The sequence below is a fragment of the Nipponia nippon genome, unplaced genomic scaffold (assembly GCF_047370975.1).
Source record: "Nipponia nippon isolate SJK-2023a ecotype South Korea unplaced genomic scaffold, ASM4737097v1 scaffold_30, whole genome shotgun sequence".
Classification (NCBI taxonomy): domain Eukaryota; kingdom Metazoa; phylum Chordata; class Aves; order Pelecaniformes; family Threskiornithidae; genus Nipponia; species Nipponia nippon.
This window is the reverse complement of record NW_028262348.1, coordinates 4,345,716-4,449,997: the sequence shown is the minus strand read 5'-3', so window position 1 is coordinate 4,449,997 and position 104,282 is coordinate 4,345,716. Positions and strand designations below refer to the sequence as shown.

At 55.1% G+C, this 104,282-nt stretch overlaps 3 protein-coding genes across 6 annotated transcripts in view; 2 read left to right on the top strand and 1 right to left on the bottom strand.

The window, feature by feature from the left end:
* Window positions 1–1,488, top strand: part of WSB2 (WD repeat and SOCS box containing 2) — a 4,284-nt gene extending 2,796 nt beyond the window's left edge. For 2 of the 4 annotated variants that reach the window (XM_087768606.1, XM_087768605.1), the window contains exons 8-9: window positions 448–555; window positions 773–1,488. In XM_087768606.1, coding sequence (XP_087624732.1) covers window positions 448–555; window positions 773–935 — 271 coding nt within the window. In that variant the 3' untranslated portion in view covers window positions 936–1,488. Of the gene's footprint in view, window positions 1–256; window positions 556–772 lie in introns of those variants that run through there. The other 2 variants (XR_015707198.1, XM_087768607.1) reach the window with 2 other exon arrangements.
* An 806-nt stretch (window positions 1,489–2,294) lies between these two features.
* RFC5 (replication factor C subunit 5) lies at window positions 2,295–5,080 on the bottom strand. The gene is made up of 11 exons (XM_087768608.1): window positions 5,027–5,080; window positions 4,872–4,936; window positions 4,653–4,789; window positions 4,479–4,558; window positions 4,060–4,133; window positions 3,779–3,938; window positions 3,531–3,612; window positions 3,283–3,412; window positions 2,997–3,074; window positions 2,856–2,910; window positions 2,295–2,585 (listed from the first exon to the last, which is right to left on the bottom strand). Exons 1-11 carry the CDS (start codon window positions 5,056–5,058, stop codon window positions 2,489–2,491), a joined length of 990 nt encoding a protein of 329 aa, XP_087624734.1. The 5' UTR covers window positions 5,059–5,080; the 3' UTR covers window positions 2,295–2,488.
* Window positions 5,081–16,490: 11,410 nt separating this feature from the next.
* Window positions 16,491–97,690, top strand: KSR2 (kinase suppressor of ras 2). Its single transcript, XM_087768762.1, has 20 exons — window positions 16,491–16,673; window positions 23,862–24,002; window positions 24,858–25,008; window positions 32,508–33,012; window positions 47,700–47,881; window positions 57,201–57,270; window positions 58,038–58,121; window positions 60,523–60,590; window positions 60,765–60,863; window positions 62,164–62,282; window positions 64,201–64,369; window positions 67,386–67,427; window positions 67,764–67,830; window positions 69,974–70,022; window positions 70,740–71,107; window positions 84,947–85,043; window positions 89,273–89,406; window positions 94,200–94,331; window positions 96,956–97,085; window positions 97,553–97,690. Exons 1-20 carry the CDS (start codon window positions 16,497–16,499, stop codon window positions 97,688–97,690), a joined length of 2,922 nt encoding a protein of 973 aa, XP_087624888.1. The 5' UTR covers window positions 16,491–16,496.
* Window positions 97,691–104,282: the final 6,592 nt, after the last annotated feature.

The following is a 104,282-nucleotide window of genomic DNA, read 5'->3' as shown; positions in this document are numbered from 1 at the left end:
CCCAGGAGGACACCACCAAAACAAACCAGGAGCTCAGGACGTGCCAGTGGGGAGCAGACCTCGCATGCCAGGTCCCCACCAATGCCCCGGCGTAAGGGGAAAGGGCCTGGGACACCGCGGCTTGGCTGTGGCAAGGGGTAGCAAGGTCAGGGCCCTGTCGCCCCTCAGGGCGATGAGCCGGGGCCCGTGTCCTCCTGCGTGCTGTGCCGCCCTCGCTGTGCCCCTCAGCACAGTCACTAGCTCTGTCTGCATCCAGCTCAGCTCTACAGGGGACAGTGCCTCCTGCCTTGCTGCCGTGTTGTGACACTCCTGGGATGCTCTAAGCCCATGGGAAGACAATCCTACTCCAGAGTTTGCATGCATTCAGGTGAACCCAGAGGCTTTATTTTAGCTGCAGGCACTGCGTGGATGTGGGCCTGGCATTGTGTCCCCTGCCTTTTTCCCTAGGCTCCTGAGGATCTGGGCATTGGAGCTGCGGTCTCCGGTTGCGTTTGCTCCCATGACCAATGGTCTGTGCTGCATGTACTTTCCACACGGCGGTTTCATTGCCACAGGGTGCGTACGTAGGAGAAGAGAGCGGAGAAATACGTGGCTGCTCCCTCCTCCTGCAGCTCTGGGTCTGCTCAGCAAATTGGGGGCTTCCCTGGGGGTGCAGACTGGTTTCCTGGGCTGGGGAACGCACGCTTGCTGCAAGCTCGGGATATTTGGGGGTAATCGAGTTTTCTCATGCTGCTCTGCCCCGTGCTCATGGCTTGTTCGGGTCACGTTGCAGGACCAGAGATGGCCACGTCCAATTCTGGACCGCTCCAAGGGTCCTCTCCTCGCTAAAACACTTGTGTCGCAAAGCTCTGCGCACCTTCCTGACGACGTACCAGGTTCTCGCGCTCCCCATTCCCAGGAAACTGAAGGAATTCCTCACTTACCGGACCTTTTAAGGCAGCGCAGAAAGTGGAGGCACGGAGGCGAGAGCCCTCTGCCCGGCGGCGGGGCTCGGCCTGGGTCAGAGGAGGCACTGCAGCAACGACGTCTCGCTGATTTGTGAGCCGTGGGGCAGGATTGCTACTCCCCTTGTTTTGGGGCTGTGTCTGTGAATGTGGAGGGATTTTTCGGTATAATAATCCTAGAACCCAGCAAAAATGCATGCAGAGGGCAAGGGGCACAGCTGCGGTGGCCCTGCAGGGGACACAGGTCCCCCTGTCCCCCTGCTATCTGCAAGTTTTGGGTCAGGTGCTTTTGCTTCCAAGTGCAATGTTGTGGGGTGAAGGTTGGCACCCGCAGTCTGAGCAGAGCTTTTGTCGTTCGTACGAATACGGGGCCGCAACCGTCCCTGACAAAACCGACCCTCACCGGGACTGGCTCGCGCTGTAGCTTAGTTGCCGGAGCATTGTGGGCTCTGCCGCTCTCCTGGTCTGGGCGCAAGCTGGACAAACCCGAGCAGGTCTCTGCGGACTAGACAACAGCAATGACAGAATAAAAAATGATTCCTCACGTCTTTCCTCTTGGTTCGTAGAGGTGACCTGGGGATACCTGGCAGGGCAGGCTCCAGCCCTCCTGCTGCGGCTGCCGGGGTGGCAGTGAGCGCTCGCTCGGCTCTGAAGTGCAGCAGACCAGTAAGCGTTCAGCAGTGGGTGCTGGGGAGGATCCGTCCACCGTGAAGGTGGGACACAGGGCTTCACACAGCCCGCAGCTCCCGTTCCTCTGCTGCTTTCTCTCCCTGCTGGAGCTCGGCGCTCCGGCAGCCCGGTGTCCAGATGTGCTGCGCATGAAGCAGCCTCCTGTGCTTCTCTCCCTCCAGCTTAGCTGGTTGCTGGAGTGACAGCACGTGCTCTGAGCCAGAGCCCGACGCTGTGACCCCAGATGGTGGAGAAGAGGGGGAATGTCTCCTCTAAACTGCTCTGTGGGATGTTTTCCCTCGCAAGCAGCCGAACCCAGAAAGCTGGTGTTTCCCTAACCCCTCCAGGTGTCACCCACAACTCTGTCCCCTCTTGTAACAGGGGGATGTCACCGCAAGAAGCCGCGCTGGCCCTGCGCAGCTTGCTGTGCACGGCTGCCCCGCTCAGCTGCACGAGCGAGGGGGTGGCACAAGCCATGGTTGTGCTCCTCAGCGTGCAAGCATCCGGAGCGGCTCTGCCCTGCAAGGAAGGGAGGTTTTTGCAGGCAGGTGACAGCAGCTGGACTTTGGCCTGCGTGGGTGCCACGCTTTTGCAATGGGACAGGGGCAGGGGGTGAGGCTCGACCACCTCCCTTTGGTCCTTGCTGTACAGGAGGGAAAAGACAAGAGAAGTGCAACCTGCTGGGCTTGAGGCATCTGTATTTCCTAGTGACGCTTAGAAACAATGCTGCCCGACGCTTGCGCCCTGGCTGTGGGCTCAAAGGCTTGCAAAAAGGAAACAGAAAGCTGCAGGGAGCAGCTGCGGGCGCGGGGCTGATGATCCCTTCCAGCTTCCGTGAGATCCAGCTTTGCAAGCAAGGATCCACCCGGCAGGACTCAGGCTTCGGCCACGATCAGGTCCCTGGTGACTTGGAAAGCCGCGATGAGGGAGCTCAGCTGAATCTTTTCACTGGTCCCAGCAGCCAGCCGGTACCTGGAGCAGGGGGGGAGGACAGGTTCGGGTGTTTACACCACCATCCGCGTCCTGACAAAGCGACAGCCCTGGCCAGGCTGGAGCAAGCCAAGCGCAGCGCTGGCGGGTTTATGCGGCAGGGACGGATGCACGGGGGCGTTTGCCAGCTGTGCCCACCAGCTGCCAGGACTCGGCACAGCACGGTAGCGGTGACCTCCATGGGGCGGGCGTGCTGGCAGCCCCCCAACCAGGGTGTTGCAGGGCAAGGAGCCGGGCTGAGCGGACACTTACTCGATGTCTGCCATTTTGATGAGCAGCTGAATGCGGACCGAGGGTGGGAAATCAACTGCGGAGAGAAGGAGACGGCGTGCGTCACCTCGGGATGGTTGGGCCTCCCGGGGTCAGCCAGGAGCCGGCCCCGCAAGCCCCTACCTCTGTGCACAAAGAGGTGGATCTCGGTGAGGATGTCCTGCAGGGCCAAGCCCTTCAGCGTCTTCAGCTCCATGATTTCTGAGATGGGAGCGAGTGAAGGGCTTTCTCCCATTCCTTTCCCCGCGAGATCCCACTCCTCATCTCCGCGACAACCCCGAGGACCCTCCCCAGCGAGCAGCACCCACCCCAGCCGGAGCAGGAGGTCGCAGGACGGGAAGCCCTGGCAAAGAGGAGGATTTAAAGCAGCGGGGATTAAACCCCAGGGCCGGCGGAGGACAAAGGATACTGAGATAGGCGGTGGAAAAGTCCTGGTTCAGCATCCAGTCTAGGATGTTGGCAATGTCAGACTTGAGGGGGTGTCCCGTGCAGGTGTAGACGTTCTCCTCTGTCACCTTCCCGAAAGCCATGGTGGTGCTCTGAGGAAGAGGAGGGCGGAGGAGGGATGAAGAGCCCAGCCAACCCCTCCAGGGCAGCTGCCTGCGGGGGGGCAACCGCTGCCGGCTTACACGAGGAGAGCGCGGCCACGGTCCGTACCTGCAAGATATTGAGGGCTCTGCGCATGTCACCGCTCGAGAGGGTCACCAGAGCCTTCATCCCGTCCTCAGTCACATCCACCCTGGAAAACAAGACCTGGGGCTGCAGAGGGAGCCAGCGCTGCTGGAGGGAAATACAACCGTGTGGAAAGCGAAGCCCACTGCCCCTCCCCGTGTAGGGGAATGGGGAAAAAGGGGGCGCAGAAGATGCTGTGGAGCCCCCCGCGTCCCGCGACGCCCCTGGCTCACCCCTCCTCCTGTATGACGTGCCGCAGCCGGGGCACCATCAGCTCCGGGGTGAGCGGGCCGAAGCGGAAGCGCGTGCAGCGGGACTGCAAGGCGGGGATGATCTTGGAGAGGTAGTTGCAGATGAGGCAAAAGCGGGTGTTTTCTGTGAACTTCTCGATCACTGTGAAGAGGAGGGAGGAGAGGCTGGTCCTCGTCTGCCGCCTCGTGCAGGCTCCCACCCTGCACCGGGCTGGGAAAGGCTGAAGGGGTGCCAGCGGCGTGGGGTGCCCAGCGCCCCTCACCTCGCCTCAGGGCGTTCTGAGCATCCTGGGTCATGGCGTCGGCTTCATCCAGGATGACGAGCTTGAAGCCTTTCCTTAAAAAGGGAGGAAAAAAAAGGGGTGGCTTTGGTCCCACCTGCTGGCTTGGTGCTGGAGAAGAGGGGATTGGGGGATGCTTATTCCCAACCTGACCCCCACGAACGCTCCCGGGGAGCCCTCCTTTCCCCTCTGGAGCAGCATCTTTATCCCTCATCCCTACCACCCTCATCCTCCCCGCTTGCAGGGCAGCCCTGGCTCCTTCCCACCCGCTCTGGCACGCTTCCCACCCCAGCAGCCCCCCCAAACCCCAAGCCGAGCGCCGGGGCAGGCTGCATCAGGGCGGGGGGGGGGGGGATGACAAAGGGACGGGGAGCTTTGGGAAGCGCAGATCCGCCGCTTACTTAAAGATGGTCCTGGTGCTGGCGAAGCTCAGGATGGGCCCTCGGACGATGTCGATACCCCGGTCATCGGAGGCGTTGAGCTGGAGGGAGCCGGCGTGGATCCACATCCCCGTCTGAGGATGCTCCCAGGGGTGGGGGGGACCCCACCATCACCCCCACCCCATTCCCATTTACCTCTAGCACCATGGAGCCAAACTCCCGCTCCCGGTAGAGCTGCCTGGCGCAGGCGAGGATGGTCGATGTCTTACCGGTGCCGGGCGGACCATAGAGGAGAAGATGCGGGAGTCGATCTTCGCTGATAAACCGTTGTACTGGTAACGGGATAAAGGGGGTTGGGGGACGCCCGGTACCCCCCGGTGGTGTTAATTACCGGGGAGGGGGGTTGTTACTCACCGGTGCTGAGGATATCCCGGTGCGACACCAGCTCCGACAGCGCCTGCGGCCGGTACTTCTCCACCCTGCACCGGGGAGAACCGGGGGGAGGGGGGGGGGGTCAGACCGGGGCAGCTCCCGCCGCTTCCCCCGCCCCGCTCCGGTCGCGATCGTACCACGGCAGGTTCCCGCCGCCGGCTCGCGCCATTGTCGCGACGTCTCGCGAGAGCACCGGGAGGGGGCGGAGCGGGCGTAGGGCCGCCCCCTCCGGGGCTGTGGTTGGGGAAGAACCGGGGGGGGGGGGGGGATGGGGGAAGCGAGGCGACGCCGGGGCTCGTGGGAAGAGCGCGGTGCTGGGAATAGCAATGGCTTTAGCGATTCCCGGTGCCGTGCTTTCCCCCAAAAGCATCCCCGCTGCTTCGCTTCAGCCATTCCCAGCACTGCGCAAGGTTGCGGGCACGCTGCTGGGGAGAGCGCGGTAGCAGGAATTGCTAAAGCAGGATTGCGGGCATGGTTTTGGGGAGAACACGGTGCTGGCGCTCACCAAAGCAAGGTGGTGCCTGGGCTTTTGGGGAGAGCGCAGTGCTGGGAATTGCTAAAGCAAAGTTGTGGGCATGGTCCTGGGGAGAGCACGGTACCAGGAATTGCTAAAGGAAGAGTGCAGGCATGGTTTTGGGAAGAGTGTGGTGCTGGTGGTCATCAAAGCAAGGTGGTGCCTGGGCTCTTGGGGAGAGCGTGGCACTGGGAAGTGATGAAGGCAAGTTGTGGGCATGCTTTTGGGGAGAGCGCAGTGCTGGGAATTGCTAAAGGAAGAGTGCAGGCATGGTTTTGGGAAGAGTGTGGTGCTGGTGGTCATCAAAGCAGGGTGGTGCCTGGGCTCTTGGGGAGAGCGTGGCACTGGGAAGTGATGAAGGCAAGTTGTGGGCATGCTTTTGGGGAGAGCGCAGTGCTGGGAATTGCTAAAGGAAGATTGCGGGCATGGTTTTGGGGAGAGCGCGGTGCTGGCATTCAGCAAAGCAAGGTGGTGCCTGGGCTCTTGGGGAGAGCACGGCACTGGAAAGAGCTAAAGCATGGTTGTGGGCATGCTTTTGGGGAGAGCATGGTGCTGGGAATTGCTAAAGCAAGGTTGTGGGCATGGTTTTGGGGAGAGCGCGGTGCTGGCATTCACCAAAGCAGGGTGGTGCCTGGGCTCTTGGGGAGAGCGCGGCACTGGGAAGTGATGAAGGCAAGTTGTGGGCATGCTGTTGGGGAGAGCGCGGTGCTGGGAATTGCTAAAAGTGAAGTAGTGGGCATGCTTTTGGGGAGAGCACGGCACCAGGAATGGCTAAAGTAAGACTGTGGGCATGTTTTTGGGGAGAGCGCAGTGCTGGCGTTCACCAATGCAAGGTGGTGCTTGTGCTTTTGGAGAGAGCACAGGACTGGGAATTGATGTAGGCAAGTTGTGGGCATGGTCCTGGGGAGAGCGTGGTGCTGGCACTCACCAAAGCAAGGTGATGCCTGTGCTCTGGGGGAGAGCGCGGCGCCAGGAATGGCCGGAGCAAAGTTGTGACCATGCTTTTGGGGAGAGCGTGGTGACCCTGCTCTTGGAAACCCCCTCGGGCGAGAGGGGCACTCGAAGGCTGTGGGCTGGGGCCGAGGGCAGCAGCTCCGGGGGCTGCCTGGGACCGGCTGTGGTGCACCCAGCGCGACGGGAGCAGCAAACTCGAGAGGCGGCTGCGAGGAGAACACCTTTATCCCCGTCCCTGCCGCTTCCCGGTGTGGGAGAGCAGCTCGAAGATTTGCAGGTCTGGTTGACTAACTTGAAAAATCCAGCCCCGTCTTCTGTCCCTCGTACTACGAAAGCACTTGGCTGAGTAACGGGGCTGTCTCTGCCTGCTCCCCGCTATTCCTGGAGGTGCTGGATGTGGCCTCTTCTCACCAGAGTCACCTCCAAAGGAAGAGGGGTCCGTGCTGTTTCAGGCTGGGCTTTGGGAAATGGCTGGAGTCTCCTTAGAGAAGGGGCTTAGAGGGAAAAATAACCTAAGCTGGCTGGCGGGGATGCTCAGGCGCTGCTTTGGTTTAAGTGACATGGATGGAGAGAGAAAGGCAGGGCTGCAGCGAGAGGCTTTGGCTGGGAAAGCGCAGGCGGAAAGATGACGGAAAGCGATCCGTCGGGAAGTAGAGGTGATAGGGAATATATTGGAGGGGTGAAAAAATCATAGGGAAATCCTGTCACTGGCAAGGGAAGGGAAAAACATCAAGAGCTCCAGGTTGAATCCTATAGAAACCCAAAAAGCTGCCAAAGGGCAGCTGCTTTCCTAATTTTTTCCCTTTTTTTATTCCCCCCCCTTATTTTTCCACCCCCCAGCCCCATAAGGGAAAGCAGGAGCTCGAAGCTGAGCTCAGCAAGCCTCGGCCGTTCCTCCGGGCGCGTGACGGCCGTGACAGATGGCCCTTGCGATGGCAGGCGCGGAGCTGCAAGGTCCTTCCCCAGCGCCTGGGAACCGGCTGGGAGCTGCGACCCGGAGCCCTGATGGGCTTGGGCTTCTCCCCTGTGTAGCAGGTCCGGAGCTGCTGTTCTCTCCTCACATCTGCCTTTGCCTGGGGCAGGCTCCTGTCCTTCAAAATTGATTTTTCCAGACATTTCTTCCCCCCCTTGGCCCATCATTAATAAATCTTGAGCTTCAGAGCAGGCAAAATCTTTGGAGCGGGCAGGCAAAGTCATCTGCTTGCGGCCGGTGCGTGCGCTCAGATCCACGGTGCTGTTTCTCACGGGCGATTTCACCTCTTTCTTGACCAGATTGCTTTAAAGATTATCTATTTTTTCTGTTGGTTGTTGTTTAACATGGTTAAAATTGATGGGTGCATCCCCCCGCAATGATTCTGCATCGTTAGGACCGGCTGAATTATTAACCAGTGTCTGAGCTGCCTGTCTTGGCTTATTTACCTTTATATCTCTTGGGCAGGGAACTGGCAGGTCACATCAGACTTGGTAAATGGTGCTATAAATTTATAGCACTATCGATAGGTTCATTAACAGCCCTGAGGCATCAGGTGCATCCCTTCGGAGGAGGACGAGGGAATTCCAGGTAGCTGGTGGCAGAGGTGATGGTGGCAGAGATGCTCCTTCGCAGGGAAGAGAAAGGGGGGCTCCTTGCGAGGCGAAGTCCAAAATCATGGAGGCAGAGATGCTGTTTGGCATGTTAATAATAAAGAAATAAAAATGCTGATATCGGAAAGGTCCCTTGCGTGCGGAGTGGCACCCAGCCTTTAAGATGAGCGGAGACAACCCTGAATTTAAGGGGTCACCAACAAGCCGGGGCAACAATTTAGCACTCGAAGCCAATGGTCAATGGCACTTGAAAGCCTCACGGGGTGGTTTTATGGGGAATTTGGTGGGAAAAGCCTTGTGTGACGCTGCGGGGGCTCTCAAACCAGCAAAGGGTTGGTTTCACAGGGGTGGGGTTGGCTGAGGTTCGCCTGGCGGGTGATGAGCCGGCCCTGCCGACGGGATGCTCTCTCCCTTCCCAGCTGGATGCTGTGCCCCAGCAGAGCATCCTCCTCGCTCGGCACCGCGTGAAAATGAACCTGATTTCAGAGAGCCTCTCGGTAGCTCCGAGCTTACTGACATGCAAGAAAAGCAACACAGGTGAATTAAGTCATTACAAGATACATTTTATATGAACCGATTGTGCCGAAAACAACTTGTGTTTAAGAAATGAAGCAGTTAATGTTGCTGAGTAACAACGCACACAGCTAGCCCGTGTAGGGAATCCAGGCACTGATAGTGAACAATGTGAATAATTCAAGCTGTCCAAGGCTGTAGAATAGAAAACCACAGGTTTTCTTATTGATCTCGGGCCCGTTCCCGCCGTCCATAACATGCATCTGCCTTTTGCACCGTGGGCCAGCCCAGCTCCCAGCGCGTGAGTTGTCGCATTGACTGCAACAGGGTTTTTTGGGGAGCGTACGCCCAAAATCACTGCAGGTCCAGTGCTGCTGGTGGGTTTGGGTTGGGTGGTTTTTTCCCAGCAGAGCCACCCTGCTTGCATTTTATTTTTATCTTTATTTTGTCTTTATTTTATCTTCATTTTATATTTATTTTTATTTTTACTTTATTTTACTTTATTTATTTTGAAGGGCAAATACTGTGATAGTGGAAATTATTCTGCACTGGAAGCTGTCGGAGTCACGGGGAGGAGGAACAGCAGTGTGGGCAAAGGATGCCAAGGGGGATTGCTTGCTCCCCAGCACCCCAATTTTGAGCTTCGCTTCGCAGCATCCTCTCTCCTCTGGGTACCATCCCACCCTTCCCTCCCTTGTAATCGGATCTGGGAACAGCGGACCCAGAAATGGCTGGGCTTGTACCTTGGATGTTTTAGGGGAAAAAAAAAAAAAATTTGTTGTTGCAAATGCGCTGAGTATAGATTCTGCCTTGCCCTCTTATCTCCAGGTTGGTTATTGAAAGACTTGATTAACCACAGAAGCCATCAGGAGAGAAAATTTCCAGCGTGGTGGTTTTTTTTCTTTTCTCCTGTGCTCCAGTTAATGACAGGAATTGCATCGCATTTCCAACACGGGCGATAGTTAAATATCTGGTGATTACTGCCTTCCCCAAGCGCCTGCCGCAGCAGTCAAGCAAATGCCGGCCTTTCCAGAGGGCTCTGTCTCCTTCTTCCCAGAGGAAAAGTTGGCAGAGTGGGAAGATGCTTCTACCAGGGGACCCCCACAGCCCCCAGGGCTGCACCAGTGCCCACCAGTGCCCCCCAGTGCAACCCAGCTGCTGCAGCGCTGCTTCCTCTCATCCACCCCAGCTAAAACACCCAGTTGAAACATAAATATACATATATATGCATGTGAAATTAAGAGCAAAATTGAGAATGCAGCCCAGCTAAAATGGGATCCTCTGTATTATGAAATTGCACCAGGCTTTTCCTTCCAGCTGCCCACTCTGTCACTGTCATGGTTTAACCCCAGCGTGGCCTTACCCATGAGCCACAATGCCTTCAGAGACAGACCTGCTCCAGCGTGGCCTCACCCACAGCCACAGTCCCTTCAGGAGTAAACCTGCTCCAACATGGCCTTGCCCATGGCTGCAGTCCCTCCAGGGGTGTACCTGCTCTGTCGTGGGCTTATCCATGGCCACATGCTTTGAGGTGCTCCAGCATGACCTCATGCGCAGCCAGTGATGCTTCAAGGTGTGCCTGCTGCAGCATGGACTTATCCACAGCCACGGATGCTTCGAGATGTACCTTCTCCAGCGTGGACTTATCCTTGGGCCACAATCCCTTCAGAGGTACCCGCTGTGGCACAGACATAGCCACGGCCACAGACGCTTCGAGATGTACCTGCTCTGGCATGGGCTTATCGATGGCCACAGGCGCTTTGGGGTGTCCTGCTCCTGCGTGGACTCATTCACAGGTCGCAGTCCCTTCGACTCCAGTTCACGCTGGAGTTCCAGCCTGTCCAGTACAGCAGCACAGAAGCAGCAGAGATGCCCTGGCCATCTGCCAGCCCAGGCGCACGGCCATTGCTGTTATCAAAATGTTCCCAGGCACGGCAGAGGCAGATGATAAGCACCACAGCAGTCCAGCAAGCAGCGAAAGCAAAAAGCAGCCACAAACGAGCACTCGACTCTAATATACAGGAAGGCAAGCAAGCCCCGTGGCAAGCACAGGAGCCTGTCGATTAATAACTAAGTGGCAATAACAGCTATAAATTCGATCTAGCACATTCCAGTCAAATCTGTCGTTATCTTGAACCCTTCAAGCCCCACGTTGGGTGCCAAAAAGGACTGTTGTGGTTTAACCCCAGCTGGCAACTAAGCCCCACGCAACCGCTCGCTCACTCCCCCCCAGTGGGATGGGGGAGAGAATCGGAAGGGTAAAAGTGGGAAAACTCATGGGCTGAGATAAAGGCAGTTTAATAGGTACAGCAAAAGCCGCACACACAAGCAAAGCAAACCAAGGAATTCATTCCCTCCTTCCCATCGGCAGGCAGGTGCTCAACCATCGCCAGGAAAGCAGGGCTCCATCACGCCTAACGGTGACTTGGGAAGACGCCATCGCTCCAAATGTCCCCCCCTTCCTTATTCCCCCAGCTCTGTATGCTGAGCATGACACCATATGGTGTGGGATAGCCCTTTGGCCAGTTGGGGTCAGCTGTCGCAGCCGTGTCCCCTCCCAACTCCTCATGCACCCCCAGCCTGCTCGCTGGTGGGGTGGGCTGAGGAGCAGAAAAGGCCTTGACTCTGTGTAAGCACTGCTCAGCAACAGGGAAACCAGCCCTGTGATATCCACGCTGGTTCCAGCACAAATCCAAACCAACCCCATAGGAGCTACTATGGAGAAAATGAACCCCACCCCAGCCAAACCCCCCCAGTCGCGCGGGTGGGTTTTTACCGCCTGGGCCCGCTGTAGTTTGCAGAGCGTCTGAGTGAATCCCAGCCTGATCCAAACAGGCTGAGCAGGTAACGGCTCCATGCGGTTTGGTCTGGCGTCTCCTTTTTAATCATGTTATGTCATGTCATGTCATGTCATGTCATGTCATGTCATGTCATGTCATGTCATGTCATGTCATGTCATGTCATGATCATGTTATGTCATGTCATGTCATATCATATCATATCATATCATTATTCTGTTCAGCTTGGGTATGGTAGTCTGGCATCCCCTTTCCCTTTCCCTTTCCCTTTCCCTTCCCTTCCCTTCCCTTCCCCTTCCCCTTCCCCTTCCCCTTCCCCTTCCCTTCCCTTCCCTTCCCTTCCCTTCCCTTCCCTTCCCTTCCCTTCCCTTCCCTTCCCTTCCCTTCCCTTCCCTTCCCTTCCCTTCCCTTCCCTTTCCCTCTCCTCTCCTCTCCTCTCCTCTCCTCTCCTCTCCTCTCCTCTCCTCTCCTCTCCTCTCCTCTCCTCTCCTCTCCTCTCCTCTCCTCTCCTCTCCTCTCCTCCTCCTCCTCCTCCTCCTCCTCCTCCTCCTCCTCCTTCTCCTTCTCCTTTTTTCCTTTTCCTTTTCCTTTTCCGTTTTGATATGATAGTCTGGCATCCCCTTTTAATTTCTATTCTTTCTATTCTATTCTTCTATTCTTCTATTTTCTATTCTATTCTATTCTATTCTATTCTATTCTATTCTATTCTATTCTATTCTATTTTGTCATATTCTGTCATATTCTGTCATATTCTGTTTTCTTCTCCTTATTCTTCTTCTTCTGAAATTGGCTTTTTGAACCCTTTGGATGTATTTTCCTCCCCTTTATCACCCCTCCACAACCCCTCCGTAGGCTCCCCTGGCTGGCGGCAGCGGGTGCAGGCAGGGTCCTGCCCTCGGCCACTGCCCCGCTCTCATCCGGGGGAGCTGCCGCTGTTTCCCATCCTGGGGGGAGTCCCTCGGAGTCCCCTTACAGCCAGGCTTGGGGACGCTCTGCCGAGCCAGGGTGGCTGCAGCTTTGGGTCACTTCCCAGCAGGATGGCACACAACCGACCGAAAAGCTAAAATTCCAGTAATTTCTATAAAATCCCCCTAACTTGCTCCTTCTGACCCTCAGAGAGTTTTTGTAGGTAGGCAGATGGGTTGTTAGTGAGGACAAGGGACGTGTGTGGTCATCCCAACATGGGGGCAAGCCTGGAAATTAAACCTTCTCCTTAAAAAAAAGCAAAAATCAGCAAATTTCAAACTTTTTTAGCCATATCCCGACTCAGAGTGAGATGACCACTGCAAGCACGGCCGGCTTCAGTTGATGGATAAAGCTGTTGGGGGTTTGGCTTGTGGTCTCCGTGGAGTTGATATGGAGCGGGATGGGTACATCAGCTGGGAAAAAAGTCAAGGGAGGTCACGGGTGAGGGGAAGCTTTGCTCGGGGGGAGTGGGACAGGCGGAGTTGCTCACAGCATCGTCCTGGCTCCGTCTCTCCCGAGTAACTGCTGAGCTCGTTGGCCAGGCTTAGCCGTTCTTGACTGGCTCTGGGTATCTTTTATAGATATAGATCTGAAAATCATATATAAAATCAGATATAAAATTTTTATATCTATTTTTATATATATACACACATATAATATGTACATAAAATGTTTTATATGTATATACCAAGCTCCTGTAAAGCTTCTCGAGCACGGCAGCCGGCAGAGGGAAAGGCTCTTCGCCAAGGGAAGGGCTTGAGCAGCGGGGGGTCAGCGCGTGCCGCCTGCACCCCCTTTCCTCTGCTGCGCCCTGGGGCTGGGCTGAACCCCAAAATAGCTGAGCGTGCTAAGAGGAGCGGGGTTCGTCCCCTGCGCGGGGGGTTAGTGCTTCTGTAGGGGCTCTGGCTGCTGGGAAATGAGATTCAGGGGTGCACACGGGGCTGGGGGGACTTTTTTGGCTTCTACCCAGCAACCTGGGTGTGAGCCTGGGGCCATCACAGTGGCCACTGGGTGGGGAGGAGCAGAGGGGTGTCTGGGTGCCCTCCTCCTCCCCTGCACCCTGCCGCTGCACCCCAAACTGCGTCCTTGGTATTTCAAATCCCTTTATGGCAGCTGGAGCAGCGGGGGGAGAGGGGAGCTGGGGGGAGAGGGGAGCTGGGGGAGAGGGGAGCTGGGGAGAGAGGGGAGCAGGGGGAGAGGGGAGCCAGGGGGGACAGGGGAGCCGGGGGAGAGGGGAGCGGGGGAGAGGGGAGCTGGGGGGAGAGGGGAGCCGGGGGAGAGGGGAGCTGGGGGAGAGGGCAGCTGGGGGGAGAGGGCAGCTGGGGGGAGAGAGGGGAGCTGGGGGGAGAGGGGAGCTGGGGGGAGAGGGGAGCTGGGGGAGAGGGGAGCTGGGGGGAGAGGGGAGCAGGGGGAGAGGGCAGCTGGGGGGAGAGGGGAGCCGGGGGAGAGGGCAGCTGGGGGGAGAGAGGGGAGCCGGGGGAGAGGGGAGCCGGGGGAGAGGGGAGCGGGGGGAGAGGGGAGCTGGGGGGAGAGGGGAGCCGGGGAAGAGGGGAGTGGGGGGAGAGGGGAGCTGGGGGGCAGAGGGGAGCTGGGGGGAGAGGGGAGCTGGGGGGGAGAGGGGAGCGGGGGGAGAGGGGAGCAGGGGGAGAGGGGAGCTGGGGGGAGAGGGCAGCTGGGGGGAGAGGGGAGCGGGGGGAGAGGGGAGCTGGGGGGAGAGGGGAGCCGGGGGAGAGGGGAGCTGGGGGGAGAGGGGAGCGGGGGGAGAGGGGAGCTGGGGGGAGAGGGGAGCTGGGGGAGAGGGGAGCCGGGGGAGAGGGCAGCCGGGGGGGACAGGGGAGCCGGGGGAGAGGGGAGCGGGGGGAGAGGGGAGCTGGGGCAGAGGGGAGCCGGGGGGGAGAGGGGAGCTGGGGGAGAGGGGAGCCGGGGGGGAGAGGGGAGCTGGGGGAGAGGGGAGCCGGGGGAGAGGGGAGCCGGGGGGGACAGGGGAGCCGGGGGAGAGGGGAGCGGGGGGAGAGGGGAGCTGGGGGGAGAGGGGAGCCGGGGGACAGGGGAGCCGGGGGGGAGAGGGGAGCTGGGGCAGAGGGGAGCCGGGGGGAGAGGGGAGCTGGGGGAGAGGGGAGCCGGGGGGGAGAGGGGAGCTGGGGGAGAGGGGAGCCGGGGGAGAGGGGAGCCGGGGGGGACAGGGGAGCCGGGGGAGAGGGGAGCTGGGGGAGAGGGGAGCTGGGGGAGAGGGGAGCCGGGGGGGGAGAGGGGAGCCGGGGGAGAGGGGAGCCGGGGGGGACAGGGGAGCCGGGGGAGAGGGGAGCTGGGGGAGAGGATGGGGAGGCACGCTGTGGCACGCAGCAGCTTGATTTTCATTTGGTTTTGCTCCCTTTCAGGCCAAATCCCGTTGCTACGGCAGGGATCACAGGGTCCCTCCTTGGCTTTCCCCGGATCCCGCTGCAGATTTCCATCCCGGCTGCCCCCCCTGCTCGTCCCCTTCTGTGCAACCCTTGGGGTCCCTAGGGTGAGGCAGGATTTGGCCTGGCCCTGAGCAGCATCCGCATCCCCTCGGTGCCAGGACAGGTTGTGGGGTGGGAGCACAGCTGGGGGAACCGGCCCCTCCTGCCCCCCAGTGAGGTGAATCCTGCCCCGTTCCTTCCGCAGTGGGGGCTGCAGCACAGTTCCCCTTTGCACCCCAATACGGCACCTTCTGGGGGTGCACATGCCCCGTACCCCCCAGCTGCCCCTGCTGCTACTGCCCTGCGGTCACACACAGCACAGCCCGGCCTGGCCGCCTCTGCAGCAGAGCTCCCTGTCGCAGCAGAACCCCCCACCCCCCCATTGCAGCAGTGGCATTGTCCCCCCACTGCAGCAGGGGATCCCATTGCAGCAGGGATCCTTATTGCAATAGGGGTCCCTGGTGCACCAGGCCCCCCATATTGCCCCAGCCCCCCCCACTGCAGCAGGGGATCCCATTGCAGCAGGGACCCCTATTACACCAGCCTCCCCTTTGCAGCAGGGACTCCCATTGCAGCTGCACCCCAATTGCACTGGGGACCCTTATTGCAGCAGGCCCCCCATTGCACCAGGGGACCCACTTACAGCAGGGGATCTCATTGCAGCAGGGTCCCGTATTGCAATAGGGGTCCCTGGTGCACCAGGCCTCCATATTGCCCCAGCCCCCCCCCTCCCAGCAGGGTCCTCCATTGCAGCAGGGGACCCCTATTGCAGCAGGGGATACCATTGCAGCTGCACCCCAGTTGCAGCAGGGACCCCTATTGCAGCAGGGACCCCAGCTGCCCCAGCCCCTCCAGATTGCGCCAGCCCCCCACACTGTAGCAGGGTACCCCACTGCATCAGGCTCCCCCATTGCTGCAGCCCCCCCCCCCCCGTTGCAGCTGCACCCCAATTGCAGCAGGGACCCCTATTGCCCCAGCCCCCCATTGCCCCAGCCCCCCCACTGCAGCAGGGTCCCCCATTGCAGCAGGGACCCCAATTGCAGCAGGGATCCCTGTTGCAGCAGGGATCCCTATTGCACCAGGCCCCTCTCATTGCCCCAGCCCCCCTATTGCAGCAGGGATCCCAATTGCAGCAGGGACCCCAACTGCCCCAGCCCCCCCCCCCCATTGCCCCAGCCCCCCCATTGCATCAGGGACCCCAATTGCAGCAGGGACCCCAACTGCCCCAGGCCCCCCCCATTGCACCAAGGTCCCCCATTGCAGCAGGGCCCCCAAGTGCAGCAGGGAACCCTATTGCCCCAGGCCCCCCCATTGCACCGGGGTCCCCCATTGCAGCAGGGCCCCCAATTGCAGCAGGGACCCCTATTGCACCAGGCCCCCCCATTGCCCCAGGCTCCCCCATTGCAGCATCCCCCACTGCAGCACCCCCCCAGATCCCCCCCACCCCGCCGCTCCCCCCGCCGCACCATGCCCGGGCTGGGGGCGGGTGCTGGTGCGCGGTGGCGGAGGGACAGACGGACGGACTGATGGATGGATGGGGGGGGGGGGGCTACCGCGCGGAGCGGCGCGCAACGAGCGCGGCCCCGCGGGGCCGGAGCGCGCCGCCCCCGCCCCCGCCCCGCCGCGCCCGGTGTTGGGGGGGGGGGGAGGCGGCCGCGGCGCCGCGCTGACGGGCGGGGGCTGGGTGGGCACGGCGGGGCCGCGATGCTGCGGGCCGCGGCGGAGCGGGGCTGAGCGGTGCGGGGGGGGGGCGGGCAGGGGAGGGAGGGGGGGGGCCGGGCCGCGGCGGAGGGTGGAGGGGAAGGGGAGGAGGGGTGGGGGGGGGGCGCGGCGAGCGATGGATGAGGACAACATGACGAGGAGCGAGGAGCAGCAGCTGAGTCTGCAGAAGGCGCTGCAGCAGTGCGAGCTGGTCCAGAACATGATCGACATCAGCATCTCCAACCTGGAGGGGCTCCGCACCAAGTGCGCCGCCTCCAACGACCTCACGCAAAAGGAGATCCGCACCCTGGAGGGAGGGGCCCACCGACCCCCCCCCCCCCCCCCCCAATATCCAACCCCCCCCCCCCCCCCGGGCCGTGCCGGGCTCCCCCGCGGCGCTGCGGTGCGCCCGAGTGAGGCTGCGCGCTCTGCAGGTGGGTCCGGCATCGCCAAACCCTCCTGCCGCTACCGCCCGGAGGGCCCCGGGCCCGGGCCCCGGCCCCCCGACAACCCCCCGGCCCCACAGCATCCTCCCGGCCCGGCAGCATCCCTCGCCCCCGGCTCCGACCGCCCCGCCAGGCTGCATCCCCCCCCGGCCCACCTGCATCGCCCCGGCCCGACCGCATCCCTTCCGGGGGCTCCTGTTTCCCCATCAGGCTGCATCCCTCCGGCTCGGCCGCATCCCTTCCACCGGGCCGCATCCCTTCCACCGGGCTGCATCCCCCCGGCCTGCCTGCATCCTTTCCATGGGCTCCTACCTCCCCATCCGCCTGCATCCCCTCCAGCCCACCTGCATCCCTTCCACCAAGGCAGCATCCCCCCGGCCCTCCTGCATCCTTCCCTGCCATACTCCTACCTCCTGAGCAGGCTGCAGCCCCTCGGCCGGGCTCCAGCCCCTCGCCGGGAGGCAGGCCAGCATCCTCGCCCCCGGTTCCTCCGCCACGGTGATGCAGCCCTTGCCCAAACCCTCCCGCCTCCCCCGGCAGCAGGGAGAGCCCTGGTGAGAAGGGGAGGCTTCACCAGCCATGGCCTCGATGCTGCTGGGGGCGAAGGCAGCGAGGCCGTGCCGAGGGGAGCGCCAGCTGGATTTATTTATGTTTCATAGATGGGAAAAATACATATAAGTAAAAGCTGTCAAGCGGGGCCCTGTCTGTTGTAGCCCTGTAGGAAGAGGTTCCCCTTGGAATGTGCCGGGACATGGCTGGGGATGGATTTGGGGTTCGGCAGGAGGTTGGCAGGCCGGGATGGGCAGGGAAGGTTTGGGATGGCTGGGGGTGAGCGGGGCCCCACACCGGCGGCAGAGTGGGGAGAAGCGTGGCCACCACGGTGCCGTGACGCTGGGGAGACACCGGCAGGGCCATGGCAGCGTGGAGGTGGCTGACACGGAGCCAGGGCTGTGGGTGGGGGGATTTTGGAGCCCTTTTGGCTGGTGCTTTCTAACCTTGCCACTCTCACCAAGAACCCAAACAATGTGGCATAGCGGTTCCTGTGCTCGGCTGCACAGGACCCTGCCGGGGTCCCACAGCCTCTCTGTGGGGTGGCTTTTGGTTCTGGACCACGACCAAAACTCCCCGTCCCGCTGCTTTCGCTCCTGAAGGTCCTGAGTGCTGTGGGAGCAAGCAGGGCATCGCCATGCCGCTGCTGTGCTGCTCCCGGGGGGCACCCCAGGGTTGGGGTACAGCTCCCACCTCTACATCCCGGGCACCGACTTGTGCCGTGTTCTCACACCAATCCTGCCGTTGCCTTTCCCTGATCCAAGCCCTGTCCCATCCCAGCTCTCTGTGAGGGGCTGCAGGCTCAGCCTGGAGCTGTTGGTCCACGTGTGGCCCTGGAGAGACCTCGGAAGAGGGACAGGGAGGTGGGGACAAAGCAGCAGCGGTTTTAGGGTGTGCGTGAGACTTTGCGGGGGGCAGACAGGCTCAAAGCCCCCCTGAAGAGCCGATGCCCAGAGGTGCAGGACTACAGAACTTTCTCCCACGTGGAGTGACCTCCTCATTAGCGTCAGCATGGCTGATGAGTTACTGCCTCCCTCCCACAGACAGGAGCAAGGGGAGCTGAGGAGCGCGGTGAAGCCATCCTGCTGGGATGCTCCTTCCCTGCATCCCGTGATGGCATGTGGGCGAAGCCCCCCAGGCTCAGCCTGGTCCAGCCAGAGGGTTCGGAGCTGGCTGTGGGGATGCCACCCCGCAAATCCCGGGCGAAGCATCTCTCCAGCCCCTGTGGATCATGCTGTGCCTGCTGCGGGGAGCCCTGGCATCGCCTTCCCTAAAACACCCCCAAACCAGGGTGCCTGACACGTGTCTCAGCCATAGGCATCCCTGCCGATGCTCACGCGTTGCTGTTCCGCACAGGAACGAGGCGATTCCCAGGAAGGGAGTGACAACGGGTGAATCTGGGGCCAGATTCCTGATGCCGGCACATCGGTATAGGTCTGGACTGGCTCCCGGCGGCGTTGTCCTGGGTTGCCGCCAGTGTAAGCAGGAGCTGAGCTTGGCCCTGAGTCCCCGCCGCCACCGCCGCGTCCCAAGGACGTGACGCAGATGCCGAGGCCCCGCTCGGCACTTCTTCCCTTCCCATCTGGCGGCAGCGGAGCCGGGCCAGGCACCGGCGAGGCAAAGGGGACGATGGCCAGGGACGGGCAGGCTGGGAGGACATCTCACCCCAAGTGCCCCGGGGAGACTTTGCAGGGCCCTTGCATCAGTGCAATCCTGGAATACAACAGGTGAATCCACATTTTTTGATTAATCCTTATATGCTAAACCCTGATTTTGCTGGATTAATAGAAGTTTTTCCACTTTTTTTTCTTCTTAAACCACATTAAGGTACACACAGGGCCCCATCCTTTCTGTGCTGTGGTTGCGCGGGGAGCTGGTAACAGCATCTCGCCATGCAGCATCCTTCCTTCAGGATGGGTACCACCGGCTGCAGCCAGCTTCGGTGGCAGCCCTCAGGGCTGGGAGGCTTTTAGGTCTTGCTTGCACCTCGGGACAGGCTCCAGCGGAAACCAAGGCAGCAGCTGGGACCAAAATGCTGACTGACACCACCCGGGGTGGGAGCCGAGGCTGGTTTGTGGCCTGTGGGGTGGCAGCAGATCTGGGGCTGAGCAGCATTGGAACAGGAGGGTGGGAGCCAAGCGGCCACCCCCCGTTAGCCCTGCCTGGTCCTGCACGGGTGGTGGGACTTTATTCCCCGGCTGAGCATGGCAGTCAGGCTTTGCATCTCTAAATTTGGGTTTTGGGGTGTAAATACGGAAGAGGGGTGCTGCTACTCGCCTGTTTGCTGGAGGTCTGGGGGCAGCACGGGGTAAAAGCAAGAAGGAAAAGTCGCTCGGCACTGGGTGATTTTTCTGGCTGTCCTGCACCATGTTGCTCTCTGTGTTACCCCAGTGGGGTCAAACCCCCACCCCATTTCAAAGCGTGCGTCAGGGCTCCCAGGAACCGGCGGGTGGCTACAAGGATAACCCAGGATGGGCAGTTCCCCCTCCTCGGGTTGCCATGATCCCGCCGGGAAGGGGGTACCCTCCCAGGACGCTTTTGGCTGCCATGTGAACATGCGGGTGAGGCTGGGAAGAGGCACCTGGGGAAGAGCTGTGGCCATTTCCAAACTTGCACAGGCCGTGGCCAAAGTAGACGCTGCTCCAGCACTGGGATTTTCACTGCCTGGGTGCATGGATTCTCTGGTGTCTAATACCATGGGCAAGCACAGTGCTCGTTTGAAGCATGGTGTCTCTCTGATTGCAGCCGCGCTGTTTCCGACCAACCTGCAGCCCCCCAGGGATGATGGCAGCCCCCGTTCACCCTGTGCCAGCCGGGCAGCGCTGCCCTGCCAGTCCTGGCTCAGCCCTTTGCCAGGGTAGCAGGGAGGTGGCAGAGGATGGGCAGTATCCTCCCGCAGAGCCAGGCATCTTCAGGATGCTGGCTTGAGCCATTTTGGCCCCTGTACTTCTAGAAAGAGCCCCGGGGACCATTTAGCAGTGCTTGAAATAAATGATGTGCAGAGCCGGAGATGGCATGCGAGCCTAGCAGGGCCTTGAAAGAGCCCTGCGAGGCAAAATATAACCGTGGCGAGTTATTCCCCAGCCCGAGGGTGCTCCAGGTGTCTCTGGAATAACGAGCCCCTTGGTAGGAGTCAGGGAAGAGTTGCTCTGGTTGCGGCTGCACGCCATGGGAAAGCATCCGCTGTGGCCCGCCGCTGTGCCAGGAATATTTGGAGGTGCAGAGCAACCTCTTCGCTTTGCAGCACGAAGGCATCCGGCACAGTCACGTGCCGATCCGGCTGTGCCGAGCGGGATGGGCATCCCGGCAGGCGTGGGCTCCCTCTCGACGGCTCACCGGTTGCCGGTGTTGGCGGTGCATGGCCCAGCCTGCGCGAGGTTAATTAACTTTCAACTCGTGCTCCCGCAGGTGGATTTTCTGCCACCTCTCCCCGGTCTCCAGGCAGGGCTCGGTGCCGTCTCCAGCCCGGCTGACGTCAAGGCGGGCCCAGGGTGCCATGCCGGGGGGGTGCAGCCGCCCTCCCGCTCCTTGGAGACCGCCTGTTGGCTCCCTGTGCCCAGTGCCTGCTCGGGGCGGGGGCAGCTGCTCGCCGCCGTGCCAAGTTTCGGGGTGAGGGCCTGCCAAGGGGAAATCCTGCCCGGGGTGATGGCAGGAGGCTGGAAATCCCCGTCGGGGTGCGGAGGGGAGGCAGGGCTTGCACAGGGGCGAAGGGGGTTCCAGCCCTGGGTGACCCCAGCCCTTCACCTTGCTGGGGTCACCCAGGGTGCCAGGGGAGTGACACAGAGTGGGCACACCCCTCCTCTGCCTGCACCCATCCCCACAGGGCAGCAGAGCCCTGTTGGGGTCTTGTTTTTTAGCAGAAGGTCTCTGCCTCGGGGAGGAGATGGGGGGACCCAGGAGCCACCAGCCCCTCACCATGGCCAAGGGGAAGGGGCTGCTCGTGGCTTTACTCCCTTTTGTCAGAGCGTTGCACCCTCCCTTGCCCCTTGCAGTGCTGGAGGGGGAAGAGGGGCTTGAAAGGGTGCAAAAACCGAACCCCAGCTCCAGGGGAAGGTGCGTGGGCCACCCCGCAGCCCCAGCCCCACCGGCAGCACCCCTGGTTGGACCCCAAACAGCGAACACCCCCCGTGCTGCTGGGACCCCGCCCCCTCCGCTTGCACACCCACAGCACCCCAAGGTGTCCCCCTGCCCTTTTCCTGATGGGTAAACTCAGGCATGGAAGAGCTGAGGGGGGTTGTGCCACAGCAGGATCTGGCCTTTGCAGCAGAGCAGCATTTAGCATGTTTGCAAAACCTCCATCCTGCGCAGCAGCTCAGGGTGAGTGAGAGCATCTCCGCAGCCGCGGGACGGGGCTTTCCCCGTGGCACGGGGCCGTCTCAATCGCTTCCCTTTCCAGCCCCGTTGGTGAAGCTCTCGGCAAAACAAGAAGTGCTTTTGGACTTCACAGAGGTTTGCTGGGCTTGTTTTCCCCCAGCTTGAGCCCCATGGTCCAGAGCATCAGCCCACACCTGGGGCATGGGGGTCCCATTTGGGTCCTCATTTGCGCTAACGATGGCCCCTCTGGTCTCTCAAGGGCTGGGTGGGGTGAATTTCCCCCACCTGGAGCCTGGAAATTAAAGTACTTCCCTCCACTTGCCCTGTTCCTAGGTTGTCTCTGCATGGTGGTGGTGGAGGCTGCCCAGTCCCCAGCTCTGTCCCCATTCCAGGACTCTGACTTTGGCAGTGGGGAGGCTGCTATGGCTCTGGCAGCCCCTTTGGTTTCCCTTGAGCTCTCAGCCTGGGGGGGCTGGAGGAACGAATGAAGAGCAAAGTGGTGGGGTTGGAGGTGATTTTCTTTTTTTAGGAGGGTTTTTGCTGGTGTTTTGCTGTGGTTGGGGGGGCAGGAGCTGCCTCTGTGTGTATTCGAGGTGCCTGCTGCTATTTTCTCTCCAAGGGCCTGGGGTGTGTTTAGGATGTGCGATCGGGGCTGACCCCGAAACCTTTTGCTGGTCTATGTTAGGAGAGTGGCTTTTCTTAAAGAGCAGACCTGGCAGCTCTGAGCCTGTCCAGCTCTGTGGGGCTCCCTGCGGCCTCCCCAGCCATTTGCTTTGCTAGCCCCAGCTCTCTTTTGGGTATTAATTTCCAGTAATTAATCTCCATGGCTGTTAGTCAGATTGGGAGAAGCTGTCTGGTTGAGGTGTCTGGCTTCTGGTGGAGTTGTCACCCACTCGGGTGATGCTGGTGGCAATGTTGGTGGGACATGGCGGTGGGTACTCCCTGTTTGCAAGGGGATGGGGACCACCAGCATCTCCCATGCCTGTGTTGCCTGGTCCCCCTCCAAGCAGCAAGGAGAGGGCTGGTTTTGCCTGTTTTGCACCTCTCTGGGTGCACCCAGCTCACCCCAACCGTGACAGATGGGTGCAGGGGGGCTGGTTCCCCCTCCTGCCCTGTGCTCACGTGCATCCCATCATGCTAAGCCCTGTAGCCATCACTGCTGGGTACCACTGAGGGAAGGGAGCAGGAGAGATGGGGAAGCTCTCCCAAACCCTGCAATGGGGCTTCTCCCCTTGCCTCTTTATTCCAAGCCATCGCGTATTTTGCCCATCTATTTTTGGGGTGCGGCGGGCAGGGGCACAACACCATCTAGTGCTGCTGGCGACGGGGAATCACCCAGCTGGAAAAGCGGGAGCAGGAAATCCCAGCAGGTTTCCAGCGAGCTGGGCTCTGCTCTATATTTCTGAGAAAAGAGGCCAGCCGCTCAGTGTCTTTATTTTGGGAGCTGTCAGGCTGCGGTTGCTAACGCGGAGTCTTTGGCCTGGTGGTGGATGGGCTCGGGGGGCATGGTTGGCGGAGGGATGGGGCCACGGCTGAGCAAAGAGGGGTCGATGGCTCCCGTTGTGGTGATGAGGAGCAGTGGGAGGAAGGAGGGCTAGTAGGGCAGACGTGGGCTGGTGCGGGGGGAAATAAGGAGCAAACACCCACGTCCCAGGCTTGGCACTGTGCGATGCTGCGGTGGCTCCCAATGGGGGATGCTCAGGGGGTCCCTTTGCACCAAGCCTGGGTATAAGAGAGGGGAGTGTGTCCTTTGGGTGCTGGGCAGTGCTGGGAGGGGGTGGTGTTTGTGTTAGTGTGTGGGAGAAGCAATGCCTCTGTGTCCCCTGTCTTCTCTCCTCGTTCGCCCACCATGGGGTCCCCGGGGTGGTGAGGCCTGTCCATCCCCCAAGCAAGACCCCAGTGCTGAAACATGCTGGGTTGGGGATAAAGGAGCTGAGAAAGGGCCTTTTTTTGGGAGGGAAATGCCCCCCCTTGCACCCCGAGCTTGATGCCAAAGGAGCCCTTGGCTGCAGAAGGTGGGCAGCAGGTAACGGGGTGGGGGTTTGAGGGCAGGAGGGGCTGTGTGTGCCCTGGGGATGGGGCAGAGCCCAATCTGCCTGCAGTCACCCCCTCCCCTGTCCCCCTCCTGCCCTGGGGTGGGATGGGGGGGGTCATGGCAGGGGGTCCCACAGGGCTTTTGCCTTCTCTTCCAGAGCAAACTGGTCAAGTACTTCAGCCGGCAGCTGTCCTGCAAGAGGAAGGTGGCCTTGCAGGAGCGCAATGCCAAGCTGGAGGGCTTCCCCCAGCTCCTGCATTGGTTCCGCATCGTCAACATCCGCAAGGAGGTGATGGAGGTAAGGGCTGGGCATCAACCGCACCAGAGCAGGAAGGGCCTTGCTGTGGGTTTGGGTGCTGAACCTCTCCAGTAGTGTTTTTTCCGGGGGTTTGTGGGATCCTTGAGCAAAACTAGGCAAGGGGACAGTTTTTTTCGAGACGGAGACTGGCTTGAAGCCATGCGTTTGGGCCCTGGGGCTGGCGGTGGGGGACCAGAGCAGAGGGACCAGGACCAGGTTGTTCTACTGCAAGGAAAGATGCTGCAAGGCTGCGGTGGGGTGTGCTGGCCGGGGTCACCCCACAGCTCTCCTCCACCCACTGGTGAGGACACTCCATTGCTGTTCCCAGGGAAGGACATGGGTGCCAGGGGGACCTTGTGGGTGCTGTCCCCCTCCACAGCGGGGGTCCCCCATGTCCCTCTCACAGCATGATGGTGGCACGGCAGGTCGCAGCGTCCCTCTGCCACGTCCTGGGCTCCTGCAGGCGATGGCTGCGGTGAAGGAGTGGCACCTGGAGGTGCTCCCGTGACAGCCCTCCCTCCGGGGAAAAGCAAAGCCTGTATCGAAGCTGCCGGTCCCCGTGTGTGCTCAGGGCAGGGGCAGGTTTTCATGGTGTCCCCAGATGTCCCAGTATTGAGTTGGGTCTGGATATGCCTCAGAATGTGGCAAAATTTGAGATAAAGCTGAGGTTCAAGCTATGCCCTCTGGGTTTTCATGTGGATTGAGATGGGAAATGAGTGGTTTTGGGTCTGTGACCCAAATGGGGCAACAGGAGGGAAGAGTTTCTCACCTGCGTGCTCTGAGGTGCTGGTTTAGAGGATGCTCCAGGATGCTTTATTCCTCCCTCTTCACTCCTGCCCCATTCCTCCCCGTCAGGAAATTGCCCCGGGGCAGCTGAGCCTGGAGGAGCTGCTGGACATGACCGACGACCAGGTCTGTGCGACTGTGGAGAAGTTTGGGGCCAACAGCGAGGAGTGTGCCCGCCTGAATGCCTCCCTCTCCTGCCTCCGCAGCGTCCACAAGTCCGGTGAGTCGGGCACCCTTGTACCTGCTGGCCGGGTCCCCTCGAGCCGGTTGGGGTGAGTGGCACCATCCTGTTGCGGTGACACCGGGAGCACGGCTCTAATGTGTTGGAGGTGTTTGCAGAGTCTTCTCCATGGGTTGCAGAGTTCCTCCATCCCTGGGGGATGGCCGGGTACCCGCTGCCCCAGGGGACATCTTTGCTCTGGTGCATCCCTGTGCCTTGGGAGCGGGTGGTGGGGCTTGCTTCTCCGGGAAGTGATGAGTTGTTAGTTCGCTGCAGGGGGGCTTTGCCCAAGGAGGGCGCAGCATTTCTTACAGGGTCCCCCGACCCCTCTTGCAGGAGCACAGCCAGGAGACTCAGAAAAAGCCCCTGAGACTCAGCAAGCTCCTGCCACTCGGCTTCGCTTCCCGGCTGGCTGCACCCCCATTCCCAAAACCCCTTCCCCGGGCATGCACAAGCCCTGCTTCCCCTTCCCACTTTGGGGGTGGGTGTATGGGTGCCTCCCTGCAGCACCCACCCCGGGGTGATGCTGATGGGCACCCCGGGGGATGCTGGTGGCCCCAGATGTGAGTGCTGGGGTGCGGGTGCTGGGCTGGCGGGTCCCCGGGCGGTGGCAGCAGAGCTCCGCGCTGCAGAGGCGGCTGCACGAAGCAGGAGCTGCTCTGGCTTTATCTGCTCTTGCAGCCTGCAGGCAGAGCAAGGCTGGAGCAGGGGACTGGGGCTGGGGGCTGCAGCAATGGCCGTGTTTGCTTGGGGAAGGGGTGAGCAATGCAGGGGGTGGCTGTGCAGGATCTGGCTCTCCTGGCACCTTGTCCGAGGCCAGCTGAGCCTTCTGGATGATGCTGCCCAGGGGGCTGAGGGTTCCCTTCCCTGGGCTGCTGTTGGCAGGGTCTGGCCTGAGAGTTGGGGGGCTCTTCTCTATGTGTGTGCCCTCAAGGACAGGCCCAGCCTTGCCCCCCATGTGCGATGGGGACCGTATCCTGCTGGCATGGCTCTTCCCCACAGAACCGGTGCTTTGGTGCCGGCTCAGGGGAGCGCTGCCAGCACAGGGTGCTGCCCCGTGGGGCACGTGCAGGCAGCAGTAAGGTGGGGGGGACATTCCCTTTTGGAGCAGCTGGGGGGGGAAACAGTGAAACCCCGTTTCATAGTTTAACTCCCCTGCTGTCCCCTTCCCAGGGGCTCCTTTCCTGGTCCTAGCCTGGGGTGATGGTAGCGGGCTGTGGTCCCTGCTGGGAGTCCTGGCCTGGCAGGACCCTTCTGTAGGAGAACACCCAATTCTGGCAGACCCCTGGGCTTTGGTGACCCCAGACCACCCCTGCCTGGCTCCTGTCCCCTGTCAGGGGCTCCTCTGATGTAGCTGTATCCCAGGGGCTGGGGGAGATGGGGGGATGAGCCCTGCTGGGGTGTAGCTGCTGGGTTTTTGGCTGGGCTTTGCAGGTCCAGAGCAGCCCCTGGGGACGGGGCTGGCAGCGAGGAGGGTGATGTGACGTGGTTTCAATGAGGGGCAGCTTTTGGGGCCCGGCGGTGTCCCCGCATTGCCATCACGTGGCATGACATGTTGCAGGCAGGGGGTCCCAGCTCCTGCCCTGGAGGGGTCTCGGCCTCATCCACCCGTTGTGGTTACTGCGGTTTCTCTGGGCTTCCCACATGGCATGGTGCTTCGTGGTGGTGCCGGTGGATGGTGGCAGAGGGCCACCACAAACTGCCACCAGGCTGGTGCAGCAGCCGCTTCCACTCCTGTGCCGCAGGTGCGAGGTGGGGATGGCTGAACCCAGCCTGACATTTCCCACGGAGCACGAGTCCCCCCACGCTCTTTCCCTCCCTAAATCCGGCTCCTGCCTGTGCTCCTGCCCTCCTTCCCTTTGGCATTTTCACTAAGTCTCTCCACTGTTTGAGGAAGGGCATCGATGCCTCCCTTGGAGCCCAGGGAAGGCTCTCAGCCTGCTCTTTGTTTAAACACCTTTGACTTTTAAAACCTGTTGCAAACAAATACTGCTTTACTCGCCGTGCTGGCTCAGCCCAGCCCCTGCATCCCCCCTCCTGCCCCTCTGCTCGCTCGGCCAAGGGAGTTCCCCCGCGCCCTGGTGGGACCCGTGCTTTGGAAAATCCACGTGAGCCTTTGGCTCAGCAGCTACAGTGAAGATGCTAAAACATATCCTTTCCCTCCAGTGGTTTCTGGCTGGCAGAGACGGGGTGGGTACTGGGGGGCTGCGGGATACTCGCTGCTTGATTTGCTTTTTAATGGGGCTGCCAGCCCTCCTGGCGGGACGTGGCTTGGTGGTCCATTGGGTCCCCGTGGGAGGGAGTTTGCTGCTATCCAGGCACCACGTGTGTTTGCCTTCCCCAGCGCTCCATTTAACTCCATCCATCATTGTGCCGCTCCCGGGGGGCCTGCGGGCTGGGCTTTGCGGTGAGGGCTGCTGTTTCGTCCCTCCAGCGTTGCAGAGATGCTGCAGTGGCCGTTCCTGCTCTGCCGAGGCTGGAGACTCGGGCTCTGCAGTGCAACGGTCCCTGGCATTGCCAGCCAGCATGGGTCCCTGCCATGCTGGCGCCGTGTGTGCTGCTGCAGAAATCCTTGGCATGTTGTCCAATGGACAGCACAAGCCTTGGGGACAGGGAGGGGACAGGCAGCTTGGGGCACCATGGAGCACCTGCCAGCCCGGAGGGATGCAGCGGCTCCTCCAGGCAGCAGAGGAGACCAAATCTCCCTGAATTTCCAGACGATTGGGGTGCAGAAAGCTCCACCCAGGTTGGCGGATGGTGTCCTTGTATCCCGCTCACACAGCTGCGTGTCCCCCGCCTCTGTGCTGGTGTTTCCCTGCTTGGCAGAGCCTTTGCCAGGTCAAATGGCCCCGTCTCAGCAGTCCCCCTGCTTTTTGCCCCCTGGGAGAGGGGGAGCACAGCCCCTACCCCTCTTCTGCAGGTGGGGAGATGAGAGTGGTTGGTACCTCTGGCCGGGCCAGGGTGAGATGCTCGCTAGCTGGCCCGGGCTGTGGTTGGGTGGTGGGAGCAGATGGTCCCATCCAGCTGCTCAGGGCCAGGTCTGAGATGCACCATGGTCCCAGCAGCGCATTTCGGTGGGCTGCGGGGATGGGGAATTGGCCGAACAGCGTTTCTGGTACATCGGCGATGTCCCCGCATGCTTTTGGGGGCAGCTGGGACTGAGCAGCAGTGGGGCTGTAGCTCTCCCATCTGGGGTGCACTAAGGCAACACTGTGCTGCTTCTGTCCATCGGTCTGTCCATCCATCCATCCCTCAGCTGCATTTCAGCAGATGCTGAGCTGCTGGCTGGTGACTCTGTGACTGGCCACCAGCTTTTCCCTGTCTGCAAGCTTGGGCAAGGAAGGTCTACGCTGGCTTCGAGAGCTGGCCTGGCTCATGTAGCACCTGGCAAGTGTATGTCCCGTTGGTGTCCCCTTGTCCCCTGGGGCTCCATCCAACGCACCATCAACCCTCCGTTGAGGGTTCTGGAAATGAGCTGCTGGATGTGTTGCCTTGATCCTCGCAGCCACTGGGAGCTGTGTTACGCCTGGCTGAACCCCACCAGCCGGGTGCCTGGGAGGTCTGCATGGCCCCGAGGAGCTGGCTGGGTGCTGGGTGGGGGCGGTTTGAAAAGCAGCTCAGGATGGCAGTAATGATCTCTCGGGATGTAGTGCTGGGATCTCAGGTCCATCGGGTTATCGCAGCCCGTCCAGAAGGCACCCCAGATGTACCATGCTACGGTGGACATGGCTTTTTATCTGCGTTTTATCCCCTTGTAAACCAAGAGACGATCCTAGTCCTGTAAATATAATTAATGAACAAGTTGCTGCCTCTTTAAAGCATCATGTAATTTCTTTGCAAGTGCAGTAGTGGTCGATTTCTAGAAGCCAAGATTAGTATTAATAAAGCAGGAATGAGGTACAGTATTAACCTTTTCCATCAATCTCTATTTATTGAGTTGTTAATTAGAGACATCTAATTTCCCAGGCCAATTCTGCTTGTGTGGAGGCAGGGGAGGAGGCAGGGAGGAAGCAAGATGCTGTTTTATTGCTTAAATGCTGATGAATTTTGCCAGGATGGGGTTTGACGGCGGGGAAGGAGCCCCTTTGCCTACCGAGCATCCTGGGGGCAGCTCCAGCAGCAGGGAAAGCCCCGGAGCACTTTATAAACCAAAAGCATGTTATATTTATTTATCAACTATAGTGGCAACCCTATATTAAACCCCTGCTTTATTGTATTAACAAGTCTGTATCGAATTTTTCTCGGCTGCGAAACCTTACACTTGGCAGCGGTATTTTATTAGCATCCAAGGCGTCAGTTTTGAACTCGAAGTGGGATTAATTTATTATTAAGTAAGAGCTGAGCGGGGCCACTGTGGATTGAGGAGTTGATGGCGTGTGACTAGTGAGTTATGCGTGGAGGTTATTAGCTGTCCTATGGGGAAAAATGATCCGGCGCTGAATATTTATGAGTCGTCCCGGCTGCGGGTGGCTTGGGGAGGGTGCGGTGTCAGGCAGGGCAAGAGGAACCCGGGGAGGCCGCGATGGAGCACGGGCTGGTCCTTGCCTTGAAGAGCTGCAGAGTCCTGCTGGAAGCTGTTGGGTGGTGGGGGAAAAGCTTTAGCTTCGGTAGGGATGAATTTTTTGAAAGAAAATTCAATGCAGGGTGGAGAAGGGCAATGTAATGACAAAGTGGTGAGCGTCCTCATCTGGGGCAGATCTAAAAGTTGTGCTGGCCATGGTGGAAAGGTTTGCAGAGTCGGTCCCTCCTGGTGACCGGTGTCCCCATCCCTGCAGAGCCATGCCTCCGGCGTGTCACAGCACTGAAGGGCTGGGTGATGCCGGAGTTTATTTTGCCCCACGGTGAGGGCGGGATCGCTGGGATGCTGCTGCTGGGAGAGGCGGCTGTAGCCATCGGGGTTTCCCTCGCTGTTGAAGCATGCCAAGATCTTGCTCTGGTTTTGTGCACGTCTCCATTTGGTCGGGGATGCCTTTGGGGAAGGAGAAAGAGCGATCACAGCATCCCCCAAGGAGCAGTCAGGGTGCAGGGCTGCTTCAGGTACGGCTCCTCCTTTGCATGGGACCCGCTGCCCCCAGCGCCCTAAGGGGCAGCAAGTTATTCCCAGTGTTTTGTTTTAGGAAATCAAAGCAAAACTTGCTATTCGTCTTTTGGAACGAGGGGAAAACAGCTTTTCTGGTGACATTTAGCCGTCTTTCTGCATCTCTCGATCTCCACTGCGTCCTGACGACGAGCGCTCCTCTTCACCTCCTCCCAGGAGTTTGTTTTCTTGTTTATTTTAATGGAGTGGTTCAGAAAATGCTTCTTCCCTAATGAAGTACGGTGGAGTGAAGGAGGCTGAGCTAAGCAGGGAGGCAGCGGCAGCACCGAGGGGGATTAATAAAAGCCAAATTTGGCCAAGGGGAGCACAAGTCCCTTTGTGCTGGTGGCCAGGGCTCGGTGGCAGCTGGGAGAGGTGGCCCATGGGGTCGGAAGGGCGGTGGGCGGCTGTAGCTGACGCTCATTTCAATATGCAATTAATATTTGCTATCTAAACAAAACAAATAGGCTTTTACGAGCGAACAGGCAGCCTTGCAGCTCCATCGAGGCAGGTAGAGCTTGGGGAAAACTGGGCAAAGGGGAGTTTGCTTTCGTGCGAGCACTTCCCTCGCTTTTCCAGCTGGGAATCGGCTCTGGCAGAGCAGCAATGCCTGGGGGAGCCCTGGGGGGGAGCAAAATCCAAAAGCATTTAACACGCTTTGCAGAGAGAAGAGAGTGGGGATTTTTTTGTTATTTTTGCTTTCAAGTGCGTTCTCGGTTTAAGCGTGTATCGTCAAGCGGAGTGCCCGCTACCTGCAGCATGCCTGTAAGCAACCGTGTGTTGAAAATACATTTCCCCAGCTTATCCCAGGGTATTTTTAGCCCTGACGCACCCACCAGCCCCAGAACGGGTTATTTTTGCTCTCGAGCGCATCAGTTGTGTTACGACACAGCCGAGTGTTGATGGGGACGGCAATGGGGGGGGAGGGACGTGGTGGCCGTGATGCCATGGCCAGTCTTTGGGCCACGGGCAGCAGCCTTGGCTCTCCTTCTTCGTTAACTGCTGCTAATTACTGCTGGGGGTGGGAGCGCGGGGATGCTGCTGGGCCCGCAGCATCCGGGCAGTTTTGAGTTAGGTGAATCTATGCTTGCAGAGCAACCAATGGGGGAGCACCTTGATTTGCATACATGTATGCTGATTTGCAAATCCCTGGGTGCGGATTAATTAACCGGAGGGATCGATGGCTTGCGGGAGGATTTAATTCATGGCGTTGCGTCCTCTCTCACCTATGCCCATGCACGGAGGTGGTGGCATCTTCCCCAGCCCGGGGCTGTGTGTGAAGCCGGGTGCCACCAGCTGGGGTGGCCTCAGGGACCGGTGGCCACCAGTGGCCTTGGGGGCGAGGAGACAGTCCATACATGGCACTGGGTTGAGCACCCAGCGTGCTGGCACGTGGGTGCAGGTGCCCGCAGGCAGGGTGGCCTTGCTGGAGGTGATATGTCCCCATGTGAAGCTGTGACATGCTCCAACCTGTCACCTGCTGTGTCCCTGCTTGGGCTGGGCCGTTTTGGTGAGGAGGGGGCTTGTGCGTGCCCACCGTGGCTTTGGAGATGCAGCAGCGTCCTGGCAGAGGCAAGGCTTTCTGACAGCAAGGGCATTAACTTTTTTTATTAGCTTCTCGCTGGGTTGTAGCAGCTGGAGAAGCAACTCTAAAAGCAGATGGATTAGGACTTGCTTTATTTTTTATTTTATTTTCTGCTTTGGGAGAATGATTCAAGAAAACTCCTTGTCCCCTTTTTCCCTGGAGCTTTTTTTTTTCCAATCCAATCCTAAAGCTCTCATTTCCAAAACCCTTTCCTCCTTTACTTTTCCTCTGGAACTTGAAATAAAACATTCCCGTTGAAACGGCTGGGGAGAGAAGAGGCCAGGCAATTAATAAGCAAAAAGGGGATGGGGAAGGAGCCTTTTTAAAACAAAGAGATTATGGGTTTATGTTGGTTTTCTTAGTGGAGGCAATCAAAAGGAGTTGGTGAAGGGGCCTTGAATTGGGTCCACTGCTTTGGTGCTGTGAAGTTGCTGCTGACAGCCCTTTGCTCATCTCTCTGCTGGTGGAGATGAATAATTGGAAGCAGAGAGGAGCTCCACTTAATTACAGCCCCCCTCCTTTATGCAAATGGCACAACTGGCTGGCACGGGGGCGGGTTGTAGGAGTGAGACGGGGGCATCGGCCTTGCCCAGGCAAGGGGTGTCCCATCCCTGTCGTGTTTTGGGGTGGTGGTGGGCAGATGGGTGATGGTGGGGGGCTACGTGGGCAAAGCACCTTTCGAACCCTTGCAGAGCGTTTGCTTGGCTTTCCACATGCATAACGCAGAGAAGCTTCTTGCTGGTGTTTCTGGGGGGTGTGTGTGGTGACGGGGGGGGGGACACGACACTGTGTGGCTTCTGCCGCGCCGCATGGCCGCGTCTGTGTGCTCTGTCGCAGGCGGCAGCCTCTCCAAGCAGGACTGGACCATCCAGTGGCCCACAACGGAACCGGGGAAGGAGAACAGTCCCGGGTGCCAGCCGGAGCCGGGGCAGTGGGGCAGGACGCACCTCTCGCAGAGCCCCAAGGTCCAACCCAAGTGTGGGCAGCATCACTGCCACGCGGTCTTGCCCCATGGACCCATGTACACCCATGTGGACCGGCTGACCGTGGAGGGTCACCCGGGGCTCTGCCCACCAGTCGAGTCCGGCCACCGGTCCCTGCCACCCTCCCCGCGCCAGCGACACGTCGCTCACACCCCTCCGCGTACCCCCAACATCGTGACCACCATGACGCCACCGGGCACCCCGCCAATACGACGGAGGAATAAACTGAAGCCCCCCGGGACGCCCCCGCCTTCATCGCGAAAACTGATCCATCTCATCCCTGGCTTCACCGCGCTGCACCGGAGCAAGTCCCACGAGTTCCAGCTGGGGCATCGCGTGGACGAGGCGCACACCCCCAAGTAAGTGGGTGCCCTGGGGTGCCGGTGCGCGGTGGGGTGATGAACCCCATCCCAGATCCTTTGGAAAAGTGCTTTGGTCCCTAAATTTTGGGATTCAGTGTCTCTTTTTTTTTTTTGAGCTTTGAGGTAGAAAAGCTCTTTGCAGCTCTAGCAGGCAGCGGGGATGTGGCTGGGATGGTGTCTACTTTGCTCCCCTGGGACCTGATTTTGGAAGTGCAGAGTGGGTGGGGAGCACCTGGAGCTGCTGCTTGGCAAAGCCCCTGAGTGCCAGAGCATGGCCCCGGTGGCATGGGTGGGTTGGATGGTGGGATTTTGCAGCTGCGGCACGGGGATGCACAACCCAGCTGTAAGAGCTGTGCATGGGTGTGAGCGCATGTGAAGCGAGATGGGAAGACTCATCTTTCAGCTGAAATGTGGATATTTTATACACCATGCTTTATATTCCGGAGACCTCCCTGGTATCTTTTTCCATCCCTGCTGGTGTTTGCAGAAGGCTCTTTAGGCCCTGGCCATGCCACAGCTCTTTCCCGCTGCTCTTGCTCTGCAGCTCCGGTGCCGGCAGAGGCTGCTGCTGTGCAGGGAAAGGGCTCCTCGGCACCCACATGCTCCCTCTCCCATCTCCTTTGGGCCCTTTTGGTGGCCGTGCTCAGAAAGCCCTTCTGCTGCCTCAGCGTGGGGTGGCAGAGGGGACCGGTGGCCACCTCAGGGCATCGTCTCCTCTCCCCGAGGATGCGTCAGGATGGAGCATGGCTGGTCCCTGCTAGCCTCCCAAAACAGGAGCCCCGGGACAAACTACACTGCTTGTCCTCAAATTTGAGATTCTTGGAAGATAGGGCAATGCCAGAAGCTCAGGTAGAGTCCCCTGAGGGATGTGGTGGGAGCAGGGGAAAGCCCAGGGTACCCTGGCACGGTGACACAGTGACAGACCCTCCTGCCCGGCCCCGGAGGCAGCTGTGATGCTCAGGCATCTCCGGCTGGGGCATGTGAAGGGTTAAATCTGCTGCCTGCGCGGGGTGCTCCTGGCTGCCAGACCCTCCTCTCGCCTTGTTCTGGCAGGAGCAGACCGGAGGGGGGTTTGGGGCAGCAGATGTGTCCGGTGGCCACAGCATTGCAGTGTCACTTGTTTCCCGGTTGCGTCCCCAAGGCTGCGGCAGCCGCCGGGCTGCGGCCGTTAATGAAATGAGGGCGCTTGTCCTTCTCCCCCTGGCTGGGAGCTTTTGGTCTCTAAAGGCTTTTAGCTTTTGGAAATTAATTTATTTCAGCTGGACAATGCCTCCTGTAAGGCCACCCTCCCCCTCGTGCTTAGGCACTGGAAAGTCATATTTACTTTGGTCCGTCCCCAGCGAGCATCACGGTGTTTGCAGGAGCAAAGCTTTAGCGAGCAGCCTGTCTCCTTTCGTACTTTTATTTGTGTTTCAGCACCCGATCCAAGCTCTACCCTTTGCTAACACAGCAGGTCTCACCGAGGCCAAAGCGTGCCTTTGGTCCCCCCAAGCCATTTGATCCCCACTGTGGTCATTGCACATCCCGGGTCACCCTGACATGGATCTGGGGTGAGGTTTGGACATGGGTGTCTGGACCTTATTCCAGCAAACCCTTTGGTCAGTGATTCCCCAAGCCAGCCGGGGACGGGATGCCTCAACTTTCCTGCAAGGGGAAAGAGCGGGGCAGGGCGTGGAGAAGGAATTTGTAAACAGGGTTTGCATGAACATGGTCACGTCCCCTCTTTGTTCATCAGTCTCTGCTTTCCTTCAGTCCCTGACCGACCGTGTCCCATTTGCCCAGCATCTCTGGTGCTCCCCTTCCTGGTGGTGCTGGGTCACCTTAGGTGATGCAGCTTTAATTAGTGAATTAATAGAGGAAAGAGAGCACCAATATTAACAGGGCTCCGTTGTGCTACCGTCCTACCGGGGGTTCATCGTGTCGATGCGGAAGGACCCAGGCTCCTGAAAGCCGCTCGGAGAACCAGGGAGGTTAATTTTCTTTAATGGCACTTAATGATTTTTCAGGAGGCAACCACTAAATCCTGCTTGCTAATCCCATTAGTGTTTCGGGATAGTAATTAGTGCATTAAAGAGGCAGATTCTTCTTTTTTCCCCTTTTCTCCATCAGAGATGTGCTGAAGTTTTAGCTGTTTATTAGCCTGAATGCTGTGGCTAACACTTTGCCTGGCACAGAGAAAAAGTGGCTTTTTGAGGCTGTCATCAGCTAATTCTTATTTTATGGCAGTGTCCACGCAATGCACGTGTATTGTAGGGTAGTTTGTTTTTAGTGTCATAACTTCTGTGGTGTCCGAGTCCTCTGTGCTCTCTGCAGGAGGGACGTTTCCTCCTGACCTCAAACGTGAAATGGAGCTCATCCCTGAAAAATTATTTCAAGCCTTCTCTGATCAACCCTTTCTGGTTTTAGCTGTGCCAGTGGGCTCTTGGTTTGCTTCGGATCGTGGCTTCCTCTTCCCTGTATTGTGTCCCAGCATGGACAGAGGTGGTAGACCTGCAGAGCTGATAGTCTGGGGACACTGCTGGGGACCCCAAGTGCTGGGTGGGATCTCCTGGGGTGATTTTGGGTCTAGATTTACCCCCATACCGCCTCTTTGCAGACCGCTTTCTGGTGGAACCCATCTGAAACCCTCCCAAGAGGGAGACCAGTGTCCCTCAGGCTGATTTATCTCCTCACCTGGCGTGCCCCATCTCCAGATGGGGTGAAATGGGCTCTGGGGAGCCAGGGATGCCCTTGGCAAAAGGAAAAAGCTCTCTCCCTGTGAGCTGCGGGTCAGAATTGATGGAGGGAAGCTGTTGGGGTGCTGAAAAGCTGCCCCCACAGATTTTTCCGTCTCAGTGCAGGCACAAAAGCAAACCACCGCCATATATCTGGGAGAGCATAGCAGCAACCAGGTCCTCTCTGGAGCGAGGCCACCACATACCAACTTGACTTGTGATGACAGCTTGTAAGTTTGCTTGTGTTCTGTGTTTTAGAGCTTATTTCTCGGGTTTAATCCATTGTTTTTGTATGCTGAAATTTTCTGAAGCAGGGGTTAATTTTTTTGAGCTTACAGCCTCAGATTTTCCTGCACAGAGTCTGTAGCTGTTGACCGTAACTCTGGGGTACGGAACATTACTCCGAAAAAGATCCCCTGCCTTCCATAAATCCACAATCCATAAACATCTCGCGAATGGTCTTGAAACGGAAACAAAACATTTAGAGTGGCTGATAATATAATGCCCATTTAATACCTCATGAATTCCACGGGCCATTTAAATCTTTCATGGATAGTTAATGATTATTCATCAGCAAGAAGTCAGAAAAAAACCCAAACTCTGAACGGGAGGTCTTAAAAATACATTAGTTGGGGAACAAAAGTCAAGCTAGATAAGAGCGAGCTCAAGAGTGTCTGTTAACCCTTGGAAGGGTGCGTATAAAATAGCCCTCTGGAGGCAAGATCTGCCCAGGGGTGTCCTGCCCCAAAGTGGTGGTTGGGTGGTCTTCATCCTTAGACTCATGCAAAGTGGAGGTGAACCCAAAACCTCATCCAGTTCCCAGCTGTGGTTCCTTTTGCCACTCTGGTGTCTGGCCAAATTCATGAACTCTATGGCCTTCAAAGAATAGCCTCCAGCAAACAGCTGGGAAGGGAGGATCAGAGCGTATCGATGGTGAATTAAAGCAGTGTGACCTGACATGGCTGAGCCCCGGAGAAAATGCTGAACTTTCCCGAGAGCTAAAGTGAAGCAGCTGCTGGAGAGGACATGCAGTTTTTGTGGTGTACCTAGGTCAGGTCTGGGCTGGGAGGAGGCTCCTCCAGCTCAAGGCAGCTTTATTTTAGGTAAGTTTTCAATGAGGTCTCCTTAACCTGTATCGTTGTGATCGCATTCAAGGCGTGGATGCAGATAGGGTTAGGTGTTCTGGTGGAAAAGGCTGTTTATCCAAAGTCTTACAATGGTTCTCTTCCTTGCCTTTAGCCTTGTTGACACAGGTGGTTTTTTGGTACTGTTTTTCAAAATCAGGATGAGGATATCCTGGATGGATGAAGTCAGACGTGAAGTTCAATCTGATCTGGTGATAGAGCACGTACTCATTTTCTTCTTTTCCTTTTCCCTTGTATTATTTCCCACTCTGAACCAACTCTAACTTGTCACTTTCTCTGCTGTGGGGTTGGCTTTTTCCATCCCCTGTAACAGAGAAACCCCTGAGAACAGATTATGTCCTGCGGCACTTGGCCAAGTCTAGTGTAGGATCCTACTTGGGGCATCTAGGCAGAGAGGTGAAAGACTGAGTCATAAACGTGCAGAAACCTAGGACCAGAGGTCTTCTCCACCGTCCCCACCACACCGAGCAGCCTGCAGTTAGACTGTCCCTCAGAGTTAATCATCTACGCTGGTCTTAAATGCTACTGAGTGACAGGTCATTTATTCTGCTGCTCTGCAACCTTTATAATAATGACATTTTCCCTCATATCAATTCCAATCAATGCTTCTACCAGGTAGATCAATTATTTGATATTCTGCATGGGTTGGATTTGATAGAGTGGCATCGAGATAGCTCTTGTGCCTGGTGTCTCTCTGACATTTCCCAGGCTTGGAAAGGCAGGTGAGCTCTTGGCTTTGGGGATGAGCAAGAGATTGATGTTTACAGAGCAGGTGGATGCAGTGGGACGCTACCAACACATGCAAATAATCCATATGCAGCATCTTCAGCGTTGTGTTATTTATCCTGTATGGTGTCCGAAAATGTAGAGACCCACCTGGTACTTCTGCAAGGGGGAGAGCATTGAAGTGAGGGAATTTGGAGAGCAAAACAAGCAGCATCTCTCTTGCTGTTTCCAAATAATCTTTCTGATTAATCTCGGTGCCTTTGATGGTGAGTCAGGGCTGTGGAGTTTTGCACAGGCCCTGGATTGTCTCCAGCTCTCTCAAAGTATGGTCTGCACACCACGTCTTGACAGTGATGGGTAGCCTCCGTAACAAACTGGCTCTCTGCTGCAATTATCCCATGGCTCTGGGCTGCCGTTCTCCTTAGGTATGTCATTAATGTTAATTACTGCTGTGGTATTCCATCAAGAGGAGCAGGAGCTTTAACATGCTTGGAGGAGAAACTTTTCACCATGTCCTTTAATGAGAAGTTGAGCCTCCTTTCGCCACTTTGAAAACAGAGAGCGTGATTATGAATTTAGATAAGGATTAACGTCTTGGTGCGGGGGGGCAGGTGAGAGGCGGCAGAGCTCTCTTGCTGCCAGCACCATTGCCTGATTTGCCACCTCCACGGTGTCCAAGCAGGAGGAGAGGGCACAGTGAGGGCAGGTGCTGTGGGCAACATCCTGGAGCAGTGACCGGGAGATGGATTGATCACTGTTGGTCATGATAGGAGGACATGCTTGAGCTCTTCTTAGCTCTCTCTTCCAGCTGTAGCTATGCAGGAAGGACATGAAGCAGCTCCTCTGTCCTCTTCTTTGTGGTCCGAGAGGCTGGTGAGCACATTTCATCACCATCCTGCAGGCCCCCAGTGACCCACTGCTGTGGCCAGCCCAGCGCCCAAGCAGGTGGTGGGTTGGCCAAGTGCTCTGGTGGCTTCCTTGGCAATAATGAAATGAAAACTGAGAAGATGCGGAGAGCAGGCTTCCCAAAAAGCCATGAGACTGCTCTGACTTTTCTCTTTCAATTAAAGGGCTACCCAAGCCCACCATGCATCAACAACCTTGGATCCAGAGGCAGCCTGCAAGCAAACCACAGAGAAAAATTGCCCCAGGTCTCTTCTGAGATGAAAGGTTTGCAGAACTGTAGTTAGTGTAATGAACCACCTCCTCAGGGCTTTCCAGCCGTGAGCAGTCCATGTTTTTCCCTCCAGTGGTGTAGTTTTTGGAGACTTGCCTCCCAAAACAGATCCAGGTGTGTGCACGGGTGCCTGTGCCATGCGAGCGTTGCTCTTCTTGTGTTAATGCAAGTAGTGTAGGCAAGTGCTTGAGTTGATCACATCTCTTTTCTTAGTTGAGTTTTTCAAGCATGGAGATGCTGGTGGCTGGGAAATGGGGTCTTATACCGATGGAGAGTTCTGTGGTCTTCAGCCTACTCATTCCTCTGCTATGAGGACAGACTGAGAGAGCTGGGGTTGTTCAGCCTGGAGAAGAGAAGGCTCCAGGGAGACCTTATTGTGGCCTTTCAATACTTAATGCAGGCTTATAAGAAAGATGGGGACAGACTTTTTAGCAGGGCCTGTTGCGATAGGGCAAGGGGTAACGGTTTTAAACTACAACAGGGTAGATTCAGACTAGACGTAAGGAAGAAATTTTTCATGATGAGGGTGGTGAAACACTGGAAGGGGTTGCCCAGAGAGGTGGTAGATGCCCCATCCCTGGAAATATTCAAGGTCAGGTTGGCCAGGGCTCTGAGCAACCTGATCTAGTTGAAGATGTCCCTGCTCACTGCAAAGGGGTTGGACTAGATGACCTTTGAAGGTCCCTTCCAACCCAAACCATTCTATGAGTCTATGATTTGGTGGGGGGAAAAAATGCCCGGAGCTGACCTGCCTGGCTGAGGTAGTTTTGTCTAGGGATGGAAAAACCCACTCATCTGGGTGCAAATGAGGGACACCCCAGGGCTGAACCAGTGTGGAAATGGCTCCAGCAAAAAGACTCAACCTCGCCATCGTTGGTTAGCCACAGCCGGTGGTGCTCATCCACCACTGCCCTTGTGTGTCCCTCAAAGAAACGTAACGGTGGAAACAAAGAAAACAGAAGGGGTTTAATGAGAAACAGGACCTGCTTCAGGATCCTGGCAATTAGCTCCTCGAGCTCCTTCCACGCAGCAGCCTGCGTCTGCTCCGAGCGTTGTTCCTGCTGCCCTCCTGCAGCACTGTCTCATTGGTGCACAAGTCTCAGGAGGGCAAAAAAACCTGTTTGGCTCGAGCTCCCTTCAAAGAATTTCCCAGCTTTATAATTTGCAGCTGTAATAAAAAGTTACACTTTGTGCTACGAAAAGAGAATAATAGATCAGTAAGACCTGAACCTTAAAATTCAGCCATCCAGGGAAGCAGAGACAGGCACTTGGATAAATATTTAACTGTCGAGGCTTTGATATGAAGAACCTGCTTTTCCTCTGGCTTTTCCTCTGGCAAGGAGGGGTTTGTTGCCTCTTACGGTAATGAGGAGGATAAATGTAACATCTGGTGGATATTCTCTTTTTTTTTTTTTTTAATATCAAGCTTGTATTGCATAGAGCTTGTTCAGATCTGGGTGTATAATGAAGAAATTTCGTCTGTTCAGACAGGTTCAAATAATCCACTGGCTTTACCTGTGTGTTTGCCTTGAACCCTGAAAATGCTAAAGCAGCCGGTGCCATCCTTGCTGCACGGGGAGGGATGCGCGACAGCACTGGACATGGATGCTGTACGTTTATTCTCATGCATGAAAAGTGACCTGGTGCCTCCTTTTCTGGCTGTGATGGCTCTAGCCATGGTAGTTTTGGTCCGAGCTCCCCAAGCCTGTTGGTTTGGGGATGCTTGTGCTGCTTGGCCAGGGAAGCCGCCTGGATTTTTGTCTTTTTTTTGGGAATCCCTGAAGAGAGCAGTTGGGTTTTGCCAGCCGTGTGCCAACACAGGAACCCAATAGGAAGGGAGCAGAACTGACAGCTCTTCTTGCATTAAAAATTGCAAGAGTAAATTTGTGGCGTTCCTTCTTTTTTTTGTCATTGTGCATGGATGCTGCTTGCTTGGGACAGAGGCGACTGCCGAGGCGTGGGGGAAGCACTTTACCTTCTCCTTCCTCTGATTTAATACAGAATATTATGCAATTAAGCCAGTCAAAAGGCCATAAATCTTCTGGGCTGAATCCTGACTGAGGCTGTGCACTTCAGGCCAGGCAGCAGCGATCTTTAATCCTTTGCAGAGAGCTAACTGAAATACCGATGAGAGGAATTTTTTTTCGTTCTATTTCCCTTTCTTTAAAAGAAACGCTTGCATTGAAATTGGACTGTGCTGGAGAGGAGCAAAGTGGTGAATAAAACATAGTCTGGCGCAGTCAGCTGCAGAGTCAACTCACCTGTTTTGGCTAAATTTTAAATTTAAACCTCTCAATTTTTTTTATTACAATAATATTGCCAACTGACAACAAATGCCTGCAGAGCAGGTAGTTATTTACCCGATTTCCATCTTTTATTTAAGAAGCGGGCATGGAGAAGTGAACGCCGCCGGGGTGCAGGGGACCGGTTGGCGATGCTTTGGGATGCCCTTTGGGATGGCTGCGGGTTGGCTGTAGCCCTGGGCAGAGCTGTATGCCAGGAGCATCGTGGGGCTGACAGCCCTACGGCCATTGCATCTCCGGTCCCCATAACGTATAGGTTCCCCCCTGCTCATCCTCATACACCAACTTCTGCTGGCAAGCGCTCGTTTTCCCAGTGCATCCCACTCTTCCAGCCTGTGAATCACCCGGGGCCATCCCAGCTGCTTTGTGCTTGTGCACAGCGAAGCTCCATGCATCCTCGCTGGGTACCTTTCTGTTGGGCACCCTATAGCATCCATACGATCCTGGCTCGCTCTGCGAGCCTGCCAGGCTTCAATGCGTGTAGAGCCTTGCTGGGGATGAAAGGAGTGACGGGCCCTTTGTCCTGGGTGTCTGCTTGTGTTTTTCACCGCCTGTTGAAACCCTCTATTTTTTTTTTTTTCTGAAGCTGGTGATAAACGTTTGACTGATTCCCCAGAGCAGGTGGGGATGAGCCATTCAGTCTGGATTGACACCTAAAGGGATTTGCATTAAGCGCTTCAAACTAGCTGGGCTATTTTTTTTTTTTCTTTATTTGAAAACCATCATCATATATTTAGCAAATTCTTGCATGAAATTATCTCCCTAATAGTTGACGTTTACCTCTCTGTGTGTGGAATTGCTCCCAGCGAGCAACGCTGACTTTCCCAAGCATCCATGTCAGCCTGCGGCAGAAATGAGCTCTGATGTGAACTCTGGTTTTGGGGGGTCTTGGGTGGGGGGTTCTGTGTCTGGTGTCCCCCCCAGAAGATGCACAGGGAAGGCAAGGATAAAAATGAGGGGTGTTTTGGGCCATGCAGAGAGTTAGGGGACCGTGAGAGGTAACGGAGCGGAGCAGGCTGATGGGATGCTGAGGAGGGTTTGCAGGTCCAGGAGCAGCAGTGGGGCTTGCAATGTGGGAAGGGCTGAGAAGTGGCAATCTTGGAAAGGATTTCGGGAGCCAAGGGCTGTGTGGGGCAGGGTCCAGCCCTATCTTGCTGGCAGGGAGCCCAGCACTCCTGCAGCTTGGTGCTTGGTGCTTGCAGAGCCTTTGGGGTTGCCCGGCTTTGCAGGCTCTTGCAGCGGGGATGGGGCTAGGACGAGCACGGAGAGGGGACCTGAGGCTCCTGGAGTGGCAAAAAAAAAAAATAGTTGGGATGTTCAGATTTGGGGATCTGCTCCGAATCTGGCAGGAAAGGAGCCCTTGTCCCCACGGTGGCACTTTTCCTGCCATCCCTTGCTGTAGTTACCCCAGGTTGTGCCCTAGATTTTGGGGGGCTTGAAGCCTAGAAATGGACTACGTGCGGTCCTCTTTGCTCCCCACAAACCCTTTAAAGCCAAAATAAAAAATAACTGGCATATAACTAGATCCCCACTCCCCCTGCCTGGTGCTTCGCAGCCTCCCCCAGCGCAGGCTGGAGTCTCATTTCAGTAGTTGTCCAGCTGTGACTGGAGGAAAATGGTCCTTCCTGGGGGCTGGGAGGTATCGCCACCATCTAAATAGCCCTGTCCGCAGCCCAGTGGCTTTGCAGAGCTGTGCTGTGCTTTCCCTTCTGTCGCGTTTGCTTCTCTATCAGCGTTTCTGTATAATCACCGGGATGTTTTAGCGCTCGCCTTTTCCACTCCCTCCAGCCAAGCAGCTGGAGGCAACTTGCCAGCTTCTGGAGAGGTCTGAAGTGGTGCTTAATGGGGGGATTATTGCGGCCAACCCCCCTGAGCATCGAAGCGAGCCCGGCTCGCATCGTGCGCTGGACTTTGCTGGTTCTTTCAGATCTGGCTGGGGCTCGTTTGTCTGAGATCCCCAGCAGCGAGCTCCAGCCTGGCCCCCCTCCAGGACAGGGGGGGGGTCTGCTGCTGTCTCGGGGCTTTATCCCTATGGAAAATTGAATTCAGTTGATGTTATTCCTTGTTTTTAAAAAAAAAAAAAAAAAATCCCTTTTTGCTTCCACTGTCCTCTCTGGGTTTGGGAGCCTGGTAGGGGGGTGATGCCTGGAGGAGCCTGGCACAGAGGAGGGGGCTCCTCCTGCCCCCCGAGTGTGGGGTCTGGGAGCTCTGGGCCGTGCTGGGGCGTTTAGGCTGGGAGGACCACGATGCATTTCCAGCACACGCTTTTCCCACCTCGTGCAATGCTGGCTTGGGTAAATGAGGGAAAATGGAAATGTTGACCAGAGATGTGTGAAACCGCTCCTGGGAATTGGAAGCTGAGGCCGGCAGTGGTTAGGAGGTAGAGCCTCCTCGGCCCGGGGGATTTACACCCTTATCTCTGCTTACCGCCTGAAAAGCGAGAGACCTTTCACCCCCAGAGCAGAAAAAAACTAATTTAGGAGCGGCTTAGTGCTCATGGAGGAGGAAAGGTTTTGCAGTGGGGCCGGGCTGGCGCAGCCCCGGCTGCGTCTCTCCCAAAGCATGGTGGCCACGTCCTGTGCTGGGCTGGCACAGTCACTGGCCAAAGTGCGTCCCTCTAAGAGCCCAGAGTCCTTTGAGTTTTACCGATTGCCCTGTCGGTAGGTTATGGGGAGGGGGCTGCAGCGTGTCGTCCCTGTCCTGGAGCTCCTTTGGTGGGCTGAGACAAGCACCGGTGGTGCAGGAGCATGGCGTGGTCTGAATGGTTGGACTTGACGATCTTAGGGGTCTTTTCCAACCTAAATGATTCTATGATTTTATGAAATAACATTCCAAAAGTGCCTCCCTAGGAACCCTCTGCAAAGCCCTTGGGGAGGATGCCCTGATGGGCAAGGAGATGCTTCCCACGGGGATGGTTATTGCTGTGGCTGGCCTCATCCTGCACCCCTGCTCCGAACCCCATGCGGCAAGGCTGCTGTTTGACCTTTTTGCGCAGGCAGTCCCAACCGGGGCTTGGTTTGCATGGCAGGGAGGGGGTTGCTCCGTGCCCCGCTGGCACCCCGGGTGCCTTGTCCCCAAACTGGTGGTGGTGGCCTTAAGGCTGCTGTGGAGTGGCTCTTTGCAGAGAAACAGAATTGTGTCACCTCTTGGGATGTCTTTGCAGTTTGCTGTTTGTGCCCTCTGCCACTTGCAGGACTTATCCTCCAGCTTTTGGAACATTTACCAATGCCTTTGCTGGAGGATGGGGTGGGGGTTTGCTCCCTGGGTGCACCACCCAACCATGCACGGTGCTGGGACACCCGTGCCAGTCAGGGGCAAAACCAGGGGGAAGCCAGCAAGGGGACAGCCCTGTTCTCTGCAACCCAGCCATGTGCTTGCCTGGACCCTGCAGCTCCTCCCGGGCTCCCAATGGGTGCTGTGGGCTCTGTGGCTGTATCCTGCCCCGGTGCTGCTCTCCTACAGAGGGGCAAGCTGCCATCGCAGCCTGTTCAAACAGGATTTAAAGCTTGGGAGGGCACCGAGCGCTTGTGCATACCCAGGGAGGTGAAGGTGCAGGTTTGCTCTCAGTCACCCAGCACCCCAGGGACACCTCGAGGGTCTCTAAGAGTTGGGACGCTGCTGTCCCTAATGGTGGGGTGCTTGGAGCAGGATACCTTGTCCCTGTGACCCCCCTGCAGCAGGGGACTTGCCGGGGTGAGGATGCTCCTGCTGCAGCATCCCATTCCTCTCCTTGGTGGCAAGGAGGCTTCGGTCTCTGCTGCCCGTCTTTTGGGACAGGGAAAGGGTTTGAAGCAGCCGACCCTTGCTGGTCGCTCAGTTGGATCGTGGTGTTTGTGTGTATTTATTTATTTATTTATTCCTGAAGAAACAGGGAGAGAGAAAAATCTCTCTCTGTCCAAAATCACTCATCCTTCCTAATAATGAGAGCTGTCACCAGCCTTGCTTGGCGAGGAAATGATGCTCACAGTAAATATTTGGTCTGGAACTGATTTATGGGTGGAAAAAAATGAGATTAGTGGCTAATCATTGTGTTGCAGGAAGCGCTTTGGGCCGAGTGCCCGGGCCGAGCTCGCGGGGAGCTGGGGCCATGCCCGTGCTGGGGGAGCTGCGCTGAGGGCTTCGGTGGAGTCGACGTGGTTGTGCCGCTGGGTTGGGTTGGGATCAAGCAGCACCAATGGAGGGGTTGGACCAGCTCTGGGGGACATCAGGCTTCTTCTCGCTGTGGTGCTTTGCAGATTTGCTTTGAAGACTGGGGGTTTAGGGTCAGGGGCAGCTCAGGACCCCTGGTAGGGCATCACCTGCGGGGCTGCCGGTGCATCATACCCCCATGGGCTCCAAGCCAGGAGGGTTGTGCTGTTGGCCCCGGCTGGAAGCAATCACCTGCCCCATCCCCGAGCCCAGCGCACCCAAAGAGGTCATTACAGCCACCCTCAAGGCAGCAGCAGCTTTTCCTGTGCGAGGAAACAATTAGCTTATTAGAGGGGGGGTTAATTTTCTTCTGCTAAAGGGGGCTGGTGAGTGCAACACGGTCATTTCCTATGGACTGGCAGGGCCAGATGCCCCTGGGCATGTTGCTGGGGCCCGAGGCAGTGGGAGGTGCGTGGCCCCAGGGAGGATGGCTTGCCTGCGGGCAGGGGCGGGTGTCTGAGCACGAGTCCATCTCTGGTTGACGTTACAGGAGCGATGGCAGCAGAGCAGGACCCGGTGCCTGCGCGTAAGCGTAGAGGTGTTTGCAGGAAAGCAGCGGTTGGACACAAAGAGGAAAGTTTTGAGAGAAAGCAGTGCCTGGGTTTATACTCTCCTGATTTCCACTGTAATGGGGCTCACGGCACTGCACAGCATTGCACAGCTCTGGTTTGGTTTTAGGGCCAGATGCTCTGGGTTTCCCTCCTGGGCTGTGGCAGGACAGGCTCAGCTGCTGCTGTCGCAGAGGTGCCGTGATGCCATTGCCTCCCTCTCTGCTCCCATGTTGGTTTCTTGCCTAATTCTAAAAATATAAGCAGGAGCTGAAGACAGTGGGTTAAATTAAAGGCTGTAATTCAGTTGTGCATCGATACTAACTGTGTCACCTGTGAGAAAACAGTCTCCAGCCATTCGTGAGCTGCGCTGCTGGGAGGGCAGGGCAGTCCTTGATGACCATGAGCTGTCACATTGCCTGCTCTGTGCTTGGATGGGCATCTCTGCCCCAAATCCTCCAAATCTTCAAAAGGGCTGAGCTGCCTTTCCCGGAGCCTGCTTTGGGGCAGGGCAGACGATGCTCCTCTCCACCTTGCACTGTTGGAGTGTGGCCAGGGTGGGAGTGGCTGAGCCAGTAAGGCTTACAAGTGCCAGAAACCTGCAGCACAGCCCCTGCAAGCTGTCGGTGTCTGCGTTGCAAATCTTTCAGGTTTGTGTGCTGCTTTTGGGCTCATCTGAGCCACCAAAGTGATGGCTGGTCCTTGTCACAGCGCAAGACAGGTGGAAAAATGGGCTGGTAAGTGAGGGGTGGGTGTCTTGTACACCCCTGCTCTGCAACGTTTTGTTTTTGATGAACCTTTCCCAGTGCTTAGGGTTGTCAGCACCACAGTCCTGTGCCTCGGTGAGCTGTTCCCCAGGTTTCTGTTGGGGCTGCTCACAGCGTTAGCCTTGGGTGACGTGCTCCGCTGCAGTCCACCCCTCAGTTGTACTCAATTCCCCTGCTTGGGCTGTGAAATGGATGTAGGTGACATTAAATGACATTAAAATTGGAGTGGGTGCTGAGTGCTGGTGGTCTGGGTGCCAGTGCCTCCCTTCCAGTGGGAAGGAGCCAGGACCAGCACTGCCATGATGCACAGACAGCAGCATCTCTCAAGCTTAGAAGCACTGTGAGTGCCTAAGTCTGCTTTAGGTGCTGTAGCAAGCAGTGTGAATCTGCTCCGTAATCCCTCCGTGCCTCAGTTTCCCCCATTTGAAGCGGGGCTGGTAGTAACGACCAGTGTTTTGGGATGTGGATGAGCTCTGTGTGATGGCTGCCTTGGAGATCAAGCCTTACCCCATGCTGGCAACCTCTGAGCTGGTATAAAGAGGAGTCGTGATGGGCACGGCAGCACATCCAGCCCTCCTGGCCCCAAATGGGACAAGGCAGTTACCTGGGGTCTTGCGCAAAGATGTTCAAGGACTCGGACGTTACCGCAAGCATGCCTTTTAACCATCAGCGAGGTCCATGAGGGCGGATTTGTGTTGGAAATCTCTTGGGCTGGAGCACTGAGGGGTGATGCAGCCCCACAGAGGGCTGGCGGGCAGTAGGTGATTTCGGGGTTGCAGTAAAGCCAGCAAGGCTGGGGGTGATGGGGCTTTTGGACCAACTGACCCTCTTCAGCCAGGTTTTGCAGGAAGAAGAGCTCTCGAATGCAATGTGTTCCTTAATGAAAATTGCCTTTTTTTTGATGATGGGGGGGGACTGAAAGTTCTTGGAGGGATACGGGTCTAATTATCACACAAGCTCATGGGGTGGTGCAGCACCTCCCCGGGTGAGCAGCCATCCTATGGGTGCCACCGGTCCCTTGGTGCATTGCTCCTTCCTCTCCACCTGTGAGCAAATCCCCCCCGATTTATTGCCCTTCACTTTTCTCTCTTTTTCTCTCCTCCTTCTTCCTTCCAGAGTCAAGAAGAAGAACAAGCCCTTGAACCTCAAGATCCACAACAGTGTGGGAAGTTGTGAGAACATCCCTGCGCAGCGTTCCCCGCTGCTCTCCGAGCGCTCCCTGCGTTCCTTCTTCGTGGGGTACCCGCCTTTCCTCCCCTCCACCCCTCCTGTCCACACCGAAGCCACCTTCTCAGCAAGTAAGTCCAAGTGGTCCCCTCAGGTCCCCCTTCCGTGGGGTGGGTGGTGTTTGATGCCAAGCAGAGGACGTGACTGTGGGAAATGCGAGGCATCCGCCTGCGTGTCGATGGTCTGGAGGACATTGGTTGAGTGTTGCGTAGTGAGCACAGCCCTCGTGCAGGTGCCTTGCACCAGTGTTTAGAGATATGTGGGTGCTTCTGAGCAAATATAAGCCTGGAAACTTGATTATATATGTTTGTATATATACAAAACCACTGTCATATTGAATATTGATTTATGCAAAGAGATATGCTCCCCTATCGCGATAACATGGGTGCAGGAGGGTGGCTACCGTCATTTGGAAAAGCCATGAGCCCTTCCGTGCTGCCTGGGTTGGTGCCGCTAGTTGGCTGTCACTTGAGAGTAACTTTTCCAAGGGTTCCTTTGTAAATCCAGCCGTGGTTTTACCTTTGGGCAAGGAAGCTGCTTTTCAGACCTCTCCTGCTTGCAGGGTTTGGAGCCGATGCAGAGTCTCGAGGGAAGCCGGCCCCAATGCAGACAGGTCTGGTGCAAACCCCACGGAGCTTGATCCCAGCAGCCGGCCCCGATCCTGCCTGTGGGTCTGCCTGGGGCAGTTTGCCCTCTTCCAGGAGATGCTGGTGGTGGGACTCAATGGGTGGGTTTGGGTCAATGAGCTCACCCAGGGCGTTGCTGCTGGCTGAGGAGGAACAGCCTGACCCTTATTTCCTGGTCTCGGACTGGCGCCCCAATGAATTCTGCAGGAATTGAAGCTTTTACAAGCCAGGCGTGGCTCTCAGCTGAAACAAAACCCTCCCAGAAAACGCATGGCAGCTGCTGGGAGCGATTTGCATGCCAAGAGCTGTCGTGGGGAGGGTGAGCTCCCCTTGCCTCTTGTTGCTCAGCTAAAAACTTCCTCCAACTCCATATCCAGGCTGGTTTTCTGCCATCTTCCCTTCCCCAGACTTTTCCCCTGTTTGCTTTCCCAAAATGTGGTCTTTCTGGCTCATTTTGCATTCTTCCAGTCATTCTTACTGCTCGGCTCTTGACTGACAAAGGGGTTTGTGGGCAACGCCCCTCTCTGCCCATCCAGGCCCCTGGCACCAGCAAGTTTTCCTCCTTGCCGTACTTTTCACCGGTGCGGGAGGCAGCACCAAGACAGCTTCACCGGCTGCCCTGAGCACCGGTTTGCAGGTGCTGGGTGCCGGTGTGATGGGGCAGCTCCTTTGCCCTGCTTGCATCCCCACAGCCATACCTCTCCCAGCCCTCTGCAAGGCAAAAACCTTATGATTTCTTTCCTTATTTATTTTTTTACGCCAATCAGCTGCTGTTTGGGATCATTGAAGAATCATCGAGCCATTTCTGGCATCTTTTTTCTCCTCTTTCCTTGGCTTTGGGGACGGTGGGACCTGGCAGGAGCTCTGTGGGCAGGCAATGTTGTTTCTAGAGATGTCCAACTACCTGACTCTCGCTGGCACAGCCAGCAGATTTGCCTTGAGTGAGGGGTATTTTTGCATTGCTATTTCCCCCGCGGCATCGGTTGAGTTCAACTTGCAGCGCAGAACGATGGGGACTAGCAGACCAGAAACCAAGAAATAAAACCCATTCTCAGCAAACCCCCGCCGTGTCTTGTTGCATTAGGTTTCCTCATGCATCAGCGTTGGATTACATCCCGTGGTGTGATAGCCTGATGTAATGTGGCATCGCAGGAACGTGATGCAATGAGAAGTGATGGGCTATCAAGTGACTAACGCTGCTGGAGAAGTGTCTCTTCTCATTTCCTTCGGCCCTCCAACTTTCTTGGTTGCTGTGAATGTTTGTTTTCTGGGCTAGACGTGAGCCGTGGAGAGAGGGACTTGGTTGTACCAGCTGGTTGATCCCTGTTGACAGGTTTTAGCATCAGCAAAACCATTTGGTCCTTGCAGGATCAGTGTCCATGTACTCAGCAACCCTCACTCCTGGGGACCTGCAGGGAAAATTTGATGCAAGGCAAAAAAAATCTCACTAGATTGTAGTTTTTCTAGCTCTCTTGTGTTTCTGCATCATTTCTGTACCAGTAGCCTTGTCCTTGAGCTGCATCCTGGGCTTCTGTCTGCTTCCACATTTGCTTTCTGGTTTGTGACCCTGTGGGAAGAGCGGCCGTATCCTGCACGTGGCAGCCGGGTGCCGAGCATGGCCCTGTGGGGAGGAGATGGGGTTTAATGAAGCTTGATGCCAGGGTTCATTACCTTGCGGGGAGGAGATGAGTTATGCCAAGTGGCGCAGAGGCGTGTTTATTTGTGGGGTGGAGTAGATATCTCTGCAGCTTTCCCCATGCCCAGTGTTGCCGTTACGGGACCTGGGTGGCTTCCCTCCACTCCGGCACACGGTGCCTCACATGTCCTTGGGTCCCCTGCTCTGATCTCGCTGCTGTTCTTGCTGGTCCAAAGCACCAGGACTTGTAGGTCCTATGAGAAGTGCTGGTCATGGTTTGGGGGGGTCACACCTTGCCCCATCTCCCATCTCGAGGCACAGATGCCGTTTGGCAGCCAAGTTCACAATATCCCATCCCTCTGACCGTGGGTACCCAAGATTTTGAAAAGGAAAATGCCTCTTCCCTTTTTCTCTTGTGGGATCAGCACAGCAGTGCCTGGTATGCTCTGGATTGATGTGGAATTACTTCCCTAAGCAATGAAACAAAAAAATGTTGTTATTCTTGGATTGAGATGTGGGAGAGGAGCCTGGCGAGCCCTTGGTGAGACCCTTCTCTCCCCGGCTGTCTCTTGATGATCTCCCTTCAACAGCCAGCATGTCTTGCTGCTTGTGGCAGGAGCATGCTCCCATCTGTGTCATCTCTGGTCCTGATCGGATGCAGCTTTGTATGCTTCTCTCTTATTTTTAACAGCCGATTTACCCTGATAGGAATAGATTTTCACAGACGCAGAGCGAGAATGCAAGGGCTGGCAATGAGCTGCAGAAGGAGCCTCTTGCTGCAAAGTCCCCTTCACGCAGGGCGAGGATCCCCATGAATTTTGGTTTTGAATTGAAATTTTTCCTTAGCAGCCCTTGGAGGGGAAGCGGAAGGGGGGAAGTAAAAACTTTTGAGGTGCCCTTGAACTCTAGCTTGGCCCTGAAATAGCCCAGCCCTGTGGCTGAGGGATAGAAGATGGTTTGTCTGGCTCCATCCAGGACCCTGTCTTGGTGTATCTGGTCACTCCTGTGACTACCAGAAATGTGTTGCTACTTTGAAACAGGATTTAGGACTCAACACCCCATGACTTGGCTACAAGCACCCAGAAATCAGATTGGATCTTCTCCTTTTTATTGTAAAGGCTTATGTCTAGTAGGTCATGTTTACGTGGCTGTTATCTGGGTGTCCTGGAGGCAGCTGGCATTGCTTCTGGGCTGTGCCCTCTGCCTGTCCTCTCCCTGCTGCAAGGCCAGACGAAGCACCGTCACCGTGTGCATCCAGGTGAGGTCACCTGCTCAATGGCCTCCAGGATGGGCCAACGACGTTATTTCCATTCTGGACTATTTAAAACAAAAGGGGGTGGAAGGAAAAACAGAAAGGGCTGCATATGACTTTGCTGTGCTAGGACAGAAAAATGAGCACCCGGGCACGTGGCTGTGCAGGGAATGTCCTCGCTGCTGCCCTTCCTCCAGCTGGTGTCCAATGCTGCAGAAGGAAAGGAGCAGCCAACACAACCCAACCCAAGACCTTGTGTGTACCAGGAGAGAAAAACCCATCATCTGTCCCCAGTGGCCCACAAACTGAAGCTGTGTGTGAGGCCTCTTCATGCAGGGACATTGCTGAACACCTTCCTGCAGCATGCAGCGGAGGGGCTCTTTCTGTGGCCTGGGAGTAAGACAAGAGCCATGGAGCATCCCCTGGTATGTGGAGTGGTGAGCAGACCCCTCAAAACCTCTGTCTTGTTCCTGGAGAGCTGATCATGGCTGTTTTAATGCGACCTCCAGTGATGCCCACCTCCCCTCTCCTCGACTCCTAGCTGGGTACATCAGCCCAGTCCTGTACGTCAGCTCTGTTGCATCCACAGTTGCTTTTGGTGCTGCTCTGGCCGTGTCCCTGGTGGGTCACTTCTCCTGGATCCCAGTCCTGCCTCTGCCTTTTGGCCTTGTGACCAAGGACTTTGCAGTTTATGGCACTGACTTTCTGCTCTGGTAAGCAGCCTGGCTGTGCCTACGGGGAGCTTGGGTGGTCAGGCAGTGATGGCCAAGCAAGCGGCAAGTGCTGAGATGCCACCAGAGCTGAGACGCCACCAGAGCTCCTTGTGCTTCCTCAGCCCCTCAGCATCTGCGAAAGAGCCCTCAGAAGGGCTGGCCTTGGGTAGGTATAGCTGGCAGAGAGAGATTCAAGATAATGTCCAGTAGATCAAGCCCTGCACTGGGAATCCAGGATCCCTAAAATCCAGCCTTTCTGCTGGCAGGACCCGAGGGCATGATGCCGGTGTTGAGGGTGCCATGGGGCACGTGCGTGTGCAGCTAGTGCCATTCAGTCCGCGGCCCTTCTCTGCAGGCATCCTATCCCCAATGCTGGGAGTGGTTTCGTAGCGAAGAGACTTCTCTTAAACGCTCTCCCAGCCCACACCACCTTCAGCAGGGGACTTCCCAAGTGGGACATCATCTCTTTGTGACCATCAGTGGTTTTCTCCTCCCTGAACCTGCCCTGCTGCCAGTACAAGCCACGGTACGAGCACTCCACAATGGTGTTGGGAGCTTGGCTGGGAGATCCCTGCAGCCCACATCTGGCCACAGCTGGCTGCCTCGCCATCAGGCCGCTCCAGCCGGCAGCATGGCAACGGAGGGTTCCCTACCCCGGCAGCGCCGTGCGGAGCTGAAGAATGCAGCTTTGTCTGGGTAAGCCTAATTGACCCTGCAAGGCTGCGAATTGGGGGGAAAAAAATCACAATGTGAGTATTTAAGCCAGCGAAGCAACTGAACATGACATTTCGGCTGTATAAATAGGATTGTCACGCTGCAAAGAGGAACTGCTGGGATTATAAAGTGACTCTGTTTTCTTACTAGAGAGACGCTATGAGAATAGCTCTGCCTTGTTCAGCTGCTTTGGATGATCCCCTCAGCAAGGACTGAGGTTTCTTTTCGACCTGCTGGATTGGATCATCCTTCCACCCGCAGCAGCGACATTGCTGGGTTTGGGCCTGGCTGCGATTGCAGAATATTTGCTGTGTCCACTAACAGAGGGGGCAGGCTGATCCCCTTTTTAGCTTGAATCCTGCACGGATTTTATATCGCAGGGGTAAAGCTGCTGGTGCTGCTGCTCTGAGCATTGCTGCAGCTCCTTTGCTGCTACAGCTGAGGTATTCGGGGACCTCTCCCATCCTATTTTGGCCCTAAAACCAGCCAGAGCAAGGACGGAGGTGTCTCGTGGAGGGACTTTGCACCCTCAGGTGCACCCTTTGCTGTGGAGCAGCCTGCCGGTGTGCTTGGCTCCTCAGCTGGGACCATGCTGGCAGTAACCTCTGCCAGTATCCCCCATCACCATCATGATATGGTGGGATGGTAGAGGTACGCCTGACGCTGGACCTGTCGTTGCTGTCTTCCAGGTGGTTGTTGAACTGTTCTGGGAGCAGGCTGCACCCTGGTGTCTCCCCATAATCTCCCGAGGGGACTCAACCACCCCGGGGCTGGCGCTGGGAGCGTTGGCTGCCCGGGGTAGGTGCGCGTCTGTAGGATGTCTGCAAACAACTGCAAAGTCTTCTGGCCTTTCCTCGGCTTTGTGGTGATTCATCCCGGGATGCTTTCCAAGTTCACTTCCATCGATTTTATCCATCCCATTCATAATGCGAACATCACCCGGTGCTGTTTGTTGTAGTAGGAGGAGGAGGGTTTGTTTATCGGGCTGTCGCCGTGATGGATAACACATTCACACCAATTCCCTGGGCATCCAGAAAGGTGCCAGGAGATGAATAAGAGGGATATTGTGCCAAAACACAGTCCTCATCGGTGTGGTTCAGCATGGCTGCCAGCCCCAGGTGATGCTCCTGGTGTATTTGGTGAGGGTGTTGGGGCTTGCTGAGGGCATCACTGCCCTCCTGATCTACCCCCGGGGAGGGCGGAAACCCAAAATAAACTAAATAGGAGAGCTCTGGCTGGTATCCTCCATGCAGGAGATGCCCAGGCATCCCGCCTCCCGGCCAGGGAGCAAGGAGAAAACATCCGCACTGGCAGCCGAAAGGCGCCAGGGAGCTGTCGGGATGGCAGCAGGGGCAAGGAGGGCGTCACGGCCGAGGCAGCATCCCGGTCCCTGTCACCTCCGAGGTGTGCGGGTGCCACTCAGGGACCAGCGCAGTGGCTGTCACAGCTGCCTGTCACCGCTGGGGAGCCGGGTGGCAGGGCTCTTCTCCCGTGTTGGCTGTCAGGGACGTGCCGGAGGCAGCTGTCACCCTCTGCCTGGGCAGTTTCCCCCCTTCCCTGCTCTCCTCCCGGCACATCTGATCCCCGTCAAGCGCGGGCTGTTGACTCAAGGATAAGCTGTGCTGCGTGGAGCAGGAGCCCTGACCTTTGCTGGCGTGATGCTGCGGCGAAGGAAAGCACAGAGGTTTTGGGGTGTTCGGGTGGAGGGTGGCCTTCCCCAGCATCGGGTGCCCGGCTGTGAGGTCCGTGCCACTCTGTGAGGATCGATGTGCTGGGTGGCATCGGGCAGTGGCATGGCACTGGGGAGCCAGGTGATGGGGGAGGCAGGAACAGGGTGGATGCTCAGCTGGGGGGTCCCCGATGGGCTGCTCGGTGGGTACCAGCTGCATCCTTCCCTGGGAAATTACACCATTAAATACTGTCTCAGAGGAGGAGAGAGGGGAAAAAGAAAAAATCCTAAAAGCTGCCCTCACACACTTGTGCGAGGGGATTTATGGCTAAAAGAGCTCTGATTTTCAAACCATAGATGAGGTTGCCGCTGATAAACGTATAAGTAATGACTGACACGAGGTCAGGAGACATCAATCGTTGCAGGGCAGCTCGGGGTCGTTAGCGCAGGGCGGTGAGCTGCCAGCAGCAGAAGGATGGATGGAGGCGGGCAGCCGGCTGTCACGCTTCAAAGCTCGCGAGGGTCAACTCATCCCGGTGCCGTCGGGGCAGCCGTGGCACCTTGGGTCTGGCACTTCTCCATCATGGGGTCCCTACAACAAAGCCTGTCCCCCCCCCCAGCGGCAAGACACGCTCCCGTGGCCACAAGGGTTTTATTTTTCTTGCAATTGCCTCTAATTGTGGCAATTTTGGGGTTTTGATCAGAATATTCACCCTGTGCTGGGGGGAGGCTCCTGTATCTCCACCTTCCCTTTGGGCATCAGGCTGATTTAATGTCGCATGGGGAGAAACAGCTTTTTCTCCGGGCGAGCAGCTCATACGTGCAGGTGAAAGGGGAGAATCGCTAATTAACTTCAAAGCCCCCCAAACCCTTGGGGCTGTTCCCCGTGGCGGTGCGGTGCCTTCCCCTGCCCTCCTGCCCCGCTTTGCTTGTTTTCCCTCCTGCAAACAGCAGGTCTATTGTTAAATGCCGCGATCCTTCATGTATCGCTCCCTCTAATGAACATAATTAGCTGTGAATCACGTAGGTCTCATTTTTGTTAGGAGGTTAAAAACCCCGATACACTTTAATACATTTTTGCAGTGAGCACATTTAGAAAGTAATTAAAAGTCTCAGCTGTCTTTGCCTACGTCCCCTCTCCCCCTCCCTGGGCTGGCAGGATTTAATTGAGGCCAGCTGAAAGTTAGTGGAAATAAATTGTGGCTGATAAAGCGGAGGTTGTAATTTAATTCTGGGAGAGGAGCTGTTCTTGCCTGTGTGTTTAGTTCATCAAGGACTGGCGTTGAGGCGGGGGGGAACTTATTTGTCTAATATCGTTTTCTCATCATTAAATCATGTTTAGGGAGGAATAGTGCTTGTGTGTGGAGTGGTCCTACTCTTCAGAGCATCATCTCAGGGGCTTGTGGGCATCCCTGGGATGCAGATATCGGGGCAGCAGGAGGGACGCTGGTCCAGGAGCCCGGGGTGGGTTGTCTCAAGGGCTGGTGAGAAGCACAGGTCAAAAATATTGGCATGCTGCTGGTATAAAACAGCCAACCCAGGGCTGGGGGCAGCAATAACCTTAATTGACTTTGTAGTCCTCCAACATCTTAATTGCCGGCTGTGCCTGAGGGGTGATCGGGACCGAGGCAGCGGAGTAAAAGGAGCCGAAGCAGCTGCTGGCAGGAGGTGCGGGAGATGGATGCTTTTTAGGATGCTCCCAAGACTTTTAACAGCGCCTTGCATGGGAAGCGGCATGTAAATGTAACCTTCAGAAAGAGAGCGCAATTAAAACACCCTGCCGCCCGCTATATTAAAATGGCATATTAAAGCAAACAGTGGCTCTCCCCACTCGGAGGGATGATATTGAAAGCGTATTTAGTGAGGGATTTGCTGGCATACTGAGCAAACGGCCGGACTCGCAGCTGGGGTCTGCTGCTCGGCTCTGTGCCGTGGCTCGGCTTGCGTTGTGCCGGGGCTGGTTGCTCGTGCCTGGGAAACCTCTTGAATCTATTATTGAAAATCCAGCCTTTGAATCCCTGGCACATATCCCCTCCCTGGGGCTGAGCATCCTGCAGTGAAGGACCTCTGGCATGGTGGGGGCAGTCGGCAGGAGGAGGAGGAGGGTCTTTGCCCTTGCTGAGGATGAAGGGGGACGATGTGGAGTCCAAGCACGGCACCAGCACAGCCATGCTGCTAATTACCTGCCTGCTCCAGCCGGTGTTAATGAACTTATCTCTTTTTCCTTACCCAGCCAAGGTCCTGTTACCCTTTCTCCCTCCTTTTCCCTTCAAAGGAGAGTGCCGAGGCTGCTTTTTACTTTGCTCTTCTATTTGAATATGAGTTAAATTGCCTTCCAAGTGGCTGACACTTGGCTTTTTGTTCAGCCGCAACCGCAAGACGTGATGTCTTATTAATAAATGATGCAGTTGCTGTTTCAGCTTCGTTTTCCCTTTCGTGTTTGGACATCATGATGTGGGTCCGATAGCTTTGCAATCCTGCTCTGTGTGCAGATGGGTGCAGCACCCATGAGGTGGGTGCATCACCTCCCACCTCTCTCCATGGCCCAAACTGGATGCTGGGGGCTGTTATGGGGGGACAGGAGACCCTGGTTCCCTGCAGACCCAAGCACAAAACCAGAGGCCTCTTGCTTTTCAGAAAGGAAGCCCAGTGGGACATCTCTAAGGGGAAATATCAGGCAAACCCTATTTTTTGTGTGCATCCTTTCCTCCCCTCCCCAAAAACTTGCTGTCGCCTTTATTATCGCCTGATGGTTTTCCCTGTCTCTCCTCTCCCCGCAGATACGCTGTCAGTGCCTCGCTGGTCCCCGCAGATCCCCCGTCGAGATCTAGGAAACTCGATAAAACACAGGTATGCCAAGCCTGCCGCAGCGCCGGGTGAATTCCCTCCAAGGGTTTGGGGGGCTTTGAAGTTAATTAGCGGGGAGGGTGTCAGGAGGGCAGGGGAAGGCACCGCACCGCCGTGGGGAACAGCCAGCATCTGCCTTTCCATCTCTGGTCTGGGATGGGGGGCTCGGGGCCGTTCGCCCTGTTTCCCATGCTGGGCTGTGCTGTCCTAGAAGCCCATTTAAATTCCATTTCAGATCAGATTTGGTTTAGATAAGTTTTGAGCTACTATCAATAAAAGCCGTGTATAATCCGTGACCCTGCCAACCTTCAGCAAATTGCCCATCTCCGGATTATTGCCCTTCCGTATCTACCACAAGAAGGAGAAGTACTAGAAATAGCCTCGGTGCTGCTATTCGATGGGGCAGCCACTTCTTTTTTGGGCTGGAAACTTGGGTCCCCAGGGCAGAGGGGTGTTTTGGGGGCTTTGGCTGCAGCCTGAGGTGGGCAAAGCCGGGGAGCTGCAGCAAGCCGGTGGCTAATGCCCATCCTGGCTGCCTTGGACCCCTTTGGAGCAGGCTGTGCCCTTCCGCATAACCAAAGAGGGGCTCAGACTTGTGTTTTGGCATCCCTAGAAAGATGCCTTGACACTTGCAGCAGTATTTGAGTATATTGAAAGGATAAGTTGAGGCTCGGTAGATAAGCACGGCTTGGGAGATGTTTCTGCCACAGCACGGATGGGGCAGCAGAGCCTCATCTCCTCCTGGCCACTCTCCATGTTTCTCTCCGCAGGTTTTCCACCAAGTACTGGATGTCTCAGACCTGCACCGTCTGCGGGAAAGGAATGTTGTTTGGCTTAAAATGCAAAAACTGCAAGTACGTCGCGGTGCCGGAGCTGTTTGTGTCACTCCTTAGTGTTGCGAGGGGGATAATTAGGGTTTCGCTGCTGGAGCCGAGCAGAGGCTCAGGCACGGGGAGACCAACCAGCCTGTTGCCAGCTCATCCTTGCAGGAAGCTTTAATGAGACATGAAACTGGGTGAAGAACACCCCAAAACGGGGCTGAGGTCGGGTCTGCATGCTGGAGATGGGAGTGGGGTCCTGGGGGAGCTGGCACCAGAGCTCTGAGTCAGATCCTGACAGCCTCCCCGCTTGCTGCCATCCTTGGCCTGGCTTTAGGTGCCCATGTTACAGGGTTATATGTGGAATTATCTGTAGGAGATGGGGGGAATGGATATGCCACACCAGGGGCTGAGCACGGCTCAGACGAGAGCATTGCCTGTCTGTGGGGTAGCTCCGGGTGTCAGATGGGTTTTGCCCATGGCCTTGGGCTATATCCTCTGGTTTTTGCATCAGAAAAAGTCTTGTGGCCCTCTGTTTCCTGGCAATACTGTGGCATTGAGGAGCCAACCCACCCCAAACCGCAATTACATTGTGATGCAAAGGAGAGGGGCCGTGCTGGATGTAAAATGGGGCAGGACTGGAAAAAGATAGCAAGGCAGAGGCTGGGGCCACTTACGCCGCTTTAAATCCGGCGTAGCCCATCTCTTACACAGTATCGTGCAGCCATCAGCACTTAGTAAAGCTGCTTCTGGAGACACGATTGCCTTTTCTAGGGATGGGTGCTGGGAATATGCCGATCGTCTGTGGGTAACTGAGTTAGCCAGAGCTATGAAGTGATAACGATCGCTCTTGCCGTTGATTAAATGCTGATGAGCTAGCAAATTGGGATTTAAACCCGGACAAGAAATGCCTGGTTACTCTGCAGCTGGTGGTGGTTTTCTGGAAGTGATGTTATCAAATATATATATTTTAAAGTGGTGATTCCTATTGCATTCAATGCTCAAGCAACTGGAGGCTTTGCTGCCTGCAAGCCCTGCCTGCTCTGCCTGCCCGGGGCTGGTCCCCGCGTGGGAGGAGGGATGCCGGGACCTGCCCCTGCGATGCTGTGGCTCCGACTCTGTGTCGGTCCTGCTGCCTGTAGTTGCTTGGAAAAGAGCAAATACATTCGGCAGTTGTAAAAAGTTAGGGTGAACGCAAAGTATTTAGGTTCGCTGGCTTTGCCGTAGCCACCTGGCCCCGGCACTGCTTTCTCCAGAAACAGGAGGGGAACAAGCAGGTAAACCAAACAAACAGATCCCAAAGCCCCCCAGGCCTCAAATACCAAATTAATCTCTGCCTTTCCCTCTAGGAACGGCTTTGTAATAAAAGCTAACATGCATGGCTCCTGAATTTTCATTACCCAGCTCATTGACTTGTAGCTGCTGTCTTTTTTTTCATCCTTTACCCTTGTTTTTTTCAATCCTTTCCTCCTTTTTCCCTTTTCCCCTGTGGCTCTCCCCGCTCCGCCAGGGCTGCCGCGGCAGAGTGTGAGCCGGGGATTCGTTTCCATCCCTAATTAAGAACTAACGGGAACGTTTCGGGGCAGCGGGAGCCTACTAATGCCTATATTCATGACCCGGGGGTGAAGCCCTCCATAGACTCCTGCCCTGGCTCTGCGAAACCAGGCAAAACTCTGCAGAATATTCGACGTAGCCATAAATGCTCTCATTATTTTTGTTAAATGTCCTGGTAATAAAACCAGGAGGGAGGGCACAATGGCAGAGATTCATCGGGAGCCAAAGGGGGCTGGGGCAGCCGGTTCCTTCCCCTCTGCTGCCCCTGAATTTAATTAAGTGTAACGCAGCTTTAGCGCTGGGTGGTGGTCAGGGGGAAATGGCTTTCCCTTGAGCATGGGTCTCTGCTCCTTTTATTTCAGCCGAAGCTGGCAGAAATGACAATTTTGGGCATCCTGGAGCTGGCTGGTGGGTGCCTGGTCCCCTGCAGCTGGCGGAGAACGGGGGGAGCTGGGCAGCCCCCCCAGGCAGGGCTGGTTTGGGGGTTCCTGCACCCCTCCATCAGGGCAGATGCACCCACCATGGCTCTCGTTTGCCAAGGGCGTGCAGCCCCTGCGTCCTCCCAGCCAACAGCCCTGATGCTCTGACGCCGTGCATCCCGCATTCTTGTGCCTGCAGGCTTGGGAATCGCGGGTCTTCCTGAGTACAAACTGCAGGACTGCAGGGATCCAGGGAGGGTTTGCCCATGGGACCGCTCAGGCAGCGAGCACCCAGGGGCTGTGCACAACCAAAATATTACATCAAATCATCTTTCTGGGTGGAGAAAGCATCCCCGGTCTGCAGCGATGCTCCCTGCTCTGTGCCACATCCCTATGGCCGTACCGTGATGCTCTGCATCCCCTTCACCCTCACTTCTCACGCCTTTTTCTCTGTTCCCCGCTAGGCTCAAGTGCCACAACAAATGCACCAAAGAGGCCCCTCCGTGTCACCTGCTGATCATCCACCGCGGAGGTAAGGGCCTTTCTTCTCCCTTCTGCCTCCATGGATGTTGCCACCAGGTAAAACTTTCAGAAGCCCCCCGGGCGATTCGGGAGCCTGACCCTCGCTGACGGCCGGCGGGACGGAGGCTCCCGAACCGCTTGGGCGCTCTGTGAAAATTTTACCCACCGTTTTTTCCGCTTGTAGGGAGACGAGCCGTTCGGGGCGAGGCAGATTTGCATTGCAAACCACTTCCACCCACCCTTCCCCTGCCTCCTTTTCTTTTCAGATTCCCCACCGCACGGGGTAAGTGCAACAGGTTTTAGCCTTTTGCTACCGTCGAGAGCTTAGAGCGGACGCGTGGGACCTGAAATCTCCCCGCGGCGCTGTCGGTGCATGGGGGTCCCCGCAACGGGGACGCGGCCGTGCCCCTGCGGATGCTTGTGGTGCTTTTGGAGCTGCCTTATCCCGCTCTCCTCCGGGAGAGCCCATCCTAAAATCCGCAGAGGAGGGAGAACTTTGCAGCAGGACGACGGGCGTCGCTTCCCACCTCTTTTCTTCCAGATTTTGGCCGAATGCTCCCCGACGGCCAGAGGATTGTGACTGCCTAAGGGAAACACTTCCAATTACCATTGCCTTGAATTTTTGAGCTCTTCAGGCCGTTATTGTCTATTAAATACCACTAAAAACATGCTCATTGGTTTAATTGTGGGGAAATGCATTGCGCTGGTGGCACCTTGTAAGGCGAGCAAGGCTGCTGTGGCTCGGAGGGGGGCAATTTTGCAGCCTCCATTCCGGCCCCCATGCCCTTGCTTGCAGCGAATTTGGGTGGAAGGGGCTGAAGACGCCCCCGTCATGCTCCGAGCTGCTACAAACCCTGACCAAGAGGCAGGGAAAGCAGCATCCTGTGCTGCCAGGGGCAGGTGGGCTCCCAGGATGGGCAGAAATTGGGGTTTATGGCTGCGGTCTGCGATGGGGCAAGAGCCGGAGCTGCCTGCTTGCGTGTTTTAGCACGGGAGCATGGAGCAGTGTGGCTTTGGGGCGGCCTCAGTGTCAGTGAAATAACCCCCCAAAAATGCTCTTAAATGCCTTGCCCTGCAGCTGGCCTGTTCCCAAGTCCCCCGGGCTGCAGGCTGGCTTGACCCCCCCAAAATCTCCCCGCCAACAGCAGGATGCTCTGAGCCAGCTCATTCCCCTCACCCTGAAAAGGTGCGGTGAGGAAGAGGATGGTGCCTCCTCCCAGTGCTGGCTGACCCCCCTGGCTTGTGGGGTGGCCGCAGTGGCTGTTGAGCCTCCCCAAATTGCAGCCCCTCGGTGGGGGGAGAAGGGTGCAGTTCGCATCCCACTGCAGGGGGCTTTAAGCCCCCCACGTCCTGGGGGGTTTTGGCTGTAGCCTGGGTGCTGGGGGGAACATGAAGGCTGGCTGCTGTCCCCGGGGCAGGAGCCGAGTGGCTGGAAGTGCCACGGGGGATTGCTTTGGAGAGTGATTCAAGAGCGGTTTGCAAGCGCAGGGTGACCCTAAGTGCACCTTCGAAGCTTTGATGTCTCTCCATCTCTCTCCCCCTCCTCTCCATCCCCTTTTCCCCTCTCTCCCTTCTTAATCCAGCAAGGTTAGTCCGGACAGAGTCGGTGCCCTGTGATATCAATAACCCCTTGCGGAAACCCCCCAGGTATTCGGACCTACACGTCAGCCAGACGCTCCCCAAAACCAACAAACTCAACAAGGTGAGCTGCTCCCTCAGCCCTGAACACCCCCTTCACGCCCACCCCTTGCCAGAGGGGACCCAGCCCCGCGGTGCCCAAATATCAGCACCTTTTGCTGGTTCTTTGCATGCGGCTGCTCTTCTTGTAGACAAGGGTGCCAAAGCCGGTGGCATTTTCAAATGCCACCTGAGTCGGGTGGCTTGAGCCGCCCCATTTGCCTTGGCTCTCCCAGCAGGGATGCTCCTTGCATGAGGCAGAGCAGCTTTTCCAGGGCATGTCCTTCCCCGGAGCATCGATCCCATTTGCTGGGTGGGAGCAGAGCTTGGAAAGTAATTTCTAGAAGAAGGAATTTCAGAGTAAAAGGAGCTGTGCCCTCAAACCCCTTGCCCCTTGGGTTTCCTGCTGTGGGTTGCATCCACCAACGTTATTTCTTTTAAAAATAAAATGGGATCAGCACTTTCAAAATAGCCTGTGTCCCACTGGTCCTGCTCTGTTGTGGCCTCTCAGTCTCCAGATCTAAGCTGAATTTGGGGTGGTTTGAGGTCTCTGCTACCCCCGAGACTTCCGTAAATAACAAATTTATTGTTACAAATAAAACAAGCCCAGAATTTGATTGTGTCCCTGGCAAAGCTGGTCAAGCCAGACCTGATAGTGCACCTGGCTTGCTTGCTTCTGCCCTGCATTAATAGCAATAAAACCAGCGTGGGGTTATTTTTGATGGAAATTTAGACCCAGCTGCCTTCAGTGGAAAATTTCTCACGGTCGGCCAGAGGTAGTGCAGGGTGAGGTGTTTGCAGGCTGGAAGTGCTCAAAGTGACAGAAATCCTCGGTGTGATGGAGAAGAGGCTGTCAAAACCCTGGCTTCCCAAAGCCTGGCAGGGCTCCCCAGCTCCTCATGGACCTCAGCATCTTCTGGCTCTCAGCAAAGGCTGGGTACTGGATGATGCTCTCTTGGATGCAGTTTTTAAACCTAAATCTCTTAGGAGATCCTTAGTGAAACGATCTGCGCTGTTGTTGTTATGGGATGGTGCAAACGGCTTTTTGAGGCTGGAGAACTAGTGCAGGTATTCAAAAGAAATAGAGATGCTTTTTTCTTTTTAGTGCCCATCCTTCCAGTGATTTGTTGCATCAAAGCCCAGCTCATTTAAAAATTAATCAATTTGGACAAAATTACCCGCTGGGGGAGGCTTGTGCAGATTTTCTAACCTTGGAGGGATCCTGCCATGGGTGCGCCTGTCTGGAGATGGGAGTGCTCAGTGCTGACGGTCAGACCCTGTTAAGTGTCCCCAAGTTTGGCAGCAAGGTCACGAGCAAGGTGGGAAATTCTGGCCTCAATTTTCCTTATCCAGGCAGGTTCTCCTCATCCATCTTCTCTCACCCATCACAGTGTCATCGCCATTGCACCCGAAGCTGTTGCCCTTGCCTTGATTAGGAAGGGTCAACGAAGGGCAAGGGATGTTCTTGGGCTGCTTTGGCTGATCCTTTCAAACCTACCTCAACTCAGCCCCCTGGTCCGAGCGAGGCACTGGGTTTTTGGCCTGAAGGAGGTCAGCAGAAGCTGCCAGGTCCTCGATGTCTTTAAGGACTGAGCTCCAGGGATATGGCCCCCAACTCTGGTCTTGGTGGCTGTGGCTCTGCAGAGCCAGCAGGATTTGGGGACCCCTCAGCTGTGGGTGCATAGTATGGAGGGGATGGGAGAGGAGCCCCATTTCTGGTGTGAAATGGCCTTGGTGCAAACTGTGAATACAAATGGCTTTGAAAAAGGTGAAGCTGGGGCTCTGGTTGTTTTCTGGTGCTTCTGGAAACGGGGGACTGGGATGACCTGTGTAGCTCTCGCTTGTCACCCAGGTTCCTCTGCACCGGAGCACCTTTGGGTGGCACCGGCCGGCACTGCTCTCACCAGCTGCTCTCTTCTTCTCTCCTTCCCTGTGTTCCATAGGACCACATCCCGGTGCCCTACCAGCCAGACTCCAGCAGCAACCCCTCCTCCACCACCTCCTCCACACCCTCCTCGCCGGCCCCGCCGCTGCCACCTAGCGCGACGCCCCCGTCCCCCCTGCACCCCTCTCCACAGTGCCCGCGCCAGCAGAAGCAGTTCAACTTGCCAGGTACCATCCTGGGTTCCCCATGGGCTGCCTACCTCCACATCTACCCGATGAGAGGGGCTCGTGCCCCGGGGTGTCCTCAGGGTAAGGACCTGCTCCATCTGCTTGCCTGCCTGGACTTACACTGAGATGGGGAAAAGTTGGAAGCAGAAATGAGCAGCAAAGATGGGTTTAGGATAATTAAGGTTGGGAGGGCACTTGGGAGTCTCTAGTCCAACCTCCAGCTCAAAGCAGGGTCAGAGCTCAAGGCTTGATCCAGTTTGGTTTTGAAAAACCTCCAAGGGTGGAGCCAGCACAACCTCTGCGGGCAACCTGCTGCACTTGAGGCTACAAAAACGTTTCCAGGCATGACTTCTCCGCGGCGTGGGCCCGCTGCATTGCCTCAACAGCAAACGGGAAACAAGGTCTTACCCCTCTACAAGGGTAACTTGGGTTGACTTCACTGTGTCTTTGGGGTGATGGACCTCCAACATACTTGTTGGCAGCGTGTGTGGGGTGATAGAGGGGAGTAGCTGATGCTGGGGGTGTCTGAGGTAGCTCGTCCTACCGAGTCTTGTCTGGGTACCTGGGACCCATCTGCTCCTGGAGCTCAGTCTCTTCAGGGAGGGTGGAAGAAGTAATTGGTCATGGTGGCTGCAGGACACGGGATTTACATTAAATGGCCAAAAAAGCCCCTCCTGGCCTGAGGACATACCAATGCCTGCCCCAGCACGGCTGCCTTCGGGATGTCCTTGGGGCAGTGCTGCTGCTCCAGGGAAGGTCCTTTCCTGGAGGGGTATGGCTGCTCAGCATCACTCCTGGCAGTGTGGAAGAGCTCAACAGTCCTCAGCCACCCACCTGCCTCTCCAGTTGCTCCCAAAAAAGACCTGGTGAAGGGAGAGGAGGGGGAGTCATGGCCCTGACCCATCTCTGAGATCCTGAAACACTCCTAGCTGGCCCAGGGGTGGTGACCCCTGTTTGGTTCATGGCCTCGAGCCTCTTTGATGGGGCAAAAGCCAGGAGGTTGGGGTCTCTCCTGCATCCCAAAACCCCCAGGGTTAATGAAATGGTCCAGGTAGGAAGGAGGTTTGGGACTGCTTTTCCAGACGAACCAGGTAGCACCTTCGTGCTCTGCTGATCCTGCTGCACTGTGGTGTTTCCTCCCTTCCATCTTGACAAGCCTTCAGCTAGAGAGGAGGAGGAGGAGGGAGGCAACAGGGGATTTGACTGGCAGGATCCATCGCCACGATAACAAACATTTCCAAAAGCTGGAAAAAAAAAAAACAAACCAACACAGGTCCTCGCGTGCCTGGAGAGGCTGCAGCCATGCACAAGTCTCACTTGCTGGAGTGCCCAGGGATGCTGGATGGGCATGAGGAAGACAGCGGAGGAGCTGTGAGGAAGCACTGAGCACCCCAAGGAGTGGCGTGACCCATCCGTCAAAGAGGGGCTCGGCTCCCTCTCCCGCTCCCCAGATCACAATTTTGCCAGCCACAGCGCTTGAGCCTCCAAGTGCTGGGAGGATAGTCCACAGCATGGCTGCAAACCTGAGAGCACGGCATGGGTTTCTGTGCCGGTATAACCGAGTTTGTGGTGGTCCAGCCAGAGCCAAAGCATCCTGATGTCTTGGCAGTGTGACAGCCAGGCTCGCAGCGATTAATGTTCCCAGATCACTTGCTGGGCAAACCCTGGACCCTGCTTGTGTTTGAGGGGAAGCGACAGAGTGTCCAGCGTTTGTTGACCCCATCATGCATCGCTTCTGGAGCAGAGACCTCCCTGCAGGTCTTTTGAGACCTTATTTCATGTTGTTTAAAGCAGAAACCACAGAAGTAATCCCCATAGTGGTCAGCAGCATCTCCTTATGGAGACCTGGATGTGCTGTCACTGCTGGCGCACCTGAGCCAGCGCAGGGAGCCCCTGGCACGCTTGCCCGGCCAGCAGGGATGGAGCCGGGCAGGATCAGACCCCAGCAGCTCGGGGCAGTGGTTGCTCCCTGCTTTCATGCCCGTGACGAGCAGAGCCCTGTGGCAAACAGGAGCCGGTCTGACACAAAGCAGGACTTACTGTGCTTTCATCTTCCTGCACGGGAAGTTCTCCATGGTTCATCTCATCAAGATGGTCATCTTGGGGATTAGGATTTGAACTTGAGAAATTGCAACACAGTGACCTTTTTCTGCCAGAATTACCTTTGATTCTCCTTTGATCTCAGCTCAGGGGTGCTCAGGTCCTGCTGCAGAGCTGAGGTTGGTCTTTGGGGTCTCGAAGCTGGAGAGAAGAAGCTGAGGGATGGTCTTTGGGGTCTTGAAGCTTAAGGAGAAGGTGCCTTCTGAGCTGGTGCCAACTTCTGATGGCCTCAGCAGCCCTGTCTTTCTTCATACCCATATCCTGCCTGCCTGCATGAGTCAAATCAGCCCTTGGGTTTTGCCCGCTGGCGACGGGGAGCTGATGGAGGGTACCACCCCCCAGAGCCCTTCTGCAGCTGCCGCCAGCCACCAGCTCCTTTCGGTGCGCCAGGAGGGAGACAGCCAGCCAAGGAAGGACACGTCTCCGAAGCATGGCAAAAATACACCGTTAGATGGGCTGGATTGGGCAAAAAGGGGCAGCAGCAGCAAATCCATCACTCGATGTCTCTGTGATGCCGAGCAGTTACTGAAGGCCAGTTGGGAGCTGAGCACTCAAACCCTGCGGGCTTTTGCTGGCAACTGGGCGTCCAAATCCCACCTCTGACTTTGCAAATGACATCAGCACTCTCCAAATGTTAATTACTGGTATAGAGCAGTAGCTGATGGTGGCGAAAATTATGTTATAATCCAACCAGATCGTTAGAGGGCTAAGGTCTTAATTTTTTTTGGCCTGGGCACCTTACGTGCCATGGTGGATGGCATTGTCTGGAGAGGTAGTGGTGGGAGAGGTTGGGTCATGCAGAGGGGGACATGGAGCTGGGGCTGGAGTTTCATGGTGCAGGACTAGGCGCAGGCTGGAGTCTCTCCAGCGTCTGGCTCTGCAGTTTGGTGTTTAACCCCCGTTTTCTCTTTTCCAGCCTCCCATTACTACAAGTACAAGCAGCAGTTCATTTTCCCAGGTAAGTCTCTTCGAAAGTCTCTCCTGTAATGCCGGGTGCCGAGATATCCCTTAGGGGGTGGGTGCACGGCCGGCTCCCTGGATTTGTGCAGGGGGGTTGTGCTGGGGTGGGATTTCTCCCCCCAACCAGTATATTGTTGCAGGACTGTGCATTACTAAGATGCTGCAAGGCTGGGTGGCCCTAAGTTATACCCAGCTATAGCTAAGGGTGTAACTAAATTGCACCTGGGGACAAAGGGAGGTTTTCAGTGGGATTTAGTTCCCCTGGGTGCCCCTGGCACTGGAAGGGGCTCCTGGTGCCTCCCAGCCTGCTCTCACTCCGTTCTCTTCTTCCCAGATGTGGTCCCCGAGACGCCGACCCGAGCCCCGCAGGTGGTCCTGCACCCCGTCAACTCCAACCCCATGTGAGTGCCTCCTCCTCCTCCCATCTGCCTTCACCTTCCCCTCTCCAAGCAGCGCATCCTCCGCACCCCGCCTGCTCCAGGCACCCATGGGTGCTCTCCTGGCTTTGCAGGACCGGTTTGGAGCTTAGGGGTGCCTTTTAGACAGGTTGGGGTGGATGGTCGTGGTGAGCCCCCAGTGCTCCTGCTGCCCTAACCCAGCTCACAGCTCTGGCTTGTGTCGTGGGGAAGAGAAGGGTTGAAAGGAGAGGGCAGGGGATTGATTTATAACCCTCAGGAAAAAAAATTGCTTTCAGTCTGAGGCAAAACCCACAAGATGCCAAAGCCCAAACGATTAATCTTTTACTAAATTGTAAGCAGAAAACCAGGGTCTTTGAGACAGTTTTAATAAAGGTGGTTCTTGCAGCCCCACCTGTAATATTTTAAAGTCTAATAAACTTTGCACTGAAATGAGTTTTGAAATGCGCTAATTGGCATTAGGACTAGCTCTCTCCGGCAGGTTGGGTCCGAGCTGCTCTGCCGAATCCGGCGTTCACCGAGGTCCCCGTGCCTGTGCTGCCGCGGCAGTATCCCACAGCCACGTTACAGTTCAGGGTTCCTTGCTGGTCCTTTTTATAAATGCCATTTTTGAAGGATTTTATAAGCCAGGAGTTTAACAGATAGGGTTTCGCTCTAGGCTGTGATGTGGTTTCTGTCTGGCTCGCCCACGCTCTCTAAACTGCATTGGCAACTGCCAGGGGGTCCGGCGGATCTCGCCTCTGGGGGAGGCCATGGGAGGGACAGGGACAGAGCCACTGTCCCTGCTGGTGGCTGGGAAATCAATGGCAAAGTGGTGAAGTCAAAGTTTTTTATTTTTTTTTCCCTTCCCTGCCTAAAGCAAGGTATCAGGCGTAGGGCTGGCAGGCTTTTGTGGGAAAATAGCTTTCAGTATGCAAAATCTGTGATTCTCCTCTTGCTCGCCCCACGGAAAATCACCCGTGAGAGCCGCTGAGGTTACCCCAGGCTTGGCTGGGTTAAACAGCAGACTCTGCTTCGGATACTCGGGAGACAGGTATTCGTGCCTGGGTTAAAGATCAGGCAGGAGGAGACTGCTGCTCCTGCAAACCACCCGTGCATCGTGATGGGCAGCAGAAGCCATCTGCATCCACCTGGGTTTTCCATACTGCTTAAAGTATCAGGGTCAGCTCCTTTTATATATGCACCTGTGTCTCCCCTGGGATTTATAGCTCTTTAGGGGCAATTGAATGGGATAGGAAGCACAGGACCACCGCGTCTGAGTGGCTTGGGGAGTGTTATGCCTCTCCTGTGATCTTGTCTCTGGGAGAGGATGCTGTTATTTATGTTATTGATAATAATAATTGATAATACATTTTTATTATGCTCGAAACCACCTGAGCTGCTCTAGCTGATCTTCCCCATGGAATTTCCCTAATTCCCTGTTAGCTGTAGGGTACAGTGAGATCCTGGTTGTGGACCTGGTGGTGGGAGGTGCTGTGTAAGCGGAGAAGAAAAAGAGGATCTCCTGGCCCGGGGAGCTGGAAAACACGACAAATTTGGGTGCTCTTACTGCAGGGAGGGTCTTTGAAACCTCCACTTCTCAAAAATAATTGAAAAATCCCATTTTCTTCTCTTCTGGCTGCTAATCAGCCACGCTTGTTGCTTTGGCTGGTGTTCGTTGGGAAGGTAACTCTGATCTTAGAAACCACCTAAGAATGCCATGAAATGCCCCAAAACTGCCTCGATACACTCAAAAGCTGCGAGGGTGTAAATCTGTCCCTTACCCTGGATTAACAGGGGTGACGTCTCCTGGGGTGCACGGCAATGGTGCATCCTCTGCACATCACCAAATCCATCCTGGAACTTCACGCATCCAATATTAATTAATGCAATAATTAATATTGCTCATCCCTGCTGTCCTCACCCCTCCCGTGTGAGCACCCAGGGACGTCCTCAGGGATGGAGGCAGCCAGGGCGTGGGTGGGAAGGGGCTGCTGTCCCAAATTAGCAGCGAGCCTGGTACTTCTCCTCCCTGATCCCTTTCGTCCTGGTGCAGAGCGATGCTGCGGGAAGCAGGACTCGACGCCCACGCGTGCTCCCCACCTAACTGTGATTTTACCTGGCAGTAACTCAGTAATTCTTTTAACAGCCTGGAAGGAAACCCATTGCTTCAAATTGAAGTGGAGCCCACCTCAGAGGTGAGATGGCTGGGCTCGCGCCTCTGCTTAATGGGCCTTTATTTTATATACATCTTGGGGCACGTTTCACAGGAACCAGATAGGTTTAGCATCTGTGCAGTGAAATTGCTGATAATTGAATTAATGGCCAGGCCTGATCCTGCTCAGGCATCTGTGTCCCCACCCCATGAAGAGGGACCTTGATGGGCTTCGTGTCTGCCCTCAAGTTTATAATTCGATGAGCTTTTCTGAGGTGCATTAAAAATGTGGTGGAGGGGAAGGGGTGAAGGGTGAGGATGAGAATGCAGCTTTTAATGGGTGTTGTAAATCCTGTAGAAAGCATATACAGAGCGTCAAGGGAAAAGGCAGACCTGTCCTGAGGGGCTGGGGGCTGCAGACCGGGGGGTGCTGGGTTGGGAGCAGTTGGTATCAGCAGAGCACAGCTCGGCAGGGCTAGGATGAAACAGTTTTCAGACAAATGAATTAAGTGCCCCGGTGTGTTGCTCTCTTATATTTAACCCTGGGGTAAATAAATACCTCCCTGCAAAATCTGGGTTTCTGCTGGCTTTGCATAAAACACAGCCGCCCGGTTGCCTTTGGAAGGTACCTTCCTGGTTTCTCTGGGTCTGAGTGAGCAGTAGATGTGTTAGTGGGGTTTTGTACACGTTATCTTCCTTGGCCACAGGTTTTTTTTTTCCCCTGTTTTATTGTGCTCACCTCCCTTTGCCCCCCCTGCAGAATGAGGAAGGCACTGAGGAGGCGCAGGAGTCTGAGGATGACTTTGAAGAGATGAACCTCTCGCTCCTCTCCGCACGCAACTTCCCCCGCAAGGCCAGCCAGACCAGCATCTTCCTCCAGGAGTGGGACATCCCCTTCGAGCAGCTCGAGATTGGCGAGCTCATCGGCAAGGGCCGCTTCGGGCAGGTCTTTCACGGCCGCTGGCATGGGGAGGTGGCCATCCGCCTCATCGACATCGAGCGGGACAACGAGGACCAGCTGAAGGCCTTCAAGAGGGAGGTGATGGCGTACCGGCAGACCCGGCACGAGAACGTGGTGCTCTTCATGGGAGCTTGTATGAGCCCTCCCCACCTCGCCATCATCACCAGGTAAGCTCTGACTCCTTGTGCTCAGCTGGAATAATTTTTTCTTTCCAAAACACCTTCCTGCAGTCAGACATTACTGGGAGGCAAAGCTGGCCATGCCTCCCTACCCTAGCAAAGGGATGTTCTCCATCTGCTGCGATTTATGCTGTGAAGCAGATAGCAAACCCATTTAAGTGAGTCCAGGTAGATTCATCTCCTGTAGAAGTGGAGCTTGAGACAGGAATGGTTTGTTTTAACCAGGGACAGGAATGATTTGTTTTAACCAGGAGGATGCAACCTGGTGGGATTGGCAGCTTCTGTTCTGGGGTGGTTTTTTTTGCATGGTGCCCTGGTCAGGTCCCTGGATGGGTGATGGGGTCTGGACCCTGCTTGAGCGCTGCCACAGCATGGAAAAGCCTCTAATTGCGTAAAGCAGCTGGCCACATGCGGACACCAGCTTTCATGAATAACTTGGTGCTGTGAAAACAGCTCGGGTGTCTGAAGGCTCAGCAGGATGCAAGTGTTAGGTGCAATGGTCTGTGAAATGGCCAGGAGGGCAGCAGAGGTGGGAAAACCGGGTGCCTGCAAGGAGAGCTGGTGCTCCATGAGATCGGAGCCTGTCCGTGGGGGTCTCCTTGCTCCCAAGGATGTGGGAAACCTTACAAGATAAGTCACGGTCTCCTGGAGTATTTCCTCCCTTTCCCAAAGCTGTTGTCTCTCTTACACCCAAAATTGGGTATGGGACTAATAAGAGTGAGTTTAGGATGGGGCCAGGGGAGGGAGATTGGGGGCCTGAAGAGCTGCTGGCGGGGTGGCTGGTGATGCTCGGGGACATTGCAGCAAGGTGTGGGAATGAGACTGCTGGAGAGGGCTTCTTGCAGCTGGTTGGGAAGCAAGCTGGGATTTGGGGTCTCTCAAACACCTCCAGGGCTGCCTCGGTCTCAAGGAATTGCCACGTACCTGCTGTCACCTGTGCGCCTGGTGGGAAACGCAGCACCAAGCATGCCGGCGTGCTCCTTGCATGGGTGGGCAATCACAAAATCCCCTCTGGCCTGGAGGAGGGGAGGCTGCAGCTGCTCCCAGATCAGCTGTCATCATGTGAAATACATTTATTTCTGAGTAGTCAGTTATTTCCCTCACCTCTAGACCATGTATTCAGCCAATGGGCTTGATGTGGTGCTGCTTTGCATCTCGCCACAGGTTACATTCTCTCAGAGAAGTTTCCCCAAGGTGAGGTTGAATTTCCAGCCTCTTCCTGGCAGCATTTCAAAAACCCTGGGCTGAAATGGCAATGCTTCCGACAGCCATTAGCAGTGAAATATTGCATCAGCCCTTCCTAATGTCCCCTTGAAAGCAGCACGTCCCGGCCCCCCGGTCCCAGCTGGGCTGGGGCGGCTCTGCGGGTGTTGGAGCGGGGGCTTTGCTCTGCTCCCCTCCTTGCTCAACAGCAAAGGATTTCAACCCAAATTTGTGGCTCCTCATGCTGTTGTTTGCTCCCTGCTCTGGTGGGTTCGTGGACTGCATTTGGCTCGGGAGTTTCATCCTTCACAGACAGGGTGATTCCAAACGGGGGCTGGGTCTCCCCAGCTGGGGACTGGAAAAAATATGCTTTTTATTTTGGATCAAAAAAGAGTCATCTGGGAAAATTCAGCAGCATTTCAGATCTCCATCTATTAGCTAGCTTCAGGCCAAAAGCTTTTTGAAAAGTGTGCAAACACACATATTGATCGATGCATCAGAGACCCCATCCATGTGTTACGCCAGGCAGCGTTGCCGCCTCTACCCAGAGGAAAACACAGCTTCTCCATCCCGCTCCGCTCCGCGATCCCTTTGCAGCCCCTATTTGCTCAGCTTTTCAATCCTATTCAATATCAAAACCTGGGCAATATATTCTTTTTTGGTTTTTTTAGCTACAAAGTGTTTTCTATTCTAATGCCTTTTTATATAAAATCATAAAGGTGCCAGTTTTGACAGTTTGACAAAATAAATATGTGCACTGCAGTAGCTTGATGCATTAATATGAGGTCTGTGAAGCGTGCTGCTCGCCTTGCTTTTCTTCCCAGCTGCACTTAGTCCCTTTTTTTAAGGTCAAAGTACAGCTTTATTGGATTGCCCTAAATATAACCTGTGCTCGCAACGTCTCCGAGCATTGCCTGCTCTTTGCCTACAACCGGCAACTCGCTTTTATCCGTATTCTTCGAAGGCTGAATCAACATTGTGATAGTTTTTCAATTGCATCTGGAAACCTGTTTGGTTTTCTCCTGTTGGGATTTCTGGGGCACGATTGGCTTGTGTCCGGTGCTGGTGGGGGGCTGGCCATGAGGATGCAGGAAAACCAAGTGGGATGCTGGAAGGGGGCTCAGAGCTCAGTCTCAGAGAATTTTTGGGAAGCCCAGGGCTGCATGAGTGCACATCCCTTAGCCCTGAGGTCGTGTACAGACACAATTTATTCCCCTTTGGGGCTCTGTTCTGCTGGTGCTTCCCCAGGAGGCATCTCTGGGGCTTTCAGGGCAAAGCATCCCTTGCATCTCCCGAGGTGACAGCGCAGGGATGCTCCCTTGCCCTTGTGCCTGCCGTCCTTGTCTGGTCTGTCCTTGGCTGAACGTTTTTGAGGGCTTCTTGGTTCATCTCTGATCGTCTCCTGTGGGGAAAAGCCTTCTCACCATGTGGAGGTCTCCATCCCATGCATGTTTCCTTACCTGGCCCTGCTTCTTGGTCTTTCCTAAGGGCTGCTGCTCGGGTGTTATAGGGAATGAGTCTAGGAAGAGGACAATGTGGTGTGAGCTGGACTGGGAATGGTTGGGGATATTGGGAATGGTCGAGGATACTGGGAATGGTCCAGGATGTGGCACTGGGGGAGGAGGGAGGCTGGTGACCCTGCGCAGGGGAGAGCATTGCTCTTCAAACAGGATTTTTCTGAAGGGACTCAAGTTCTCCCCGGGGGTTTGAGGGAGTAACTTTAAACCAGGCTTTGCTTGGAGGGGGCAAAACCAGTCCCAGCTGTCTGATGGGGCTAATTACAGATACAAATCCAGGATGTCTAAATTTCCTCGCCTGCTCCTCCCTGCGTGCATCCCTGGAGCCAAACTGGCTGTGTGCAGAAGAGGCTCCTTTTCTTCTGGGTGCCCAGAGGTGGTTGTTCGAGGATGTTTTTTCCACCAAGAAAAGAGCAATTTCTTGTAGCTGTCAAAGAAATCTCCGTTTTCCTGCTAGCACGCTGGAAGCAGCTGCCTGTCCCTGGAAGGGGCTTTACCACGCCGTGCCGCCCGGCACTGCCGGAGGGGGGTTATTTATAGATAAGTTTATTTTTACTTTTTCACATCCCTACGTTTTCCTTCCTGCTCACTTATGATATTCAAGAATTGTCTCATTAGCAGAAAGAAATCTATCTCCCCCTCCAAACACCATGGCCCACGGGCAAAAGCTGGGAGGGGAAACTGAGGCAGCAGCTTGCCAATGGCGTGATGCTTTGGGTTAATGCTCCGATTTTCTCTGCATTAAACATTGGTCTGGCCAGATGATTGGGACCAGTACTGCTTAATATCTTCATGAACGACATAGACAATGTGCACCCTCAGCACATTTGCAGATGACACCAAGCTGAGTGGTGTGGTTGACACGCCTGAGGGACGGGATGCCATCCAGAGGGACCTGGACAAGCTTGAGAAGTGGGCCTGTGTGAACCTCATGAGGTTCAACAAGGCCAAGTGCAAGGTCCTGCACCTGGGTTGGGGCAACCCCCAGTATCAGTACAGGCTGGGGGTGAAGGGGTTGAGAGCAGCCCTTGCGGAGAAGGACTTGGCGGTACTGGTGGATGAAAAGCTGGACATGAGCCAGTGATGTGCGCTTGCAGCCCAGAAGGCCAACCGTCTCCTGGGCTGCATCCAAAGCAGCGTGGCCAGCAGGGCGAGGGGGGGGTTCTCCCCCTCTGCTCTGCTCTGGTGAGCTCCCACCTGCAGTACTGCATCCAGCTCTGGGGTCCTCAGCATCTGAAAGACATGGAGCTGTTGGAGCAGGTCCAGAGGAGGGCCACAAAAATGATCAGAGGGCTGGAACACTCCTGCTATGAGGACAGACTGAGAGAGCTGGGGTTGTTCAGCCTGGAGAAGAGAAGGCTCCAGGGAGACCTTATTGTGGCCTTTCAATACTTAATGCAGGCTTATAAGAAAGATGGGGACAGACTTTTTAGCAGGGCCTGTTGCAATAGGACAAGGGGGAATGGTTTTAAACTACAAGAGGGTAGATTCAGACTAGACATAAGGAAGAAATTTTTTCTACGATGAGGGTGGTGAAACACTGGAAGGGGTTGCCCAGAGAGGTGGTAGATGCCCCATCCCTAGAGACATTCAAGGTCAGGTTGGCCAGGGTTCTGAGCAACCTGATCTAGTTGAAGATGTCTCTGCTCATGGCAGGGGGCTTGGACTAGATGGCCTCTGAAGGTCCCTTCCAACCCAAACCATTCTACGAGTCTATGATTCTTGAGTTGCCTCAACGCGACCGTCTGGGTCAGAAAAGAAAGGAAGAAATTCAGCATCTTTTGGCAATGGGAGGCAGTGACTCCAAAGAGCGCTTCCATCAGAGCCGCTAATAGATTTTCTCTTGGGTAATGAGTGGTGGGGACAGTTAACATTCATCTTAATTAGTCTTGAGCAAAAGTGAATGGAGCCTTGGTGCTTTGAGCACTGCATAATGGATAGCACGAAACGGCATCAAAGTCCTCGGCCCGGTGGAAATGAAAGGACTGAAAAAATGTCACTTGTGCTGCACACAGGCAAATGACAAGTTGTTTTTGCCAGTGTTGAATGAGACAAAGCCAGGCCTGGGTAAGCTCACGTCAGCTCCTTGGGGCTCCTGGTCCCGGCCCCTGTTGGTGGCAGTGCGGGGAGGGGAGGTAAAGCCTCAGCCACCCAGGAGGTCCTTCAAAGGACAAAGTCTAAGAGTTTTCTAATGCTTTTAAAATGGCTCGAGCCACCCACGAAGGTAATGGATTGCAGAAACTAGCAGGTTTTAGGATTCTGGGTGTTCCTTCGGGGGGGGTGGGGGGGAAGGGATTTTAACGCTTATTGATCCTTCCCAAGGCTCCTGGGTCTTATCGAGTCTGTAATGAAAGTGGGGGGATCAGCAGTGGGTGCGGCTTTCTGAGGGGGCACTGATGGCTCTTGTTGGCTGGGAATGTTGTGTGCAAGAAGGGAGCACGGTTAGCAGGTCTGAAAGGCGGGAGAGAGGAGGTTTGAGCTCCTGCTGACTTGCGTGGGGGATTTGGTGCAGCTTTTCTAAGAAGATTACTTGGGTTTTAGTTAAAAGCTCAAATGTGGCACTAGGAGCCCATGCAAAGACCCTGGGATTTGCACCCTGAGATGCTTCTGGCCGGGTTTTGGCCCCTCTCTCGTTGTGGTGCGATGCCAGAGCGACTCCAGATTTACAGGGTGCAGCTGGGAGCCAACTCAATGGCTGCTGGCGATCCCACCCGGGGCTGTGTGGCCATGATTTATGTCCCTGCCGTGATGCGCCAGGAAGACCAAGGAGAACACTGAAGACCATTAGGAATTAAGCTTGACCATGGCAGGACTATATAAAGAGAATTAATTTGTTGAAGGTGCCTTTCAGCAGAGGAACTTGGAGTATTTCTGCCAGAGAGGGAGCTTCTCCCAAACCCTTCCCTGGAGCTGGTGGTTAGTGGGGGGAAGCTGAGTGCCGAGGACAGACATAAACCCAAGCCCTCTTCTTATGTGAGGCACCAAAGATGAAAAGAGAGTTTGCTCTTTTTCCTCCATGGCAAAGCAAACTGGCTTTAATAACAGGGAACACATTACCTGCCACGAACTAACTGGGAAGGTGTGAGGGCGAGGGACGGGAAGAATCCGCAAGATGCTACAGCTATATCTTACAGGATAACTTTCTTGCACCACATAGGCTAAATGTTGGGGGTTATTTTGATTTTATAATTTATTTCTATGCTGGCTTTTGGCAATGTCTAATGCTTGGCTCCGCTGCTGGGAGGAACAAGCTCGGCTCCTCGCAGAGGATTCTCTCCCATCCCCTGACCCTGATCCCTGTGGGTGTGGGGGAGCTCTGGACAAAGCTTGGCTTTAAACGCTTGGCTTTTCCAAGCCTCTCCCCATGCCAAACCTCCTGACATTTACAGTGTCCCGGCTCAGCTGCAAAGGATTTGGGGCTTGTAAATCTTAATGCTTAGGGAACTGGGGGCCAAGTGGATATTTAATGTGATTTGAAGGATGGGAGTAAATGGGGAAGGGTGTAAGCCATCACACTTAAGATAAAACAGATTGGGGCTGCTTGGTTTTCCTCTGTGGGGCCAGGACAGGCTGCACAAGCCTGTGTGTGCTGCTTGCAGCCAGCCTGTTGTTCTTTCCAGGGAGCAATGTTGGCTGTTTGGGCTTTAATGTACAACTTGGCTTTTTCTCCTCACTGCAACCCAATGATCTCAAAATACATCCATCAGCCTTCTTTCCTGCCTTGGAGAGTGAAGTGGGAGCTCTAAATCCTGCTCAACAGGAGGGAAACTGAGGCACAGAGCTGCCACATTGTTTTCCTCCATGGAAACATGCATGGCTGGAGCCATGCATCCCGGACCCTGGCATTTCCAAGATGCCTTTCAGGTCTGGCCCTTCTCTCCCCGCTCGTGGGTGTATTTTGGGAGCAGAAGCCATGAGGTCCTGCCTCCCCTAACCCTCCCCACATTCAAGCACCCGCTTTGGGAGCCGAAGCATCACCTCCTGCCCTGCCTCTCTGTTGTTTTCCCTCCTCTTACTTTCTGCTGTGTTTCCCCTTTCCCAGCAGTTAAAGTAATGGAGCTCGTAGATCATATAATAAATAGGTATTGACTTCATGCCACGGGCTGGATCAGAATTGATTGACCTGTGGGAATACACTCCTTCGCAATCAATAAGAGGCCATCAGGCTGGATAAATCTTGATAACAATGGACAACAGGAAAGTCGATAAGTGTATTAATATATACGTTAAGCGAGTATATAACTTCCGCCTGGAGACAGCGTTGCTTTTGGCAGCTTGCGGAGCGAGATGAGTTGGGGCGGAGACCGAAATATCATGAGCAAAGAGGGTGGCAGGGATGGGGAAAGGCAGTGGCTTGATCCTCTGCGAGGGTGTTTGATGTTGAAATAAGAGCTGGCTGCTTCGGTGCTGGCTGAGCTTCTCTTACCCATTGTAGCATCAAATCCCCGCCGGCGGCTGTTCGTTAGCGTGGCCTTAACGCGCTCCTCTGGCAGGGGATGCTCAAGGGGAAAGTTCTTCTTTGTATTTTAAAAGTGTTTCAAAATGCCGTAATATTTCTATTTTGGCCATGACTTCTTGGGGAAAGTACTTAACGCAGCAGGACTCGTCGCTGAAGCGCTTTCCTAGAGAGGAAGGGATTTAAGCGGGTGTTTAAGGGAAAGCCTGTGATTAAGTGCCCTGCTGAGAGATGGTCCCACCAAGTCTTTCTGCTGGTGCCAGCTCTTCCCTTCGCTATTGAGTGACATCTCAGCACGATTCCTTATTTTTTTCTGAGCACCCTCAGTGCCGTGGATCCTCTTTGGGGCCGGGGAGGGCTGTTTGCTGGGGCAGGTTGTGGGGAACCCATGTGCTGGCATCCTCCTGCCTAGCCAGGGAAATAGATCCCTCCTGTGACAGCATTATTAATTTTTTATTGAGGATAATTATTATTACTTTCCAAAGTGGAGTTGGGTTCTAGTGAAGCACCCGTCTCGATCAAAAGACTTGCTTCTTCCCTCTCTTCAAAAGAAGTTTTTTTTTTTTAAAATTTCTTTTCCTTCCTGAAGTTCCAAAGAGCAGGAGGATCACGGTGTAGAGAATATATTAGGCTCCCTCAAAGGCAAGGAGAGGTCAAAGCGCTTTCGCACGTCCCCGTACACCCAGCCAGCCCTCTCGGAGCCGATTATGAGCACACCCTTTCAAAAGGCAGCAAGTGCCACCTGAAGCATCAAGTATTTTCGGATGACTTGTTTGCAACCAGGGCTTTAGATAAGCCGCTGGGGCCCGTGGCTGCTTTACATTCACCTGTCTCTTAGCTCTTTTCCCTGCAGCTGTAGAATAGCTCATCTCCTCTGACACTGTCTCCTTCAAATAAAAATGCATGGAGTTTGCTTTTTCTGAATAACTTGTTTCTTTCCAAAGCTGCAATGGAGTTGGAGCTACTTTTCGGGGAGGCTGATCCCCCTCCTCCTCCTCCTCCAGCCCTTGCGGTTTGGCTGCGCTGGCTGTAGTTATCTCACGTGCCAGCTGCCGGGAGAAAAATTTTGCTTCCTAAGTAATATCCATCAAAGGATGGCGCTTCCATCGGGCGGAGATAGCGAGCACGGGACAAGGGGAGCATCGTCTCTTCAGGGCTTTTCTATTTCCCCATGTGAATTTTGCTCTGCAGAGGCTGCTCCATGCAAAGTGGGAGCTGGGTCGCTGTGAGCTCCAAGCTGGGGACACGGGCTTTGCTGTGGCTGAAAACACTGCTCGTGGCAGGTAATGAATTCCCTGCCTCCCCGTTGGGGTTGCTTTCGGAGACTTGTGTAAGGGTTCAATTCGGAGATGGAGTTTGCTGGGAAAAGTACTGGGATGCCCCTGGAGGGACCAGGCTCTGATGGATGCTGATGCTCGGCATCAGGTCTGTGGGCTCCCAGTCCAGCATTTCATGGCACTGTGCTGCTGCGAAGCTTTCGGCTGTTGCTTTCCTCCCTGGTCATGGTCCAGCAAGGATGGATTGTGTTTCTCGGTGCCCAGGGAGGAAGGAAACCAGATGTTGCTTTTGTTGAAAGCAATGGGAGCAGAGGGGAAGGTGGCTCCCCGCTTGCCAGCGAGCACAGCAAAGAGGAGGGAAATGAAATAAAAGTTGTAGGCTGAAATGTTTCCATGCTAAATCTCAGGGCGCTGGGTATGTGTGGCTCCGAGAAGAGCTGCTTCGCTTCACTGGGAGGTTTTGGGGGTGGTAAATCCCAGTGAAACCAGTCCTGAGCATCCCTCAGCAGGGCTGGGGGGACCTGGGGCCCCAATAGCAGTGGATGCCACTGGCATCCCAGTAGGGATAGCTGGCCTGGGAACCAGCCAAGCTTTTTTTATCCACCGCCCTCCCCAGCTTTTCATTGGGGGGGGAAAAAGTATATATATAGGTGTGGGGTCTGACACATGCCGGCTTTCTCCTTAGACTGAGACCTAACAAACTCATTGCAGCTCATGTTGGCGTGACCCCGGTTGTCCCAGCTGGCTGTTCCCGCTGTCCTTGGGGTGGTGTTTAGATGCAGAAGGCTTGGGGAGCTCGAGCTGGATGATGCCACTGCTCTGCTTCGCTCACACCGGCGTAGCATGGAGAGCGTGCGTCAAGGATGCGATATTTCTTATTGATTTTGAGGAAAATAAAGCCTAGGGATAAAAATTAACCCAAACCTCTCCCTTTGCTGCTCTTCCAGCCTCGTTTAATTTTCTGTTTTGTGAAACACATTTGTGGCTGTCTAGTTTCAAAAGCACAATTGCCAGATGTCGGTAAAAGAGAAAAACAAGCCAATATATGGAAACATCTTGAAAACTTCCCAAATAACTCAGGCACGTGCAGGCGTGTGCAGTACTCGTTCTTCCCCTCCCTGCCGCGGCTAGTCCTGCTCAAATGAAATCAAATAAGTCCCAGCTCAGCAGCTCTGGCTGCTGTGGCTGTATCTTTTTTAATCTTCCCTAAAGATTTCTTCTTTTCCATGAAATACAAAAAATCAGTAAACTGATGGGGAGAGTGGAAGCATCTGACCACCCCCTCCTTTGCTCTGTCTTTCCTCAAGCACAGATGCAACCTGCTAGCAGAGGTATTTTTATATTAAAGTACTTATTATTAATTCCCACTCTCTCCTTCTGTGGCTCCCCTGGGTGTGTATAGTGCGGCTGTCACCATGGTATCTGAGCTGGTTCCCCATAAATCAGTATACTAGCAAGTAATGAGCTTCCTGGGGTCTGGCATTTATCACTTTGGGGTGTTCAAATGATCCTATTTAATTTAATGGGCATTTGTGTGGATGGTTGGGCAGAGGGAAGGAAAGCACAAAACACCGGTAAGTAACGGCATCACGACCTGAGTGCAACCACCGTAGCATCAGCTCTGAATTTATTCCTGCTCCTGAGCAGGAGCCAGGCTCAAGTCTTCAACCCTATAGAGGTGATGGCCATCAATATAGAGATGATGACCATCAATATTGCAAGGGGGGGAAAAAAACCCCAATGGGTGGGGGATGGATGAGGCTGTTTTCCCATTGAATGGCAAAAATATCAAAAGGCAGTGCTCCAGCTCTTCCTCACTCATCCCTCCCAAATTGTTCCTCTGCAAGTCGCTTTGGCTTTGCTCCCATTGCTGATGTCTTCAGCCCACGCTGGTGAAATGCAGAGTGTTTATAAAGCAATTTGGGATTTGGCTTGCTTGGCTGAACACTTCAAAAACTCATTTTGAATAGAGAGTTGCATCTGCAGCGGGATGGGGCCGCGGGGCCGCGACTTTTGAAGGGGCTGGCAGGGAGAAGGCTGAGAGCTGAGGTTGTGCTGTGGGTTGAGGTGCGCTCTTGGATGCTGGGGACCCCGGGACGGACCTCTGCATCCCGCGGAGCTGCCCGCCCAGGCTGTCCCTGCTGCTCCTCAGCTCTGGCTGGGGTTTGGTTGCTGCAGGGTGCTGGGGCATGTGTCACCAACCTCCTTGCTCTGCTGACAGGTGGGATGGAGAAGTTTGGGAGGAGAAGACAAGTATTTGTTTATGAATATGTACTTCAGCGGTGAATAAGCCGGGATCTGTCTGAAGACGCAAATCGTCTGCCTTTGTTTCTGGTGTCAAGTGTAGGCGGTCTCTGGCCTTGTGATCTGCAGCATCGCTTGCTCGCAGCCGGCTGGGTACCTCAATGCCGCGGTTCAGCGTAGACCTCTTGAAGTGGAAAGGCAGAAGATGATGTGCATGCCCCGTGAGCTGCGCTTTGTGCCTGCCGCTCCTGCCAGAATGGGGAACGATTGACGGCAGACGAGGAACGAGAAGAAGCGAAATTGTTGAGCTCTGCCATGAAAAGGTTGTGCAGGTGGTGGTTGAATGGGCTCAGGTGCTGCATAATAGGTATCAACCGGGCTTTATCTCTGCATTGGCAGCTCCTTATCCAGCAAGAAAACTCTAACAAATATCAGTGTGGTGGTTGCTAGTTGAATTTATTCAGAGGAGTTATTTATTGAGGGGAGGAGAGAGGCACCTGGGCTGCCTCAATAGCTCTACCAAGGTCTGAGGAGCGGTGGTGACATGTCCCATGCCCTTCACCACGTGCTGGAACCACCACCCTGGGTCTGAGCGGGGGCTGCTCTCCTTGCGCCAGGGCTTGCGCCGGGTACATCCGCTGCCTCCTTTAATGTGGTCCCTCTGTAAATTAAGTGGAGAGATAGGAATCTCATCAGTAAAGGGCTGCAGGCTCCGCTCCCAGGGTTATCTCTGCAGTTCAGATAGACAGAAATTTCAGGATTTTTCTCTAAACAACCCTTTTCCAGGAAAACAGCTGATCTTAACTCACTTTAGGCCTTGAAATCAAACCCTGTTCCAGCGCTAATCTATTCATGGCATTTGCAATGTTGGTTCATGACTAATGCAGACCGCAGGCAGCTTTCTGGACTGGTTTTCTCTGGGGGAAACAAGCATTTGCTGGGGAGCGGGGCAGGCTGGGGGAACTCCTTCGTGCGCAGGCAGGTCACAGGAGGTGGCAGAAAGCCTGTTGCATTGCGGAGCTTAAACCTTTACCAGGTTATTTAGCAAATTAGTGCAAAAGGACTTTATACTGGAAAGGTGGTCTGTCATTATTTTGCACCCTTTAATTCCAGTTGCAGAAACCCAAGGGTTTATCACTTATTTCCAAGTAGCAGTTCGAGTGCTTGGATCTTAATCTTCAGACAAATTCATATTTCTCTGACTGCAGCCAAACTATTGCAGAAGCTAGGAAACAGCTGGTTTAGTTAGAGGAAGATGGTGTTTGTAATTGCGGGTGCCTCGCATTTGCAGTCCAGCTGGAGTGCCCAGGGACGTGCTGAGACACCTGAGCAAGGAAAAGCATTACCGAGGAGGCAGATGCATGGGTATGAAGATGCCCTAAACTCCCCGCCATGGCTTGCTTGCATCCAACAAAGCTATTTCCAACCCAACCTGCAACAAAGTGCTCTGAAGGATGCTGTTGTCTCTCCAAAACCTGTGAGATATGGGATTGGTCCTGTTCCTGCTTGACCTGAAAATTGTGCGCTTTGCCCATGGAAGGACACGGAGCTTTTGGCTTAGGAGCAGGAGGGTCCTTTGTGTCTGTGAGTTTCTGAAGAAACAAACAAGGTTTATTCCGAATAAGCGCTATCCCAATCCCAATCAGTTTAATCCCCCAAAGAGCTGCCGAGAGCTCAGCTTCCCCTGCTTTCTGGATCACATTATAATCGCTTGCGGGGACCTTATTTGCAGCCAGGTGATGGCCTTGGCCAGGCGGTGCGCGATAGTGATGGGGGAACGGTGACTGCCCTGCGGTTTGGGGGATTGCCATTGCTGTTTTCGATGTCCCCAAGGAAAACATGGTGCAACTTCCTGGGGGTTTTGCCTCATCATACTGCTCTGAGCCAGCCTCGGGGTAAAAAATAAAAGCAGAGCTTTACCTCGACGTTGCATTCCTGATTTCTCTGGATTTGCAAAGCAGGGGAAGTCGCTGTGGGGCTGGGCCGCTCGCCCCTCTGCAGGGCTGTGCTGAGCATCGCTGCCCTTGGTGTGCCTCTTCTTCCTCGCCCAAGCCGGGAGTACGAGCCATCCCCTCTCCCCATCTGAGCAACATGGTACCCAGGCAAACCCAGGGCTGCTCCGTGTGGTGCTCCTCAGCCCTTGTAATGAGGCACAGCTCGGGCTGGTTATTTCCATCCAAAAAGGGCAAAACCCGTTATCTCCCAGGAGACAAATCCAGACCGATCCATGCTGGCATCCCCGGGGCGGGAGGAGAGGGGCAAAGGGGAAAGCAGTGGAGCCGAGCGAGGATGCAGCGGGGGGAGACCAGAGGAATTAAACCCTGTAACTTTTTATTTGTTAACTAGAACAGGAGCAAATTAATGTCTGTGGTTGCCGAAGCCTGTTTAATGAGATGTGTGTCGGGCGCTTTATTTCCCGGGCACAGGCATCCAGTCTCATCTTTCTAAAGTTGCCTGTAATGAGCGTGGGTGGATATAGAAAAGCAAAAAAGCCCTTTTTTGTGGGCGGGAGTCGAGGCAGCATCTACCCACGTACTCCATTATGATATTCAAATGTCAATATATTTTTAATTGGTTTATATCCCCCCCCTCCCCCTCCAGCTGCCTTTGGTAATTAAGGCTCTGTAAATAGATTTTACTGTAATTGGTACGAGAAGGAAAATTGGAGGACATTGTACAGTGCATTGGGGTTTGTTGTTTTTTTTTCCTCCCTGTCTTTCCTCTTTTGACTCATATTACATCTGTGAGTATTGTATCCTCCGAGGGAAGAGGCGGGGAGCCACGGCCAGTTTTGCACAAAAAGTCTGAAGCAAGAGGACCAGGTGGTTTGCTCGTGGTTGGGACACCGGGAAGAGCCGGGGAACCAGCCCAGGTTATCCCTTACGGGGCTCAGCACCATGGTGACAGGACCAACACGCAGCAGGGAGCAGCACAAGTGAGCTCCCAGTGCCAAACTGGGGAGAGCCACCAGTTTCTGTGCTGAATCTTCAATCTGCCCTGAGACGTAGCCAAAACTCTTGCAGTTATTTATAGTTCCCTGCCACAGTCACTGCCTTTATAATTTGGGGATGTTTCTCGGCGAGGGTTTGTAAACCGTGTTTTTATCTTCTCCCTTTTCCTGTTCTTTCAGCCTGTGTAAAGGACGGACTCTCTACTCGGTGGTGAGAGATGCCAAAATTGTCCTGGATGTCAACAAGACGAGGCAGATAGCGCAAGAAATTGTAAAGGTACGGTAATGGTGCAGGGGCAGCTTGGCACCAATGAGGATCTGGATCCAGCCGAGAGCCCGGCCGAGCTGTGAAGAAGCCAAGGAGGGTGGGCAGGATAGCACCTCTTGGCTTTAAAATCCAGATCTCTTAGATCTCCCTCCCCCACTTTGAGCTGAACTGGGGTGGCACCAAGGCTTCCCGTGGGCTCCCCATGCAGCAGTGAGCTTGGGGCTCATCCCGGCCGCAGCTCCTCTTCCCCCTTGGAAGTGCAGGTGTTTAAGTTCAGCTTTGCTGCTGCGAGCGAGTTGCTAGTTGGATATTCCTCTCTTGGAAAAAAAAATAATAATCTGCAGTTGGTCTGAGGTTTCCACATCTCTGTAGTGAAAGCATCCCCGGAGCCAAGGTACCCAGAGGAGTCAGTGCCGTGGTGCTCATGACAGGGGACTGTGCATGCCATGAGGCAGAGCACATTTTTCAGAGCTAAAAAAGCTTTTCCTTTCACAGAGATGACTCAAAGTGTATCTTTGACACTTCAGACGTGACCGTATAAAGAGATGCTGGGGAGGATCCTCACATGGCAAGGTCAAGTGGCTGGGAAGTTGGGTCCTGAGCCATCAAAGCTTCCCATCGAGTGTCTGCAACGGCTTGTTTTCCCAAGAGGTGTTGAGCCGTCTGCCAGAGTAGGGTTGTTCTGTGATTCCAAACATATTTAACACCAAATGATACCAAAAGTATTTGGCATGTGTCCTACCATGGGAGTCACAACAGTGACCCTGTGCCCCGCTCAAGGTCAGCCAGCACCTCTGGCCCACAGCAAGACCAAGTCATCCAAGTCATCTGGGGCTCAGCTCACGTTTGACATATTTCTATGGAAAAAAAAGAAAAACGTAGTTTTTCTGGCAGATCTTAAACCCCCTTAAATATTCAAATCCACGTTACAAACCAGAATATGTTCTGCAATGTATCCTGAATGGGTGCCTGTGCTTATGCTGTCTCTTATTAGATTGCCTATTTTGCATTTATTTACACCCAGATTTAGCAAAGTGCATGCTGTTTTTAAAGTAAATTCCTTAAATTGCCCCGAAGTCTCTGGGCTCCGGGCAGGAGCTGAAGGTTGAGCATAGGCTTAACTGCTTTGCTGAGCTGGCGTTGCCAGGGGTGTCTTGGAGCAGCGAAGCTATGGCCTGAATTCGGGGTGTCTGAGACAGCCGAGGGCCTCTCTGCTTCATTTCTTTTTTTGATCCATATTTTCCACTTTTTAAAGATGGATTTTTCCCACTGAGCAAACGTCTGAGGCATCACATAGGTTTGCCTCATATTTTTTTCCCCTGACTACCGCTGCGCTTGTGCTCAGAGCTCTTGCCTCCCAGATGTTCACAGCAGGAGGTAACGGCTTGGTTCAGCCCCTTTCTCTGTGCGGGTTGCATTGCTTCGTGTGGGTTGGGTTTTTGAGGACTAGGCTAAGAGACCGCTGTCTTCTGCAGCTGCATGTGCAGGAACGGGTTGGAAACCTCAAACTCTTCATGGTGTTGCAAGGCATCACCAGCATTGGGGAAGCATCACTGGATCTCTGAGATGAAAGCATTACCATGAAGAACATCACCCATGAGGTCCGCTGAAGATCAGCATGAATGCATGTAGACCTAATTGTAGCCCCAGCAGCAAGCCACTTTCCCTGCGTCCTCTCCTCCTTGGTAGTACGGGGTTGGATGCTCCTGCTGCAACCCACTGCAAGGCAGAGGGACTTTGGGTCTGACCCAGGTCCCCGTAGGAATTAGCAGAGGTCCAAAGGCAAAGGTGTGCGGCATGGGTGCTGAGCCCAGGCTCTCCCTGCACACTGGAGGGACTTTAAGACAGGAGATGTCCATCACACCCCTGTTGCAGCCGCCTCGGTGCTGTGCCCGGGACACACGGCTCATCGCCAGTTTGCAGCAGGAGGAGCAATTTCTCTGCCTTCCCAACTCTCCGTGTCAACCATCAGCAGATGTTAAGGATGTTTTGGTGGACTTGGAGGTGGCTGGTGTGGAGAAGCAAAGGAAAACCCAGACAACTTGGTTTGGTTGGGCTTGGGGCAGCACTACCCGGAGGAGCTGGAGGCAGGACCACGGCGGAGACTTCGGCTCCGCTAGCCGGTCGCAGCAGTTGTTTGACTTTATCCTTTCAGTCCCCGTATGCGATAGGAGAGCTGTTAAGCTTATTGGATTAGCAGGTGCAAGGGTTCTCGTTATGCCATGATCCTCCAGAGGCAAAAGTTAATTTAAGAAGCAAAGCCGGCAGAGGGAGCTGGCTTTTCACGCATGCCGGGCAGCCGAGCAAATTAAGGCATTACTGGGCCAAGAGTGTTTTCTCACAGATCATCCCGGGGGCGAAGGCGGTGGGGCTGGAATTTGCAGTGGGATCTGTGCGATACCCCGCGGAGTGAGGCGAGGGATTTGGGTTTGCCAAGAGCTCCTCGGGAAATACCTTCAGCAAAGGCTTGGCTGTGTTTGGTGATTGCATGGGAGATGCGTTCCCATCCACGCTGTGTGAGCGTGGGTGCAAAGGCCCTGCTGCCTGCTCTGAGCTCCCGTCAACCCTGACCGATGGGAAGGGGCTGCAGAGCATCTCCATGGCAGGAGATGCTCTGGTCTCGTCCTGTCCCATGGATACTCGGGGCCCTGCACTGCGCCTTGCAGGAGGACCAGGCTCACGGTATTGAAATGCTGTTCCTTGCACAATCCTGGCGCTTTGTGAAGGTGACAGTGACATTTTAAAGCAGATTTTTAAACCTCGTCATTATTTCATGTGCTGGGATCCAGAGACCCTTAATTAATCCCGGTGCCTGGAATGGTCCTGGCATCCAGCTGCAGCCGTGGCATCTCGGGGCCAGCCGCAGCCTCAAATCCTTTCCTTCCTCCAGCATCCCTTAGCAGAGGCTCTTTGGGATGTGACCGCTGAGGGGTGCAGGTAAACGCCCATGAGTTGCTGGGTTGGGGTGTTTGATGTCCCCAGCAGCATGTTGTCCCTGGCTGTCCCCAGCCTTTCCCGCTGCCCCTGGAGCAGAGCCCTGTGGGTCTGTGCTGCTGGTAAGTCCTTGGTACCTTCAGGGTTTCTCCCATGTCCTGGGCATTTGCATTTGAGGATTTGTGGGGTTTTCAGATTACTTTCCCAGTATTTCCAGATTATTTCTGAATTTGGATCATGCCTCCCAGCTCCACATCGGCTGCAAACTTAAAAATATATTCTTGTTCCACTGCCTGTGTGGTTAGTGACGCTACGTGAAAAGATCAGACCTGGGATGGACCCCCATGGAAAGCCAGTTGATAAATCCCCACGTGTCAGTGATGGACAACTGGTGTTTGCTCTTAAGCAACAGTTTGCTGGCCTGTTTGGCATTTATCCTTTGGTAGCTTCCTCTAGACCAAGTTTCCCTAGTCTGCTTATGAGAATGAAAAGTGAGACAGCATCGAAAGCCCTGCTGAAGTCAGGATAAATGGCTTTTATCACCCTCCCGTTCCCAGAGCCGGTTATCCCGTCGAGCTGAATGTCCGCCACATGGAGCTGTCGGCAGTCTGCTTGATTTGCCGATGCTAAACAAGCCAGGTGCAGGGGAGTTTGGATTTCCCACCCATGGCCTTTTTTTGCATCATTAGCAATAATTTTAATTAACCACCAAGTAGCTTTTCCTAGGGGAAAAGAATTAAGGCAGGACTCCTGCGAGGCGCTTGTTTCCCAGCTAATGGTGTCGGTGTGCGCATAGGAAGCACTAATGGCTCAGCCAGGGTATGTGATAGCGGTGATGGAGAGCTTTGACTTATTACCCTTCTGCTCCCAGCCCCAAAAGAGAAGGAAGGCGAAAACATCATCATCATCAATTTCTCAGCAGAGGATTTCAGAAAAGCGACTTCCAGTTTGGTTTGCCGTTAATTTTTCTTGCATAACCAATTAATCAGGAAGATGAGTGGGCGCTGTTGCAGCCGAGACGCCCGCACCACGATCCCATGGCCCTCCGTGAGCACCACCTGATGCCTGTCCCAAGCCAGGGACGCCCTGGACACCTGCCCTTTCTGCAGGGACATTTGGGGACGTGCAGCCTATGGCTGTGGCCCAGCCGTAGCTTGGTAGTGTAGACATGCCTCTGTGGCACAGGGATGCTCGCAGCCGGGCTCTCCCCGTCTTGGCAATCGTGGGGCTCCCCCTGCTCTGGCATTATCCTGTTTGTTCTGCTTTTTCAGTTTTTGGGTATTTTTCTCTCTCTTCCATCCTAGGGAATGGGCTACCTGCATGCCAAGGGGATCCTTCACAAGGACCTCAAGTCAAAAAATGTTTTCTACGACAACGGGAAGGTGGTGATCACAGACTTTGGCCTCTTCAGCATCTCGGGAGTTCTCCAAGCAGGCAGGTAGGACAGAGCGTGGTGGAAATACCGGCGTTCCTCCCCATGCCCTAGAGCTCCCCTTTGAGCTGGGAACATGGGGAGGGAGCCCAAAAACCTCCTCTGCAAGTGCCTTTCTGGGTCTGCAGCCTTGGTAGACATGAGAACAAGGTGCCTTTGAGTGTCCTGGGGTTGCCCTGGGGATTTCACCATCTCACCTCCTGGGATTTTGCTTTGGAGGAGGCTTGCTTTGGGAAAATAGCAAGATATATAGTTCCTGCAGAAAGCCCTCTGCCCCACGAGTGGTGCTCCCTTGAAAAGCAGCTCCAAACTCAGTGCCAGCATTGGGTTTGCGGTGCAAAGCCTCAGAGGGATGGCGAAAGCAGGGCTGGGATTTCTGTAGCAAGGTGGGTCTGGGCTCAGAGTGGTGAAAACAAACTGCTCTGCTTCTTGGGTGCAGAAGTTGCAGGTTGTTTTGATTTGATTTTTTTTTCATTTATTTTTTTAAACCTAGTGTTTAAAGGCAGAGTTGCTTTTGATTGGTAGGAAGGAGCATGATGCTGCCTGCAAGTCTCCAGCAATTTGGTTCAGAGAGGCAGGACCTGGTCTCGGGTGGGGTCTCTTGGACACAACCTCTTCCCACTGGATGCATCATTTCCGTGGCCAAACCACTCTGCAGCCATCCAGGAGATGCTCCTCGGACTCCATTTCACCAGAGCCAGCAAAGCTGGTTCATTCCTTGGCCTTTCCCTAACAGCATCATTATAATCCCCCGGCATCTGCTTCATCTCCTGCCTCTGGGCTGATGAGCGGTGCAGCCAGAGCGGCAGCCTGGGTCCAGTGGTCCCGTCCCCATGGCTGTCCCCTGGCTGCTCTGGTGACCTTTTGGGGGCTGCAGACATCTGGCCATGGTGTCTGCACCAAGCCAGGACATGGAGCAAGACACAGAGAAAATGAGAGCCAAGCTTGGGACATTTACAGCATTGTGACATTTTTTGGTCTCTTTGGGTTTGGAATCAAGCCCATTTGGTAAATGTTCCTTCTTAAATGTTTTTTTTTTTTTTTCCCAGTGCTTTGGGAGGTTTTCCAGCCATAGGCATGGCAGGGCAAAGAGTTTCAGCAGCCATGGAAAGGAAGAAAAGCAAAGCTGGGGGGAAAAGGAAACAGAAGAGGGGAAAAAAGAACAAAGATTATATTTTCCTTTTTTTTAAAACTAAGAAAAAGAACGTTGCTGACTTTTCCCCATGGGAGAGCGTTTTTTCACTAAACCCTTTGTGTTAGAAGCAGCACGGGCCAAGTGGAGCATTATCGGCACCGGCAGCTTGGGCAGGTTTCCTCCAGCAGCGCAGTACCCGCCTTCTGGTCCTTTCGGTCTCCATCACCTCACACGATGGAGTTTGTCACTGGAGAGGTTGTCGTGGCTGATCATCACTTTATGGCAAAGATGCTCAGGAGATAAAATGCACCTTGGAAATAAGATATTTTTTTTCTAGTTCCCGTGTGATGAGGTCAAAGGATTAGAGGAAAAGGCGATGGCCGCCTCTCTCCATCCCACGTCTCTTGCGGCGAGCTGGGCAGCCAGCCTTTCCGTTCCACTTGTATAAATATCATCTGGTTTTAGCACAAACTTAGCCAAATGCTTAGGAAGCCCAAGAAATCCAGCAGTGCTGCTGCTCTCCCTGCAGCAGAGAAGTGAGTTTCGGCTCTGGTTTAGCAGCTGGGCAGGGGGTTTGGGACTTAGGTCTTGCCAGGATGAGGTTGCAGCTCATTCCAGCAGTGGTAAAAGGATTTGGGCAAAAATGGCCAAATTTTGCCAGGGACCTTTGTTATGAAGGTCAGAGATGCTCTGGAGATAAAATGGGAGATAAGATGCTGAGGAAATGGGGTATCTGATGGGGTGGACCAATGCGTGGCCATCTCTGCTCAAGATTGGAGTGTCACTTGGGGGGTAAAGTCCAGGAGATTACTCAGAAGAGGAAGGATGGTCAGAAACGCAAGGTTGGACAGAAATGAGCAGTGTTTTCCTGGAAAAATAGAGAAAATAGAAAAAAATAGGGAAATTTCTGCCCCGAGGAGTTTTCAGTGTGGCTGCCCTGGACTGCTGGTGGTACACATCTTCTGCCGGTGGAGAGCTGAGAGAAGGCTTTGGGGATCCGCACTCATCGGTCACCACGAATTTTGAAGCAGCAAGTGTCTGCAGGTCTGATTTCCCTTTTCAGGGTGGGTTTTTTGCTGGTTCTGGTTTCTCTCAGATGAAGAAGAACGATAAAGCACAGTTTGGGGTCCTTGGAGGTTTGCATGGACAAGCATATACAGAGAAGGCAGCAAATTTTTGCGGGTCAAGTTAAGGACGTTAAGTTGCTTCAGATGTGAATGAGAACTACAGACTGGCCTGTTTTCTCTAGGGTTAAAAAAAGACATGGCTTAAAAATCCTCCTTGTCCTCCTTGAGTAGGCTCATGTTCAGTTCATGAACACATCTGGAACAAGGAGTTTGCAGTGTCCATCTGTGCCGTGATACGCTTGCACTGCTGAAAAGTGAGACAGCTATCGCAACTTTCTGCAGACACTTTGCAATCCAGTGTCTTATCCTGGCAAAAGCAGATTTATTTCTCCTTTATTTAAACATTGTTGGGCTCGGTAGGGCTGCTCTGTAATTAGGAAGAGCGCGAGGTGGCTCTTGAGTAGTCTGGAGAGCTCTTCTGCTCTTGCTTTTGCCTTGGGGCTGGCTTGTCCTTCAGTGGGTTAAGAAGATGCTTGGCTGGTTGTGCTGCTTTCTGCTAGTGGAAGTGGCCAGGTTGGTTATGAAGTCAGGCAAACTTTTGTCACGAAACCTCAAATTGCTGTAATTGAACCACATTTGGAATTCAATTAAAGCTGAGCCCTCGTTGCTAGAAGCTCGTAAACCCGTAGCTGTGTGCTCAGGCGTACGTGAGCTTTGCAGAGGGACGTGGCTGGGCTCACATGAGAGCTGCGGAACCAAATCCAGTTCCTGGAGCATCCCAAGGTGAGCCGGAACGTCGGTCCTGGGATATCACGGCACTGGGTGACTTGAGTGAGCAAAAATAAAAGCCCTGGGTGCAATTCTGGTCTTGCTGAGGGTGGTGGAGCAGATCTGAGTGCTGCCTGCCGCATCCTGCTCCCCGCTGCCTGCCCGGAGACAGAGACCATAGATACAGGGAAGGATGAGTGAGCCCCTCCGTGTCTTTTCTAATTGCCCCGGTGCTTAACACCAGCTTGTAATTAAGAGCTGTGCAGGGATGGAGGATGGCAGCAGGAGCCAGCTGGGGAGCTGAAAGCCTCCCCCCTGCGCCAAAGTGCTCTCGTCTGTGGTTCCTGGGGCTGGAGGGTCTGTGCCTTGCTGGAGCCGCTGATTGTGATGGTGGCTCTGATGTGGCAGGGTGAAGAGGAGCCATCAAGACCCCAGAGGGGGCATGGAGGCTTAATCAGTGATTCCCTGGACTGGCAGAGTCCTTCCCTAGGGAGGGGGTTCCTCCTCCGGTCACTGCCAGACCTGGGGGTGATGCCTGGGACAGGGACAGCTTTGAGGCCAGGAGGATCCGGACTGCGTCGTCTTGGGATTGTGCACCTTGTGTGCACGCAGCCGCGGGGCAGAAAAGCCAGCCAAGGAATCAGCGTTTGCAGTGGGAGCTTGTCATCCTGCCTCGGGGGTGGATGGAGATGCCTGTGCCTGGGTTGTGTCCCCTCGGACCTGGGCTCTGGGACTTTGGCCCCAGCAACCCCACACCATACCTTACCCCTGCACATCGCCATCCTCAGGAGGGCATCCAAGCACAAACAGGGGCAAATTCCTTGATAAGAGATGGTGGGCTTCTCCTTCTCTACCCCAACATGACATGGGGCAGCTTTTGTTACCTCCTGCAAAACTACACTGCCGAATTTGGGCTTGGACACACGATCAAGCTGCTTAATGTGTTACCACCACCAGTGGTCCCTGCCCATTTCCCTGCCCAGGGACCCTTTTTATGCCAGTGGTGTATCCTAGGTGCCTGCTGGAGGATGTAAACGATGAAGAAGCAACCAACGTCGTCCTCAGCTGTTGGCCAAAGGAGCCTGATGTATTTGTACCAAGCAGGGGCACCTTGAGGAGGTAGAGGAAAAGACGGCTGAGGTTACGTGAGGGGCTGGTGAGGGGGATTAAAGATGAAGTGAAATCCCTGAGTGGCAGCCTGGCATTAAGCAGCAATGTCCCAGTGAGGATCGGCCACTATATATCACGGGGCAGGTGATTATAATGGAGGCAGGCTGATCCCATGGGCGATGGCATGGGAGGCTTGGACGTGAAGGCAGGCTAGAGGGGCTGTTTGGTGCCAAACACCTGAAAACACTGATTTCTAGGCCATTATTATAGGGTGGGTTTGGTCAGAAGAGACCCTTAGAGGTCCCCAGTCCAACCTCCTGCTCAAACCACAGTGGGGCCAGCTCAGGTGTCGATGCTAGTGGGATTTACCCCAGGTAATGCTTTGCGCCCCGCTCTTTTAAGGTGTTTTGGTGCAATGGTTGCAGCGAGGGCCCTGGCAGACCCTGCATCCTCATCATCAGCCCAGCAGAGCCGAAGTGCCTCCTCACCACCATCCTGTGCCCAAATTGTGCCCTGCCGCCTGGCAGGGGTAGCCGCGGAGCCACTGTACCGGCATTTCGCAGAGCAGGGTTAAAACCCAACTTTGCAAGGATGTCATAGGGAAAACCAGGCTTAAATGCCCTGGGGAGAGGGTGGGAGGGCTGGGGGACTGCTTGTGGTGGCACGGTGGTGATGTTCCCCCCTGCGGTACCCATGGCTTCGTTTCCGTGATTCGGCAGGCGGGAGAACAAGCTGCGGATCCAGAACGGCTGGTTGTGCCACCTCGCCCCCGAGATCATCCGCCAGCTCTCGCCGGACACCGAGGAGGACAAGCTGCCCTTCTCCAAGCACTCGGATGTCTTTGCACTGGGGTGAGTCCCTGTGGAGTGGGCAGGCTGCAGAGAACTGGTGCAGTTGTGTCAGGTGTGAGCTGCCCTGAGCAGCTGGGAGGGGACAGGGACGCTGCTTGCCACAATGCTGAGGGGACGCTGCCTGCCACAATGCTGAGGGGACGCTGCCTATGGGAATCCCAATCGCTGGGCTCAGAGCACCTTCCCACTTTGAGAAATTTTGAGTTAAACCCCGCTAAATACCCAAATCCTCCTGTTTTGGCTACAGACCAGGGTGCCTCCGGGCAATGGGATCCAGAGCATCCTGGGGATGCCAGCCTGGTGTAATCTCTCCCCTGCATCCTCCTTGGGTGGGTACCGATGAGAAGGTGCTCTGGATGTCAGCTGGGGATGCCGAAGGGTTGGGGACACCCCGATTCTCCCCACCAGCTGGCTGCAGATGGGCTGGCAGTGGTGGCTGCTACTGCGAGCTGGGGCTGCTGGGGGGAGGAGATGCCAAAAGGCCAAGAAGAGGAGAATTGATGAGTCTCGTTCAGCAAATCGGCTCATCGCTCCTGCCGTTTATCTGAAAGCAAGCCTCCGTTACAGCAGGAGCCCAGTCATGCCCCGATAAAACCTTTCTCGAGGCAGACGTAGGGCTGGGGGTTTTACTCAGGGGATTAATTTTCTCATGGTTACCTTAAAGGCTGTGGGGATTAGCATGCGTGGGGCTGTTATCGGAGGCAATATTTCCATCAAAACCACAGTAATTACAGCTGAAAGGGGCTGGCTTTTTTTTTCCTTCCCCAAGGTATAACTTTAGCACAAAAATAAAGAAGTAATTAAGGAATCATATAGAACTAAGTGAGAGTTGATTACTTACGCTTAGTTTTTCCTCTTTTTTTTGAGTGTGAGCTCTGCCCTTATGCAAAGCATGAGTTTCCTTAAAGGATTAAAAGATTTTCCCACATTTTTCCTCTTGTTTCTGTTACCGTCCGCTGAGCCCGGGAGGCTCACGGATGATCCGGAGGGTTATTGCCATCGCCTCTTCCCTGTAGGGATTTGAGGATCAATGACAGCAAGAGGAAAAGATCTTTTAAAGACTCCAGAAGACGGCAGAAATGTTAAATTAAAGTGTGTGCGAGGGCGGTGTGGAGCAGGGGGCTGAGGCTGGTGGCATGTGCTTGCCGAAGCCTGAGAGATCATGGCAATAATTAATATTAGATGCGTGGTCTTCTTGTGCAAAGGGAGATGGAGTAGCAGACCGCTCTCCATAGCACCATCCATACCCCAGGAAGTGCAGCCCAAATATTTTGGATACATCTCAAAGCAGCAAGGTGAAAAATGAAGTCCCAAACTCCCAACTAGAAACTTGAACTTAACTGCGTTGGATGCATTGAGGCACCTTGAAAATCGCCGCTCCTGCCTGAGCATCTCGGCCTGTGCCACCAGGACCTGCCCTTCTCCAGCCCCCCGATTCGTCTGCGCCTGCAGCACCAATGGACATCTCACATTATTAAAATTTTTGGACATTTACAGCCAAACTGTGCATATTTTTCCAAAATCAGGAGAGCTGATTTCCAAAATCAGGGAACCCCCCCCTGTCCAAAAGTGATCCTTCATTTATCAGACCACCTCCACCAGATTTTTCCACCCTAATGCCATTTTAACCCCGTTTCTTGCTGCTTTAACCAGCCATGACAGCATCCCTTGAAGGGAAAAGAAGCTCCAGGGAATTTGCCTTGGAAATTGGGGCCAGCACTGTGTGAGTCGGGGCTCATCCAGCCTCCGGGTGCCAGAAAATGAGGATGCAAAACTCCCAGGCGGTAGCGGGGGCGGAGGACCGCGGGGGTGGCTGCCAGCTCAGCCAGAGACGCCCTGGTTTTGGGATATTCCCTTGGATTTGGGACTCCTCACGGAAAGGAGGGCTTGGCTTAACAATAAAAGCAGTGCAGTGGCAGATGGCTGTGGGTTCACGTGTGCCATCACCTGGTGAGGGCACCGGGGATGGTTTGTGCCATGGCTTGGATGGCTTTTTGTAGCTTGGATGGCTTTTTGTAGCTTGGATGGCTTTTTGTGGCTTGGAGTGCTTTTTGCAGAAGAAAAAGGGAAAAGTCAGAGTGAAAGCGAATGCTCAGGCTCGTCCTTACCCAGTGCTTGCTGTCCCACACAGCTGGAGCAGGTGGCAGAGTTAGAAATGCCAGCCCAGCAGCTGGACCATGTATTTACCCCCTGCATCATCTATTAAGCTGCTCCGCGGGCAGCAGGGTGAAGGGCTATTGCAGCCCGGCAGGAGATTCCCACTTAATGCAACAGGCTAGCTGGCGGCTCTGCCCATGCCTCTGCCCATGCCTCTGCCCGTGCTTCCCATCAACCTCTAATCTCCTGCCCATGGGCCAGGTTCTTCCCTGATGTAAACGGGGGTTGCAGCAGGCTGCTGGCTTGCTCTTGGTCAAGTCAACAGCCTCAGCTTCCCCATCTAGAAAATGGGAGAGGTGATATCTCCGTAATGAGGGCTGAGCAGCTCCGGAATTGTATCTGGGATGAAGCATCTCCTGGATGTGAATGATTTTGGAGCAGAGAGAGGTGGTGGATGTGGGTGCAATGGCCAGATGTCCCCCCTCGGGATACCTCCCCATCCCCTGACCCCTGCTGTCTCCCAACAGCACGATCTGGTACGAGCTGCACGCACGGGAATGGCCCTTCAAGACGCAGCCAGCGGAGGCAATAATCTGGCAGGTGGGAAGAGGGATGAAGCCCAACCTCAGCCAGATTGGGATGGGCAAGGAGATCTCGGTAGGTGGTGTGGGGCAGGCGCTGGAGCCCCGTATGGTGTGCATGGAGGGGTAACGTGCCCCACTGGTCCGTGCCCTGGGTGGAAGGTTCCCTTTGAAAAACATTCTCTGCTGCCAAGGATCTGCCAGCAAAAAAGCAAGGGGTCCCTCGCTCCCCAGATGGCGAGGCTTGGTCCTGCTGCTGTGGCACAAGGATCAGCTCAGCTTGCATGTCCTCTCTGCCCCAGCCCTTCACAAGGATGTTCTGATGGAGACAGGATCCTCATGAGATGGATGCATCTCCTCCACCCCAGCCTTTCACCAGGATGTGGTGATGGAGATGGGGTCCTCATGGGATGGACACATCCCCTCCACCCCAGCCCTTCTCAAGGATGCAGTGATGGAGACGGGGTCCTCGCAGGGTGGATATTGGGCGTGGGGAGAGGGACTGGCTTGGTTTGCTCATGTCCTCACCCTGTGTGGCTGTAGGACATCCTCCTGTTCTGCTGGGCCTACGAGCAAGAGGAGAGACCCACCTTCACCAAGCTCATGGACATGCTGGAGAAACTGCCAAAGCGCAACCGTCGCCTTTCCCACCCCGGGCACTTCTGGAAGTCGGCAGAGTAAGTCTCTGTCCCTGCCTATCCTTCCCCATGCCAGCAGGCAGCTCTGCCTGCACTCCTCAAGACCCCACTGTCACAGCTGAATGGCTGGTGTTGATGGTGGGGAGAGTACGGGGACAAGCTGTGGGTATATTGATGCCGTGTCGGGGGGCAAGGATGGGTGGGAAGGGTGGTCACAGAGTGCTGTGCCCATGCCAGCTGTCACTGCAGTGCTGGCTGTCCTTGGTGGGGTGAAAAAGCCTGTGAAAGTAGTTGGAGGTGATCAGGAGGAGCCTGGCGATGTGCTCCACCAACGCCAGGAGGAAGAAGCACGATCCAGGGGCAGACTGGAGCCAGGACCTTGGGGGGTCATCTCCTTTGGGGACATCTGCTTTGGGGACACCAGCCAGGGCTCCAGTGCCTGCCCATGCACCATGCTCAGAGCAGCTTTCCTTCCTGGGAAGGTGGTTGTTCCTTCTTTTGCCCAGATTTAACTGATGGGGGGGGATGCCCTGCCCCGGGTCCTTCTCCAGACCTGCAGCCTGCGTCAGCCGTTGCAGTTTCCAGTGGTGGGAGAAGAGCATGGTCTCTTCTCCTCTTGCAGGCAGTTTGTGGCCAAGTCCTGCTCCGTTTCATTGCTTTGGCTTAGTCACATCTCTCTGCTTCAGCAAACGCAGCATAAATGGGTCCCCAGTCAGGGCTTCAGGATCTGTCCTGTTGGTAACAGCAGGAAAATGCAGAAGAATCACTTAGAAACTCATTTTCTTCCCTGGAATTTATCATATTATGACAAATAGGACCAAAAGCCTAACCCATGCGGAGGTTGCACACACATGGGGGGATGTTTTCCTTCTCCCGGTGTGCATCCCTAGCCCGCGGAGGCTGGAAACCGGGATGGGGGCAGGGAGGGAAAGGTTTGCTAAGAGAGAGAAGCGAGGGCACTTCGGACTGCTTCAAGCATCCCTCTTGGACCCTACCAAGTGTCAGAGATGCTGATTTCTCCTCCTGCGTCTAATAACCAAACCTCCTCGCTTCCTTATCTGTGCGGCAAGCACGGGCGGCCCCAAGGTCACGGGCGCAGCAAAAGCTGCTGGAGTGTCCCCTGTGCCACCTCCCGTCCACATGTGCTTGGGACTCATGAGGGGCTCCTGGGAACAGCACAAAGACAGCGGTCAGATGGCCCCCAAATCACCCGGAACGTAAGCTGTTAATCAGGAGGGAAGTTAATTACCAATCCGTGCTCCGAGCAGGCACCAGGGTGGCTCCAGCAGCCGGGCAAGGAAAGCTGAAGGTTGATGAACCCCAAAGCAGCAGGCTGTGTAATTGCTTGGTTGGGTTTGGGAAGGTTTTTGCAATCACCAAGCCACGCTCTGCCTGCCACCAGCTTTGGCTGCCCAGCAGCTTCCCCTTAATTACTGGCCCCCTCTTTTGCTAAGCGCGAGGGGAGGGAGGATGCTTCAGCTCAGCACTCGCTTTCCATCTGAGCTGCCTCCTTCCTTAGGGACTTGGCTCCAGCCACTGTTCCTGCGTTAGGTCCCGACTTCCCCGTGGGGTCCCTGCTTGCCCGGGAGCCTCAGCTGCACGCAGGGATGATCTGGCTGCAGTACCCAGGGGCTCTGTCATCCCTGCATGAAGGGAACGGGGGGAAAAAACTCTCGGAGGTCCCGCTGCTGGGAGAGCTTGCGTGTATGTGGATGGGGCAAGGCGTGTGGTACCCAACAAGTCCTTTCCCCTCTAGATGATACTACACCTGAGAGCTGCCTGCACCAGGAAAACCCAAACCGGGCTGGTAGGGAGGTGCAGATCTGCACGGGTTCCCACAGTGCTGCTGCATTCGGGGGCAGCTCCACGGCAAACCCATTTGGGGAGGCTTTTTGCAATGGGCTGCCCTTCAAAAACCCATGGTGCCATGGGATGAAGTGCCTGGTCCTGACTCTGCTGTGTTTTGTCCCTTCCAGGCTGTGACAGGAGGAGTTAAGGGACGGTGCCTTCCTCCCCCTGCGGTTCTCCTCTTCCTCTCCACTTCCCAACCTGGCGCTATGGAGGAGCAGCGGACACCGCAGGCCGACAGCGGGATGGGAATGAGCCTCTTCCCCTGCAGCGTTTCACCCCGTGAAGCCTCTCTGCAAGGGCTGGAGAAGCCGAGCCAGCAGCCGAGCCCCGGGGATGCCCGGCTGTGGTGGGATGGGGTCGGCGGGCGGCTCTCGTGCACATGGGGTCAGGTCTTGGGCCGATTCCTTGCCAAGCAGGGGCAACCTACGAGGCAGTCGGCTTCAGTTTAACCCCAGGGCTCCTCTGATCCCAATCAGCATGGTCAGTGCTTGTGATGCTTGGTTGGGGAGGGGTTACTTCTCAGTGGGTTTATTTAATTTTCTTTTTTTTTTTTTTTTTTAATGAAAAAAGGGGGAAATGTTGCTGATTCATGAGTTTAGTGCTGAAGCCTGCCGGGGCCAGGGAGTGCCGCTGCTATTAGCTGCCCCCCGTGGGGAAATGCATCTGCAGAGCCGGAGCTGGAGGAGTCCTGCTCCCCCGCGCCTCAGCAGCCCCTTCATGGGCAGCAGTGACCTTTCACAAGCGGCTTCTCTACCTCCCGGCTGTGCCCACTTACACTCCCCCCCAGGTCTCCCTCTCGGCAGGGTGCATCTCCACATTCCTGTTAATTTAGCCGTTTGCCCCAGTGCGTACCTAATCAGCGAGCCTTTCCCTCTCGCCCTCCCCAGCGCTGCTTTGCTTTTGACTTCAACCCCCGCTGCCGAAGGCGCTGCTGAAAGCCCAGGTTTGGGGATGCTCTGGGGCTGGGCAGAGCAGAGCAGCTGGGGTTGGGGTCCTTCCCCTCTCCTGTTGCCCTCTCCGGGCTCGTTGCCAGAGCCAGGGATGCAGACAGGCTCTGGTTGTACAGAGCATCTCCCTTCCCAGCCCCACACATGGGAGCCACCGACGTCTCAGCTGAACAAGCAGCCATGCCTAGGACCATTTTCCCCTGCATATTCATCTTCCATCAGCCAAATCCCGAACCTCGCCAAAGAGATGCTCTTTGGGCAGCATCTTGGAGCTTGTGGTGCCATCTGAATACCATGTGCTGGTATTTGCCTCTCCCCATCAGCTCAGATGGGCCCTCAAGCCCATTAGATGAGCTGTCAAGCGACAGATGATAGCAAATTGCGTTTTCAGGCCCTTATTGAGCGTAATTGCTTGACAGGAACCATCCTGAATAATTCAATCGTAGTCTAAGTTAGCTTTAATTTGGAGACATGACGAGGCTCTGCAAACCAACCAGCCCTGGTTTGTTTGCTGCTCCTCTAACTCCCCCTTGCTGGTGTTTGAACTGCTTTAGCATAAGTAAGTAAATGAAAATTAGAAACTTAATTGCAGCTAGGAAGAGATGTTACTTTAATTGTGGAGGCGTGTAAGAAGGTGCTTTTATTTCTTAAAATTTGCACACGTGCTTATGTATAAAGTCTGAGGTGGGCAGGAGCGGGGGGGTGAATCCAGCCTCCAAGTGCGCTGGCAGAGTGTTGGTCTGGATGAGTCTCCTGGTGATGCTTTTGGGACATTTGCTGTGCCATGCAGTCGCATCTCACTCTAAGATGTTTTGCACAAGGTGGGGATGAGGCAGGATCAACCTCATCTGTCTTTGATGCTGAGGCCAAGTGGAATGAGTGAGCAAGGATGAGCCCTTGTTTATGCTAATTGCCCCCTGCACCAGGCAGCACGGGCAGTTTGTGGTCCCCTGGGCACGATGTTGCAGAGCTCAGCGTAGGTGGCTGAGCATCACCTTGTCCCAAAGGATGCTCCACGGCTGCTCGCCCTCTGCCTCCTCCGCACCCCACCTCTTCCCTCACTAACATGCACCGGCTTCTTCATCCCACCCCAAGCCACAGCAGAGATGTCCTCTGCTGCCCGTCCTCCCTATCCCAACCCTTCCCTGCTGTCTCATGCCCTCTCCATCCTCTGCGCGTGTGCGCACGTGTGCCATAAATGTTGCACTAATTCTCAGAGTCTCTCTGAGTTTTCACCAATGCCTTCACCTGCGGTGGTCCCGGGGCCTGTGGGAGGGAGCAAACACCCACTGCCGGAGGTCTCTGCTGCTGGGGCGAGGGTGCAGGGAGGTCTCACCATGAAATCACCGGTCCCTAAACCACATTCAGATGGAGTGATCACTGTAGAAAGGTGGTTTCTCACTTCTCACTTGGTGGTTTTAGTTTCTAAGTAGGCGTGAGCTTCCTGCAGTAGCCAGTGGAGCGTGTTGGAAAGATGAAGGAGGTGATGCTGTGGATGATGCTCAGCACCAGGGGTGTAGCCTGACAGATGTTGTGCAGATTTGTGGTGGAAGGTACAACGTCCGTCTTGAAAGGCTTACTGTGGGTTTGCTCTCTGTGCCCCAAGCCCTCTACCTGCCTGGAAAGTCTCACCTTGACATATTCCTGCGTGGGGTCTCAGCAGCCCTTGGCAGATGCCTGCTCTATTTTATCAGCTGAGACTCAAGGAAAGAAGTGAGCTGATGAGCATGTTGGTTTGGTCCTAGTGGGAGCTCAGGGCTCTCTGCAGCGGCCTCGGCCAAGCGTTTCTCCCTTGGATTTTGGGCATCCAAAAGGAGCTAAGTGCTCCTATAGCCAACAAATCTCACCAAATCTTCTCTCATCTCCCTCCTCTTTCTCCCCCCCTTCCCTCACCGTAACGTCTCAGCCGGCCCACGAGCAGAGCCGTTGCACAATAGTATCGATGGAAAAATAGCTGCCCTGTATTTATCATAAATTAGCTCAGAAGAGCAGCTCCTTCCCTTCCATTCAGCACAGCAACGGTTGTTTATGCAGCCGTGTTATTTGCATCATGCCTTCTTATTTTTGAAAGTCTTAATTATTAGAAAAAACCAAACCAACAAATCTTACTTTTTGTTGTTGTTGTTGTTCTTTGTTTTTTGACTCCGGCTTTGTGTGGGTTTTTTTTTCCCCCAGTTTAAAAATATCCAGCCCTTCAGCAGGGAGAGAATGTAGGAGAAACTCTGCACAATGCCCTCTAATAGGAGATCCGAAGGAGTGAGAAGGTCCATCCGGTGGCTCAGTTTAGCTGTGTGAGCTAGAGGAGAGACGGGTTATTTCCAGATGTGCCAGGCGAGAGCGGAGCCAGTTTTAGCATGGTGATGTTTTGAGCAGCAGCTCGAGATGTAGGGAACCATCCCCAACCCCAGGGTACATCCCCAGGCTCTTGCAGAAAAGCAGCCCCAGCGATGCTCTCCTGGCCCAGTCCTCCAGCTCTCAGCTGCTTCATCCTTTCGGTCACCCTCCAAGGCTCTTCCCTGAGCTTCCCAGTCCCCGACCTTGCTGCTGTCTGAGTTTTCTTCCAGCATTTCAATGCTCATGGGGAACACCGCATTTGGGGCTGGGTAGTGAAGCCACTACCAGTGATGGAAGTGGTGGTGTTGCATGGCCCCAAAGCACTATGTCCTCCTTTGGCTGCTAAATTATATCCCCTGGTCCTGCTGCTTCTTCTGTCCATCTTTCCCCCCAAATTACCCAAATCCTCACTGAGCCATGACTGGGCAGATTCTGGGGATGATGAGCTCAGAGTCCAGCCCTGATGACTTTTATCCAGTACTTGACCATGGCAGGAGCCGAGACAATTAAGATTTAAGACAGACAGTAGGCAGAAATGAATGTCTTGGAGGTGGAAGAGCTGCTCAACCTTTGCTAGATGCTATGGAAGAGTTGGTGCCTATGGCTCGGTCTCTTTGGCCATGCTAAGGAGAAGGGGTCTGTGCTGGTGGTGCCATGAGATGCTATCTGCACCCCCAAGTGCCGCGGGGAGCCTTGGGTCGAGCCCGCCGGCGGCCGGCGCTCTGCTGGGCACCTTCGCTTTCCTTCCTCCTTTCTTCGCCATTTATTTATTTTAATTTATTTTAATTTTTTTTTTTTTTTTCAAATAGTGAGTCTTCGGGAAGCTTGGTCAGCTGCAAAAGCCTTCTTTAATTTCTGGTCCCTGTAAAGTACGCTGTTACATTTTCTTGTACATAAGGTATATATAAATATATATACATATCTCTATATGTATGTATATAGATATATACATATATAACAAGCTCTAAATCCTGTACAGTTTCAAACTGAACTCGATGGCCTGCTTTGTTTTCTCTGTGTTAGTTCTGACTGTTGCAGAATGAGCTGACTTTCATTTCCCTTTTCCTCTTTCCCTTTTCTTTTTATAAATATATACATAAATATATATATATTTTGTTGTTGTTGTTGCAAAACTCTTGTCACTGGAAAAGAACAGTTGATTCTGGTGCAAAAAAAATATCACCCACACACCAACAAAAAAAATCGCTGAGAAAGGCACGATGGATCTCCCCGATGTAAATTTGTACAGTAACATTTATAACGTTTTCTACACTTGAAGAAAGTATTTATAATTTCAGCTGTCTGACTGAGTGTGAATCTCTGTGACCTGCAGAAATGGATAGCCATTTGTTCCCGTGGTTTCTCGTGCAGTGTTTGGTGAGGTGACAGTGTATGAATTATTTATGCCAATAAAAAAAAAAACAAAACACCTTTGAAAACCAGTGCACCCCTGTGCTGCTCTGCATCCCCACGCCGCCGCCCGCTCCCCGCCCTCTCCTTGCT

Excerpts from the sequence above, each read along its gene's own strand:
- KSR2 (XM_087768762.1), top strand. The coding sequence starts at position 16,497 with ATGGATGAGGACAACATGACGAGGAGCGAGGAGCAGCAGCTGAGTCTG. Across the intron at positions 24,003-24,857 it reads TCCGCAAGGAGGTGATGGAG|GAAATTGCCCCGGGGCAGCT; the intron begins GTAAGGGCTGGG and ends CCTCCCCGTCAG. Across the intron at positions 58,122-60,522 it reads TTAAAATGCAAAAACTGCAA|GCTCAAGTGCCACAACAAAT; the intron begins GTACGTCGCGGT and ends GTTCCCCGCTAG.
- RFC5 (XM_087768608.1), bottom strand. The coding sequence starts at position 5,058 with ATGGCGCGAGCCGGCGGCGGGAACCTGCCGTG. Across the intron at positions 4,134-4,478 it reads AGCACCAGGACCATCTTTAA|GAAAGGCTTCAAGCTCGTCA; the intron begins GTAAGCGGCGGA and ends TCCCTTTTTAAG. Across the intron at positions 2,911-2,996 it reads CCACCTCTTTGTGCACAGAG|TTGATTTCCCACCCTCGGTC; the intron begins GTAGGGGCTTGC and ends TTCTCTCCGCAG.